Genomic DNA, 144179 nt, shown 5'->3' with positions numbered 1-144179 from the left:
AATATAGACTGAGAGGTAGATGATAGGAAGGAATTAGCAATTTTATTGGGTGCGAGAATGGCATTGCAGCTGTGTTAAAAAAAAGGGGGGTATTCGGGAATAAATTGACATAATGTCTGGAATTTGCTTTAAAATGTTTCCCTCCCGGTATGTGCTATGGTGAGTGCTGTGAAGTGTGTAAACCTGGCAATTCACAGACCTGTACCCCTGGGGATAAAAATACATTATATGTTTATAAGAAAATAAGAAATAAATAAAAAATTTTTAAAAAATGGTTCCCTCCCGTCCCCGTCCCTACAAATATGGAGGGAGGATAGATGAAATAAAATATGGCGAAAACCGACGGGCTATAGAAGCTGGCAAATGGGTTCACAAGGGTTTTTTATGTAAGTTTGGAAATTTCCATGATAAAAGCTTTGGGGTTTTCTTGTTTGTTTTTTAAGGAGTGGTTCCCAGGAGGGTGCTCATGGTAAGGGCTAGAAGGGTGGGTGGAGGACATGGCGCTGAGGACTTCCCCCCATTTGCCTCCCTCCATCTCTCCCCTCCCATGAGTTAGCATCTGTCCCCCACCAAGCAGAGCTGGTGGGAGCAGTGGGTGTCTTTTGGGGAGTGGGGAGATTGTCTGGGGAAGTTGGCAACCGGACCGCAGAGGAATGTGGGGAATGCCAGGCTGGATGTGTGGCTGGACTTGGCACCATAGTCCATGAAGGGGCTTCCATGCAGCAGAGGGAGTGATGAAATCTGTGCTCTGGGCGAATTAATTTTGACATGCTGGGCAGCATGGAGTGAGCTGAGAAGCCCGGGAGGGGTTGTTATTGTGTCCAGGCATGAGGAAGTGTTAAAGGCTGCCACTGTATGGGGGTGACTGCGACGAGGGGCCCGTGGAGTGACATTTCAGACGAACCAAGAATCCGCCGACCCTGCCGGTTCCTACTTATGAAGCTGGTGTGGGTCAAAGCTTGAATGGCTGGGTGCATGGTGGTACCTTTTAAGAGAGAGGAGGAACCCAGGCTGATTTTGAAGATGAAGATGAAGGGGCACCTGGGCGGCTCAGTGGGTTAAGCCTCTGCCTTCAGCTTGGGTCATGATCTCAGGGTCCTGGGATCGAGCCCCGCATCGGGCTCTCTGCTCAGCAGGGAGCCTACTTCCTCCTGTCTCTCTACCTGCCTCTCTGCCTACTTGTGATCTCTCTCTCTGTGTCAAATAAATAAATAAAATCTTAAAAAAAAAAAAAGAAGATGAAGATGAAGGGTTGGTCTTGAATGTACAAAAGGTGAGGTGAGGACGAACCACTGAGCTCTGCTATTTCAAAGAATAAACTATTCCAAACAATGGGCCATTTCATGGGGGAAAGGAGGAGACTTAGAGACATATACATTGACTGGTGAAATCTTTTATTTCTCCTTCCCTCCTCCCCAAAATCAAACCCGATTCAAGTTTGGAAACTGAAGTCCAGTCCGAGAAAGATCTAGAACAGTGAGTCATTGAGCAGAGATAAGAGGTGAAACTGAGGGGAAGGTGGGCAGGCAAGTGGGTGTTTCCAAGGTGCTGAAGAAATCCTATACTTTTGAAATCCTGCTCTCCCGTGACTTTTGCTTCCTGTTATGATAGGAGAACCTTCTCAGGGTTCCTCGGGGCACAGCCCCGGTGGGTCATTCAGGCTGCACCAACCTGCATCTCGGTTGGTTAACGGAAGGCTGGGGAAGGGCATTAGACCAGGTGCTCCCTGAGGGTGGGGACCAGCTCTGTGACTCCAGCCCCAGCACCCGGACAAAGGACTTGTTCTGGAAACGTGTGGTAGCTGCTGATGACCGCCCAGGTCCGTGCCCCACGAAACTGGGGAACGGTTCTGCCATGATTATTTAATCACTGAGCTAACAAACAAGAAAAAAAAAGTCACTGAGGGCAGGATTTCAAGAGCAGAATTACTTCAGCTGCCTGTGGAAATAACACCGGGTTGTGCAACCAGAGCTTTTGGGCTAAAAAGGCACATAAGCTCTTGGTCTGTCAGTCTGACCACTTTTTAAAACACGGCCCATTTTTTCCTTCTTTGGAACTGGGGATAGGACATTAGTGAGACACCCCCTGTGTTTCCCCCCAGAAACGTCAGAGAGAAAGGCCTGATCTTTCGAGACACCCCAGAAGCCTTGTGTTGGTTTCTGTCTGATTCTTCATTTCCAGAAAACGATAACGAGGGGCCAATAAGACACAAGGTAGACTATTTTTTTCTCAACTGCCTTCCTTCCTGCTGAACCTTCTCAAACTCTGCCCTTCCCCTCTCCCTTTCCCCGCCCTCTCCCCACCGCAAACCCACTTCCTTGCCAGAGTCCTAGCCAGCCTACTGATTCCCCGCTTCTCCCCTGCCCCTTGTGCTCCTCCTCCCGAAGCTGCAGCTCCAGGGTCAGGCTCAGGCAGCCTGATCCTGGCCGAAATTCTTACCTCGCTCAGCAGCCCTGAGCAGAGCCGGCTGTGCCAAGCTGGGTCACCTTGGAAGAAGGCAGGCAGGAGCCACCAGGGCGGGACGAGGGGTGGGGTGGGTGGTTGACCTGAGGGTACAGCTGACCTGGGCCCTGCCTCACCTTCGTCATTTTAAATATGACTTCCTATCATTACTGTTCTTAATGTCACTACTCTAGGAAGAAGAGCTGCCATTGAGGGAGTACCAACCATACGCCCAGCACAGAGCTCAGCGCCCACATGCCATTGCTCGTTTAATCCCCCGGCGCACACATGAAGTAGCCGTCACCATCCCCTTTGTAAACATGAGCGAATAAGGCTGAGAGACGCTAAGCTACCTGCCCGAGACCAGATAGCAACCAGGTGGCTGTACTGGGAGGCTGGCTAGATACGTCTCATTCTCTGTCCCCTGCTCTTAACCATCATGACACACTGCTTGAAAGGCATTTAGCTTGATTTATTCCCACCTGCCGAAGTGGGAAAGACCATTTCAACTAGGGAACTACTTTTGGGAGGAAGCCGGTGACCAGGGATCTGGGGTCAGACTGCCCCAGAAGCCACAGGGACTGGTAACCATCCTTCACAGGGTAGTCCGTTCTTTCACAAGTTTGTGGTCATCAGGCTCCAACTTGGCCAGGCCAAGCTCCTCTGGACCCGTTTCCTACTTGGGTGGGTGGTAATAGGGCCAAGGTCACATTTCTGATTCCTTCGTGGACCAGTTCACTCCCATTCCATCCTGTGGTCACAGACGGTAGTCCTAACTTTGGTCAGCATTTCTCAAGTGCAGACCACTGTACGAGAACAAAAGTGGTTTAACATAGTCTTCTCTCTCTTTTTTTTTTTTTTTAAAGATTTTATTTATGTATTTGACAGAGAGAGGGAGACCACAAGTAGGCAGAGAGGCAGGCAGAGAGAGAGAGGAGGAAGCAGGCTCCCTGATGAGCAGAGAGCCCGATGTGGGCTCGATCCCAGGACCCTGAGATCATGACCTGAGCCGAAGGCAGAGGCTTTAACCCACTGAGCCACCCAGGCGCCCCCTAACATAGTCTTCTCTTTTAAGAAAGAACATTAAGAAGTAAGCCATAAAAGCATATACCCTACAGATGGATGGTCAAGAGTTACCACCTTATAGAAAGATAGTTTTCTAGTTGTAGTAGAGACCTGGCATTTTGGTGAATCCCGATCCCTAAAAGGTCAAACTTCAATATTTACTCCTTCTCCCCCAAAAGGTATATTGAGTCATGGTTAGAGGTGTTTCACTCCAGTTGAAATATCATGTTTTGTGTCATTGTTCTAAGCTTGTTGAAGTCATGACAGAACACCTCACCCAAACATCCCTGAGACAGAAGTGAAATCTCAGTGTTCAGCAGCTCGGTGTAGATCTAGTACAGAGATCAGTATACGCTGGAAATGAAGAACTAGAGGGAAAAGCTGTACAAATTGGCCTCTTGCAGTGATGGTGACAGACCGCAGGGTTTGTGAATTGTCCCAAGCAGGCGTTGGACCAGTGAAGGAGGCAACTTGCACTCTGCACGCAGCGTTGCAGAGGGTTTGGTGGAGAGCCATGGTCGTCTGTCAAACTTTGACCTGAGTGGATGAGGCAGGGAACATACGTATGCAAGCAGAAGTAGACTCAGAAACATGCACCCAAAATACAGCACACGTAACGATGAGGGGGGGCAAAGAGATGAGGGGAAAGAACCAAGTGGGTTTAAGCAGGAAACAGACTTCCAAAAGAGGGAGAGCATGGCCCTCAGAGTTGATGAGTCCAAGTCTAGATGGAGGAAAGAGTGTGAGTCTGTGTGGACACAGGGCCCAGGTCAGAGAGTGCCCGAGGAGTTTAAGGTTGTGCCAAGGAGAGAACTGGAGACAAAACCAACTGAGTTCTATGGCACCATGCTCGCGCTGGTTGGTTGGGATAGTTCTATCCCCAGTTGATACCTAATCAACTAGTTGAACACTTACTGATCTTCTGTAAATGAATGGAATTGGGCAAGACACCAGAAATACAATGATCGTTCATACATAGTCTTCCCTTCAAAGAGCTTATGGTCCAATCTAGTCAGGGACATGGTACAGTGAAGAAGTAATTACAGAACCCTGTAATGAAGACCATGATGGAGATTTCCCTGGGTGCTCAGAGCTAACAGACGAGGAAGACTAAGCTCAAGGGGGTATCCAGAATGGTGACGCCTGACTTCTCTTTAAGAACAAACATTAGATGGAAGGTGAAGAAGGTGGGAAAGAGCATCCTGAGAGGGAATTCAGCATGACAGGAGCATGGAAAGGAGAGAACACACAAGGTGGGGCAGGGAGTGTTGAGAAATGAGTTTAAAGACGCAGACAGGAAGGACTTTGAACTGGCAAGTCAAGGATACAGCGGTGAACGACCTGGGGATGAAAGATTTTAAGTAGGGAAGTAATAGTGTTAGAGTTTAATCCTTCAGGGGTTGGTGGTCATGGATCTAGGGTGAGAAAACAGAAGAGCTTATGGAGAACAACAACACCCCCGCAAATGTCCACCATTTTTCCCAACACCCTTACTCTTACAACCTTTCTCTCTCTTTTCCTTTTGTACTATTCGGTGTTGCACACCGAGAAGATGGGGAAGGGCAGCCTGATTCTACTTCCACCAAGGAACATGAGTTGGCCTGGTGTAGAGCTTGAAGGCCTCTACATGAATTTCTAGAATTCATCCCAAGGTGGTCTCCAAAGGTACTCAGGAGACTGAGAAGTGATTTGTTGGGAAGTTGCCTTCAAAGGTCTTACAGTTACCTCTTATGTGCCACTCCAAAATCCCATGAAAAAAGTGGGCTCTAAGAGTCACCATATCCATGATCTTTTTGGTATTAACCTAGAACAATCTAAGAATAGGAAGGATAGACTAGAGAGTGAGAGAGACAGACAGACCAGTACTAGTTGTTTTTTTTTTTTCCATCACAATCATATCCTGCTACCAGCTTTTCTGTTTTTAACAGCTACCGTCTCTTTTGTGAGAACTTTAACCTATTTACATATGATTATTTCTCTTCTAAACCAATGGTTAAAATGCCTATTTGGTTTCTAAGAAGCAGTGGGTATTGGGGGCACAGACTAGATTTTTAAATGGGCTTGTGTCTTTCAAAACAGGAAGCAGAATTGGCCAACTTCATTAAAAATCAGCATTGGAGAACACTTACTGAGTGCTTAATTACGTAATCAGATTTCAGCTTGGGGGCTGGGAATAGTTAGAAAGAAAGAGAGGGAAAGAGACTGGTTGTACCTGGGTGGATGGAGAGAACATGAAGAAGTGATGAAGACAGTTTGGTGCTGTCCCCTGTGAGCTGGCCTCTGGTAGTCACAGGTCCCTGAGCCTGGGACTTGATAGCCAAGATAACCAGGTCTGAGATGTTCTGCTTCCCCAAGTCCAGTGACTACTGGCCCTTTTCCCCAGGAAGGGTCCATCCCCTTCTAGGTATGATTGTCATTAATGCATCATACCTAATGACAACAGTATAACCCTAGAATAACAGAACTTTGATATGGGACAGCACCTCTGTATTTTGCAAACCCAAATGAGTTGGTATCCAAAATAACACTGAAGTGAGTGTTAAGGCCTGAATCATACCTTTCCTGACTCCCACCATGCTGCCCCCCTTTCTCCTTGCCAGTTCACCCTCACCTTAGAGCAACAAAAATGCAAAATAAACTTGAACCTTGTGTTGAGAGTTAAATCCATGCGTCATGGTTGAACAACAGCTTTTTTTCTCTCCACATTAATGGTGTTTTTCCTCCACAGTGGCCCAAATAGGAATCAGTCATGTGACATTAGTTCATCCTGTGGTTCTGGGCCACCTGCTAACAGACACTGTGTTTGGACTCCACAATGACCCAGGCAGAAGGGTGTCTTCTCCTGATAGAGTGCCCCAGGGAAATTGTGAGTGCGGAGGATAGGAGAGCACCGCACGTGAACTCATTCACTTTCAGGTGGTCAGCAAAACTCATGCAGAGGGAAGGATTTCCAAACATCTTGAATACCCGGCTGTGGGGAACACTCCTAGGGCAAGAGGAAGGAAGCTCTGGGAATAAACCTTCTGAATCGGCAAGAGAACTGATTGGGATGAGACCTTGTATCACTTTCTAAATTTGGATGTGGTTAGAAATAGCTTTCCGAGGAACTGTGGGAAGAATGAGCTGTGTCCTGAGTTCTAGGACGGTCCTTCAGGGTGGAGGTCCACTTTGCTCCCTGACCTTTGCTGTGTCCTACCCCCTCTACCCTTCTCACTTCCCATATCAGCTCTGTCTGGCTCTTTCATGCTTATCTCAAAGTTTTGCTTTAAACTTCCTCTCTTCATTGTACTCTTCATACAGGATACTGGGATCTCTCTCCCGTCAGAACTCTTTATTCCCCATAATTTTTCCAATAGTTCCCACTCATTGACCAAATGTGCTATTGGGGGAATCCACAAATTATAAAACGTACACTCTAACCTGATCAGGGAGACATACCCATGATTACTTTAAACAACTATACAAGGTAGGATATGATTAATGCCAAATGTACACAATGGGTGGGAAATATTTCAGGAATTTAGAGGAGAGAGAGATCATAATGGGACTGGAGTCCACATTAAGGGCCTCATGGAGGAACAGGCCTTCAGTATAGATGATAAAAGGTAGAATTAAGGAGGCCCCAAGAAAGGCTAGTTTAGGGAACAAATACTCACAAAAGGAGTTTCATGGTAAAGAATAGTAAAAATAATGTTTTATTTTTTTAAAAAGATTTAATTTATTTATTTGCTAGAGATCACAAGCAGGGGGAGCGGGAGAAGCAGGCTTCCCACTGAGCAGAGAGCCCAACGTGGGGTTTGATCCTAGGACTCTGGGATCATGACCTGAGCTGAAGGCAGAGGTTTAACCGACTAAGCCACCCAGACGCCCCAATAAAAATAATGTTTAACAACTCAAGGGCACCTGATAGTTTGCACCTGCTTTCACACCCACTATTGAATTTAAGAATGGTGAGCTGAGCCAGATTACAGAGCCTTCTGAATGCCAGCTAAGATCTAGAAGATTCCAGCAAGCACTCAGTGGTCACCTACCTCCTGTCAAGCAATTTTGCATATGTTATCTCATTAGTTCAAGAAGATATGTTGTGATGCAGATCCTGTGGTCACTATTTTAGATATTAGTAAGTTGTGGCTAAGGAACTTTCAAGGTCACAGAGTTCATAGATAATTATAACGACAACAGCGGCTGCTATTGCGCATGGACCAGACACAGTTTAAGTATTCTTGTAACCACCCCATGAGGTAAGAACCATTATTATCCTCATTTTTGGTAAGATTTTATTTATTTGTTTGAGAGAGAGTACTCAAGCGCACAAGTGGAGGGAACAGCAGAAACAGAAGGAGAAGCAGACCCCCCCCCACACACACACCGCTGCTGAGCAGGGAGCCTGATGCGGGACTTGGTCCCAGGACCCTGGGATCATGACCTGAGCCAAAGACAGAGGCTTAACTGACTGAGCTACCCAGGCAGCCCATTATCCTCATTTTAGTTGGAAAAACCGAAGCATGGAGCTGTTAGACAACTTGCCCAAGGTACACAAGCAGAATTGCCAGCGACTAGACTGAAATTCAGGCTGCCTGGTTTCAGAGCACAGGTTGTGAAGCCTCTACTCTAATGCAGAGATGCCCATAAAAATATAATGATCTAGGGCGACTGGGTGGCTCAGTGGGTTAAGCCGCTGCCTTCGGCTCAGGTCATGATCTCAGGGTCCTGGGATCGAGCCCCGCATCGGGCTCTCTGCTCAGCAGGAAGCCTGCTTCCTCCTCTCTCTCTGCCTGCCTCTCTGCCTAATTGTGATTTCTCTCTGTCAAATAAATAAATAAAATCTTTAAAAAAAAAAAAGAAATGTTTGATCTGTATTTGTATTTCACATAACTTAGAGCTGAAAAAGTAGACTGACATCACCAAGTTTTTCCAAACAGACTTAAAAGTTTTCTGATAACTGAGTCAAGTTCCAAAAATCATTTTTTTAATATTTGCATTCATATTGTCAAAACTGGTTCCTGTATTTTAGAAGAAATGATCTGGCTTTGAAACAAATTCTGTGTTTCAGAATTGTCCAAGTTAAATAATTAACTAACTCTGTGTCAACTCAGTTGTATTAACACTGAAATCAAAGGAGTAGGGCATAAATTAAGAGTAACTATAAATTCATCAATATCAGTGAAAGGTTCACAATATTTTAGTTTTTACAACTAATTTACATAATCCTCTTGCTTACAATGAAAACCTGTATATTCATTCATGTTAGAAAAATGGGTTAAATTGTTATTATTATTATGAAAAATTTCTATTTCATCATAAATTCTTGTACATTCTAGCAAATACATTTTCCTTCCTTGGAACTTCAAATTTAGCTTATTCAAATGCAACGTGATATTCAGAAATGAAATATAAGTCACACTACTATCTTTTTGTCTTTGACTATTGAATTTTTAGCAGGTATTCCTTTCATTTCAAGAAAATCTTCAATTTGAGTCAAAAGTATGATAAGTCTTTGTAAAAGTCCTCCTCAACTCAACCAATGGGCTTTGGAAAAGAACAAGATCATTGCATTCATTTTCTATTTCTACAACTCCCAAGCTGATAATTCATAGCATTTGTACGTCTATAAGAATAATTTTAACTGCTATATCCATTACACTGTCCAGAAAACTGGACACGAATGTCTCCAATATGTATCAGATAAAAAGAATGAAGCAATAGAAGAAAGATCATTACAATAAATCCAGACTTTTGACTTAACATAGAGGACCCTTTACTGAGATAGAAAATATGTTTTCATATCTAGATGAGGTTTTTCTTTGACAGATGTTAGTAACTCAACCACATCTACACCAACATGTTCAGTTTTTAAGATGTGAAATAAAAGACTTTTTTCCCAAATAAACTGGAAAGCCTTTTAAGATGAAACACATCCCAAGTATTAAGTGGACAGGATCTCTTGTATTGCATGATTTTTCCAACACCGAAGAGAGCTCTTGCCATGCTTCACACTTTGAATCAATTAGAGTTTGATATAGTTAGAAAGATTTTGTATCCAATGGGCAGTGGTTTATAGGATTAATTGATGAGCTTTTGTTTTTTGTAAAATGTCTTTTTATTTTTTTCTCATACTTTTCTAACAAAATTTTCATAACTGAAATAACAATTTCTTTTATTATCCCCTCATGTAAAAAGGATTTTCTTTTGTGTGCAAGAATCTAAGTCACCTTATAGCTACCAAAGTTAGAAGTTCTAACTAACTAAAAGTAGTTTTTAAAATATCTGTTGGACATTGAATTCTAATTTCAGGCAACTAATATTGATTCTCTTTTGACTATTAAAAGGAAACTTCTTAGCAAATTCACTATGTGTTGGCTGAAACTATCTCCTAATATTGTCCATTATATTACCTTTACAAACAAACAGCTTTTTCATTTTGCTTTGCTGCAGCAAATTGCAATTGCTGTTAATCTTGGAAATTTACAACATGCCTTCTTCCGGTTTCTTTTGTCTTTACTGATTTAGAGTACCTACTAACTCTTGCGTCTCTATTCAATTCTGCATCAGTAGTATGCCTGTGCTTTAAGTACTAAAATTTTTCCATACTTATTTGTTTAAACTAGAAACATAATTTATTATAATTAAAATTAAGTATTTCAATTTTATTACCAATTATGATTTATACAGGGGTCACCATAACTTGCATTGTCTGCATAAAATATTCAAAAAAACATATTATAATAGTACACTGGTGTGCAAAAAAATCATTCAGACCATTCATTCCACTGACATCAGTTAGATCAGAGGTGTGTTTATATGTATGCATGCACCTGACACATACACAACAATATAACAATATTTTCCACAATGTGTTTAATGGCAAAATGATTTGGAGTGCTTCAGGTTTTGTATTAAAATTAAATTAAATTAAATTAAATTAAAATTAAATAAAAATTCAAATTCAGTTCCTCAGTCACACTAAGTTCAAGAGCCACATGTGGCTAGTGGCGACCATATTGGACAACATAGTCTTGACTCTCTCTTAGCAGAATCGGAGCTATAATTCAAACCCTGATTCTAAGTCCAATATGCCTTTTTCAACCCCTCTTTGCCAGGAGCTCTGGCTCCAGAGAGATGCCCTGGTGTCCTCCCAGTGTCAAGGCCTACAAACTGGGATTAAGAGTGTCAACATACATCTTGAAAAACTCCAGGAATGGAAGAGGCTAAAAGGACAGGTATGGGTCCACTTAGAAGTAAAAGGAGAGAAATGAAGCATAAAGCACTTCTAATAGTTATAGTCTATAAACTCACAGAGACTTTGGCTCAATAAAACCAAGACAAAGTAGAGAACAAAGTGAAGCCCTAAAGACAGGAACTTTGGAAAACTGAGGGCCAAATCATATCTGTTTAATTGAAGGGGGACAATGACCCATCCCTGTGGCAGTCTTAGACAAGAACTACTGAAGGTACCACTTTCTCTAAAGATGTCTGGAAGAGGAATGATGTAATTCCTTAGGTTAAGAAGGCCACCCTGCAGTGAACTGCAGGATAGACTGGATAGGGAAAAGAATGGAGCTTCAAATCTAGCTCTAAGATAACTATGCTCCAGAAATAAAATATAGTGACAAGGAGACCAAAAGAAAGACAGGAAGGATGGATGGAAGGAAGGAAGGAAGGAAAGAAGGAAGAAAGGGAAAGAAAGAAAAAAGAAAAAAAAGAAAAGAAAAAGGGAGGAAACCTAGAGATCCCATTCCACCCTCCTTTGTTCTCATGAGTTTTTCTGCTGGCTCTGCAATGTGTTGGCGCCGCCCATAGTTGGTTTCTCCAGATCGCCCACTTCTTCTTCTTTATTATCCTTCTGTGTTTGTATCTTCTAGTCTGGTTTCTACTTTCCCACATCATAAGTTGTACAGTTACCTCCAGTTTACAGATCTTTCCCTCATCTCCCTGAACCAGAACCTTTAATTTGGTCCATTCAGAAAATCTCTCCATTGTTGAAAAATTCAGAGTAAAATTTCTACCTATATTGATTTTTATCCTAGTTGGGATTTGTTGGAGTTCTTAAATTGATGGGTTTATGGGTTTTACCAAATTTGGAAAATGTTCTGCTGCTATTTCTTCAAATATTACTTCTTGCTCTCCCCACCCTTCTTTGGGATTTCAATTACACTATTTTTGATGATTTTCTAATATTTCATCAAGGGTCTATTCCTTTTTCCTCCCCGGCCCTCTTCTTTTCTGTAGTGTGAATAGTTTCTGTTGCTATATTTTCAAGTCCAGTGATACTTTCTTTGGCATGATTTAAGCTGCTGTTAAGCCCATTTAATGGATTTTTCATTTCAGATACTGTACTTTTCAACTCTAGAAGTTCCACTAGATTCCTTTTTATAGTTTCCATTTCACTCATTATTTTCATGTTTTTTAAAATTCCTGAGCATATTTATAATAACTCTTTTACAGTTCTTGCCACCTAATTGCACAATCTCTGTCACTTCTGGATCTCTTTCTATGGATTTTTTTTCTTGTTTATGAACCACAGTCTCCTGCTTATTTGCGTGTCTAGTAATTTTTTATTGGATATTGGACATTGTATTGCTACAAGATTGAGTGTCTGGACAATTAAGTTACCTGCAGATAACCTGCATCTTTTTGAGGATTTTTTTAAGCATTGTTAGGGAAAGTCTACTTCCTTTCTCCCCAGGGATATAAAGAATTGCATTTCCTTTTTCTTTTCTTTCTTAAGGGTTGGCAGTTTATTTGCTGGCTGGTTCAAATGCAAGTTGCAAAGGATTACCTCCTTATCTAGGTTTCTCCTTTTGTAAGTGTCCACGTATCAGCTCAATCTCACCATTTCTAGCATAGAGAGACCCTACTTCTTCACTCCAAAATTTTTAAAAAGTCCAGTTTTCATGTATATATATTATTTATACACAAACTGTGTAGAGAATAATATAATAAACATCCAATCCAATATCTAGTGTATATGTGTATGTCTGTGTGTATAGATATATATATTACAGATATAGTTAAAGTCCTCAGTGTACTGCTCCCAATTGTATTCCTCTTCCTACCCTCCTCCTAGGAAGTAACAAGATCTCTGAATTTGGTGTTTTTAATTCCTACGAATTTTTCATAAATAAAATGTTACTTATTGTTTAGGAATATATATAATATATAAAGTTTTGGGTGCATGTGCGTGTACATATATAACTTTATATAAATATACTCTCAATTAAAAGCCTCCAGGACAAACAAAAACTAGAAGAATTTGCAAACACTAAACCAGCCCTTCAGGAAATATTTCTCTTTCTATTTTCAATGACAGCCTAGCTGGATATAGTATTCTTGGCTGCAAATATACTCTCTAGATATCCTTAAATAATAAATACTGTTTTCCATGTTTTTAAGCTTCATTCATTCATTCATTCATCCATCCAGAATTATAGTTTTTTCTGAGCTTATCTCTCTGGATACAGCAGACAAAACAAAGAGACCCTCAATAGAACACTATTTACCAGGGGCTGAGAGGTCTCCTAGAATTACCTTAAGGGACCAAGGAGACAATACAACTGCTTGACCCAATATACAGCCTTGGTCATCTTGGAAAAGGAGTAATTCTGGCAGAAGCAAGGGTTTGCTCTTTGGTTCTATTTCCTGAACACATGGCAGAATTTGGGGGAAAAAAGAAGCTTCAAAGGAAGAACTAACTGTACAACAACTACTGATGTGACTTCCACCACAACTGCCATCATCAGATCTGCCCCACATGCCATTATCAGCACTGTGGTGTTTTTCACTGCATTCTTTCTCAAAGTAAACATACTTGTTCCTGATTTTTAGATGAAGAAACTAAGGCTACAAAGACCTTAAGTCTTTAAGCATTGTTAGGGAAAGTTAGGGAATGCCTTTCTCCTGAACACTGACCAATATTCCAAGTGTTAATGAGCATCTTCACTTGGAGAGTCCATAGTCATGTTAAATCCAACGAGTCTGATATTTCTCTTTGCTTACAGCCTCTCCTCCCTTCATTTCTCTGAGTTGACAACTGGGGGTTAAACATATTATATCCAGGTCTGTCCAGTCACTCCCCTACTCCAAAATCTTTCAACAGCTTCTCACTACCTAAAGAATTAAATACAACTCCTTACCCTGGCAGTCAAAGTCTCCTATAATGGGATCCCAAACTGTGTTCCACTTTATCTCCTGTTACTTTATTATACCCCAGCCAAATTAATCTGTTTTCTGTTCTTCAAATATGCCACACATATTCCCATCTTAGCAGCCTTGTTCATGCTGACTCCCACTGGAATGATTCCCACTTTTTCTCTACATATCTACCCATTGAAATTCTATGCATTCTTCAAGGTTAATTTTAAATGGTGTGTTTCTCCTTCTTACCTGTTCTTCGTTCCCTATCAGAATATTATCTTTCCTCCTTTAGTTCTTTTTTTTTTAAGATTTATTTATTTATTTTAGAAAGAGTTTGATAGCCAGTGTGGGGGGCAATGGGAAAGAATCATCTTCTTGTAGACTCCTCACTGAGTGTGGAGTCCTATGTGGGGCTCAATCCCTTGTCCATGAGATCATGACTTGAGCCAAAACCAAGAGTTGGACACTTAACCGACTGTGCCACCCATGCTTCCTTCCCTCTTTTAGTTCTAATTGAATTTTGTTGTACATTTCTTATCTTAACTTATACTGTGACTCTCTGTGTGTTTAACTTTTCTTCTTCCTGAAACTGTAAATCCCAAGAGAACAAAAACTTTGCCCTCCTCACCTTAATTTTTCTATCACATGGCATATACTTCTTAACATCTAGAAGGAAATAGTACTAATAATTGAATTGATGTAGTACTTTCTCTCTTTTGAAGATTAATACTCAAATAATTCATGTTGAAATATGGAGTCCAACATGGGCAAGGACTAGAATTGTATCTTACACAGGTTATGGTTATTCTCCAATCTTATTCCATATCCTTGATCCAAAGTAAGCTGGAAATACAATCAGTATAATTCAGTGAGAGGGAGTTAGTCTTAGCTATGGAGGGCAAGAAAAGGTCTTAGCCAGTCAGGAAGTGGGGAAAGCTGGAAATCTTACATAGGCCTTGCTTGAAACTGGGAAGAAATCTTTAGTCAGTTGATAGATTTTTGCTTCCTCTGTAAAGGCACTGTGAAGAGATTATGTCACAGTTTCTGTGAAAGATGTTTAGGATTAAGGACACAGGTGAGCAGGTGAGTGTGTGTAGGGGAGGGCATGTGTGTGTACACATGGTATGTTCAGAGGGGGTCATTGAGCCCAATTTGTGAATAGTGAGAGATGCCTTGTTCCTGATCTTTGGCCCACTGTCACAGCAGTTACAAGGGGCTGCACTGGGCCCTTGTTCTCTCCTGTTCAGTCCTACTGACCATTTGGCACTGGAATCTAGAGACCATTGCTGGCAATACATCTTTTACCCATTTGTTTCTGTCATTACATTTTTTTCTTACAGAGGAAAAAGAAGATCATGTTGTTTGTGTAATTTCTTTCTTTGCTCTGGCCTACTCCAGGATGTCAGCCCAGGCTAATCTTCATCTTTTCCTAAATTAATATACAACATGTCATCACCTCTTTTTAAAAATAAAGATCCAGCTCTCTAGCCTCGATGACATGAAAAAACTCCATTAATTCAACATACGTAGCTGCAGATTCATCTCCGTTTCCCCTTTCCCAACTTCCCCTGACACTCTTTTCCACCCCCTCCCACAAAAGAAAATTGGCTCAGCCTTTGGACTTTTTGTTTAAGGTCCCCAGTTCCTCTGGCGACCCAATTCAAAACTTTGCCATGGTTCGTAATTCTTCCCTTCGACTTGTCAACTCCCTTTAATCAACTCTTTCTAGTGTTTCTTTTGTAATGTCTCTCACATCTATTCCCAAGGCCATTGTTAGTCTAAGCCAGTGATCATCAGGGAATGGAAGATAGGTAAGAACAGGATTGGGGGAGGGTTGTATTGGGAATTTTGAGGGAATTTTTTTCAAAATTCAGTATAGTTTGAGTAAGTTTCCCAGGTGATGTTGACAGATTACTTATTACCAACCAGGCAAGTCTTTATCACCTGGACACCTGTTCTTACCTCCAACCAATCTCTTTGGCTTCCACTTCCCCTACCCAGTGTTCTGGGTGAAAGCACTCTTTTCAACATGACATCTATTCTTCAACCATTCTTCATTTTCCCCACTGACCTCAGGATCAAGTCCAGACTTATTGATATGCCATCATCAGAGGCCACCTTCTTTCTCTGCAGCTTTCTCAAATATTGGCACCTTGGGGTGTTTTTCTTTTCTTTCCTTCTCATTCTACACACTCTGCCCAGAACAAGATTATTACTGATGACTCAGATCTCTATGTTCAGCTAGATCTCTTTCCTTCCAGACTGCGCTATCTAACTGCTCACTATATGTCTCTCAAGATCAAAGTCCAACTTATCATGTCCATTATAGTCCTCCCCTCTTTGTCTCACTAAATGGCATTAGTGTCCGTGAGTCACTCAATCTGGATACCCACGAGGCATTCTTTTCTCCTCTCTGTCCCTTACCTCCCCACCCCCCCAAATAAATCACCATGTCCTTTTCTTTATTTACAATATCTCCCGAGTCTGAGCTTTCCATTCTATCTCAGAAGCCTTCTTCAGGTTCTCATTATTCCTCTTCTGGCCCACTGGTCTACCTATCTCTGCCTTGCCTTCTGTAAGCTCATCTTACACGGTCAAAAATGTAATTTTACTAGAATGCAAATGTAATCATGCCACTCACCTTTTAAATGCCCTTCAATGTATCCCTACTGACTTGAGAACAGAGCCCAATGACTGCATACAAAGCCCTTCATAACCTACCCTGCCCTCATCTTCTGCCTACTGTATAAGGCTCATACCAAATTCTCTTCAGCTTCCTGATGCATCCCCTTCTCTCAGGGCTTTGCACTTTACATATTCTATTTCCATTTTTTGTAATGGGTTCCCCTTTGTTTCTTTTCCTAACTAACTCCTTATAGTTCTTCAGTTCTCAAACCTAGAGCTTCATACTCTTCACACTTCTTACTCCCAATTCCATCTATTCCGTACTTCTTTATGCTTACTTCTGTTACAATATTTATTATATTATCTATGCTAATTTGTGTTTTATTTTTGTTTGTTTTTGTTTTTGGTTCTGGTTCTCTTTCCAGAATCTCTGGAGAAAAAAAAGCTTATATTGTGGTTTTTTTCCCTTTCTATTCCCATAACCTAGACCAGAAAATAGTCCAAAATAAGTGCTGAGCGTGTCAAGTGTGCAAATGAATGTAGCTTTTCCAGCATTCTCTCCCTCCACACCTCCAGAAATCACCTTCTCCAGACAACACATCTAACCTCCCGTGTACTGCCTGTGCTCCTCCCTGCATGCCTTCATACCATTCCTCCCCTGAGAACTGGTGGACGGTGATACCAAGTAGTGACAGAGAGGGGAGGCAAGCTGGGAAATGTCCAACAGAGGTTGGAAATTTTGAGTTGAGACACACGCAGTAAGCGTTTGAATAGTGCTCTACTTTACTACTTCCCTGTTTATTTATGTAATTATGCCCAATCTTCCAGGTCCAGCTTAAATCCCAACTCCTCAACCTCAACACAAATACCACCTAGGAGCTCCTTAGAGTTTATTCTCAGCTTTCATCAAATATTGTCCTCAATGAGAAGTCACTTTTCCTGGACAGATGCCTCATCTTTTCCCCCAAGAGCTCATGCTGTCTTAGGGTTGAGAGCACAATATTTAGCTGTGGGTATTGTTCATAATAGGCCTGGTAAATAGATGTCATTTCTTGTTTGGTTTATAGGGTGACCAACTGTCCTGGTTTACCCAGAACCTAGGGGGCTCCTGGGACAAGGGATTTTCAGCTCTAGAACTTGGAAAGTTAGTAAATCAGGACCAGTTGGTCACCCTGTTCGTTAGCTAAACATCTGTGTACTTCTGTGTGTGCAATTACATGGTGTTTCTTCCACTGCATATTCCCTGCTTTGTTTTCATCATTGAACATTAATTAGTATGAGTTTTCCCCACTGACAGTGAGCTTCATGCAGGCAGACCTCGTCTCATTCACGGCTATTCTCTAAGCACCTGGAACAGACACACATTATAGGAAGTTAATGGGTATTGTTTGAATGAATGAATAGGAAATATTGAGCGCCATTATATCTCTTAATAATCCCATTTTCATTCTTGGTAATGGGATTTTGTAGTTCCATAGATACTAAATTGTTACAGTGCTTGGCAATCTTACGGTAGTGACAGTCCAATCCATTTGGTATAATTTTTGTGTGTGTGTGAATGGCTTTGTATAGAGTAAATAAAAAGAGCTTGAATTTCCAGTGATTTTTACAAAAGAATAGAGTCCCCCAGAGATGGTAGAATACACAAAGTTGTTCCTGAACATGACAAGAGCCACTGGGACACTGGGGATCAGAGAGGAGTGTCACACAGATAAGAGAGACTTTAAGAGAGGATCTTGTTTGATCTCTTTCTGCGGAGTTCTTCAAATGAATAGTGCCTACTACATAGTAGGTGTTAAATTTATGGTGGTGATTACATTAATACACAGCTACAGACATTCATATTTTTTTAAAGCTATATCCTTTGGTGTAGAACTCAAAGCTTAGGATCTGAAAACACTGAAGCATTTTCAGTTCGATAGTAACTGAAAATCCCATACTATTCATACTGCTTCTTCAAATTATAGACACTACCTGATGTTGAAGAAATAAGATCAATTTACTGGATTTTTCAAATTGGTTGTTTTTGCAAGTGGGAGGCCAAACAGCAAGCCAATAAGAGAAAACACATTGATGACATGTAGCAGCTAGATAAGGACTTTTATTTTAAGATAGGGACTGCCTCAACACCTTGATGCTTCTTTCAGGTGGATAGAAAGGGAAGACTACTTATAGATTTATATAAAATCCACATATGAGTGGAACATTAAGAAAACATACGGTATTTTTATAAGCACTGTTTTGTGAAATATATCCAGAGGAAAATCATATATTGAATTTAATCTCTGCTTTTTCTTTAACTATCCACCTGCAGGTCAAATTCTGACACAAGGTGTGAGATAGTTCATTCTGTTGCAATGGAATGTTTTCTTGGTAACATATTGTTTGAAATAAGTAAATTCATTAACTGAGATATGAAAAACTTCTTAGTGATAAATGCAGGAAAACTAATTTCTTGAATGGCAAGTATTCTTTTTTGTTTTTGGTCTTATCCATGAAAACTGTTTTGTTTCAAGACTCACTTTAAGCATAACTTTTTCTGTTAAATTTTCTCTGGTTTCCCCTCCCAAACCAAACTCTGATCTTCATTCCACTGTTTTCACACAAAACCATGAAGAACATATATGATGTAGTCTTTGATCGTTTGTTTACGTTGCCCCTCCTCACTAAATCGTAAGGTCCATGCTTTATTTATCTTTCCATTCCTAGTGTCTGGCGTATTGCCTGGCACCTAGCAAGCCCTTGAAAAATGAATTCAGGGTTGAAATAAAGTGTGGAGAGCTTGCCAATGTCAGGCTTTCTAATCCCACTCTGCAAGGACAAGAGGATATGGCATGAGCTGAGCCACTTGAAATTATATCCTGGTTCCTTATACAGGTAAAGGATTGGGTACACAGGGGGATTTCAGACATTTATAATTATACCCTGCTTAAATAAAGTAAAAGACCTTGCAGCTATGGAAGAGAGAGTCCCTGGTAATCATAACATGTAAGTATACCAGCAGGTTTTGTGGGATTAATAATACCTTCTGCAAATCCTATATACTCCTCTAAGATAAATCCCCAATCTAACCCATCTCTACTGACACTGACCTTGTCGAAGCTCTCGGTTGACCAACACAGTAGCCGGTACAATAGACTACAGTGAGCTGATTTAAAAATAAGCTCAACCAGAAACAATTTATAATTAAAAAGCAAAAGTGGTAGTGATTGAAAACCACAACAACTGATCTTGCCTGTGAACAAAGACCCTTCCTGAAAATGGCAAGAATTCCAGTCATCTCAATGAGCACTCGTGCCCGCACAAGGGCCACAAAGAGAACACAGAGTTATTAGAGTCCTTGAAAACATCTAGGAAAGTGCTAAGTTTAGTTTATGAAAACCAAATTTCAATAAACTTTGACAACTTGCATAGTAAGTTAGTAGTCAGAGGACCTCATTGTACATCTCCTGTAAGATGTATTTTAAAAAGGACCTTCCAGTTTGAACCAGTTTGAGGCACATGAGAAGGTCCTTCTCGGTCTACCTTAGAGTCAGGTACCAACTTGACCAAACCTGTACTGGTCAGCTGTTGAGATTCCTTCAACTTTCTAGTTCTGTTGATGCAGAGTATGCAAATATAAATATGTCACGTGAGTGAATTAATGAATAAAATAATGAATGAATGAATGGATATGCACAAAGCTCTAAGAACTCTAGAAGGTTCATTTAAGTCTGGAGCAATGTGAAATACCTAAAAATCATGAGCATCTGGTGGAGCTTCTTAAAATGTGAATTTATGAAATCTTAAGGAAGTAAACATATTATCTCTCTGGAAGAAGCACATGTAAGAATCTGGTAGCATTGGTTGCCTCTGAGGAGGGGAACTGGGTATTGGGAGACAGGGATGGGAGCGAGACTTTTTCCTGACCCTTTTACTCCTTTTAAACTTTAAATAATGAGTGCATTTTTATAAAAAGGGGTGAGGTCTTAAAATTAAATATTTTATGACAAATCAGGTACTATCTTGATTTAGGCTCTAATAAAGAGGTAGTGAGAGTCAAATTTTAAAGAAAAATATATAGGACAAATTTTACTTTTGCATATTTGGGAATATACCACCACTATTTGATTCTGCAGATAAAGCGCATTTGTCTGGTGCTCTGTTAGATCACAGTCTGGGAATCATGGCTCCTAAGGAAAGAGAATGTTGACAGCCAAAACCTTGCTTGGATATGTTCTAGAGAATTTCACAGTGATTTGGAAAGAACACTCTTTTTGATGCACTCTTTAAAACTATTAAAGTACCATGATTTTGCTATTGTGGATGTTGTTGTTTCATGAATTGCTCATTTTCCTCAGCAAGCTAGGCAGTATGAATAAAAGAATGAGATCAGTAAGTGTACTTCTGTTTATGAACTAAGGAAATCAAGTCATGTGAGGACAAACCAATCCAAAGAATTTGCCAGTGATGAAGGCTTGGCCTCTGAGTCACTGTACAGCAAGGGTCTGCAGAGATGGGAAGAGGCAGGAGATCTATGACATGGAATCATCAACAGTCTTCCTGCATCATAGGCACAGACAGATTCGTACTGCAACGTCAGTCTCCTGATAGATGATTCTTAGTGACCAAGTCTGTTTAGGACACAGATACCTTATTTACTTAAGACAGTGCATAAAAAATCGTATGTGTATAAAATTATCACGTGTATAGCTTCCACTTTCCCAAGCTTTTTCTTTTGTCACATTTAAAACTCACGCTAACCCCATAAGGAAGGATGTTCACTTTTTTCCTGATGCACACATGTAGAAACCAAGGCTCTTGAGAGAGTGAGTGACTTGGCAGGATCACACTGCGTGAGTAATAAAGTCAGGCCTTTTATTCTTGGGCTATTGTTCTGCCCACCTCCCCCAAGATGTTCGGAGACTTGAATCTGGAATGTCATCCTTTTCTCTTTTCATCTCTTTTCTCTTTTCAGGTTTTGACTTACTCTTTCTTTAAAATTATGCTCAAAATTCTTCCCCAAGGGGCCATTTCAGAAAGCCTAAGTAGCTTTCCTCTTCCACGTCTCTCAACAACTTGCTTCTGGTATCTATTTTCTAGTATCCATTATCATATTCTAATATGAATTTTAGCTTTATTCCATTGGTTTGTTTTCTATTTATTTCCCCCTTTCTTAGCCCATTAAATACTCTTTATTATTAATTATAGTACCTCTGACTTCAAGTTATTTACAATCTTTTAAAGTAATATCCAGGGAATAGTAGTTTCAAACATTTGTGTGCATAAGAATGATCTGGGGAGCTTATTAAAGATGGATTTCTCGTTGCTTTTCCCATTCATTCTGTATGTCTGGGATCAGGTCCAGGAATCTATATGTTATTTTATAAGATTTTATTTGTGAGAGTGGGAGTGCACACATGTGCAGGGGGAGGGATATAGATAATCACAGAGAGGGAAAGGGGGAGAAGAGAAGCAGACTCCCTGCTGAGTGAGGAGCCCAACAAGGAGCCTGAGATCATGACCTGAGCCAAAAGCAAGAGTTGGTTGGGATGCTTGACAAACTGAGCCACCCAGGCACCCCAGAATCTGCATTTTCAATAAGCACCTCGGAGGATTCTGATGCAGGTGACCACAGTTTGAGACACCTTGCTCTAGAGAACTAAAAACTAGGTTATATACTATATGTCTATCCTGTGCTCTGCAGGGGATATGGAGGTATAGAAAGACTAACTTCTTGATTTCTTGGTGTTTATAAACTTTCAGGGGGAGGGGAAGAGCGTCGTGTCATCTCCAGTGGTGTGTGATGGCAGGCCATGTGGATGATGTAGACAATAAATGCTTTGGCAACGTAAAGAAGGGAAATACCACTTCTAGCCAGATTATCATAAATGGCTTCATAAAAGATAGGGATTGAGTTGGGGCTTGAAGAAAAGATAGGTTTCAACTGGATGGAGAAAAAGAATCATTTCAAGATGTTGAAAGAGTAAAGACAGAGGGTTAACCGAGTACAAGTACTTCTAGGGGATCAGTATGTGGAATGATGTGTCGGACCTGAAAAAAGTTTACTTAGGGACATGATGAGATTTATGCCTTGAAAGGTAGGTGGGAGTTAGCTTGAGGAACAGTCTTGAATTTGGTCTCTATTTGCAGGTACTGGGTAGTTCTTCAAACATGTGAATAATATGCAAATGGAGTTTTTAAAAGATTAATCTGGTAGTGAAGTTCAAAGCCCTTAAGTATGTTTGGGGTCAATTGTGCAAATTGTGAGAGAGCCTGGTCTGAACGTTTTCAAAAGTGGATTCAATATGGTCTGGAGCTTGACTGGATTGTCAAAGCAGCTGTTGAGATTGAACCTTCCTGAGTGGGAGAACTGTATACAGCTTCACCACTTTTGAATTTGAGGAAGGAGATGTTTTGAGGTAATTGGTTTGGTTCTGGATCTAGAATCAAACTTCCTACCCAGAGTTGGAATCTTCTGTACATATGCGCAGGTATTTTGCTTAAACATATGGCACCTATTTTTATCAAGTGGAAGGGAAAATGTCTGGAGCTCCTGGGAGAAGGAATGGAGATTTGGGCCCACCCACGCAAAACCCACTAAGCCAAAGGGAGACGCCGTTGTGCTTAGTTATTCAATTTTTTAAATTTTCTAGGTTTAAATTTAGGCTTAAAATATTTTTATACTGCTACTCTGGAAAGGTTTATCAATTTTTATGAAAATGACAAATCAATTTATGAATTTCGCTTAGCACTAATACTCTGGGTAGTGAGAGTCTTATAATAGTTTGGATAGAGAACATTTGGTTCCTTTTGCGCACTCCTCATACAACTCACTTATTTTTATTAAACATGATACGCAAAGCCTGCGCGCGCGCACCCACACCCACACGATAACCAGTCCTTGTCCTTCCGAAGCTTGTAATCTCCGAGGAAGAGATCACAATGAGAGTAAACGGCAACCCCCGAACCCACAAGCCACTGATCAGCGAATCTGTACTCGTTCTGCTGGAGAAGCGAAGGGCTCCGGCTGAAAAAAGGGTGAAAATTAGTGGGATGCTCACTTGGGCACGAGAAACCTCTTCCAGCATGGTGTGGCTACGGAGAACTCTTTGAAGCAGTAGGTGCTCGACTGCCCACACGAGGCGCGAGAAGTTCTCGGAACCACGGTGCCTGAACCTCTCAAGAACTACAAACTCATTCCGCAACTACTAATTACGCGGTTTAGTACCAGTGGAGGTGCCAAGGCCCGCCCAGGAATCCAGCGCCCAACTCCAAACCAACGGACTCCCTTCTTCGCCTTCCCCAGGGTCCCTTCGCCCGTCAATCCAACCGCTCTTCTCCCAACCCCGACTCCTGCTCCACCCATTTTAGTGATGTAACACCTGGCGCTCTTTCCCGCCCCAGACCTTCAGCCCCATCAGTCGCTGCAGTTCCTCATTGGCCAGGAGAGGGGACAAGAACGGGAAAGGGCCCTCGCTTTGCTCTCTAACTGCCCCCTCTAGTCTTTAGGTCTTCTCACACACGGTCAGGAGAGCAAACACACCCCGCACCGTCGCGCAGGCGTGCAAGTGCGATTCCTGGAGGCGGGGCATTTCCCTTCTCTACCAGAAGAATTCATCGCGCTGTTGTGACGTAGTGGCGCACCGCTCGCCGTCCTCACTCACGATTGGTTGTGGCAGAAGTCCGTCACACAACCTCGCCCCATTTCTCAGCCTAACCTCTCCCCTTAGCAGACCCTGAAGGTGGCCACGCCTCACCCCGTTCCTGCCGCTTAGCCCTGCGATTGGCTGAGAGTATAGGCATGTTTTCCCACCTCTTACTCCCTCCCGAACGTCCGAGAGGCTGGCGGGACCCTGCGGAAGTTGTCAGTCAATCTCTTCTTTCCCCACCCCTCGCGCGGCCCCTCCCCCGGGCCGCGCGCCCTAGCGCGCGCGCACACGCGCACACACACACTATCCCCCCTCCTTGCGTGCACCCTCCACCTTCTCAAGTTGTAGCGGTCGCCCGCTGGGGGTTCTCCGTGGGCGGCGGAAGGGCGCGCGGGGGAGGGGGCTCGGACCGCTCGGCGGTGTGAGGAGCGAGGGTGTGAGCGCCCAGAGCCGGGGCGGTGGGTTACCGCCCCGGGATATGAGGGTCCGGCGCTGACAGGGAAGAGCGGGCACCGCGGCGGCGGCTCGGAAGGGACCCGCGATGGCAGCGCCTCGGGAGGAGGCTCCAAGCAGGGCGGGTTGTGCTGGCAGCGGACAGTGAGGGGCCGGCCGGCCGGCTGGCGAACTGGGCTGAAGAGAAGAGAGGCGCGCTCGGCGTCCGCACCCCCGCGCCCCCGCCTCAGTTGTCCAAACTTCAGGCTCTCTTCCACCCGCCCTCCGCGCCCGAAGTCAACAACTTCTTCACCCCCCTCCGCCCCCGCCCTTGCCTCCGTCAGCCCCGGGAGGTGGCCGCGCGGCGGGGACCCGGAACCCCCCGGCACTGAGATGTGGCCGTGAGGCGGCGACGGGCGGCGAGGAGAAGCTGGGCGGCGAGGAGAAGCTCGGCGGCGCCCAGGAGCCGGAGGGCGGCGCGGCCGGGGGGACGGGGCGAAGGGGCGCGAGCTCTCCGCGCCTCTCCCCCCACCTCCTCCTCCTGCGGCTGCCCGTTCCGTGCACGCAGCAGCCGGAGCTGCCAAGCGCCAGGGCCGCGGCGATGTCGTCGTCGTCGCCGCCGGTGGGGGCTGCCAGCGCCGCCATCTCGGCCTCGGAGAAAGTGGACGGCTTCACCCGGAAATCGGTGCGCAAGGCGCAGAGGCAGAAGCGCTCCCAGGGCTCGTCGCAGTTCCGCAGCCAGGGCAGCCAGGCGGAGCTGCACCCCTTGCCCCAGCTCAAAGGTAACCTCCGAGGGTGCGGCCCCGGGAGGGAGCGCAGGGGCTTGCCCCCGCGCCTCCAGAGCCATTTCCTCCAGGGGTTTCCTTCTGCCGCGCTGGGGCTTGCCGTGTGAGTCGTGTTTCCCACGTTGCTTCCCCCCCGCCCCCGCCCGAATCAAACAGGTTTGCTCTTCAGAGTTTCGCTGCTTTTCTTTTCCCCGATTCACCTGAACTCTTCCCATCCTAGAAGATGCCAGCACTCCTCCCCACCTGCGCGCTCGCTCACCTGCCCTTGGCGACGGCAGCTCTCCTCCTGCTCCCCGCCAGGTAGTTCTTCCCTCCTGCTCTGGGCTGGTCTTTCCCGGTTTGGCTTGAACAACCTGCCCTGCCTTCCGACCTGTACTTGCCCGCGACCCTCTTCCACTTGACACACACTTGGAACTCTTCCTTGACTTTCCCAGTTATCCAGCGTCTGCTCTCACCCTCTCCTCACCTCCCCTTCCCACGGATTGTTCCCAGGTGTCGCACAGACCGGGATCTCTTTGCAAGCCTCACGCAAACGGTGCTTAGGAGTTAGCTTGTCTTCAGATTTATTTATAAAGGAACAAGCGTAGCTTACTTACTGGGTCGTTAGGCTTAAATGGTATAGTTAACTTAAAGAATGGGAAGACTTAAAATACTTTATTGCCTGAGAAAATACACATGGTAAATTTGGAGGCGTGTAAGAGAGTTAGTAGTGTTGCTTTGCAGTGGCCTGGGAACTTAGTTCGCGAAGCAGGGCTTCCAGGGGCTGTGTAGGTTGTTCAGTAATTCAGATTCGTCTCCGTGTCTAATGCTGTACAGGAGAACTTGGCACGTCTTTTGGCTCGCTTACTTTTCCCACAAGGTTTCGAGGATTTTTAATAAAATGTTTCCTGGTGGTCTAGTTTATTCTTTGTGCGTTACTCTTTTAATTTTACAATTTTCATGTCTTCGCTTTTGATGAGATAGAAATCGTCTTAGAGCAAGGTGATAATGCTTCTAGACATTTAAAACGATTTTTACACCAAAGAAACCTGATGGAAATCAGATCATCTGTTTTACAAGGCATGGAAATTAAAGATCCCATACTAAAATAGATAAATGTTGAGATTTTTTCAATCCATTTTATCGCCCTCAAGGATGATCTAGTTCCAGTTTGTCTTTGGACCTATGAATCCAGCCTTAGGTTGGCTAGGAGTCTAAAGAAAACCCCAGATCAAATCACAGTTGACCTCCAATAGATCTGGAACCCCATTCAGACCCTATACTGACCTGCCTCTTGGGGTGCTCTATATTTAAGGACATCCCACAGACGGAATCCAGCTCTCTTTGAAAGGGTTTAAGATACGCGTAGCTTGTGTTGCTGCATTTATCATTTGTTGTTCAGCATGCAAAAATGGTTAAAATTTACATATCAGGGTCAATGGTAAACCACAGTGGTAGGCATTGCCAAGATTTGAATTCTTGAGTGATGTCATAGCTATAAAACAGTATCATCTTACCTATTAGGAGTTGGATTGCTATTCATGGATTTCAAAGTGTAAATTTAATTAAAAATGTTTTTATGTCATTGATTTTTTTCCCATTAAATTGTGAAATTGTTTATAATTGAAGTTTGCTGTTAGCATATTTCATATTAAATTTGCTTTTTAAGTAAGGTATCGTGGATCCTTAGTAGTGTTTTCCTCATTAATATATTTACTTTTATTTAATAAAAATAATTGCGTATTAAACATGGTTAGTAGATCAAGCTAGGAGATGCAGCTTTAATACAGTTTTTAAAAGCTTGACAAAAATATGCCAAGTCAGTAATCCTCTAAATTATATGGTGCATCGTTCAACAAGTTGAAGGTGCCATTGAATGTTTTATTTGTAATATTTGGTCACTAGTACAGAAAAAATAAAACTGGAACTTTAGATTCATTCTGTATATTTAACATTAAAATACAGTATTCTTTAAAAGGAAGATTAGGTATTCAAGATAATTTATGCAAATTGGTAAGACCCTTACTTGGATTGCCCACTAATAAGAGCTACTTTTACTGCAAATGCCAAAGTGCTTGAAAAGTGCTTTTTTAAAAAATTCAGTTGCTTCACATGGCACTTTGGCGGTGTACTTGATACCACAGAGCTGTGTGCTTCTTCTGTCTGTAGTAGTTTTTTCCATTTGTGGTCTTAACAAAAACCAGTGGAAAGCCCTTTAGTATGTGTATGAAAGAGAATTTTTCTTCCTGCTCTGAAATACAATCCTCCTGTGGAGAGATTCAGATATTTGTGGGTAACCAAGATCTTTCAAGTGTTTATACTAACCTGCTTATGTTACACTTTGTCCACATGGATCTAAACTGGAAAGGTGCCAGCTATTTTCCTCAAAGCATACTATGGGTAGGGATTAACAAAATAATCCAACTTTTTCATCTGTAAGAAGTTTATTTGTGCAAAATCATTTAGTAAGTAGGTTGCAGGATTTTAATAGGGAAAATGTTCAGAGAGAACTATTTTGTTATAGAAAGTATTTAATAAAAAAGACTTGTTAAAAGAATTTTTTAAAAACAAACATATCATGTGGGTCCTGAAAATTAAATTGCCTCATTGTATAGCTTACACATTTTTTTCAAAGCACTTTTAAATTTTGTTATGTTAATTTTATAAGCTCCCCCTGAGAGTGAGGTACTAGAAAATAAAAGTAGAAGCATTTGATCAACCATTTTTTTCTGTTTTTAAATTTGAGTTAGTATAGGACTTAATTTTTCTACCTTAAATTTTTCCTCTGGTATCCAGCAGTTAGGAAATGTCCAACATTTAAAAAAATCTGTTATTCACAGTAGAATTTTTCAGCCTGTTTTAACCTCTTTTGTTTAAGTCTCTGAAAGGATTTATTTGGTAAAGTAGTAGATGCCTTACATTTATATAATTCTTAGCATTTACAAATTGGTTCATACTTTCTTTAATTATAAAACAGTATTGTGTATAATAAGTGAAATAGTCCAAAGAGGTGTAACTCCTAATCTCCAGTATCCCTTGCTTTTTCACACCTACTAAAGTAATGCTGTTGCATGACATGCCATAGCTTGGTGTGTTTTTACAAACATTATATTTCATTGGGACATCCCAGCAACTTTGCAAAACCAATATCATTCATATTTTATTGATGGGAAAGTTGAGGCTTAAACAATTTAGTTTCAGGCCTATGGTTATTTATCTGGTGTTGCAACTGTTACGGATACTCAGGTCAACTGATTTCAGTATTTTTGCTGTTAACCTATTTTATAAAAATTTGAATCAATATGATAGAGTTGGGTCATTGGGGTCAGTCCTGGGTCAAAGGTAAATTTTTACTCTTTTCTGGCTTCTCCTTACCTGTAAAATGGGGATAATACCTTCTATTTCCCTAGGATTGTGGGGATTAAGTGAAATAATGTAATTAAAGTATCTAAAAATAGGCAAAGAATGTTAGCTTCCATTCTCTTTGATATTTGAGAGTCTGGATTAAAAATATTTTTTTAATGAAGGATTCACATAAATGGCAAACTTTCCTAGTGTACTTAAAGATTTTATTTATAACCAGTTTTAAGATTTGATTTATGTGAAATAAGGTGAAGCTGTATCATTTTTCAGCATAACTATGGAAGTGGAAATAGGGTAGAGTTAAGAATGTTTAAAATATTAAAAGCTGTAGTTAGATGATTTTTACCAAGCAAAGTAATTGAGTTAACCAGTAGAAATGTATAGTTGTGCATTTTTCCTGAGAAACAGCCGGTAAATAGCAAAAAACAGAATGAAAAACGCTTTGAGATGAAGTGAAGAACCTCCTACTAAGTATCACTCAGATTCTTTGTTGGTATATTCTTAGAAACTGGGTCCCACTGGAGGAATCCAGGCCAGTAACAGAGATGCTGATTTGAAGTGCCTTGCTTACCTTTAGGAAAAAAATGTTTTTCCCTTGAGATACGTGGTCTTTTAGGGTAACTGGAACAGGAACACTGACATGATCTGAAGTTTCTTAACTATCTTAACTTTCTTGTGGTGGGGGAAACACTGACTCAACTTTTAAGGTTTATAGGTCTTCTCAAAGTTAATATCATTTTCTCTAAATCCCAGATCCCTATTTGTAGTTGGTTTGGCACTAAAGGAGAGTTGAAATTCCTCTGAATATATCAAGAAAAATATTCGCAAAGGGATATAACACATTTTTGTCATTTTAGGACTACTTTCTGAAAGTAATGCCAAATTTCTTCTGGAAGATTATTTTTTAATAGAAAAATTTTTAAGGATATACTTTCTAGAGAAATTGATAACATAATATCCATTGCTGGCCTCTACATGAAGGAAAAATTTTCTAATTAAGTTTAACATCTTCAGAATTCCTATTTAGGGTCAGATTTCTTTTCCCCCCAATTTTATTACCTCCTCTGATCCTTAATTGAATTTTGGATTATTTTTTGAAGTGTCTAGTTGAATAAAGTGATATTGCAGTAAAATATATTTAATTAAAAAGTGTGATCATTGGAGTAGAGTGCTATCCTGTAAGTAGTAAACTTGAATTGTTTTTCCACATCAGCTTAATCATTTTTATTTGTAAGAGTCACATTTTTTCTTGATAAAATCACGGAGATGAATTAGTTCTTAATGAGTTTTTGTCCCTCTTTGGATGACAAAGGCAAGTTTATCAACAAAAATAATATATTTGGGAAATAGATTTTTGTGCTTTATTTTTGAACTTTTTAAATTGTAAGGAGCTGGTATGGAGACTAGCTTATTTTTATTTTTGTGTTTAGCACTCAGTTTCTCAGTTGTGGCTGTACACTTGGAGAGCTTTAAAAAATATCAGTGCCAAGGCCCACCCTCAAGAGAGTCTAAATTAATTGGCCTAAGATAGGATACAGGCATTTGTATTTTCAAAAGCTCCCAGGGTGATTCTAACGTGCAGCCAGGGTTGAGAATCACTAATTTAGCATTATCTGTCTATTGATTTAATTCATTAATTGAGACTTTGTCCTTTTCTCTCTGATACTCATGGCTCATTACCCAGCCTATTAACATTTCCTGCCCTCACTTCACCTCCTGCTATTTACTTTTCACTCTCTTAACTTTGCTGCCCCCTATGGCTAATCAGATGCTTTCCTGAAGGGATGTTAGTTACATTCTGGAGTTTTAGGTCTGATGAGATGATGATTCTATAGGATTTTTCTGTAGTTATCATAATTAAAACTCAACTGTTAATCATTTTATACTAGGTCTATTTTTCTTTTCTCTGATTTTAGAGCTGGGGCTGAGTAAAATGAAAGTGAGAACATATCATAGAGGGTTTTTAATTCCATCATTCAGGGTAACATGATTCCAGCCATTTTGGAGTACAGAACTTGTATTTGCTATACACTAAAGGCATTGTTTATGCTTCATTAAGATTTAGAACGAAACTAGTGTATACGTTGAATATTAGGTATTAAATGAACTATTCTTGAATTTAACTGTCTTTTTGGTCGTGCCTTGTCTTTGTTTGGCAACAAGAAATTTTTTTGCACATTATTTTTACTTCTATCATCTTAATCTTGATTACAGCTTTTTGTTGAAGGTAAAGCATCAAGCACCTGGTACCACTTATATTTCATGTTCCTATTTTGTTTTTGGTCTTTCTGCTATCCAATTTGAATAAGACTGGTATTTATTGATTTATTGTTTTGAGTCTGTGTTCAGTTGCTTTGGAGTAATGTTCTCTGTCCAGAATGAAAGACTTTGAAAGCAGCAGTCATCTGTGTTTTCATATCCCGTTGTGGTACCAGGTACAGTATTTTGTGCATAGTAAATGTAGTTATGTAGTTAGAATAACTGTTTTGTCAGAGAGAGATTACCTGTTAGCTGTCTTTTGACTGTCTTCCCTTAACACCCCTTCCCCCACCCAGTTATTGATGGTGCTTCTTTCAGCAACGTTTGTTCAGTGATGTTTGATGCTATCTATCAGCAGATTGGTTCTCTTCTATTTTGTTTTTTATTTTAATGTATTTGTGCCTAAGTCTAGTTCAGGTTTTTAAGTAAATAAATTCTGGGCTTTTGATACCATGACGTAAATAGTAAATGTAGGATTAAAATGAAGGATTGTTTGCTCTTGTATTTTACAGTTTGCAAATGACTGGTTTAAGTGACAGGTAATGTTATTGATAGGTTTTTGCTAGGAAACGTATTGTGTAAGGCTTGTGTGGAAAAGCAGTGCTGGGTTGACTCACAACCTGGACATGTGTATACAAACATTAAATGAACTCAAATAATTAGTTTGCAGTAATTTCTAAAATTGAGTTGCAGTCTTTATAAGGATGTCCTTGAAGGAGATGAAAGGAACAGATTTTAAATATGTAATTACTTTTAATGCATTATTGTGTAACAAGGAACCTAAATGCTTTGCTGAAAGACTTTTACATGACAGAGTAGGTTTATGCAAAATAAACTCTACTTGTCTGAGCAGGATATTGACTAGTAAGCAGTTTCAGACTTACTTTTTAATGTGTATGTTTGAAGTCTTCCCTGCAGGAATTTGTTATCTGGCCTTTTTGAATGAGTATTGGTGAATTTTAGAAATCCTGCAATTTTGATCAGAAATTCTGAAGAAACTGTTATGATTTTTGGAGGAGTAATTTGCTGAATAAGATAGGCTCACATGATAAAATTCAGAGAACCTGTTTCTAACTTGGACACTGAAGGCAAGGGATTTCTTGGGAACACACTCCTCCTACTGGAATGGTGATGCTAATTGCAGCTACTATAACCTTACCATGATGTTATATCTAGTTGAGCCTTCTAGTGGTGAATGGGACCACAGAAGTTATTGTAGTTTAGCCTCCACTGGGAATCAGTTTCACTCTTGTTCAAAATAAATAGCTTGTCATTTCATCAGAGAAACTTTCTTTAATGTAGGGAGAAAATATAGGGTTTTTAAGCTCCTAGATGTTTTCTCAGGTTTTGCTTTGTTCATGAATAAATTGTATGGACAGTACCTAAAAAGTTAAATGTCTGAAACAGGAATTTTTTTAATGATGACTTAAAACTTACAGTTCAGAAGTGTCAAGTTTTAAATATGGCTTCAAAAATTATACGTTTTCTCTCTTTTTTTTAACTTTTTGAAAATTTTTATTTAAAAAAAAACACAAAAACAGACTTCTTTCACTTCAGTATGTGGTATGTTGCAATTTCCAGTTTGTTCAATACGTTTTCTCTTTTAAGTGGTTTTGCCTTTGTTTCACACTCACTGGTAAAAGTTAATCTAGAATAACAGCTGTTATCACAAGTTAGTGATTATTTGAACACATTGTTAATCCTATGCCTTTAAATTAATAAAGTGAAAAAGATGAGACAGTTTTTATTGTAAACTCTGAATTTTGATTTGGCAAAACAGAGTGCTTCAGACAGACTTTTCTAATGATAAACATCTGTTGGAGCCATAAGTAATATATAATTTCTGTAGGAATATGTATCTGCCTTTTTAAAAAATATTATTTATTTGAGAGAGAGAGAGTAGAGGGAGAGGCAGAGGGAGAGAGAATTCCGAGCAGACTCTCTGCTGAGTGGGGAGCCTGACGCAGGGCTTGATCCCACACCCAAGACCATGACCTGAGCCAAAACCAGGAGTCAATGTTTAACCAACTGAGCCATCCAGGCACCCATGTATCTGCTTTAAAAACAACAACAACAAAAAAAACAAAAACAAAGTTACACATTCATTCTTTTAATTGGCCAGAGGAAAAATTTTGTTTGCCTGCCCCGTTAAAACTAGATACATACTTTGCTTTCAAAATCTGGTGCAGAAATATTTTCCTCTCTTTGGTGTTCATAGTGCTTAAAATTTAGAGATTAAAGCTTTACTTAATATAGTGAAGAAAATGATTTTTTGAAATTAAAATGTCTCTAGGAACTTATAGTTTGGTGGGGAATATAGACATGTAAGGCAGTTTTAATTACTGCCCTGTTTTGTGATAAGAGTAAGCAGTAGGCGCTAGGGTAGTATATGGGGGACCCAATCCGGTTTTGGTATGTAAGGAGAGAGATCAGGGTAAGTTTCCTGGAGAAAGCAACAGGTACACTGGGACCTAAACAAGATGTTCAGCTAAGACAGTTGGGGTCTGAGAGGTCCACCTAATGGGCAATATGAGTGTAGTATGTTTGGGGAAGTGCCAACAGTCTTTGTGGCTGTAATAAAGGATACCGTAATAGAGAACTGATGAGAGAAGAAACTGAAGCAACAATTAGGGTCTATATCATAGTCTTGATACCATGTGCTGTGTTTACTCCTGGTGGTAGCATGAAGAGTGTACTGGGAGATGCAAGTAAGGAACACTAGTTAGGATGCTGGCACAGTAATTCAGACAAGAGATGAAGGTGGCCTTCTCTAAGGCAGGCTTGGTGAGAGGAAGAAACCAATGATGGTACATTTCTAACTAGGGCAACTAGAGGCATGATAGCAATTTACTGAAAGGGAAAAAGGAAAATCAGATTTGGGGGAAAATGGTTTTTTGTTGGACAGGTCGAAGTGCCTGTGGGATATCAAAGTGCAGCTGTCTAGTAGGAAGTTGGATATTTGGGTCTGGAACTACATAGACCTATGCTGAGAGAACAATTTAGGAGTCTTTAGATTAAAGAGGGCATTTGAAATGATTCCAGTAGAAGCAACCACTGAAAATATGTGCAAAGGGAAGAGGCCAAGGAATACCATCATTTAGATGATGATCAAAGGAAAGAGGGTAATCTCAAGGCAAGAGAGAGAGCTTGAGTGGAAGCCGAAGGAAGACAGGTAAGAGGAGAGACAAGACAGTCATGGGAAGAGCACCTTTAAAAATGGGGGAGGGGCACTTGAGAGGCTCAGTTGATTAAGTGTCTGCCTTCAGCTTAGGTCATGATCCCAGGGTCCTTGGTTCAAGTACCTCATCAGGCTCCCTGTTCAGCAGGGAATCTGCTTCTCTCTCTGCCCCTCCTCCCCACTCCTGCCTGTGTATGCACACGCACATTCTTTCTCTCTCACAAAAACATATAAATAAAATGTTTTTAAAAATGGGGGAGGGGGACTAGTAACATTGAAAAGAGTTGTTGACAGTCATACAAGAGCTTAAAAGTTCCATGGGCTTGGTAGTCTAAGTAACATTGGTGACTTAAGAGGCATTTCAGAGGATTGAGAGACCTGAAATTTTTGTAAAGTAAGGAATGAATGGAAATGTTAAAAAGTCAAGTCAGTAAGTATGGACATCTCTTTCAGGAAGCTTGACAATTAGAAAAAAAATTCATCATTAGCTGTGAGGTGCAGAATGGATTGTATTTGGGATATATCTTAGATTGGACTTGTTAATTATTTGAGGGGAGTAGGAGAAGGAAAGGTAGGAATCAAGGGTGACTTCCAAGTGTTCTAGCTTGGACCACTGAGTGAGTAGGTCTGCCACCATTGAGAAGGAATACATTAGAGAAGCAACCAGGTATAGAGGGAAAATCCAGAATTGAATTTGGGAAATTTGAAGTTTGAGATATCTTTTGGAGATCCAAGTAAGAATATCAAATAGATTTTTGGAAGCATGAATCATGGAGTGTCCATTTGGTAATTTCTGTTACTTCTAAAAATTAATTAGAAGATTTTCAAGTTGACTGTTAGAAAATGATCATAGTTTGTGACATTGGCTACTTGGTCTTCTGGGCAGGTTGGCATTATCTGTTCACTATTCAGTGGAATGTTTGTGTACACCACATGGTGTATGTGTGAGGGAGATCACAAAATATGTTGGGACAAGTGCATGAGTAAGGTTAGAGTTACTTATTTCCTGTTTTCTGCCTTTAGAGTGTAGGTTAAGTGCTCCAAGACCTGAGATCTATATCTTCTTCCTCAGCATTTAGGTAGTCAGTTCTTGGTCTTACTATTTATTGGATGAAATAATGAAGCAAAACCTATTAAATTGACTTAAAGAAAAACACCATTTTGTGTCATGCAGTGATTCATGGTTTTATACTGACTTATAACTGAGTCCCATAATGTTTGCATACAACCCTAAATTTAGCATTTTGTTGATAAAGAAACCAAAAGAGGTAGGTTATATGTGTGTGCAAATTATATATAGCTCAGTATCTTTTCAGTTGGTTTTTGATTCTTCCTCTATAATATCAAACTGAAGATGTGTATTGCCTGCACTAAAGCAATAATAATATCGAATTTATAACAGTATAAAGGAGAAATAATAGTAATTGAACCTTGTCAAGATACGGATTTCTTTTAGGTCCTGGGCAAGTAGACCATTATTGAACATTTTTCTAAGAATCTTCAGTGCAGAAGATTTTTATTTCTTAAATTGTGCTGATATAAAAATACTTCATTGATCTTCTTTGGTGTCTGCCTTTTAGCACAGTTCCTCCCTTTTTTAAGTAATATAAAATTTTCATTGGAGAACATTTAACATTTGTTTTATGAATGAGTACTGAGACAGAAGATGAAGTGAACTTTTCATCACTCAGCACTTTTGTCAGAGCTAGATTTATATTTTGGAGTTAAAGTTATAATCTATAATTAGCAGTTTTAATGAGTTATGGAATATCAAGAACTGATCAGACTGTCTACTTATTTCTGCCTCACTTTTGGAAATGCTGTGTATATTTCAGTCTCTCTTTACATAAGCTCTGTACACACAGTTTCTGAAAACTTGTATATGTGGCCACATTAGCGTAGTCTTTGTGATCATTATTTCTCAGTTTGAGGGAGGAAATAAATTGAGGCAAAATAACTGAGACTTGGATATAAAAGTCAGTTGGACTGATTCATATATCACTTTACTGATTTTTATTCTGCTGTAAAATCTCCAGAAAAACAAATTGGACGATGTCATCTCCTTAAGTAGTTTTCCACATACATTTGTCCTTCCAGTGAATGAACCAGCCTAAATTTGAATCCAAAATGGAAACAAAGTAGTAAATATAACAGTGCACCTTTTAAGGGGCATTTAGTTTTAATAGTCATATCTCCTTCATAGGAAATTCCTACCATACACTTGGGAAACTTAAAAATAACCCAGCTTTTACCTAGCTACTACCAAATACCCAGGCACTGATTTTGGTATTTCATGTATTTTGATACCCTGTTTTTAATTTGGACCAACATGGATGACCTTACACATAACATATTTTGATATTTTGAGAATTGCTTTTTTTATTTTTATTTTAAAGATCTAGAAAAGTTAGCTTCTCCTGTGGAATAGGAATGACTATTTTAGGATACAATACTTGCTGTGAGTCATGAGTGAGTTTCAGTTTTCATGGTTTTCTAAAATAAACTCACTTAAAGACTATGTCATAAGAAATGTCATATTCTTAACTACCCTATTTCCTTTATAATGGCTTTATTATTTTATAAAAACTTACAGACTTCACTGTTAAAATCAAGTCAAAAAAGAATCATACAAGGATAGAAAATAAAAACTCAGAGGAAATGTTTATTAAATTTTGAGAATCTTTCTATATTTTCCCATTAAGTGGGATCATATAATGTATGCCATCCTGCATGTAACCCATTACTTACTTTAACTGAATTATTATAAATAGCATACTTCTGAGAGGAAAAAATTAAAATTGATTTAGATTTGTTTCTGAGTGAAGTTTTTATTTCTGGAAGTACTAAATCGAATTACTTTAAACCTTGATTAGAAAAATTCCTTATACATCGGGCTCTCTGCTCCGCAGGGAGCCTGCTTCCTCCTCTCTCTCTGCCTGCTTCTCTGCCTACTTGTGATCTCTGCCTGTCAAATAAATAAATAAAATCTTTAAAAAAAAAAAAAAGAAAAATTCCTTATATTAGGAGGGGGGTAGGGAAAGGGTGGTTGGGTTATGGACATTGGGGAAGGTATGTGCTATGGTGAGTGCTGTGAAGTGTGTACCCCTGTACACACACAGACCTGTACCCCTGGGGCTAATAATACATTATATGTTAATAAAAAATAAAAATTTTTTTAAAAATTCCTTATATTAAAAGGAGAGGAAATAATTTCTAAGAACACTGCTGTTTGATTTCAGGGAGGTTATACATGGGTCTTTTAGAAAACCTGATTAAAGAAATGCATCATCATCTCAGAAAATATTGTATACAATATTGTGTATATAATTTTAGGCTTCTTGGATTCACCACCACCACCACCACCACCCTGAAGCCCATCTGTGGTCTGATGGTGGAAGGAAGTTGGAGTGTGTGTAGACCTTGGGGCCTGTTCTAGAGACTTTTGAACAACGTTGTTAAGTTGTTAATCCCTTCCCTTAACACGGTAGCAGGTGTTTCTACAGGGAAGAGTAGTTGCCAGATGGATCCTCATCACAGTCATCAAAACTGAAAATAGCTATAGAGGCATTGATCTGTAAAGATTTGCTTAATACTTCTTGTTCCCCAAAAATTCCAAATGAGAAACAAAATGCTTCTGAAAGCCTGTTTAATTTCATGAATAACAGGCTTTATATTCAAATTGAAGTAAGCAAAAAACAAAAAAGCAAAAAAACAATGTTTCATAATTTATCACATAGGAAAAAAAACAAAAACCAAAAAACAAATTGAATTAAGCAGATGACACAGATATTCCTTTTATAGGCATATCTGAAAGATATTGCCTGCTTGGTTCCAGACCACCACCACAATCAAGCAAATATCACAATAAAGTGAGTCAAATGAATTTTTTTATTTCCCAGTGCATAAAAATTTATATTAATGCTGTACTGTAGTCTTTAAAGTGTGCAGTAGCATTATGTCAAAAAAAAAGTACTTACCTTAATTTAAAAATACTTATTGCTTGAAAATGCTAGTCATCAGCCTTCAGAAAGTCGTAGTCACTCATTGTAGGTCACCATAACAAATAAAATAATGAAAGAGTTTGAAATATTCCAAGAATTACCGAAATATAACATAGAGACACGAAGTGAGCAAATGCTGTCAGAAAAATGGTGCCGGTAGACTTATTCAGTGCAGTGTTGCCACAAAGCTTCAATTTGTTAAAAAAAAAAAAAAAAAAAAAAAAAATTCAGTATCTGCGAAGTGCAGTGAAATGAGTTAATATGCCTGTACACTCTCAAGAGCCTGTTTTTCTGTATTCTCCTTCCAAAAGTCCAAGTTTCTACATTCCAAGGAATTCAGATAATAAGCTCCATTAGTTCATCTTCATTTCTTGTTCTTTTCTACTTTACCAGAAGTTGTTTTCAAAGACAAAAGATAACAAAGTTAATTTTTTTGAGGTTAAAAAACAGTGCCTTATCCTTCTAAAGTATAATAGTTGTGGATGTATTCACATTTGAATAGTGATGGGGTAAAGCATAGAAATATTCTTTAAAGTTTGGATAGTATTTTAGCAGTTTTCTTAAAACAATATTTGTATATTAGGATTCATTATCAAATTGGTAGGGTGTATGTATTCAAATTACCTAAAAGGTTATCCCTCCAGTTTTTTTCCAACCATTTTTCAATTTTAATGAAATCATAAATCCTTAACAAAGTTCTGTTTGCATTGCTGTGCATCATTTGTTAATAAATGTTTCTATTGTTCCTTTATAATAGTTTGATCCTCTAAAGTTTCAAATAAAAGCTGATTTTAGAGTCTTAGTTATTAATGTTCTAGGAGTGTTGCCAAAAAAAGCTACATGTCCTATATTCTGTGCCAGTTTCTTAAATTAGAATCTTGGATTGCATCCTCAGCGTGTCACTGTAGTGGTATTGCTGGGTTGCTATGATACAGTGCTTGTTCTATAATTTGTAGCATGAATCCTATATGAGATCCTACTTTAGATTTCAAAAATGTGAGTACCAGTAATTGGAAATATGACACGTTTTTCCTTTAAGGAAAATTATACCTATAAAATTTATTTCTGTTACAAATTATACTTGATACTTTATTTATTCTTAGATCTAAAATAGAGGTTTAACAATGAACATTTTGAAATAATTTGGTTATCCTTAAGTTTAGTTTATCACATTGACTTATGAAAATGGGCAAGAAAAGAAAGGTTTTATGATAATGAATGTATTAAAATTTCATTCTTTTTCTATATGGTATTTGAGGTCTTAAGAGAAATGAATAGATTTTCTGGTACCATGAATTTGAGAGTATACCAGCAAAACTACATTACAAGGGAAAACTTCAAATTGTCTTACTTCATGGAATTTATTCTTTTTTATTCAGTGAACTGTTCTTAAAACCAACCCTATGTAGCCCTATCGATAAAATATTCTTTCTCCTTTTATGTGGTGGTTTTTGTGTTTTCATTTATATGTTCCATAGGAATTAGTATAGATGGCATAAAGACAAAACGGGTATCTAGGCATGTGTTGTGTATACATTTGTGGTAGAATGAAGTTTTTATAATTATTGGTTAGTGGCATTTGACCTTTAAATCACAACTGATCTTTAAACTTTTACTTGCTTTTAATGCTTTAAACTTTTAATGTTTTGCATATTTGATATGAAAGTGTTTTAGAGACCAGGACTGAACTAAAATTTGTTAAAAGCTTTATTGAGATATAATTTATATACCATATGATTCACCCATTTAAAGTGTACAATTCAGTGGCTTTTAGTATATGTACAGATATGTACAACCATCACTATAGTCAATTTTAGAACATTTTCATAATCACAAAAAAATACCATACCATTTAAGTATTACTCCTCATCTCATCCATCCCCTTCCCTAAGCAATCATTAATCTACTTTGTGTCTCTATAGAGTTCCCTGTTCTGGACATTTTATATGAATGGAATCATATATAGTCTTTTATAAGTCTTTTATACCACTGGCTTATTTTCACCTAGCATAATATTTTCAGGGTTTGTTCATGTGGTAGATGTTTTAGTACTTCATTCTCTTTATGACTAAGTGATCCATTGTATGGCTTTAGCACCACATTTTATTTGTTCATTCATCAGTTGATGGACATTTGAGTTTCCACCTTTTGGTTATTATGAATAATGTTACTATAAACATTTGTGTACAAGTTTTTATGTGAGCATATATTTTAATTTCTCTTGAGTACATACCTAGGAGTAGAATTGCTGGGTCATATGTAATTCTTTGTTTGTTCGTTTGTTTGTTTGTTTGTTTAAGATTTTATTTATTTGAGAGAGAGAGAATGCCATGCCATGAGCAAGGGGGAGCGATAGAGGAGAGGGAGAAGCAGAGTCCCCACTGAGCAAGGATGCAGGACTTGTTGCCAGAACCCTAGGCTCATGACCTGAGCTGAAGGCAGATACTTAACCAACTGAGCCACCCTGTAATTCTGTGTTTTATTGCTTGAGAACTGCCACACTGTTTTCCACCATAGCCACAGCATTTACATTTCTAACACCAGTTTATGATCTCTGCATACCCCCACAACACTTGTTATTCTGACTTTTTTATTACAGTTGAATATGAATATATTAATGAATATGAAGTATGATCTGTGGTTATGATTTGCATTTCTCTAATGACTAATGATGTCAAGCATCTTTTAATGTGCTTTTTGGTCTTTGGTGTATCTTCCTTGTAGAAATGGAACTTCAGATCCTTTGCCCATTTTAAATCGAATTGTCTTTTTTCAAGTTGTAATAATTTTTAATATATTTTAATACAAGTCCCTTTGTCTTTTCATTTTCTTAATGGTATTCTTTGAAGTACATGTTTTTATTTGTTTTTTTTTTCCTCATGTGAACGTTTTTAGTTTTGATAAAAAGTCCAAATTGTCTTTTTTTTCTTGTTCCTCATGCTTTTGTTTTCATATCTAAGAATCTTTTCCAAATCTGAGATCATTAAGGTTTACTTTTATGTTTTCTTCTAAGAATTACATAGGTTAGCCCTTGCGTTTTTAGTTCATTTTGAGTTCATTTTTGTATGGGATATGATGTAAGAGTTCAATCATATTCTTTTGCACGTAGCTATTCAGATGTCCTAGCACATTTGTTAAAAAGCCTGTGCTTTCTCCATTAAATGGTCTTGATGCCCTTGTTGAAATCACTTGGCACATGGTTTTATTTCTGGGCTCCCAATTCTATCCCACTGATCTATATTCTCTTGTTTCATCAGTACCACACTGTTTTGATTACTGTTGCTTTGTAGTACATTTTGAAATGGAGAAGTATGAGTCTTCTTACTTTGTTCTTCTTTTTCAAGATTGTTTTGGCTATTCTGGATCACTTGAAAATGCAAAAGTTGGGTTATTTATTTGACGTCTTTATTTGTTCTTCTGTAGGTATTTACAGCTACAAATTCCCTTCTAATCTGCTTTAGCTACATCCCATTTGTTTTAGTATGTTGTGTCTTCATTTTCATTTGTCCCAAAGTATTTCCTGATTTTCCTTTGATACCTTCTTTGATACATTATTTAGGAGTGTCTGTGGTTTAATTTCTACATATTTGTGAGTTTCCCAGTTTGTTTTCTGTTACTTATTTATAATTTCATTCTACCACGGTCAGAGGACATACTTTGTAGTATTTGTATTTTTAAATTTTTTGAGGTTGATTTTATGACCTGGCATATGGTCTGTCCTGGAGACTTCCATGTGCATGTGAGAATATATATTCTGCTGATGTTGGGTGGAGTATTCTATAGTAAATATAAATTCTATGGTGTTCTATAGAATTGTGTTAGGTCTAGTTGATTTATAGTGTTAAATCTTATTCTCTTGATCTTCTGTCTAGTTGTTCTATCCATTATTAAAAATGAGATATTGAAGTCTCCAACTGTTATTGTTGAAGTATCCATTTCTTTCTTCACTTTTGTTTTTGCTTCATATATTTTGGAACTCTTAGTTGGTGCACAGATTTTTTTAATTGTCACATCTTATTCATGAATTAACCCTTTTATCATAAAATGTTTATCTCTAATAAATTTTTTGTTGTTTTAAAATCTGTTTATCTGATAGAGGTATACCACTCTAGACTTGTGTTTGTTTGCATGATATATCACTTCCCATCATTTTACTTTCAGTCTATTTGTGTCTTTGAATCTATGGCTTATATTTTGGAGACAGCATGTAGTTAGGTCTCTGTAAATTCAGTCTGAAATATCTGTCTTCTGATTGGATTGTTTAACCCATTTATATTTAATGTTATTTGTTGATATAGTGGGATTTATGCCTGCCATTTACTTTCTTTTTTCTATGTCTCATGTGTTTGGGCTATATTTTTCCTTTTCTGCTTTCTTTAGTATTAGGTGAATATTTTTCAAAGCAGCATTTAAATTTAATGATTTTTTTTAATTACATCTTTTTGAGTTTATTTTTAGTGGTTGTTTTTGGGCTTCTCATATACATATTAATAGAATCGACTTCAGATTTATATTAGCTTAGTGCCGGTGAGATACAGAAACATTGCTTTTATATTCCTTTATTTCCTTTTCCCCCTTTTTAAGGCATTATTGTTATTTAGTTATATTTATTAATGTTCTAGACCCAGTAGTACATTGTTGTAGTTATTACTTTGCCATCAGTAGTTATTTCTTTAACCCAGTACAGGTTTGCTCCCACCTGCCTCCTTTGTGCTGTTATTGGCAAATGTATTACATTTCTATATGGTAATGACCTAACATCATTTTATATTTATAATTATGCATACATATAATGTGTATATATATATATAAATCTGTGTATATATATATATCTGTAAGTATATGTATAATATATACATATCAATATCTATCTGTAAATATATATAAATATATCTGTATATATATGTGTATCTATACATGTATGTATGTATTACTTTATGTAGTGGGTTTTTTTAAATCCCTTAAGAGAAAAAAGAAAATATATGCATTAATACTGCCTTTTATAATTACATAATTAACTTTAGTGGAGCTGTTTATTGTGTATGGATTTGAATTACTTTCAGTGGTCACTTGCTTTCAGCCTGATGGAATTCTTTTAGTGTTTCTTGTAAGGCAGACTGTGTAGCCTCTCAGTTTTTGTTTATTTGGGAATGTCTTTATTTCACCTGAATTTTTGAACAATAGCTTTGATGGATATAGGATTTTTGGTAACAAGTTTTTTTTCTTTTATTTTGGGTTTTTTGTTTTTTTTTTTTTTTTTTTGGTTTGTTTTGAGCAGTTTGAGTATGTTAGTTTGTTTTCAAGCTTCTGCTATTTCTGCTGAGAAGTCAGCTGTTAATCTTAGCTCTTGTAAGTAACTAGTTGTTTTTCTTTTCCTGCTTTCAAGATTTGCTCCTTGTCTTTTGACTTTCAGCACTTTTATTATGGTGTAGCTGGGAATCTCCTTGAATTTTTCTTTGTTAGAGTTTGTTGAGCTTTCTGGGTATGTAGATTAGTGTTACTCAGTAAATTGGGGAAGTTTTCAGTCATTATTTCTTCTCTTTTTTTTCTCCTTGTCCTTTGGTACTCCTCTTACGTGCATGTGGTATGCTATATGGTGTTGCACAAATCTCTGAAGTTCTGTTCATTTTTATTTACCTTTTTTACTCTAATCAGATTTCATAATCTCTTTTAGTTTATCTTCAAACTTCCCTAATTTTTTCTTCTGACATTTCACATCTACTGTTGAGTCCTAGAGAGTTTCTCATTTTGTTATTGTACTTTTTAATGCAGAATTTTCATGTTTCTCTCTGGTTTGTTGTTGTTGTTAATTCAGTCTCTTTATCTATATCCTCTATTTGATGTGACATTACCACATCTTCTTTACTTCATTAGTTATGGTTACCTTTAGTTCTTTAAATATATATAATGGCCACTTTGAAGTCATTTGCTATTAGTTGCTCTCACAGGCAGTTTCTGTTGCCTCCTTTTTTTTTTCCTTTGTATATGGGACATAGTTTCCTGTTTCTTTGTGTATCTTAAAATCTTTTTTGTTGTAAACTGAACATTTTAGATAATGTATTTTATTTTATTTTTTTAAATATTTTATTTATTTATTTGACAGAGATCACAAGTAGGCAGAGAGAGAGAAGGAAGCAGGCTCCCTGCTGAGCAGAGCCTGATGCGGGACTCAATCCCAGGACCTGAGATCATGACCTGAGCTGAAGGCAGAGGCTTAACCCACTGAGCCACCCAGGCGCCCTTAGATAATGTATTTTAATGTATTATAGCAACACAGTATTGGGTACTGGTCCTACGCCTCAGAGGTGGTGTTATTTGTTTAGTAACTGGTTTAATGTTGTTCTTCAGAGAGGTGCAGCTTTAGGCATGCCAGTAGGCACTCTGAAATGACAGAGGCTTTGGACAGGACTCTCTTTATGTTTTCCTAACTACACCCCAACTTTAAATTCCAGTGACTTCCACCTTGTTTAATTGTTTTCAACAGTGTTCTGGGGCATAAATTGTTCTTCTGATTTTTTCTGACTAATCCAGTCAAATTCAGGTTCCTTTGAAGGAATAGTTCCTGAGGTCAGTGTCTGATAATTTGTTCTGACACCAGGAGGGCTTCTCCAAGCTGTTTCTTTCCCTGGTAGTCTCCTGCAAACTAGCTGGCTAAAACCTGTTTCCTCATTGAATCTACACATTTTCCGATTGCCTTTCACCACAACTCCCACTTTTTTTTGAGAGCACCCTTAGCTTTGAACTTCTCTATGCTCAGTTAAAAAAAAAAAAAAAGTTCCTTTGGGAAGAGACTTAATAGCTGTTTTATGGCTTGCTTCTCCCCCCAGGCAAAATTTCTGAGTTAGGGCTCCAGAGTTGGGTGATGACAGGGATAATGGCATGTTTCTCCCTGGGTGACACCCTGCTTCAGGAGCTGAGCAGGAGATGGAAAGGCAGCGATAGCTTGAGATCTTTTTGGATCTTTTGGCTTACCTTTTCCATCATGGAACCACCACTTTTATAGATCAGGACTAAGGTAATGGCAGCCCCAGTATTCTCAGTGGTGCTGTACCAATTAGAGCCTCTGTCTCATGAGTTGGGCAAAAGAAGGAAATCCCTCTTAACTCCACTGACCCAGAACTTAGTCTCAGTAATAGATAGCTGTGGGCAGGGTGAGAAATGCCAAAATCATGTTTCTTACTTGAAGAAAGCTATCTGACAGGGAGCAGGTGGTAGAGGGATCCTTGTGTTCTTGGCTAGTGGAGTGGAGTTTCTGCTTAGCTAAGCTGGGAGGAGAGAGGCAGGTAGCTTTGTTCAAAAACACACATTCTTATTGTTCTTAACAAATTTTCATAAGTATTCTTAGATGTTTCCTCATTTGCTGTTTGTCTTAGGACCATTTCCAGAGGCTTTCAAAGTTTGTGTTAAAAATAATTTTCATCTGTTTCCCTGGGCAGCAGTTCTGGTGGAGCTTTTTAACTTGTCTTGCTAGAAGTTGTACTTCCTGTGGTTAAAATTTTAGCTTGTTTTGTAGTAATAATTAGTACCTTACTCTTACCTAGGAATTTATAGCTTTCAAATATTTAATCATGCCAATAAATTGGAAAAAGGAATTAGGAAAATCCCTTGAAATAAATAGCTTTCTGAAACTGACACAAAAAGAAACAAAAATCTGGGCAAGTCCTATACCTATTTAATTGAGTCCTTATTAAAAACCCTGGTAAGGACATTTTAAGAAAATGAAGTTAAAGACCAATATCCCTTATAAACTTAGGTATAAAAATGTTATACAGAATACTAATAAATTGAATTTAGCCACATATAAATAGGATAATACATCATGATTACAAAGGATTCATGCCAGAATCCAAGGTTGGTTTTATGTTAAAAAATGACTTTCTGGGTGCTGGGTGGCTCAGTCAATTAAGCTTCTGACTCTTTGTTTTGGTTCAGGTCATGATCTTGGGGTTCTGAGATCGAGCCCCAAATCAGACTCCACAGACAACATGAAGTCTACTTGGGATTTTTCTGTCTCTGTCCCTCCCCCCACCAATGCATGTGCGTGTGTGCTCACTCACTCTCACTCACTCTTAAAAAAATTTTTTTAAAAAGACTTGCTGTATAAGCAGTTTTATCATCACTTAACTTAAATAGAAAAATAGAAATTCCTTCTCTATTAATTCCTTTCTCTCTAGTACTTTAATGTTTAAATTCCAGCCACCTCATTAACCCTGATCTCCACTTCTGGCTCAGTAAGGCTGCTTGCTATTATGAGGCTTCTCCTTATGGTACAGTCTAGAAAGTGCTAACAGAGAGCTGATATGATTGCAGGCTGTCTCTGTTTTCCTTCTCTCAGGGATCACAGTCCCATATTGCCCGTTTTCAAGCATCTGAGAGCAGTTATTTCACATATTTTGTCCAGTTTTTAATAGTTTACAGGGGGAATACTTGTCTGGTGGAAGCATAAATGTTGCCCACACTTTCTGTCATTCTTCCGCAATAGGTATGATGTGATAGTATGGTATTTCATACATAAATTTGTATATATGGTTTTTACATACTTATATTTTTCTGCTTTCCAGTGTGGTTTAATGTATTTTCATATTTAATGGTCGTTTATGTTTCATGTCTCCTTTTCTATAGATTTGTCTTTTTCTTATTGATTTATAGATGTTCTTTTGTGCATTCTGGATGCCAGTCCAGAGTTGATTATAAAATGAAATATTTTATAGTTTTCCTATTCACATTTGGTCTTTTAGTTCTCTGGTTGGAATTAATTTTTATAAATGGTGTGAGGGAGGGATCTAATTTTTTTTCCCCTATGAATTATCAGTGGTCCTAGCATAATTCTTTGAATGAAAATTCACTACTGACATTTTTAAAAACCCAACTGTATTATGTATTAACCTTCTGTATATGCACACTAGGATGTCACAAGTTACCTTATTTTTTCTTTTCCAATGGTCTTTTTGTCTATTCCTGCCCCAAATCACGTAGTTTTAATTAGTATATATAGTAAGATTAGTCTTCTCTTCTTCATCTTAAAAATCATCTTGGCTTTTCATCTTTCCTGAGGAATTTTAAGAGCAACTCTTCAAGTTCCAACAAAATACCCTCTTGATTAATTGCATCATGTTGCAATCCAAATTTCATTCCCTGTATATTCATTGGAGAAGACACGGAGTCTTCTCTTTCATGAATAATGGTATATCTCTGTTATTTATATCTTTTATATATTTCATAAAAGCTTTGTAACTTTTTTCATAAAAGTCTTTCTTGTCTTTTGTTAGACCTCTCAAATTACTTACCCTGGAACTCAGTCACCATATTTGAGAAAGCTCAGGGCACATGGAGAGGCCACATGTGGGGGTTCTGGCACTAGCCCAGTTAGACTTTCAGTCAAAAGCCTGAATTAACTATCAGACATGAGTGATTTAGCCTTCACAGGATTCCACCTCTTAGCTTTCTAGTTTTCTAGCTGAGGCTTCAAGACATCAGGGAGCAGAGATAAGTTGTTCTTTCTGTGTGTTCTCTGAATTTCCTACCCAAAGAAACTGTGATAATAACTATTGTTTTAAGCCACTAAATTTGGGATAATGTGTTATGAGTATTAGAAAATTAAAACACCAAACATCATTCTGATTATGATTTGGCTGCTTCTTTAGGCCTGCCTAAGGAATACATAACTGGAATATTCTAGTATAGTACACTGAGGAATGATTTTTCATCCTAAATTAATAACGTGGCATTTATGACTATGTCATAGACTTGGTTAATTTATACTTGTACTGTGTATGATAAAAAGAAACCATGTATTAGAGCATATAAGACAGAGGAATAGACTCAGACATTATTCAGTGGTACAGTCTTCCTAAATAAAGTTTTATCTTTATTTAGTGGTACAGTCTTCCTAAATAAGTTTCATAAACTGACACCAAAGAGTATAGTGTAAAACTTCCTTACCACATTTTCATAAAGATTCTAAATCTTCAAAAAATTTTTCACAAAATTTGCTAATATCAGATGAATTAGTATAATCAACCAGACTATATACTCAACTACATAAGTATTATTTTTCTGAAACAGTTTATCCTATGAACCTTAAGGCCTCATGTGAGCCTGGTTCTTTTGAGGAAGAACCAGTCTGGAAAGTCACATAGCCTCACTTTTATGACCTAGAGTTGAAAGTTGGATAGCTTCACTAATGCAGTACTGAGTTTGTTTCCTAGAGGCAAGTCACCAAGTCAAGCCCACATTCATAAAAGATTAAATTAAATGTTTTGAAGGGAAGAGTGTCAGATAATTGTGGACAAAATTTAAAACTAGTACACTTGCTAAGTATGAAATTAGAACCAAGGAAGTTTTACAAATAATGGTATTAGGCTAAAATATCCTAGTTCTCTCATAGCAGGGGATATAATCATGTTTAAAGACCATCCATGATTCTGGTAGACTTGAAATCTCTTGGCTAAAGTTTTTTTCTCATTGGTTAGTGTTTAGGTGGGTGCTGTCTTGTGTTTGCTTCTGAAGAGGTTAAAAAACAATGAGAGAGTGCATTCCAACCTGTGCATATAAAACAGGAAACTTCCAAATGTTAGCATAAATGGAACATGGGATATAAAAGGGGGAGTAATGGGAAATGAACTTGGAAGGGTGGTGCCTCTCAGTTTCTCCTCCTCTCTTTTCACCTTCAGCTTTCGTTATCTTTACATTTTTAAAGTTGATAGCATTTTCTACACCACAATTAAGTTTTCTCTAAATTGTGATTATAAAAGTCAGAAGTCAGTGAGCATGGCTTATGTTGTGTGTATAGGCTTCAGAACCACATAATGTATTTACATTTCCTTATATAGTCTTTTTAGTATTTTCTGGAGTTTCTAATTGTGTTTCTTTTTCTTGTGCTTTTGACGTACTCTCAAGTTTTCCTTCCATATAATAAGATATGCTATTGATTGGTCCTCCTGTTGGCATCAAGAAGCCATGGAGCTTCTTTCCTCCTGTTCTAAATAGCTCAGTTGCTCTGTAGGACTTCACTGCTTTTGGATAGATTTCCCTATTTCTGGATTCTGTTGCTTTTTTCTTTTTCCTTTATTGCTGCATCATGTCCTCAGGTAATTTCTGAAGAAAGGTGGTGAGGGTGCTGAATTTTCCAAGTATTTGCATGTCTGAAAATGCCTTTATTGAATCATTACATTTTATTGATAGTTGGCTAGTTACAAAATTCTATACTGGCATTCAAATTCAAATGTATAGCCCCATTATCTTCTGGCATCACTCTTGCTGATAAGAAATCTAATGGATATCTGCCTCTGGTTCTTTCTTAAGTTTTGTTGTTGTTTTTTTTTTTAATCTGAAAGCTTTTAGTCTTTATTCCCCGGCATCTGAAATTTCAAAGTGATATGCTAAATTAACCCTTTTGGGTCTTTTTTTTTTCCTGTTTATTTAGCTTTCTTTCATGTTTCAAGTTCTTCCTTTAATGCCTGTGATCCTTTACTTTCTATTAATATTAGTGAACATTCCCTTTGTTATTTTAGTGTTACACACACACACACACACACACCTATATTCTTTCTGTTTAGTATTATTTAGAGTGAAGGGGAAGAAATAAATTTGTCATTTCTAATATGCATTGTGAATCTCTAAGTGGGTAAGGATTTAGAATACAGCTATTAGAGGAACAGTTGATATTTCAAAGACTATAGTCTTATACTTGTTCTTGCATTCTAAGTGATTTGAATCCCATTTTCGTTACAGATTTGTATTGTGATATTGGACATACATCGTGTGGGCTCTAATAGTACTTATTGTAAAGCAGTGGCTGTCAGACTTTTTGACTGCAAGCTATAATAAATGCATTTCATAAACACATTGTACTCATATAAATGCAACACATTAATTTTGTTAAAGATTTATTTGAGAAGGAGAGAGAAGAGTACACATGTGGGAGTGGAGGAGGGGCAGTGAGAGAGAATCTTCAAGCACATTCCCCCTGCACAGGAGCCTGGGGGTGGGGGTGGGGTGCTTGATCTCAGGGACCCATGAGATCCTGATCTGAGCGGAAACCAAGAGTCAGATATTTAACCAACTGAGCCACCCAGGAGCCCTGCAACATGTTGATATTTTATATATATTTCAAAATTCTGGTCATGACCCACTAAAATGACTTACTACCCACCAGTGGGTTGCAATTCACACCTTGAGAAACAGTTCTATAGAGCAGTTCCTTAAAATGTGAGCCAGATACATATTCACACTGCGTAATGAAAAAAAAATTAGAGATAAGTAGGGAAACCTAACAGGAATTTTGTGAGGTTTCTCTGGGGTTTTGTTTGTTTGTTTTAAGATTTGTTTGTTTTAGAGAGAGCAAGTGTGAGGGAGCATGTACAGGCTGGAGGGGCAGAGGGAGGGAAAGCATCTCAAGTAAACTCCCCACACTCTGAGGATCTAACTGAGGGTCTAACAACTCTGAGATCATGACCTGAGCCGAAACCAAGAGATGAAACCAAGAGTTGAGTGCTCAACCAACTCCACCACCCAGGCTTTTGTGAGTTTAAAAGGTTGTGTTAATCTTCAAAGATGAAATGTCTCACTTTCCTAGCATTGTCTTGATTCTCCTTCTGCCTAAGACAATGCAGGGATTTCTATAGTAGTGAGAATTTTTTAGTGGTATCGAATTTTAGTCTTGAAAAAATAGAGGACAGTTAAGATACATTTGAAAAACTCATCTTCAAGTTTAAACCAATTATGTATTTTGCAAAGCACAGCTGCACATCTGTTTTTTAGATAATTCTTTGTGCAGTTTTTCTTGTATTTTCCATTGTTCCCATGTTGGGGATTTAGTAATGTTTTCTAGAAAAGCACTTTAATAAATTCTTAGCTCTGATGTTGTTGAAGAGATAATGTAAATTGGTATTTCAGATCATAATATTTTTAAGTTGTAATCAAATTTCCTTGAGGAATTTTAAAGACTTAAGGCGTTTAAAATTGTTGAATATGATACACTGTGATAAGAATTGCTGATAAAAATTGCTGGTCTAAATTGCTCTCAAGTAAATACTTAGGGAGGTCAAAATATACTTGTAGGTTTATAACAGGACTGGGTTTTTCTCTTCATTTAAATGGCAGTCACTAGGATTTTAAATACTCATCCTTTATTTGTTCCTAGTTTATTTATACATTTTAGAAGAAATTAACAATCCATTTGATTTAGATACACGTCATCATTTCAAGAAGACCTGATTTAAACTGCTCCAGCAAAAATGTGGGTTCTCTTCTGGTAATTAATTTTAAGGTGACTAAGCAAATACCGTGTTGTACTCAGGGGTGATGCAAAACAATTACACTGTGTGTATCCACCATTCCACTTGCTGTATGATGAGGTACTATAAGGTGTTCTTATTTTTTCTTGTGAACTTATATGTTTCCACGGGTGATTTTATTTTTAAGCCACTAAGTGAACTTCTGGTAGAAAACACCAGTGGATATTTCAGATAGAGAATCCCTGGCAAAGAAGCTATCACCATAGGAACTGGAACGGACAGTATCCACATTGAAAATGGCATATGGGGGGCACCTGGGTGGCTCAGTGGGTTAAGCCTCTGCCTTTGGCTCCAAGTCATGATCTGAGAGTCCTGGGATCAAGCCCCGCATCAGGCTCTCTGCCTGCCTCTCTGCCTGCTTGTGATCTCTCTCTCTGTCAAATAAATAAAATCTTAAAAAAAAAAAGAAAAAAGAAAATGGCAAACGGATAATTAACATTAGCTCACTAAAAAGGACTAAGAACAATATGTGACATTACTGCCTAAAGATTAGACATTGCCAAACTGAAATATCATTGAGAATAACAGACTTCATTTGCGAGTATTCTTATAATGGTGAAGTATGAAGTGGCCAATGTAGATTTTGTCAGTCCTTTTTGTATTTAACAATGAAAATTATTATGCCTTCTGTTTCTCACAAGTTGTTATTCATATTTATGAAATATAGCCAGAATATTGTCTGATCTTTTATCAAACTATTGAAATGTATTTTTTGCTTTTCTTTTTTTTTCTTATGAGAAAATTTAGAATAAATTGTGTTTCAGAAAGGTACCTACGAGTTGGGACATATAAACCTCTACAAGTGCCAAATATTTCATAACTTCTTGATGAAAACCATAATTGTCTTTTGTTCCTAGGATAACCATTATAAAAATGTGTTTGACTTATATAAAAATGTTGGATGTCATGAACCTAGTAGTTTCTAACAGGAAATTATCTCTAGCTTTCAGAACTAAGGATTGTTTTGAAAGTTAAATTAGCACATACGAAATACTTAATATTGTGTTTGGCATGAAGGACACACTAATGTTAGCAGTGGTTTTATATTTTATTATGTAGCACAACAAACTGCTTAGTAAGAACGTGTACTTATAGGAAGGGTTAGGTGGAAAAAGATTTTTCTATTCTTTAATACCTAAAAATAATTGAGGATTGGAAATGTCTATTTTAGGGGCACCTGGGTGCCTCAGTTGGTTAAGTGTCTGCCTTCAGCTCAGATCCTGGTCCCAGGATCCTGGGATTGAGTCCAGAGTCAGTCTCCCTACTGAGCCGGGAGCCTGCTTCTCCCTCTCCTCCCCGCTTTTGCTACCTCTGGTTCTCTCTCAAATAAATAAAATTTAAAAAAAGAAAAGAAAGGTCTGTTTTCACTCGGAGACAAAGGAGTTGAAATGTTAACAGATTTCTAAATATTTTTAATGTTTGGGAAGACAGGTGTGTCCTGTCCCATCTGAGCATTAGGTAATGCTAAAATAAAGTTCTGGAGGAGAAAAAATAAATTAAATCTTTAGGTTCAGAAATGAATTACTTAATAGAGAAGCTATGAAAAAAATTAATTTCTTTCTGGAGAAGACTCTCAGAGTTAGGTGCCCAGAAAATGAAACTTTTTTTTCTTTGTATGGAACATATTCCTGAATCTTCTATTTACCAATCCTAGAAATCATTTTATGTCTTCTGACATATTAGAGGCTTCTGGCCTGTGCTGTAAAAGAAGAATGCCTTCCATTTGTATTCTGTTTTGAATTATATGCACTCAGCTTCGTGATCATTATCTCATTAACCCATTTAAATCTACCATCTATAAAAATGGTTTTAAAAATGGTCACTGATAAAAATGGTCATTGTTATGCATTCTAAAGCATGGATATGATGTAATAATTTACTATCCCTTCCACTTTCGATATCCAGCACAAATTTGAATTTATTCTATAGCCTGTTTTTTAGTGTATAATCTTTATTCCTCAAATTTAAGAGTTTTTTTCAAACATCAAATGTGTATTTGTTGACTCTTTATATACCCTACACTAGATGTAAAAGAAATAAAAAGGAACCTTGTTCAGTGAATGATCCTTGCCTTTGAGGAACCTGAAATCTTTTGGTGTGTAAAAAAAGTAATATTTGTTAAATACAAGCTTGAAGATAATGCATACTCAGCAGTATGTTTGGGACTGTGAGTACTGTCTGTAGATGTTCAGAGAAGGGAGGGATCACTGTATCCTGACTTACTACCTAGGGGAAATTTTGTGGAGAATGTGAGATTTTTTATTCTGAGAGCGTGAGTAGGATTTGGAAACATAGGGGAGGAAATCTGGTAAGGTATTTCAGGTAGGGAAAGGAGTTTGAGCAAACGCATGGCCTTTGGAGAACAAGAAAAGCAGTGATTTCATGTTGAGTGGGTAGCAGGAAGAAGAGAATTAGGTCTAAAATGTACTCTTGTATGAGTTTGTATTGCTTTTAGCATAAGGAAAAAATAGCTTAACAATATTTTAAAACTGTTAGAAGTGAGTTAGCTTATAAAGGTATGGCACTTATTTCCCCTATATGCTCCATCACTATAATGGAATTTAATTATGTGTGAAAATCTAATATATGTTATAATAAAGATACAAGGTTATATAATGAGGATATAGATATCTTTATAAACAGAAAAAGGTATTACTAACTGAGAAAACTTGTGGGGATTTTCTGTACAGTGTGAGTTGAGAAGGATTCTTACAGCTCAAATAATCATCCCTTCTCTAGTTATAACATGTACCCAATCTAATAAGTTTAGCATAATAGGGAAGCTTACAAAAAGCAGAGGTATTCCTCTTATGCTTTTTCAAACTAAGTATCAGTGTAGTAGACATCTACATGACTTTTTAAAATTTAATTTCGATTGTCAAGAAATTTAAATAATTGAGCTAATTGAAGGTCCTTGTTTACAGACGTGAAAGTTCAGAATTGAAGTTGTTATTTTTCAGATGTTGGAAACAAAAGGATTTAATACATTTGTTAGAATCAAATCAATATAGTGTGCCCATATTTTTGTAATAAGAGGGTGAAACAATAAACATTTACTGAATGTCTGTTATGTGCCAGGCACTGTGCTAGATGTGAGGTGGTGGGGAGGGAGAGAGAGACCCAGAGATAGATATAAAGATCACACTTGTTTCTTGTCTGTAGAGACCTCATAGTTTAGGAGTGTTGTACTTGTAAAACAATAATTGCCATATAATGTAGCACAATAAATGTTATAGTAGAGATACACACCTAAGATACACTTGGGTAAAAGTGGATTAACCATTTAGCCTTAGTGTCTTAGAGTTTCTTCGGGGAATATGTTTCTGCTGAAATGTAATGAATGGGTAGAGCTCCCAGGAATGTGGGGGGAAAGGGCATTCCAGGCAGAAAAAACTGTAAAATATTCACAAGTTGCAGGGAATATGGTTTAACCAAAGTGAGGGTACATGCTGGAAAGTGTTAAGAGATGATTGTTGACAGTAGACAGCTGAATTTTGTATACAATCCTGAGGAGTTTGAGCTTCAATTTGTAATTTTTGGAGGATCATTATTGAGTGTGACCAGATTGATTTCTCCTTCTAGCAAGATTTTAGCTTTTAAGATTGTTTAGAAGATAAATCAGGAGTTGTAGTAGTTATGGAAACAGGCAAGAGGAGCAGTTAGGGTTTCACTTTTGTATTCTAGATGATGATGAAGGGCATTAAAATGGCAGTGGGAATGACAAGAAAAGGATAGAGTCCAGATATGTTAAACAGAATCAGTAACATTTAATTGTTGATTATGGGTAGTGAGAAAGGAGTAAAAGTCCATTATGTTTTCTGGTTTCTGGCATGAATGATGAGATTAGATGGATGAATTTTTCAGTAGATTTTTATTTTCCCCACTAGATTTTTGAGAGAAGCTTTATGTGTATGAACAGCTTCTAATAAATTAATAAGCATATTAAAGGTAGTTTCTGAGTAGGTTATTTCTAAGTTTTTCTTTATTTTTATTTATAGATGCTACTTCCAATGAACAACAAGAGCTTTTCTGTCAGAAGTTGCAGCAGTGTTGTATACTGTTTGATTTCATGGACTCTGTTTCAGACTTGAAGAGCAAAGAAATTAAAAGAGCAACACTGAATGAGCTGGTTGAGTATGTTTCAACTAATCGTGGTGTAATTGTTGAATCAGCATATTCTGATATAGTAAAAATGGTAAGATTTATATAAATTCAAGTAAGATCTAAGGTGTAATTATGAATTACTGAGACTGATTTTTAATAAATGTGCAATAATCAGTATGTTCAAAATGTTTTTAAAATAGTCCATTTGAAAGATTATCCATTCATTCCAAAGATGCTGTCATTGCTTATAATAGTTTGAAAATTCAGTAGCCACAGTGGCTGGTGGCTGCCATATTGTATAGTGCACATCCAGGACTTAGAAGAAAGATGTAGGCTTAAGATTATACAGACTGATAGATAATTAATATCATAGGGCTGAATTGTCACTAAGGGAGAATGTCTAAAGTGGAAAGAGAAGGTCAATAAAAAACTATGGAATTCTCTACATTCCAGCTGTTGGGTAAAGGAGTCAGATCTAAAAAATTATATTTAGAATATTTTAATGTACTTATAATGTCTGTAACACTTGAATTTCAATAAAAACTCAGGACCTTTAAAAAGTTAAATAACATAAATAAGTGTATGAAATCTCTGAAAAATAAATTACTGCTAACTTTATTAAAGTAAGGTTGTTTAGGATATTAATGTTTATTAATAATTCAACCTTATTCTCCATCAGATGGTAGAAGTTTGTTTAGGATGTGATGTTTGTATTTTGGTGCATAGTAACAAAATACAAAAAAATTTAGTTGGAGTAATTAGAGAGTCACTGAGTACATAATTGAAGCTTAAATGTTACCCGAGTATAGAAAGTTATAGCAAGTATAATTTGTACTTGTCTTCATTTCCTTCCCCTTGACTAATATATGTTCTGGGGGAAGAACAAAATGTAGTTAAATTTGGCCCTATTATACTAGTTGAGTTTTCTTTCATCTTCCTGAAGTAGAATATATTGGGATTTTTTTTGAAAATTGAAAATAAAAGCCTTAAAGAATTTTTAAAAGATCAGCTGTACAGAGAACATTGATCAAAATAAAATTGGCTTCTAAAACTCTCACAGCAAAAAGTGACAGTTTGAAAATGGAAATATTGAATACTGATAAACTTGGGTTTTTGTTTTGTGTTTATCATTAAAATACGTTCAGGGAAAAACAGTATTTCCATTTTACTGATTTCAAATGGTTTATGTTCATGAATTTTGAAAATACAGGAAAAAGGTACTTTTACTTTTATCTCTGTAAAAGTACTGACTTGAGGGGGCGCCTGACTGGCTCAGTTGGTAGTGCATGCAACTCTTGATTCTGGAGTTGTGAGTTCAAGCCCCATGTTTGGTGTAGAGATTACTTCAAAGTTATTGACTTGGATATTAAAATGACTTAAATATTTGCATATTGAAAATGCTCAAATATTTGACTCAAATTATTCTGTAATTTGCTATGTAATAATAAATTTTGGGATATAATTTCTGTCCTCAAGAAAAAAGATGTGTATGTTTTGTCTTTTTTTTTAAACTTCTGGGTACTTAATTTCTAGATAAGTGTGAAGTCAGCTCACCTGTTGGCTCTGTAAAGCTCTTAGGTATATTTGTTACATATAGTTACTTTTGTTGGCGGCTACAAGGTTATTTCTTTTTTCTTTTACTACCAATAAGTATGCTCTCAAAGGCAAATTATGCCCTCTTATGGGATATATCTCCTTTTCAAGTTTTATCTATGACTTTCTGCCATTCTTTGTGAAATTCCTATCCATCAAACTCTTGGTTCTGCCTTCATGTTGAGTTCTAGGAGATCAAATTCTAGGTTATTACTTTCTAAGTCTTATGGTTGTACTAATTGGCTGTTAGCAGTTCTTTGGCTGACCATAGATGCCACTTCATAAGAATAGCTGGAAATTTGCTTGCACCACCAAACAGCTCTTATTGCATCCTTTATTCCCTAAATCGTTTATTTCTGGTGACCAACTCCTTAATAGTATGGCCTTAAATGTTTACTAAACCAAGTGGTCTCTCAGTCTGTTCATCATTCTTCAAAGAATTTTGAGTTGGCACCACAGTATAACCTTTGCTGGTGAAAAAAGATGTGAAATTTATGTTGGTGCTGAGACAGTGTGAATGATGAAAATGTAAATATTGTATTTCATTGAATCTGAAATGAAGAATCTCACATCCTGACTTCAGAAAGATAAGCCTTAAAAAAAAAAAAGAGTAGACGAACTGTGTTAAATTAAATCCCAGGTGGGGTATTATAAACTATGTCTGTAATAGCAGTGAAAGTATTCTGCCCTCCCATCCCTCCCTGTGCTGCGTATGTATAGGAATAGAGATCTTTTATCAAACTTTGAGATTATAACCTAAGTAAATGGCTGGATTAGAATATGGAGGGAATTGCAGAATGATGAAAAGGATCAAGTTAGAGAAAGGTAGAGTTAGGAATTTTATGCTTTTTCCTCCATAATCCCCTCCCCTCCTTTTTTTTTTTTTTTTTTTTTTTCTGGTAAGCAAAACTTGGAAAGATCAACTTGTAATTTAAGGAAGGAGGAATCCAGAGGAAATCTTTAAATTTTTAGTAGGTTGACATCTGAAGAAGTCCTAGTTATGAGATAGAGAAAAAAGAAATGCCTACCTTCTTCATGTCTTGATGAGGTTTCTAGGTTTTGAACTAGGCTTACAGTCACAACTCTTAAAGTTATCTTTAAAATATTTCATTTACATTGTTTAATTATACAATGAAGAATATAAATCTGAATTTCTTTTTCTTCACAGATCAGTGCTAACATCTTTCGTACTCTTCCTCCAAGTGATAATCCAGATTTTGATCCAGAAGAGGATGAACCCACACTTGAGGCCTCTTGGCCTCACATACAAGTATGAAACATATTATATATTGACAATTTTTGCATTTATGATATTCTGCTGAAATAATGGTGGTTCTCTTTTAGATCTATTTAAAATATTTGACTTTTAGTATGTGTTCTTACCATTTTTCCCCAAAATGTTTTTATTTCTTTTATTGTGATAAAGTACACTTTTATCATTTAAACCATTTTAAAGTGTACTATTCAGTGGCATTAAGTACATTCACAATGCTGTGCAACCATCACCACTTCTAGTTCTAGAATTTTTTCATCATCCCAAGTGGAAATTAGCAGTCACTTTCCATTCCCCTAACCCCATAGTCCTTGACAACTACTAATCTACTTTCTTTCCGTGGATTTGCCTGTTATGAATATTTAATGTAAGTAAAATCATATAGTATGTGGCCTTTTGTGTCTGGGTTCTTTTATTTAACATAATATTTTCAAGGTTCAACAATGTTGTTGCATGTGTCCATACCTCATTGCTTTTAATGGATGAATTATATTTCTGAATATACCACATTTGTTTATTCATTAATCATTTGATGGATGTTTTGGGTTATTGTAACAAGAGCTATTATAACATTCACATACCAGTAATGTACCAATTTTTGTTTTAACGTGTTCCCCATAAATTTTGATATGTTGTTTTTGTTTTCATTCACCTGAAATACTTTCTAATTTTCCCGTTATTTCTTCTTTATTTTTTAGGAATATGTTTAATTTCTACATATTTGTGAATACCACATTCTTTCTGTTACTGATTTCTAATTATTTCAGTGTAGTTGGAGAATATACTTTGAAAGTTTTCAATCCTTTAAGTTCATTGAGGATTGTATTAGGGCCTCACAGACAGTATATTCTGGAGAATGTTTCATGTGTGCGTGAGAAGAATGCATGTTCTGTGGTTGTTTGGTGGAATGTTCTATAGAAAACTGTCAAGTCTAATTGGTTCATAACTTTGTTCAAGTCTTCCACTTTCTTGTTGATCTATTATTGAAAGAGAGATATTGAAGTTTCCAGCTATTGTTGTTGAATTATATATTTCTTTCCAATTCTGTCAGGTTTTTCTTCATGTATTTTGGGACCCTGTTGTTAGCTGCTTATGTTTATAATTGTTATATCATCTATCTGGATGGTCCTTATCATTGTAACTCCCGAAAGTTTCTCAAGTTTATTTGTCCGATATTAGTATAGGTACTTCACCTCTCTTTTGGTTACTGTTTGAATAATATATATTTTTCATCTTTTTACTTTTAATCTGTTTCTTTGAATCTAAATTGTGTCTCGTAAAAGTTGGATCATGTTTTGTTTTGTTTTGTTTTTAAGATTTTATTTGACAGACAGAGATCACAAGTGGGCAGAGGGGGGGGGGAAGCAGGCTCCCTGCTGAGCAGAGAGCCTGATGTGGGGCTTGATCCCAGGACCCTGGGATCATGACCAGAGCTGAAGGCTGGGGCTTTAACCCACTGAGCCACCCAGGTGCCCCTGGATCATGTTTTTTTAATCAATTTCAACAATCTCTGCCTTTTGATTGGAGTGTTTAATCCATTTACATTTAATGTAATTACAGATAAGGTAAGATTTACATCTGCCATTTTGTTATTTTCTGTATGTTTTATGCCTTTTTATTTCTCTATTCTCCATTACTGCTTTTTGTATTAAACAGGTATTTTCTAAGGTACCATTTTAACCATTTTAATTTTTATTTATTTAATTAATTTATTTTTTAAAGATCCCAGGATCCTGGGATCATGACCTGAGCAAAAGGCAGATGCTTAACCAACTGAGCCACCCAGGCATCCCTACCTTTGGTTTTTTTTTAACTTTATTTTTTTATTTTTTTAGTAGTTAACCCAGGGATTACAGTTAGCATCTTAAAACAATCTAGTTTGGTTAATACTAACTTAATTTCAATAATATACAAAATTTTGATCCTATATACCTCCATTGCCTCCCCCACTTCCTTTGTAGTATTATCTGTGGTTTTATTGTCATACAAATTCGATCTTTTTTTAAGATTTATTTATTTGAGAGAGAGAGAGAGAGAGAGAGACAGAGCGGAAGGTGGGGGGCAGATGGAAGGGGGAAGCAGACTCCACACTGAGTAGGGATCCAGATACAGGGCTTAGTTTCACAGCTCCAAGATCATGACGTGAGCTGAAACCAAGAGTCAGATGCTGACTCTGACAAGAGTCAGAGTCTGACTAAGCCATACAGGTGCCCCACAAAGTAGATCTTTATACGTGCCCACCATGTACCATTTTGTAATTATTGCTTTATGTGGCTGTCTTGTAGAGCAGTAGAATAAATGAGTTATAAATAAAATACATTTATAGTGTCTTTTTATTTATGTATAGTTGACCCTTGCACAACACATAACACCAGCTTAAACTGTATGGGACTACTTAAATGTAGATTTTATTTGATAAATGTAGTACAGTACTATAAGTGTATTATCTCTTCTTTATGGTTTTTTAAAAATTTTAATTCCAGTTTAGTTAATATACAGTGTTATATTAGTTTCAGGTATATAGTATAGTGATTCAACAATTCTGTACATTCCTCAGTGATCACTGTGATAAGTATATTCTTAGTCCCCTTCATCTGTTTTCACCCATTCCACCCACCCACCTGCCCTGTGGTAACTGTGGGTTTGTTCTCTATAATTTAAAGAGTCTGTTTTTTGGTTTGTCTCGTTTCTGCTTTCTTCTATTTTCTTTTTTAGATTCTACATATGAGTGAAGTTATATGGTATTTGTCTTCCTCTGACTTATTTCACTTAGTACTGTACTCTCTAGATCCATTCATATTGTTGCAAATGGCAAGATTTCATTCTTCCTTATGGCTGAGTAATATTCCATTTTGTATGTGGGGGGTGGATATATAATACTCCATTGTGTGTATATATATATGCACACACCACATCTCTTTTATCCATATTTATTTATCAGTGGACACTTGGGCTGCTTCCATAATTTGGATGTTGTAAATTATGCTGCGGTAAACATAGGGGTGCATATATCTTTTTGAATTAGTGTTTTTGTAGTCTTTGGGTAAATACCCAGTAGTGTAATTACTGGATTGTAGAGTAGTTCTGTTTTTAATTTTTCGAGGAACTGCCATACTGCGTTCCACAGTTCCTGCACTAGTTTGCATTCCCCCTTATGATGTATTTTTTTTGAGATTTTATTTATTTATTTCACAGACAGATCACAAGTAGGCATAGAGGCAGGCAGAGAGAGAGGAGAAAGCAGGTTCCCTGCTGAGCAGAGAATCCGATGTGGGGCTCCATCCCATGATATTTTTTTTTAATGAATTTTTTTCAGATTTTTATTTATTTGAAAAAGAGTGCACAAGCGGGGGCGGGGCAGAGGGAGAGGGAGAAGCAGGGACACCTCCCCCACCCCCCACACGGGGCTCAATCCCAGGGTCCTGGGATCATGACCTGAGCCGAAAGCAGACTCTTGAGCAACTGAGTCCCCCACCCCCAGGCGCTCCTGGATAATCTCTATTGATCTACCTTTACATTCATTTATTCTTTCTTATGCCAGCTTACATTGTTTTGGGTTGTTTTTGTGGGTCTGCAAGTTCACTGAAGTCCTCACTGTGCCATTCATTAGTGTCTATCTGGAGCACTTCTATTTAGTTGAGACTGAGGGAGGGATACTCTTTCTGACTTAATGCCATTGTGTGACAGGTCACACCTCAGATGTAATTGGAAAATCGGTAATAAAAACTTATTACATGGGCACCTGGGTGGCTCAGTGGGTTAAAGCCTCTGCCTTTGGCTGGGGTCATGATCCCAGGGTCCTGGGATCAAGCCCTTCGTCAGGCTCTCTGCTCGGCGGGGAGCCTGTTTCCCTTCCTCTCTCTCTGCCTGCCTCTCTGCTTACTTGTGATCTCTGTCAAATAAATAAACAAAACCTTTAAAAAAAAAAAAACTTATTACATAGGTAGGACCAGTTCTTCCATTAAGCCTCCCCTATTTCTGTCTAGCTCTAATTGAGTCATTCAAACTTACCCTCAAATATGTGGCTTTAATATAATGTCATTTAGGGTTCACGGTAGAATCACACTGGCACTACTTTAGTTCATGCTTTAGTAACTAGAACTCTTTAGGTAGAGTTCAGGGTAGATCATCTTATACTACTTAGAAACTGTTACAGAGATTCCATTATAGCCATAAAAGATTATATTCACATGTGTAGAGTGTTTCTTTCGGACATGTTTTTATAAGTCTTGTCTTTATGATCATTGATTTTTGTTCTCCAGTTGTCTAGTTAAAGTATACTCTGAGAATATTCAAATAACAGTTATTTTTAAGCAAGGCTCTGAGGGAGAAAGTAAAAGTTCACAGGACTCTTGCCTTTAATGCTTCAGATAAATTTTATATTTTAAAAATAATGTTAATGACCTGAAATCTGCAGGCAAGCACAGTATGTTTTTCTAGAGAATTTAATGAAGGTTACACATAACCAATGGTACTCATTTATAAGACTGTTAATCATGATTAGCTAATTATATTATAGCAATACCAATAAGTATTGAGCACTTACATGTTTCAGAGATAGTGACAACTGCTTTATATATATTATCTCATTTAATCCTTTTGGTGATACCATAATACATTTTAGGGTAGGGGTGGTTGGTGAAGGGCAGTAAGGAAGGCACTTGATGTAATGAGCACTGGGTGTTGTATGCAGATGATGAATCCTAAATTCTACCCCCGAAACTAATAAGACACTGTATGTTAACTAAATTGAATTTAAATAAAAATTTTTAAAAATATTTTTCATATTTTATAGAAAAGCTTATATGAAGCTAAAAGAGATTAAGAATCCTGCCCAAGATTATGTGAGTAATAAACAGCCAAGTTAGGTTTACAACTCAAGTATTACTCCAGAGTACTTGCTCTTGATTTTTAAAAGCTTTAGTGCCTCTGTTACAGTCTGTGGCCCTAAAGTAAATACACATTTACTTTAGTAAATACACATCTCAGTAAATAATGAGGCTTAGTTCATACCTTTTTAGCTGCATTGTAACACCAGTAAATTAGATCTTCCAAATAATTCAGCTAGCCATACTTTTTCTTTTTTAGCCCTCATAAGTGAGTTTTTAATGGTATGCCTTAGTTAAGTCTAACAAAAATTTATATATACAAATTCTAACAAGTAGGAGAATTATTACAAAGCATGGTAAAATAGAAATTATTCTGGTGACAGACCTCTACTTAAATCCCAGTTTTTATACTTTTCTATCTGTGTGACCTGCTTAACTTCTCTGCATCTTCCTTTATAAAACTGGAATAAAACAGGATTATATAAGGATTGAATGGGATAATGTATGCATAGAAACTAGCACAGTTTTTTAAATTATACTGTTTGTTTTCTGTTCTGTTTTCTTAAAAGAAAAGTACTTTTGGTGTGTGGGAAGAAGTGTATTTTTGTTTTTATTGTTACCTTTATGCTGATACCTTTATTTGATATATGATACCCTTGTTCTTTCTCTTATTGTTAATTTATTGGTTCCCTAGCATGGACAATACTGAAATTATCAAGTAGCCTCTTCTTCCACTTCCTACTTACCTAATCTCTAATGTAAAGTAATAATCCATTTACTCTCACAGTAAATACCTATATAGCAATTCAAAGCTTCTACTTTCCATACACTCTTCTTCATCCCCTTCCTCAACTTTATATTCATATTATTGTATAATGCTTAACATGGTTAGAACATGTATACTTGTATACTACTATTCTGTTACCTTTATGCCCATTGCTTTTTATTAGTTCTAGAGTAATATATTTCATTTTACCATCAGTCCTTATGTCAGAATTCCTCTAATCATTTTTTGGTAATTTGGAGTTCATTTTTTTTTTTTTAAGTTTTTATTTATTTAAGTAATCTCTACACCCAGTGTGGGGGTCAAACTCACAAACCCTGAGAGCAAGAGTAACATGCTCTTCCAGCTTAGCCATCCAGGCACCCCTGGAGCACATTCTTTAGTAGAGGAACTCATGAAAATATTATTCCCTGAGTTTTTGCATGTACAACAGCAGTTTGTGTGTAGCTTTAATTTTTAAAGATCAACCTGATTTGATATAAAATTGTTGATTCATCTTTCCTTAGGTACCTTAAATATGTTATTCCATTGTCTACTGATTTCAGTCTGATTTTCTGTCCCTTATAAAAGACGGGTTTTTTTTTTTTTTTTTTGCTTAGATGCCTAAAGAATATTTTTCCTTTAATGGCCAAGTGCTTTACTGGCCATACATAGGTGTTGATTTTTCTAGATAAATTTTCTCAGTTGAATAGTACTCTTTTACTATAAAAACCCACTTTAAAAAAAATTTTTTTTTAAGATTTTATTTATTTATTTGATAGGCAGAGAGCACGATGTGAGGCTCGATCCCAGAACCCTGGGATCATGACCTGAGCTGAAGGCAGAGGCTTTAACCCAATGAACCACCCAGCTGTCCCTAAAAACCCATTTTTTTAAAATCTATTTATTTCTTTATTTTTAAAAAGATTTATTTATTTATTTGACAGAGAGAGAGAGCGATCACAAGTAGGCAGAGAGGCAGGCGGAGATAGAGAGGAGGAAGCAGGCTCTCTGCCGAGCAGAGAGCCCAATGTGGGGCTCAATCCCAGGACCCTGGGATCATGACCTGAGCCGAAGGCAGAGGCTTTAACCCACTGAGCCACCCAGGCGCCCCAAAACCCATTTTTATTTTTATTTCTGAAAAGTTTTCTTCAGTAATAGTTTTTAATATTTCTTTTGTTGCACTGCTTTGTTTTTCTTCTTTGGGGGTGGCAGCTACTCATGTGTTGGCTCTTCTGTGGCTCTCTGTGTCTTTTACTTTCTCTTAAAGTCTTATTTCTTTTTTAATCTTTTTTTTTTTTCCGTGTTGGACTGTTGTTCATCTCATTTCCATTCCCTTTTTCCTTTTTCAGTTAATCTAGTGTAAAGCACACTGACAGTGAGTATTAGAGACAGGTGAGAGGAAGGGAATGGGTATTATATTAGTCAACGAACAATACCTGCCACAGGCTAGAATCATTGGAGGGAAGAGTCTTTCTTGAGTAAAATGAGAAAATGATGTGTTTTTATGTTTTTAATGACAATAGGATGGATAAGACCAACATCAGCTCTTTTCTATATAGTTCCTGGGAGGTAGAGAGAAACCCTGCTTTATACCTGGGTGCTAGCTGTTGCTTCCAGTTACATTGTTGATTTTTATTTTGCCAGGACTTGTATTTTTAGTGGTCATTGCATTTTATTGATTTATTTTTTAAAGATTTTATTTATTTACTTGACAGAGATCACAAGTAGGCAGAGAAGCAGGCTCCCTGCTGAGCAGAGAGCCCAGTGTGGGGCTCGATCTTAGGACCCCAAGATCATGACCTGAGCTGAAGTCAGAGGCTTTAACCCACTGAGCCATCCAGGCGCCCCTCCATTTTATTTTAAAAGACAAAGAAAGAAATTTATATTCTACACTCTTTGGGACACTTTAAGCAATAGTCTACCTCTTTTGTTTATTTATTCTGTCTAGCATATATATGTCTAAATAAAGTGAAAGTGTAATCCTGGGATTAGCAAAAGCTGATAAAATTTTTAAGATTTATCAGCACATTAGAGCTTATAGAACTAGAAAATCTGAATTGGAAAACTTTTTTAGTAGCATCATACACCAGTTCATGTAAAATTTGAGACCATAGTTGATATAAAATTAATGATACTATATTTAATAATGCAAAGGTTTTAAAAACATGAAATTCTCATGAACTGATTATATCTTTTTTAATCACATGTAATTGGATAATCTGAAAAAGTTTCCTCAGTCTTTGAATTTGTAAAAATAGTATCTCCATTAAGATATTTTTATACGCTCATGGAAATTAACAGTGAAAATTTAGCCAAACAAACAATATGCTTTCTGTTTTTCACTGGTATGATTTGAACTTTCATTTGAATTCCCTGAAACTAGCAGTTTAACATTTTAGGAGGTAGGTGGTGAGTCGCTTTCAAAATATGATTTTTAAAAAACGGTTTTCTCCCAAGACAGAATACACAGAGACACACAAATTTTCATACATCCATGACCCCAATGAAAAGACTCTACCCTAGATATATATGTTTATAGTTAATCTTTCTCATAACTAAAATTTGGTGTACAGTTTTAAAATTTGGCAATTAAATGGTCTAGGAGCATCAGAAACTATTGAATCCTGAGTGAGCTGATTTATAGGATCTGTCAGAATATAGTTGCTACATCATTATTTAATCATCTTTTTTTAGGGTGGAATATTTTTTTAAAAAGATTTTATTTATTTATTTAACAGACAGAGATCACAAGGAGGCAGAGAGAAAGGAGGGGAAGCAGGCTCCCTGCTGAGCAGAGATCCCGATTCGGGGCTCGATCCCAGGACCCTGAGCCGAAAGCAGAGGCTTTAACCCACTGAGCCACCCAGGCGCCCTTTAGGGTGGAATATTAAAGCTGCTCTGATAAATGAGATTATAGACAGTTGTAGCACTGAGGAAATTTGCTCAATGAAAGTTTTTCTTTTGTTAATGTACTTTAAATCAGTTTACCCAGAATTTTTTGTTCTATATTAAAAGTTTACATTTTACATTTAGCTTGTCAGATACTTGATTTTAGTACATTTAGCTTGTCAGATACTTGATTTTTAGAAATTGATTTGATGGGATGAAAAACAGACATTAAATTAATGAGGGGAATAATAAGCAATTTCAAAACCTTTCAAAATTTTGTTTTCCCTACCCTGTTCATGAATTTCCTAAAAATGTGCTAATTTATAGTTTTTCTTTTTACTTTTTTTCCACTCTGTAATGGAAATACTAATGAGCAATGGAAAAATGAAATAAAGGAAATAAAGAAACAAAGAAAAAAGGAACAAAAGAAAAACTGTTCTAGTAGTAGGTGACTGGTCATCTTTTAATTTACAAGATGTATTAATACATGGTAATTACTAAGAGTTATAAATTATTTTTATTTCTTTCCTAAGCATTATTGCTTTTATTGAGGACAAACAAGATTGTAATTCTCTATATACTGACTTTTAGATAATTAGGGAGGCTTGGCTGCTGTATTAGTCTGGAATACAGGCAGATTATGTAGTATTTTAATTTTCTTTTTTAGTTATTTAGTGGCACAGATACTTAAGATGTAATTATTTTATGTAGGGTACTGACTAAAACATAGACCTTTCTTTTTTTAGGAATAACCTGTATTTGAGGGACTAGAAACTTCTTTGTGACCTCTACAGTTAGAAATTTAAACTGGGGGGGCGCCTGGGTGGCTCAGTGGGTTAAAGCCTCTGCCTTCAGCTCAGGTCATGATCCCAGGGTCCTGGGATCGAGCCCCGCATTGGGCTCTCTGCTCAGCGGGGAGCCTGCTTCCTCCTCTCTCTCTCTGCCTGCCTCTCTGCCTACTTGTAATTTCTGTCTGTCAAATAAATAAATAAAATCTAAAAAAAAAAAAAAAAAAAAAAAAAAAAAAAAAAAAAAAAAAAAAAAAAAAGAAATTTAAACTGGGAACATAAACATTTTACAGTGTACACCTCTTCACATTCAGATAGCCCTTAGATTCAGTGTTCAGGCACTTAATATGAAATATCTCATTTAGTTCAGTGTATGTTAAGTCTTACATGAATTCTTTCATATATTAAATCAATTTTAAAGCCCATTTAAATTGGGACACATGGGTGGCTCAGTGGATTAAGCCTCTGCTTTAGGCTCAGGTCATGCATGATCCAGAGTCCTGGGATTGCGCCTGCATCAGGCTCCTTGCTCAGCAGGGAGTCTGCTTCTCCCGGCTTGTGCTCTTTCTCATTCACTCTGACAAATAAATAAAATCTTAAAAAAATTTTTTTTAATTAGTTTTCTCTTAATAGAGTTTGGAAAACATTGGGCCACCATATTCCTTGAAGAGAGAGCCTTTTGTTTATATACAGTTTATTAAAGTTTCTTCTTAGAAAACTTTTTGCCTCTCTGGGCCAAACATTTCCAGTTCCTTTAGCTTTTTTGTATAAATCTTATTTTCAGATACTTAAATCATCTATGTTGTTTTTGCTGTACCTTCTTCTAAAATCTTTTATTGGTGAAGATTAGAATTTTTTGTATTCTAATTACCTAGGAAAGACGTAGTCATTATGGAGTAGAATGGTAAGATTACCCATCTTTAGTTATCTTTTTACATTTTGTACTTACCTTTTATCTTTTAGGGTATTTTTTTGGTTCACAGAAGTAGGAGGACCAGCCGTACATTGAACATATGTGAAATTTGCCAGTTTACTAAAGAAATGAATCCGTTGCTGAAAGTATCTATTGTTCTGTGAAGCACTGTTTCTTAGATTCTTAGAGCAAAGTATTTCTTCATATAGAAGAATGTAGAGAAACTTTAGTAATTACACAGAAGCAGTCCTCCACAACTGATTTTTATTCATTCAGTAAATATTGTGTTCAAGGCATTGTTCTAAATGTTGGGGGTAAACTACTAAGCAAAATCTTTTATATCCTAGTGGAAAAGAATAAATAATAATACTATGTCAGGGTATGATAAATACAAGGAAAAAGTAATGCAGGATAGAGTATAGAGAGAGTGACAGTGGGGACACAGGGTGCCATTTTATAGAAGCATAGTCTTTTTTTTTTTTTTAAGGTTTTATTTATTTATTTGACAGAAAGAGAGATCACAAGTACGCAGAGAGGCAGGCAGAGAGAGAGGGGGATGCAGGCTCCCTGCTGAGCAGAGAGCCTGTTGCGGGGCTCGATCCAAGGACCCTGAGATCATGACTTGGGCCAAAGGCAGAGGCTTAACCCACTGAGCCACCCAGGTGCCCCTAGAGCATAGTCTTAATTGTGCCGTCTTGAAGATTTTCAGCTCTGTAGATCACTAGTGTTTACTTCTGCTTGATATTACTCAGCATGTGTTTATTAGATAACCTTTTGTTATCTCTTCAGTGGTGCTAAGTTGGCTGCATAAAAGCAATTTGCTGCTAAGCTTGACTGGTCACTTAATGTTCACTGTGTTAGGTAAATGATGGAGATAAGAACTATGTAGGAGGGGCGCCTGGGTGGCTCAGTGGGTTAGGCCGCTGCCTTCGGCTCAGGTCATGATCTCGGGGTCCTGGGATCGAGTCCCGCATCGGGCTCTCTGCTCAGCGGAGAGCCTGCTTCCCTTCCTCTCTCTCTGCCTGTCTCTCTTGTGATTTCTCTCTGTCGAATGAATAAAATCTTTAAAACAAAACAAAACAAAACAAAACAAAAAAAAAACTTGCTTTAAGAACTATGTAGGAAATAATGTGGTATCTGTGATGGGCATATGTTTCAACTGAGTATGTGATTTAGAGGATTCAGCTTGATGATGTGCAAGTCTCCCAAAAGATGTGATTGCTCTTAATAGTATTAAGCTTAAGCTGTATATATCTGATGTAGATCTTCAGAGGTGGAATATATAGGCTAATGCATGCCATACTTGACTCATGTTTAACCTGGTCCCACCTTACCACAAATCTTAACTTCCACTCAACTAGGCATCTGCATGAAGATTCTGAGCCTCTGATTCCATACCCACCAACCCATACCCTACACCATCTCCTTCTCAAGACATGTCCTACCTCTCTTTAATAAGCCCTTTTTCTTCTTGGCTTATCCACAATCAAATGAAATATAGGGCTCAAGTTGCGTGTCCTCCTTAAAACTATTCTGACTTTATTCCACAATGATAAAACCTTTTTCTAAAGGTTTCCTCCACTCAGTCTGTACCATACATTTTTTAAGAATTAATTAATTAACACAAGCTGTGCAGAGGGACAGAAGGGGAGAGAATCTTAAGCAGACTCCCTGTTGAGTGCAGAGCCCAACACGGGAATTGATCTCATGATCCTGAGATCATGACCTGAGCTGATACCAAGAGTGAGATGTCCAACTGCCTGAGCCACCCAGGCACCCTGTGCCATAGAATTTTTGTGTATATACCATTTTATATATTTCTAGTTTTGTCTTTTTTCCCTAACAAGTGAATGAGCTTTTTCAGAGCTGTATAGTGTCCAGTATCTCTTCACACTATGTAGCTACAGGGAAAACTTCCGACACCAAATGTGTCGATTTCCCACACCAAGAAATTCATCACTTCTCTGAACACCAACTGGGTGTCTTATCGTTTATTCATGTATGACACTAATGACCCAGAGTTACCACAGAGGCACAAGTTAAGGGCTCAGTCCCATGAGACCACGCTCTACTTCACATGGTAGTCACGAGTCTTGGTCTCTTGTACTTCTGCCGAGCTGGCTGTAAGTCAGGTTCCCACAGCCCACTGCTCCGGTTTTATAATTTGCCATAGCCCACAGAACACAGGGAAACACTTCACTTATTGTTACTTGTGAGTTTATTGTAAAGGGTACAACTCAGGAACAGCCAAATGAAAGAGATGCATAGATTAAGGTATGAAAAGGGGGCTCCGTGTACCACCCTCCCATCACCTTGGTGTGTTCCCCAACCCAGGAGTTCTCCAAAACCCCTTTGTTGAGGATTTTGATGGTGGTTCCATTACGTGAACATGATTCATTAAGTAACTGGCCAGTGGTGATTGAACTCAATTTCCAGCCTCTCTCCCCTCCCTGGAGGATGGGGAGTTGGGGTTGAAAGTTTCAACCCTCACATCATCACATTGTTTCCTGTGATAACCAGACTTTCAACCTCCTGGAGTTATCACATTAACCTAAACTCCAGCATGTTTGAGAGGGGCTTCTTATAAACAACAAAAAAAATGTATCTGTTACTCCTACTCAGGAAATTTCAAGGTTTCAGGAGCTCTGTGGCAATAACCAGAGATGAAGACCAAGTATATATTTTCTCATATCACAATATCACAGTAGGCCAGGATTGGACATGAAATATAGGCCCTGAGTGGGTTGTGCCAGTGAAACTGCAGCAGCCTGTGGGACTGTACTGACTCTTCAGAGGACTCTGATCATTTTCTGTATCTTTTTGCGTGTGTGCAACCCAAAGCAAAATTATTCGTGTAGTTGGTTGATTAAAATATTATTTATAAATAAAAACTGGTATCAATTTCTGTTTTCATATTACAGTATCATACTAAACAGCTAAAAGATAATAATTAGACCAGATAAGCATCACTCCTTTGGATAGTTGGTCAAAGATGCACTGGACAAAAACAACATTTATTCAATTCCCAAAACTGTTGTTAGGCTTAGAATATTATTGAATTCAATAGTAAAAATTTGTTATTCTATGGTGAATGATAAGGCCCCAATCTGGTAGTGCTTTTTTTGTCTGTTGTAATGTCTGTAAATTTATTTCTCCCTTCTGTATGTGGCCTGATGTTTATCATTTTGTGATCAAAATGTTTATTGAATGTTTCTACTTTGGGATGTAGTCTTCCTTTTTTATTTCTAGGGCACTAGATTAATGTGTTGCTTGATAGCTAATAAATTAAGGTACATTCGGGGGCTATACTCCTACATTTTATAGCTGTTAGGTTACAATAAAAGAAAAACTTTAGTGTGTTTTTCTTTCTTCTTAAAAGACAGATGCAGCTGTGATGGAGGCAAGTTGAACTAAACCTTACTTTTTGTGGTTTTTAAGATTTTATTTATTTGAGAGAAGAGAGAGAGACATCACTAGAGGGCGGGGTCAGGAGGAGGGACAGAGGGAGAGGGAGATGCAGGTTCCCTGTTGAGCAGGGAGCGCGATGCAGGACTCAGTTCCAGGACCCAGAGATCATGACCTGAGCCAAAGGTAGATACTTAACCAACTCAGCCACCCATGTGCCCTAAATTTTACTTTTAATTCTTACTTGTGACCACAAATGAACATTTCCTATTACTTTTAAGATGCCTGACACTCATATATAGATAGATAGATATAGGTATTAATGTATATATGTTTACATATATTTAAATGTGTGTGTGTGTGTGTGTGTGTGTGTGTGTGTGTGTATATATATATATATATATATATTTTTTTTTTTTTTTTTTTTTTTTTTTAAAGAGAAGGGAGGTGTGGGGAGGTTAACAGGCTCCACACACCCAGCATAGAGCTCAGTGAGGGGCTCAGTCTCACGACCCTGTGCTCATAACCTGAGCTGAAACTAAGAGTCGGATGCTTAACTTTAGCCACCCTGGTACCCCAAGATGCTGGTGCTTAAGTAGACATCCTCCTGTGACTTCTAGTGTATTCACTGTGATAAACAAACATTCCTTCCTGAACCCTGAACTTAAATAATTTAGTTCATTACTTCCTAAATGTAAATAAGGTGTGCTGGTTTTGATTTAATTTTTTCCTACTATAGTTTTATAGAAAGATGTGAAGTTTTTTGCTTTTTATTTTTATTGATACACTTCCCCTTATAATTCAGTTTATTCTTATCTGGAGGTCTCTGATCCTGTATTTAAAGAACTCTGGATATTAAATTGAGGTGGGTTGGGAGTCCAGTGGAGAAAGAACACATTCCCAGTGAGTATGGACTGCAAAATAGTCTTTCCTAGGTCACAAATATTTTATAGGTGTCATTTTTATTTTCTAGCTCCTGTAATTTCAGTTTCAACAAGTGATATAAAGCAGTAAATCCCCAAATGTACTAGCTTAGGAGGCCAAATTGTGAATATATATCTAGTTTTTAAAAATCTTACCAACTCATCACATTTTCCAATGAAGTTGAAAATCTCCCTCCTAGGGTGGTAGGGGAGGTATGTTTGGTATGAAAGGATAAATTAGGGTAAATTTTTATAGTTATCATCTTAGCTTGTATTTGACTTTCTTTCATAGTTGGTGTATGAATTCTTCTTAAGATTTTTGGAGAGCCCTGATTTCCAGCCTAGCATTGCAAAGCGATACATTGATCAGAAATTTGTCCAACAGGTAAGGAATTCTTAATGTCTTAAATTTTCTTATGTTCATCATAGCAATGATTTATTAATTTGTGATTAAAATAGTCTTTCAGAACTTAAATGGTTTATTTCACTTTAACAGCATTTAATACTCTTGCCAGACAGTTAGGGTAAAGGTGAAGTAGCTTTGACAATATCAGAGTATTTTAATCAAGAGCGAGCTTCTAATGAAGTCAGTTGAATTATCTTATCCAATACTGAATTCTCATAGTTACTTTCAAAGACCAGAAAGCGAGCCTTTCTGCACAATCTGAAAAAATTCGGTACAACCATTCAATCTAAAGGCAAGAAGCCTTCTTTTAAATTTTTAAGTCTTTGAACTTGAACTTTGACATATGTTTTAAGCATTGTGACTTTGAAATGACAGAGGAAAAGTGGAAATGGAATCATTGTTGGGAGTTTGGGATTAGGCTCCTCTCCTGTTATTAATTACCAGTGACCTTTCCTTTTTCCTTTCCCCTTCCCACCTTAGGCATTCTAGCCACCCAGTTCCTAAGCCACAGATAAATGGGGTCTTCAAGAAGAAAAGGAGATAGTGAAACATAGCGTGATACCTTCTTTTATTTATTTTTTTTAAGATTTATTTGAGAGAGAGAGCACGCACACACAAGTGGGGGGAGGAGCAGGAGAGGGAGGCTCAGACAGACTTCCTGATGACCACTGAGCCTGACCCAAGGGCTCTGTCCCCTGAGATCATGGATCAGGACCTGAGCTGAAGTCAAGAATCAGCTGCTCAAATGACCAAACCACCCAGGCTTCCCCTTCTTTTATTTTATAAATTGGTTACTAGCAATTATTTTTTGGAACCTACATACTGAAAATTAATTTCTCAGAATGTGTTCATTTTTATTTTCAAAAATCTTTTCAACAATGTAAAAGCCTCTTTTTAATTATGGGGAATTGGCTGAACCTAGACAAGATTGTGGAGACCAGATCTTTCTAGGTTCATTTTTTTCCTCTGGAAATTTATCTCAGTATGTAAGGTCTCATTAGGAATTTGATACTCTCTTCTTCGAGAGTTACTTGCATTTTCAAGAAAGAGAAGATGAGTGAGAAGGTGGTGATGAACCCAGTGCTAAGGCTGGGATTAAAATCGCTAGGACCTTTCCTACCCTCTTAACCACCAGTGTATGATACAAAGATTCTACAGATATGAGTCCCACATATTTGGAATTCATTTTACATCATTTATAACTACCTCGGACCTTACATAAAGTATTCTTACTAGTTGCTGTGAGTGTACTGATTAATGGATAATATTGTCAAGATATGTCCACCCATTCAAGCAGCTCCTCATAAATTACGAAGAAATATTAGGTGTGTGCTAACAGTAAAATTTACCTTCCAATCACAGGTAAAAGTAAGATTAGATGGAGTTTTGTTATTTTGGTAATTGCAAATGAATATGTATTTATTTTCTTTTGTAGCTCTTGTGTGCTACAGAAGGAATATAGTATATTGAGGAACTCTATGATATATTAAATTGTGTTTAAGATAGAAGGTTGAGAGGAACAGTTGCCTTAGTGCTTCTTCAGTCTGGAGCTTGAGGTGTTTCTGCTGCTGGATTATTCCACGGGTTTGAGGGGGAACAGGAAGAAAACTGGTAGAGTGGGACCCATTTTTACCTTCTCTAAATATCTGAATTACCTGAGAAGCTAAAGCCCAGTAATTTGTTCTTAGCAGTTTAGATGACTGTGCTTTCATACATCACTTCTCTTAGTTATTCTTATTATGTTACTTTTGTATATATCTCAGGTTTTATATTTTGAAATTATTTGATTACATGGTAATTTTAAGACTTAGAAGTACAGGGCAAAAAACCTTAAGTATAAATGTGGATACTCATCGTTTCAAGAGAAAAAACACTGTGTAATGCCAAGTTATATTCAAGTCACAGGATTTCAGAAGAAAAAAGGAAGCTAAGAATTATTGAGGGCATATTTTATGTGCCAGGCACTGTCCTTATATCCTTTTATATAAAGAACTAGACCATGTCTAATTCCACACAGCTAGTAGCTGGGAGAATTAGGATTAGAACTAGACTATGATATTACCTTCATTTAAATAAAAACAAGACTAGTTTTTTTTTTAGATTTATTGATTTATTTATTTGATAGAGAGCACAAGTAGGCAGAGAGGCAGGCAGCGAGAGAGAGGGGGAAGCAGACTCCCTGCTGAGCTGAGAGCCCAATGCGGGGCTCAATCACAGGATCCTGAGACCCTGACCCAAGCTGAAGACAGAGGCTTAACCCACTGAGCCACCCAGGCGCCCCAACAAGATTAGCTTTAACCTTCCTCATTTTATCAATGATGAAAAAGCTCAGAGGTTATTAATTACCCTTAAAAACAGATATAACAGCCAGAATGAGAAACAGTTTACTGAGGACTAGGTTTGTGTGTGTTTTATTACATGAATTTATATTTATATCTATTTATATTTCTAAATAGATTATTTTATTTAAATTAATACTTCAGAATAGGTTTCTTTAAATAGATTTGAAACTCAGCTATCAGCTATTCTTTAGTTTTTTTCCCTGAGGATCAACTTATACTAGATTATATTTGGTCTTGAATTAAACATGTCAGCCTTAACAATGAAGGGCCCCTTTTATTAATTTGAAAGCTTATCTTCTAAGTAAGCCCACTATCAGAAACTTGGATCTGAGTGTCTCAAGTGAGTAGGTTAGCCATTTTTAATTAGAATAATTTGAACTGAAATTATTAGGTATATAAACATAAATTCTTACACTCTGGATATTTTTGGCTGGAGCCTCATTCAGGATTTTAATAACCTAGTGAACAAAGAATACAAACTATAAACCAGACATTTTTAGGGGTATATAAATATGACTAAAGTCATCACCACCCTCAAAAAATACTCTAGTAGAAGAGATGCATATGTAAACAATTACATATAATTCAAGACAGAATGGGAAAAGAACTTTGATGAGGTTCAGAGCTTGCCATCTTGACTATAATTATCAATATCAAAGTACAGAACATAGAATTTCTTGATGACTTCATATACGAAATTACATTCTATAGATAGGGAGTATTTTAAAATTTTTCCTAAGAAAATCCAGTGTTTTATTTAAAATATAGTAATACCACTTTTTGCAGGCTTGATTTTTAGTGTAAAAGCTTTGGTTTGTTCAAAAAGAGCTTCGGTTTGTTCTTTCTAGTAAACCGTAAATACTCATTTGCACATATGTATTTTTAAAATTTCATTTATTTATAATGACTTACAGTTTGCAAGCATAAGATCTTCTTATGTACTTTTAAATTATTAGCATGAAAAATCTCAAATTTCAACACTCTAAAATTATGAGCCTTGGTTAGTCATCGAGAATAGGATAGAATTTTAAGATGAGTGGCAAGGCAAAAAAAAAATCCCACTTTTTTGAAGAGTTTATGTTGTTTTTTGAAATGAAGTGAAAAGAAATACTCCTTAGATTTCTTTAGCCTCAACATTTATCAAGAATAAAATCAACCTAAGGCAGAATCTTTAAGAATCTTTAAAAAATTTTTTTAGATTTCATGGGTTATCTCTAAATCAAATTAGAATAAAGTGAAGTTTTAGCTCAATTATTTTTAAAAAGTAATTTCTCAGATTTTTTTTAAAAGCTCCTGGAGCTTTTTGATAGTGAAGATCCCAGAGAACGTGACTTCCTGAAGACTGTTCTGCACCGAATTTATGGGAAATTTCTTGGATTAAGAGCATTCATCAGAAAACAAATTAACAACATTTTCCTCAGGTAAACTGGTCCTATATTCATATATAGCACTTTTTTCCCCTCCGTGTGTTTTTATTCCAGTTCCTTTAGATTAACTTTTAGTATCTGGAACTCTCTTAACCTTATTAGTATTTGAGTCATTTTGTGGGTGTCATTTGATTGCATGTAACTTTTTAGAAACTTGCAACCTACTGCTCATGTAATGAAGACTTTTTAAATAGCTAATACCAATGTTCATATTTAAATTTTATTGAATTTGTCTAGTTACCTATTTGAGCTTTTTGTTTAAAAAATATGTATAAATACTGTTAAAATCATTTGATCTCGAAAGTACTTTCATTTGTTTTTCTGACAAAGCTAAATTTATATGGAGCCTGTATTTTGACTCCTTTATAAATGATACTGTGTTAAGTAGTTGCTTCTGATGAGATTTAGCTTTAATATATCCACATTTCAGGTTTGGTTTGTTTGTGTTCATTGGAAATCTGGCAGAATTAGGCTGGCATTCCCGTGTTGTAACAATTAGAAACCAGTAACAGATGTCTCCTCTGGAGAGAGCATCTTTCTACAGGTCTCCGTCCTCCTCTCCTAGTCTACTTTACTCATTTAACACCTCCCCTGTCCTGTAGTCATTTGAGTTTTTGACTTCCTGCTTTAACAGCAAGCCTAATCTTGGAAAGCTAGGCAGCCTGTATAGTTTAGGTTTTTGCAAAGCTCTGAATAAAAATGTTCTTATGATATATGGATCCTTTTCTCTTGGATTTTCCTATGGGTGGAAGTTTCCTATTTTGAAAAGTATTTCCTTGAGAAAACCCGTCTTTCTTTTAAATTTTTAAGCAAAATAAAATATTCCAGATGAACTAATATTCCATTATCATTATGGCTAGTTTTAGCAAAAGAAGTCACTAATTTGGGACAAAAGAGTTTTACAAAGAATTCCTGAAGCATGCTTGTAAGTTTCTTATAGTTGCCTTTAGGACTGATTTCTTGACCTTCCTGCCTCTTCTCAATTTAGTTTACTAATGTTTGGGTTTTTATTATATCTATCTTTATTTTAAATTCAGGTTTATATATGAAACAGAACATTTCAATGGTGTTGCTGAACTCCTTGAAATATTAGGAAGGTAAGTCAGTTTTTTTGTTTTTAAAGAGATAACTTTGAATGTTTTATGTATTAGAATCCTAGCTGGGGTTGGAGAAATTATTTCGTATTTTAGAGTTTAAATATAGAGCACAAGACATAGTTTCTCAACTGAATTCTTTTTATAGCTTTTAAGCGGTCAGCATATTAAAGTACTTGCCATGCAAGACATCTGTTTTAGAATAGGCTGCCTGCTTTTGGAGCTGTGGCATGTTTTATGCCTGATCTTACCAGACTGCCTCAGAAATTTATAGGATCTGATTGGGAAGAAATGAAGTAAACTATAATCTTTGATAAACTTATAAGAATTCTTGTTGAGACATTGATAGGCCATTCCTAATCTATCTGTTCTTTTCAGAGCCTTTTAGTTTACGTGAACATTTTGCCTTCCTTATTCATCACACAGCAGTATTAACTTGAGAAGATGAGGCCCTCTCTATTTATAGTTAGAGAATGATTATGGAGAAAATACTTAATTTCAGATTTTTCAGCAAAGTACGGAAACTTCAGAGTTCAGAAAATATTTTTTGCTTCAGAAAATATTGGAAGTTTTAACAGCATTGTGATACTGATTTCCCTGTGGCTTTATGTAGGAGAATAAAAGCAATAACGTATGAAGTGATAGGCTTTATAGAAAATAAAGACAGAAATTATTTAGTGGGACTTTAATTGGCAGTCCCAGTTCTCTTTTGGGATCATTGAATGACTTAGAGGAACCAGACTAGTTTGAAGATGGGTAAGTCATTCAATACCAGATTGAAGCAGAACACTGTTCCTTATATACTCATGGATATAATTTTTGGAAATAAAGTAGTAACTACTTAACCCTTCCCCCTGCCTTTTTTTCCCTCCAGTATTATCAATGGCTTTGCATTGCCACTGAAAGCAGAACATAAACAATTTCTAATGAAGGTTCTTATTCCTATGCATACTGCAAAAGGATTAGCTTTGTTTCATGCTCAGGTAAGTTTCAGACATTTCAAATCAAATGAATATTGTTTTAGACGCTGATATAAAGGCAGAGAAATGGAGAAATATTGAGGAAGGAATTGTAGGTATAATTAAGCAATTTGCTTTTATAAATCGCTCAGGGGAAATTTTCATTATAACTTAAAAGTATTATGATATTTAGCTTTATTAAATAAGCTCAGTACACTTTCAGTATAAACATAGGAGAGATAATACCAAGTTTTCCTCTTTTCTGGTCTGGGCCCTGACTTTGAAACTAAAATGTTAGCTTTAGTCCTATGTTTCACTTAACTTTACATTCAGAAGGTAACTACTGAAAAAAGAACATCTTTTTTTATTACCTAAAAGTTTCTTTCAAGGTTAAACATCACACAGTTGTGAGTATATACATGTTTATGTATTGAGATACAGAGTAAACTTTATTAAAATGAGGTAGTCATTTTTGTTTACTAAATATAAAAATCCTGTATCACTGTCGTTTCATTCAGTAGTATTAATTAACTGTCCCTTACATTTTAGCTGGCCTACTGTGTTGTACAGTTCCTGGAGAAGGATACTACACTAACAGAACCAGTAAGTGGGCTATTTCTTTTTATATCTCTAATCCACACTGTAGTATTTTCTTACAGCTTTCTTTATGCCCTTGTAAAGTTGTCAAACAGTAGTAGTACTAACTTTAGAGTCATTTAGAAGGAATGTTAAGTTAATATGCATTCAAAGAACAGTGTTGGGAGGGGGAATTCTCACAAGTTAGAAGTTGTGTCTTGAATAACTTAAATATAGATTAATATTAAAATGTCACAGTTGAAATGTGTGATGACAGGATCCAATGACTACAGTGAAATTTTATATGCATATCATCTTCACTGATAATTTTTTTATTCTTCATTCACTTTTTTAGAAGGTTTATTTGTAGAGAGAGAGTGCACATATGAGCTGGGGAGGGGCAGAGCGAGAGGGCGAGAATCCCAAGCAGACTCCCCACTGCCACAGAGCCCTAAGTGGGGCTCAGTCCCGTGCAAGAGTTGGATACCCAACCATCGGAGCCACCCAGGCACCCCTTCATTCATCTTTTAAAATTAAAACATACTGTGAGGGTCCTTGGAGTTTTGTTTTGTTTTTAGAAATCGGATTTTCCCTCTTAACAATGATAAACCATATGATAGGGGTTGAAAACATTTCCTTGCCTTTGGCGATCAAGATGTAATCTTGGGATAAAGGTTGTTTATGAATCAACATAGCAATTCAGTCTTTGAATTCTGCTATTTGCCTGCAATGAGAAGATTCAGGAGAGAATAAAAAATGTTGTTATGAACACTGAAGATCCAAGAAAAAAAAGGTAGGGAGAAAATAGAAAAGTATGAAGCAGACAAAACAATCTTTTAATATTGATGAAGTATTTTGAGTGAATGTTTTCAAGGCATCCTAAATCTAAATATTTAAACTAAGAGTTCTTGAAGAATAGCAAAGGATTTGAAGGATTTAAATAAGGTTTTCTTTATTATAAAGTTACTTGGGCTATCCCTAGGCATGCTTGAAAAGATTATGAACTTAGTATTCTTCCTCTGACTTGAACTTCCTGTAAAGGAACATATTTCTTCACTCCCTACTACTTAGAGTTTTTGAACTTTTAGACTTGCAGATCTTTCTGGAAACAGCTAAAAAACCAGTTTCCAAAGACAAATCAGGAGAATTAGAAGCCTAGTACTTACATGAAACCACATAAACCTCTAAAGTGAATTAAAACTTTAATTCACTAAATTAATTCAACTGAATTAAAACTTGAATTCACAAAAGTGAATTAAATCCATGGTGCCTCTCCTCAGAATTAAGACAAAACCCATAACATAATAAGTCATGGTTCTTAACTGAATTGTAGATAGATGTAATTTAAATATAAATTAATATGGGGTGGATGGGGAGAAGATAGGTGATTTCTATCTTAGATATTTCTAAGATGGGGGAGAGGGATAATGGCTAGATAATGGTCTCTCTTAGGTGAGCTGTGTTAACGGAAATAGAAACAGGATGAGAAGGTAGGAAGGTAAATGTCCAAGTTGGCAAAGGAAAAGTTTTCAATTCATAAAACCTGTAGATATACAGATCTCTGCTGTTTCTACCATAGACCATTCAGCATCCAAATTATGGCCATGATACTTGTTTCAGCCTTCATACTAATTCTCTAGAAATCTGGTATTTGTATCAAAGCTTCTTACAAATTATATATAAGATATAGGTACCTATATCTTGTGTACCTATATCTTCAATTGAAATTATTTTATTTTCTAAAATGGAAAAAGACTACTATTACTTCTGTTTATGAACATAATTTGTATTAATTTGGTTCACACAATATAAAATCAAAGTGCAAGTTGGAGGAAATTCCTTAAAATCTTGTCCCCTAAAAGATAACCATCTTTGGTGAATATATTCCTAGAAATTTTTTGTTTGCATATGTATGTGTGTGTGGGTTAAACAGTGGGACAGTGCTAATGAGGTTTTTCCACAATGGGGCTACCTTTCCATATTAATCTGTTTCATTGTTTTCACTGGTAACATCAAATTCCATTATATGGATTACCATAACACACTGAATCTTTACTAATGGACACATGAGTAGTTAAATTGCTGGGTGAGGGGATGTTTAGGATGTTGGAATTTTTCTGTGTCCTATCTGTGGTGCTGGTAACGAAAGAAAAATAAAATCTATGTGTGTATAAAAGCCCCCAGGATAGCACACCAAAAAAAAATTACTGTATATGGATCTTTTTTAAAAGATTTTATTTATTTGACAGAGAGAGATCACAAGTAGGCAGAGAGGCAGGCGGAGCGAGAGAGAGAGGAGGAAGCAGGCTCCCTGCAGAGCAGAGAGCCCAATGCGAGACTCAATCCCAGGACCCTGAGATCATGACCTGAGCTGAAGGCAGAGGCTTAATCCGTGAGCCACTCTGGCACCCCTGGATTTTTTTAAGTATTTAATTTTTAAAAATTTTAGGTGATCTGGAACTCATGACCCCAAGGTTAAGAGTTGCACGCTGTACCGACTGAGCCAGCCAGGTGTCCCATGTATATAAATGTTTAAAAATCATTAAAATTAAAACCATGTTGCTGGGTCAAAAGTACATTGAAATTTTTAAATATTCCAAGCTGCCTTCCAAAAAGTTTGAACAATCTAATATCCCAGTCCAGAGTCTGAAGATACCTTTTCCCTCACCCAGGCCAATGCTCAATATTAAGCTTTAACATTTTTGCTAGTCAAGTAGGTGTGAAATATTCTTTAAAGATTATAAAATTTTTCCTTTTAACTTAAACCTGTAATGAGTTGAACTGGAATTTCTGGAATAAGGTATAAGGGGACAAGTAGTGTTCTGTTAATAGTTAACATTTGGTTTAATATAAACTTTTGCAACTGTGTTCACTTAAATTTATGATCCCTTTGTATTTTGGTTATCAAGATGGTGCTAGCTATGAAATAAATTGGGGAGCTCTCTGATACTTCAGATGGTTTTAAGTAACAGGAATTCTTTGTTCCTTAGTTTCTCCCTAAAATAACTTATCTCCCTCACTCATTATCATATTTTTATTTTCTTACTAATATAAGTAGCACTTACTATTAAAATTACTTCTATGTTTAATGGATAATCTGAGTTAAATGGAAAATCAGGGATCTCATCTGTCTTGTTCATCACTGTATTTCTAGCATCTAGAACAGTATCTGGTACAAAGGTACTCAATAAATATTTGTTGGTTTATTAAAAAGTATAAAGCTGAGCAGGAATTCTGGGGATACACTTAGATATTAAATAATATTGATCTACTTCAGACTGAATATTGATATAATCACAATTACTAAAAATTCCCTGGGGTTAACCAACTTCATTGCTTAATTTGTGCTGAACTTTTCCCTTTTTGCAGGTGATCAGAGGGTTGCTGAAATTTTGGCCAAAAACATGCAGTCAGAAAGAGGTAGGTGTTCAACCAAAAACACAATTTTATTAAAATTTTTAATCTTAGGGCTAAATTATAAATCATGCTTCTTGGGGTGCCTGGGTGGCTCAGTCCATTAAGCATCTGCCTTGGGTTCATGATCCCAGGTTCTGGGATTGAGCCTACATCAGGCTCCCTGTTCAGCGGGGAGCCTGCTTCTCTCTCACTCTGCTGCTCCCCCTTCTCCCCCCTCCCCCCACTGGCTTCTGTCGGTCAAATACATAAAACCCTTAAAACAAAACAAAAAACATGCTTCTTTGGCCTGGCTATATTGTCACTTCCATCAAGCAAGAGGTGGTAGTCTTTTGGGAATTAGACTTGGTGGGAAAGCTGAACAATACAGTAAATTATACATATAATCAAAGACCTTAATTTTGTCCACTGTGTAATTTGTAGGTTAACCTTCTCATTTCTAGTTTTCTATGTTAACATCATGTAATTTATGTTTCTTAAAAGAAAAATTTTTTTAACCTAGGTGATGTTTTTAGGAGAAATTGAAGAAATCTTAGATGTCATTGAACCCACACAGTTCAAAAAAATTGAAGAACCCCTTTTTAAGCAGATATCCAAGTGTGTATCCAGTTCTCATTTTCAGGTATGATATTTTCAGTGAAGCCATTTTTATACTATTATTTCTTTTTTCTCTGAGTTTTGACATTTCTAAATGTCTTCTTAGGTTGCAGAAAGGGCATTGTACTTCTGGAATAATGAATATATTCTTAGTTTGATTGAGGAGAACATTGATAAAATTCTGCCAATTATGTTTGGCAGTTTGTACAAAATCTCCAAAGAACACTGGAATCCGTAAGTGTCTTTTGTGTTGATGGTGTTATTCTTCTTGTTTGTGCTTTTTTTTTTTCTTTCGATCTAACTCATACATGAAACCTATACAGATTTGGAACTTACTTCAAGGTTAACATCACAGTGCTGTTCTGTTGTGTACTTGATATACATACAGTTAATTATTAAGTTCTTGGTTTCAATTTAATCTTGCACTACTGTGTGGTCAACCCAGGTGGGGAGACCAAGCCAGCTTCTGCAGAGGCGGCACAAACCTCGCGGGTTAGCACTCTCCCAGGAGAGGCTGGAGCGCTTAAGGTCACATCAGCAATGTTCAGATTGTGCATATATTCTAACCTCTGTAAAACCCTTATCCTACTTTCTATTTTTCTTACAAATTAGTCTTTTTTTCTTACAAGTTATATTCTCATCTTTTAATACTGTTAGCTTGAGACAGGAGACCATAGAGCAGACATGAAAGTGACATTTTAAGAGTTTGAGCGTAATATATGATAAAGCAGACATGAATTTTGAAATCAGACCATCTGTCACCACTGGCTGTGTGACCTTGAGCAAATTATTAAACCTCTTGCACTTTAGTTTATCGTCTCTAAAATGGATTAAGTGAATCAGCCACCATTTAGGGATGATAATGTTACATTTCCTGTGACCCAACACTGCTGATTTTCATTTTAGGACCATTGTAGCACTGGTATACAACGTGCTGAAAACCCTAATGGAAATGAATGGGAAGCTTTTCGATGACCTTACTAGTTCATACAAAGCTGAAAGACAAAGGTATTTGGTAATCTATACATTTTAGATTAGTTGAATGTGATTCAATCCAATCAGGTATCTTGCCCAAGTTAAAATTACAGTGTTTAAGTCAGTTATATCTAGACTTTCAAATTGTAATGCTCAAACTTTTAAGTCCTTTCCAAATAAAGAAGTTTCCCTGCTGACTGGATTACAGTTTTAATGTGGATTATAAATCCTATTTCTCATTCCAAGCTTTAGAGTTCATCGGTCTGGTAGCACCTGCATCATGAAATACAATTCATGCCAAATTTAAACAATTTGGCCTATGTTTTTACGAAAATCGTTTCTCCAGATGGGCTTCTGCAGCGAGCTTTACTCTTCAGAGGCTCTTTGCACAATGTTTGTTAGCGCTAAGTTGCCCATCTTAACAAAGTGGTATCTTAAAAGTTCAGCATAGTTCTTTTTTGGTCGGAGGGAGCTCACGTAGTAGCCTGCTTCTGGCTCACTATGACTGTTTTGTTCCTTGCAACAGTCAATATTGTAGAGCACATAGCAGCATTGACAGACCTGCCTACGTGATCACCTCTTTTGGAGAACTCCATGTATGAAATAAATGAGAAGAAAGTGATTGTTTCAAACATCAGGCAGGCAGTAACCACTCTGCCTCCACCCACCCATCATTGGAGGATAATAGCTACCATTTACTTCTAAGAAGTTTATTACCTATTGTTTGGAAAAGCTGATCTCTTTTGACGATAAATTCCTCATCAGGGTTTTCCTGTAGCAGGTAGAACAAGGCTAGCTCTTGTCAGGGCCATCCTAATGTCCCTCAGTAACTCTTTAAACAAACAAACAAAAACACCTTTCAGGCAGGAAAAGAAATTAGGTATATAGTTTCAACTTCAGGAAGCAATGGGGAAAAAGATGATTAGAATCACATGAAACTTGTATATTTCACATAACTAAGAATCATCATCATAGGTACAAAACCATCTTTAGGATGTTCATATAGTCCTTCAGAATAATTTGGTCCAAGTTATTCAGCAGTGTTGCTTAGATTTGAAATTAAACAGTTGAAACAAAAAAGTACTTTGAATTTGGTTTTCTTGACTGGTTAGTGGCTAGAGCGATGATTCCACCCAGAAATGGCTGCAGCCTGACCTCACAGCCCAGTGGTTCTAAGAGGGTCAGGTGAGAAGGTGGATGTAATAAAGCACAAATGACAGTAGCAGTCGTGGGTGTGAGAACAGGAGGGAAGCAAGGAGCAACTCTGAGCTGGTACAGGAGGTATATAAAGGTGTTAGTCACTCAGGATCGTGACAGAATAATTAGGTGCTCCAGGTAATTGGCCTCAAATGCTTCAGTAAAGGGATTTAAGTGAAATGTGGGTGAACAATGTGTACCCCAGCGAACTGCCAAACAGCAAGTTCCTTAAAGGTTTCTGACTCCAAAAATGTTGGTTTATCTACAGAGAGAAAAAGAAGGAATTGGAACGTGAAGAATTATGGAAAAAATTAGAGGAGCTAAAGCTCAAGAAAGCTCTGGAAAAGCAGAACAGTGCTTACAACATGCACAGTATTCTCAGCAATACAAGTGATGAATAAAAAAAGCCCACCACCTCTGTTGGATAGGCAGTTTTGTACACTTTTTTGAAATATGTAAAAATTATGAAACCTCTCAGTATAATATAATTGAAAGGCCAACTTTTTTTCCTGGCAACTGTAAATGAAAAATATGGACTAAACATAGCCCTGTGCTGTATCATGGCCACAGTATACTGTAACCTCTGTCTAATCATGGACTTATTGTGTCACTTCTCAAGTTTCACAGAAATGAATGAACTTTATCATCTATGATATGAGTGAGGTAATTATGGGAGTGGTAAGAATTATGACTTGAATTCTTTTTTTGATTGTGTTGCACATAGAGATAGTAGTCTGCTCTGTATATTTTTCCCTTTTATAATGTGCTTTTCACATTGCTGCAGACCTTAGTTACATCCTGGAAAAGACTATTTCCTAAAACAAAACTAAGGTGTAATCCTTACCCTTCCCTTTGTTGCTCCCAGAAATATGATGGGGGGAGTTACCTGCCCTAAGCCTTCCTTCATTAGAGATATTACTGCACTCTGGAATTTGAGCAGAAACTTAAACCTCCAGACTTTTTAAAGCACAAAATAGAAATAAAAGCTGGGAAAGTAAACCAAATTCTTCAGGTTGTTCCTCATGAATATCCCCCTTCATCTGCAACTCCCCAGAGTGATGAGCCCAGATTCATGGAGGCACCGCAGGTGAGCACCGAGCCTGCCTCTCAGTTCATTCCTCCTCTTCCTCCCAAAGGCTGAAGGCAGGACCTTTCCAGTCCTCACACCCTGCCCTTCCTCCAGTCCCTCCTGCCCCAGGGAAGCAGGCTTTGAGTCCCACAATGTGGTGACGCAGAGCGCTCACTGTCACTGCCCGGCTTTATTTAAAGGAAACGCAGTAGGCTTCCCCTGTAGAGTTCTTGACTATAGAACGGTCTTGTATGTTTTCACTTGGTCAAGTATTTCTCACACTTTTGTTATGAGTACCATTCCAATCTCTACTTGCAGTTGTGTGGAGAACTGTTTTGTAATGAAAGATCTTCACTGGGGGATTGAGCAGCATTTAATAAAGTCTATGTTTGTATTTTGCCTGTGTTGTCTTTGCTTTTTCCAGCTCCGAGCTGAGGCTCCAGAGGCAGCCTGCTGCCCTTACGTGCACACGACACACACGAGCGCTGCAGCAACCCACCGAACGACATCGGTTTTACAGAATACCTGCATAAAATCCCAAGTTTTAGGACATCCTTTCATTTTTCATGTCTGTGTTCAGAGAACAGGTTCAAATTACCTTAAGTGTCATTTCAATTAAAACAAGACCACAAGGATAAATCTCGGAATTTATAATGGACACTTCCCTGGGTGAGGTTCAGAGAAATTGTGGCCAGAGTCGGAAATGAGACATTTTTGTAAACTTTCCACTCTTTTGCATTCATGAAAACTTCTGGCCTGGTCCTGCACACAATTCCAAGGTCACTGTAAAAGCAACTCCTTTCACTCGCTGAGGCGCCCAGAGAAACCCTTCCTTTCCTACGTGGCTCTGTGCGAGTGTCTCAAGTGGCCGCCTTCTCCCGGCTGCCCCGAGCAACGTGCTCGCCCGAGCCAGCCGGTGCCGCTGCCTGCCGGGGGCAGCCCGGGAAGGCAGGGGTGAGCCTACCTCTACAGGACACAGACAGAAAGCCTCGCCCCTGCCTCTCCAGAAAGTGAAGGTTAGGTCTAAACGCTAGTGGCAGGTTTCTGTATTTCTTTCACTGGAGAGCAGCCACAGTGCGTTCGGGCAGGCTGGTTTTCTCCTAAGCTAAAAATGCTCACTTCCTAACTATGTGCTTATTCTAAAGCACATGTAAGCAGTCTCTCAACTTCCTACAAGACAGGAAATGCAGTTTTAAGTTCTAGTATGTTCCTTTGAGCAAATTTTATTAGTTAAGTACTAAAGCGGTGTGTCATCTTTAGAGCTACTGCAACACACACACGTTTTCCATTATTGCTGAGGTAAGCTACGCCTGCCTCTGCCCTTGCCTTACAAGAAAGACTTTACAGAGAGACAAGATCTAGGCTCACGTGTGAATGTGCACGCTTCTGTGGCAGAAGGTACTAGGGAATATTTCTTGCACAAGTTTATCTTTAATAATTCAATCAAATAACAGTGTCTTGGGGCGCCTGGGTGGCTCAGTGGGTTAAAGCCTCTGCCTTTCGCTCAGGTCATGATCCCAGGGTCCTGGGATCGAGCCCCGCATCGGGCTCTCTGCTTGGCAGGGACCCTGCTTCCTCCTCTCTCTCTCTCTGCCTGCCTCTCTCCCTACTTGTGATCTCTATCTGTCAAATAAATAAAATAAAATCTTTAAAAAAAAAAAAATAACTGTCTTCCTGAGTGAGACATGAGAGAAGAACGCCCCACTTCTACATTTGAGTTTTCCCTCTTCAAATTACTTAAAGCCGGGTTGTGACACGCAGGAAGTGTTACCAAGTCCTCTTTAGAAGCAAAGGGCATGTAAATAATTTGCAACTCGGGAGGCAATTTCCATCACCTTAAATCACCCATGGCTACCGTGTGAAAACTAACAGAGTACTCACCTCTGTCAAAAGCTAGGCTGAAGGCTTTGAAGGTCACGCTGAGCGCCCTTTCTCCGCTGGGTGCTTTGGTAGGACGGAAACAGAGCACAGCTTATTCACGGGAGTCCATCTGTCGCTCTTCCCCACTGGGCCACCTGCCTTTCCTTGGACACGGTCATGACGTACCTTGGGAGTAGATCCATCCATCTGGGGAGTCCAAGCTCACGCGGCCACTCCCTTGGAGGTCACAGAATGGAAGCGTACTGGTGCCTACCGATCGAGCAGACTCATACTGGCACACGGACTCCTTTTGCATTAACCTAACTTTTATTTACCTGTTAATAAAATCATCAAAATACACTGAGTAGGCACCTCCTCTGTACACGTCCCAGGGCTTCCGCATGTTAGTCACCGCGTGCTCATACCTGCATCAACAGATAGCCGAGCCCGACGCGTAAGCGGCTAGTCAATCCACAAGATATCTTAGCACTGCTTTCTGGAAGCTTTACAAAAGTCCCATTTGAAATGTAACAAATGAGAGAGCGTGTCAGAGGCTGGATGATGGAACTGGCAGGCGACGCGGGAGACAACAGATTCTGCCCTCGGGTATGGGGTGCGGAGGGCTCAACGCGGAACCTGCACATCTACAGCCTCGCGAGTGGGGGAAAATCACACTCTTCTGTCCACTTCGTAAAAACCTCGGCGGGGAGGGGGGCACTAAGGTGAAATGTAGAGCCTGGATTATCCCGTTAGAGCTTAACTATACACGAAACCAAGTAAGAAAGGCAGCTCACAAACCTTCAGAAAACCTGAGACATATCTAATTCCATCTTCCACAATCCCTATTCATATGTCCAAAACTGTTCATTAATAATTTAAATACTTAAATAGGTTGTAGGTTATCCACCGGATCTGTTCCATTAGGCTCTAAACATCCTCTTTCGGGGCCAGGTTAGAAGCTGCAGTCTGGCAGGCTGGTCCTCCCAGCGAGGCCGTGGCACGGGTGAGCAACGGGGGCCGCTGGCCGCTCCGTTTACCGAAACAGAAATGACGAGAACTTCCATCGCGGGGGGGCAGTTCTACGAACACCACGAGGCCACCTCAGCTTATGTGGTTTGCTGCCTGCCCTCTTTTTTTAAGGTATCTCTTCCTAATTTTGATCATCCATTTCACACTCAGTTTGGCAAACTCTGCTGCTTTAAACAACGCCAGGAAGGCCCCACAGAGAAGGGCGATTGTGTTCCAAGGATTGGCGGTGATTATCTGGAAAAGAGCAACACACACAAGCTTACCGGCGAGCTTCCCCTCTGCTTCCGGGGTCACACCAGCGTCATCTCAGAGCCTCCCGCCCCACGCCCCACGCTGCGGGAGGGGCAGAAAAACGCCTGCGTCCTAAAGCTGCCGTGGCTGTACTTCCTTCTGACGAGACCGTGCAGAGCTCAAGTTTGAGAAGAAAAACACTAATCCCTTCCTCCCCTAAATGGATCCTGGGGGAAAAAAAGAGTTTCTTAAAAAAGCTCTGCACAAATTAGATACTCGGTACTGAGGTTTAAATTTCTGGCCTCATCACAGTAGGTGAACTTGCTCTGAGACCCGTTCCCCCCAGAACTGCACCCTCTCCCGTCAGGTCAGTTCCTCTTGTTTTCTTCCCATCTCAGTTACGCCAACTTGCCCGCCGTCTGGTCCAGGGACAGTCCCCCATCCCGGACTCCCGCTTCCAGGCTGTGCCCTCGGACGCCCCCGGCCTGTGATGCTTTCCTGCTCCCCAGCTGTGCGGACGGCCCCCAGCTCCCTGGAGCTCCGAGACCTTCATCCCACAAAAACCCCGGTGGCCACTTCCTGTCTGCGACGAGCCCCTCCACTGCGGCCAGCCCCGCTCTGCCTCAATGCCGAAACCCTTCCAGGCTCACGTCTCCTCTTGCATTTCTGAGTCCCCAGCATGGGAACCACAGCACCTCCAGGTCAGCGGAGCAGGGTGACCTCGGACAAGGGGAGCCTCAGGGCTCCCGGGTACAAAACGGTTCCCCCAGCGCCACTGCTCAGGGCTGGCCCCTCTCAGGTGTGGCCTTTCCTCCACCGATGGGCGCCTCCGACTGAGTAACAGCCGGAGTGGAAAACGGCTCACCATGCAACTGACGCGCAGAGCTGAAGGCGTTCGCTCCTCCACCCCGAACCCGCACTCTCTGAGCCGCACGCGCCCCTGCGCACGTGGCTCTGGCAGCCCACGATGCCCGGCGGGGTGGGAGACTAGGAGCAGCTACGGTCACAGAGACCCTCCACGCTCGGGTCTCAGCCACAGAAGGCACTTCCCCAAAGCCACAACATCAGGACGTTTGGGGAATTATCTAAATGCTAATGAGCGCTAGACGGGGACTGGCTCTGGTGATGGTGTCTCCCTGGACTGTTCCTTTAGCGAAGCTGTCCCATCATTCCTCCCCTCCCAAGTCGGAGTCTGAGAATCTGGCATTAATTGACACACTGTTCATTTTTCCTTGTACCTTTCTGCCCTGACAACAACAAATAGTAAGGATCATTATCCAACAGAGACCGGTTTAAAAAAACAAAACGAAACAGAAGGGATTCCAAGAGCTGTAATCTGGACATTAGCTTAATGCAATCCATGCTTTCTACTCGGTTCACTCACTTAACATCACTCCCAAGCAAGGACTCTGCACTAAGCACCCCGCTGGATGGTAACAGCAACCATGAACGAAAGATGAAGCCCTGCCCTCACAGGGCCAACTGGCTAGTGATGGCCACTGAAATACAACACAGAACACGAATGTCATAAATGACAAACAAATTTGTGCCGCGAAAAGGAGACGAGGACAGCCTGCAAGGAGGAGTCAGAGTACCCCAGCGCGGGGAACACGCTCTTGCGACCCGAAGTAATACTCACGTCTTGGACTTTCTGGATGAAAGGATCTTTCCATTCAAAGACCACAAAAAACAACTGAGCGCTCCTTTCAGCGGCTGGCCTCTGGTCAATGTAGTTGACCACGCTGGTCTGGGCACGGAGGAGAGAAAGCAGGTTACCTCCTCTGCGCCCCTCCCTAGCCCGCATCGCAGGAAAGGAGAGGACGGTGAGGGGACAGGGGACCGGGGCTCTCTTCACACCGCCTTCTGGACGGACAAAGCCAGAAGTCTCATAAACAACATCCCGAGACTGGTACCAGAGCCGAGACCACTCTGGCTTCCAGAAGGCCCCTGGGGAAACGAACAGGATCTGGGACGCACAGTGGGTATTCTGGGTCATCACCAAACGGTCACTGGGCATCGGACTCAGAGCTAAACCATACTCGAAGGACCACGTTAGGCATAATTAGAAGCCACAGAGCCTCAAATTTCAAAACGCTTGATCTTTAAAGCAGAGTATTTCAACCCTTCGGGTCTCTAGGGACAAAGGGCAACGTCCCAGACCTATGCGGCTGTGCTTAGAGGGCGTGCTTGCTAAGGTCTGGTGCTCGATCACTAAACACTCCGCCTGCTGTCACGGGGAGCAAACAGGTCCTGGGGAAGCCACCAGGTCCAGCCGTACGGCTGTGTCCACCCTGATCTCACCCCTCGCCCCACTGTGGGCAAAGTGGCGACGTCACCGAGGTGTGGGAGGGACCAAAGGAGATGATACATATGTTAAGTATTTTAAACTTTAAAACGCTTCATAAAAAAAACTTTCTCTTGTTCAACAGAATTCAGGCCACCCACCAAAAGACTTCCAGTTTAGATAATAACCAAGAGCACAGACATTCTGAGATGTACAGGTTCGCTGGGACTTTGGTCCCCTTGGGCTCCTCCTCCTGCGGGGGAGCTGGGCAGACAGGCGGCACCAAACTGCAAGGGGAGGTACCGGGTACCCTTTTCTCAGCCGTTGTGGGGCCAGATGAGGAAGGTCCTAGGGGCTCTTGGAGAAAAGTATGCACTAAAAATCTAGAATGTGACGGTTAGCTGAAAACTAACTGCCAGGGGAGTTGCCACATCCTGGGACAGGAAAAAAGCCTGTCCTTTTTTTTTTTTTTTAAAGATTTTATTTATTTGACAGACAGAGATCACAAGCAGGCAGAGAGGCAGGCTGGGGTGGGGGGCGTGGGAGGGAAGCAGGCTCCCTGCTGAGCAGAGACCCTATTGCAGGGCTCGAACCCAGGACCCTGAGATCATGACCTGAGCCAAAGACAGAGGCTTAACCCACTGAGCCACCCAGGCGCCCCAAAAAGCCTGTCCTCTGGAAGAAAACCGGCTTTAAGCCCTTCCCAAAGGTCTCATCTGGAGCAGCCTGAGGTCCCAGGGACAGGGAAGGGGCGTTGGCTTCTGACAGCCGCCTCAGTGGAGTCACTCCTTCTAGTTCAACCCCCACCCAGTGCTGCCCCACAGAGTCCAACCCAGTGGAACATCTCCAAGGAGGAACAGAGTTTTCTAGAACAGACCCATCTCCTCGCTGCCTCTGCAAGCCCCCAGCCTCTGATCCACAGGATGGCGGCGTCTGGGTGTGGGTGTGGGTGTGGGCAGGAGGCAGACAGGGCCAAGGTGGAGGTCCCAAAGGTAGGGGTGACAAACAGCCCTGCTGTGGCAACCAAAGTGCTCTCTCCCGCCATCCCCACGGCCAGGCCTCTTCCCCACGTCCTCTCCCATCTACCGCCGGGACCGTGGCCGGAAACTCCGGGGGCACCTCCGGGCTCCAGGCCAGCGGGCGGAAAGCTCTCAGTCACAGTTCCCATTAGGATCACGTTTTGAGCAAATACCCTCCGTATATATGATTTTTTAAATTGATGTAACATAGCTATTACTGTTCTAACGTGACACGCCTTTCAAAATATTCAGAAATAGCAAAAAGGATGATAAATTAATACAAGGAGAAAGCTAGGACTTCTCCCCATGCATCCCGACGGATCGTCCCATGCACAACCTTCAGAGGCCTCCGCATCTCGTCTCCTCCCTGCAAGTCGCCCACCTTCCACGCGGCCAGCAGCCTCCGAGGGCCGAGAACCCAGGCTGCGTGGGCCGAGTCACCGGCTCTGCGAAACACAGGCGTCTGTGCTTGGCCCGCGTGTTTGGTGGGGACCGAAGGTGGCCCAGGGAAGGGCCTGGGGAACACGTCTCCTCCCCGGCACGGGGTCCCTTCTACTCTGAGGCCGTCTCTTCTGCAAAGCTCCTCTGCACCCCCGAATCGAGGGAGGCGGCGGCCCGCAGGGGACAGCAAAGCCACGGCCACCTACCTCCTGCCGGAACTCCACCGCCTCCCGCCCGTCCTCTTCCTTCGTCTTCACCAGGGACATCTTGACCCACGTGCGGAAGCCCCCGGAAAACTTCCAGCTGGAATAGGCGCTCTTGCAGGCCTGCATGAAGCCCACCCTGTCTGGGCTGGGAAGACACAGAAGAAGGGTCCGGTTAGGCCCGACAGCCGGACTCGAACTCCAGCCCCTGCTTCCAGCGGGCTCCTTGGCTGGCACCACCGGGGGGCTGCCCACTTCCTGCTTCCTTTCCAAGCTCCGTGTCTGCGTTTGCACACGCAGGGAGAGCTGTCACCCGGCTCGAGGTGGCCCCTCATGGGGGAGTCCCTCCTCCTTCCCACCTGCTCCCAGAGCACCGGCCCCAAGTCCACAGCGGCACCCGCTGGCCTCCCCTCCCCAGATGGGCCCCCATGGCATCTGCCCGGCCAGCAGCTCCAGCAGGGAGGCCCGAGGGAACGGCGGCAGCAGACGGGCTGAAGACGCCACAGCAGAGGCTCCAGGCTCCAGAAGGACGGAGCAGGGGTGTGTGAGCAGGGAAGATGGCCCGCAGCCTCAGCCAGGGGAGCGGCCTCTCCTCGGCGGTGACCGCCACCCCACTTCCCTTCAGGGGCGCCCTGGGCTCTGCGGGGCCTGGAGGCCGGAGTCAGGCACGTGAAGAAAACACTCGCAATCCCAGTGCCCACTCCGGGCCCCAGAGAGGGCACAGCCAGGTGCCCCCAGCAGACAGGAACTTTCATGCCCATATTAACCACACACCGAGGGCTAGACATGCTGCCCTGACAGCGCAGGGGACACGTGGCCCGGCGCCAGGGACTCGGGGGCGCACAAGGTCCCAGCAGTGACACGACCTCGCTCTCGGCCCGCGGGTGTGAACACGCGCCACACCAGACCTGCTGCACTTTGCAGGAACAGGTGTCCCGGGCCACGGGCTCCAGGTCAGGCCCCTGGGCCGCCGGGTCATCGCCGCCCTGCGTGCCCGCCCCCGCCCCGGGATGGGCCAGCCCGCTGCGGACTGGAAAGGCCACCTGCGCAGGAACTCCTGGAAGGACGAGAAGAGGAGGTAATCGATGGCGCTGAAGTCCTCGCTGCTCTCGTTCAGGCGGAACTGGAGGAAGACCAGCTCGCGCTTCTTCACCTCGCGGGGCCCCTGCACAATCAGGGCAGATTTCTGCAGAGACACAAAGGCCAGAATGAGCCCTGGGGGAGCCGCGGCTGCTCTGCTCTGGACACTGTGTGACCGGAAAGCTCCTCGCCCGGCGGACCCCGGCGGACCCCGGAGGACCCCAGGCCACCCGGACCGCTGTCCGTGCTCACTCCCCTTCAGCCCTGCGGGGCGGCTCTCTGGGCACGGCCGGACCAGAGCTGAGAGCAACTGTCCTCTGTCCACTTTTCTCAGCGGCTGCCTGAGCTAGGGGAGCCCTTCACTTAGGAAGGATGCTCGTGGGGCGCCTGGGTGGTTCCGTCCGCTGAGCGTCTGACTCTTGACGTCGGCTCCGGTCATGGTCTCGGGTTGTGAGATGGAGCCCGAGTCAGTCTCCCTGCTGGGCGGGGAGTCTGCTGGAGAGTCTCTCTCTCTGCCCCTCCCCCGGCTGATGCGGGCTCTAATTAATTAATTAATTAAAAGGATGCTAGCTTACATCCACTTCATGTACAACTGTTTTCTTCCAGTCTGTCACTTTTCCATCAAACTTTTTTTCTTTTTTTTTTTTAAAGATTTTATTTATTTGACAGACAGAGATCACAAGTAGGCAGAGAGGCAGGCAGAGAGAGAGGAGGAAGCAGGCTCCCCGCGGAGCAGAGAGCCCGATGCGGGGCTCGATCCCAGGACCCTGAGATCATGACCTGAGCCGAAGGCAGCGGCTTAATCCACTGAGCCACCCAGGCACCCCTCAAACTTTGTTTCTAATGTCATTTTTTACATTAAGCTTTAAATCTGATGCAGTGATATCTGTAAATCTTTTTCTTTATGGCTTCTGGGTTTTGCTGGTCAAGGAAAACCAAAATTACATCAATGGTCTATATTTTTCTTACTCTCTTAAAAAAAAGAAAGAAAGAAAAGAAAAGAAGTGTGTGAGAGAGACAGCATGGTACAGAGGGGTGGGGGGGAGTAGGGCGAGGAGGGGCAGAGTGGGAGAATCCCAGGATGACCCCCACTGAGCACAGAACCTGACGTGGGCTCGAGCTCGTGACCCTGAGATCCTGACCTGAGCCGAAATCAAGAGTCAGATGCTTAACCGACTGAGCCACCCAAGCACCCTCTCCTGTATTTCTTTAGAACACTTTTTAAACGTTTTACATTCAGACGCTTCATGTGCGCAGCTTTCGGTTTTGCATCTGGTATGAAACGGGGACCTGCGTCCCGTTCCCCAGACAACGGGCAGATGCGGGCTTGATCCCCGGGTTTACACGGTTCTGTCATGTGACCGGGCAGGTCCCCTCCGCAGCGCTGCTCTCTGTCCCCAAGCCCAGCGGGACGACTGCTGCACACGTGCTCTTCTAAGAGGACATTTAAAAACTAGATCGCTGAACTCCATGGAAACATCAACTGGGACTTTTAGCCGACGACCTGGAGTCGCAGGCTAACTTGGGGAAAACCGTCTTAACGCCAGTCACGGTCATCAGCGCTCTACAGACACCCGGAGAGTGAGCGCCGTCAGGCACAAAGTGTCACACACACTCCCTCGAAACTAATGAACTGTGCTGTTCGGTTCTTATCCTCACTCCTTTTGTCTATTTGATCCGTGAAGTCACCCTTTAAGGCGACGGCTATTTCTTATTTCTAACAGGTTTTTTTTTTTTTTTTAAAGATTTTATTTATTTATTCGACAGAGAGAGATCACAAGTAGGCAGAGAGGCAGGCAGAGAGAGTGAGAGGGAAGCAGGCTCCCTGCCGAGCAGAGAGCCCGATGCGGGACTCGATCCCAGGACCCCGAGATCATGACCTGAGCCGAAGGCAGCGGCTTAACCCACTGAGCCACCCAGGCGCCCCTCTAACAGGTTTTGCCTAAAATGCACAAACGGGATGCTGTCCGGCACATACAGATTCCTGACTGTTGCATCCTGGCGGACAGTCCTCTATTTGTTCACCCGAATTAAACACCCTTCCTGGAGCCCTTTGCTCCTGGCGTTCCAGGTCGACCGACAGGAACGCTGCCCTCACTCTGCCTGCCTCTTGCTGCATCTTCCCGAGAGATTTTGGTCCTTTCCATTCCCAGCCCTTCCGCGACAGGTCAGTGGCAGCAAAGAACACAAACTGTTCCATTACCCCCTTCCCCAGTGCCCGGTCTCAGCGGCCTGGCCACGGCCGCGTGATCAAGTTCCTGGAATGCACAGAAGGGACTCATGCACAGAAGGGACTCAGGGGACGCCGCACGTGCTGGTCACTGTGAGCCAGGGCTGCCCGTGAGGCCCGAGAGCCTGTCCTGCGGATGGCAGGGTGGCGGACAGAGGCCATCGCTGGCCGCCCCCGGCGCCCCCCCACCTGCACGCCCAACGGATTCCCAAGAAGCAGACTCCTCTCTGGCCACAGCCACGACGTCCATTAGGGGTGCGTGGTTTTGCCCAGCAGCTCGGCCTAGTGTCGGCCCAACACACAGGGAATGCTCTGGGAGCCAAGCCAAGGAGGCAAGGGCTTGCCCTCTGGACCCAGGGACATGGCAGGTGGTGAGGAGAGGAACGGGTCCTACAGGCTGGAGCCCGGCGGCCCTAACTGCGGTAAACGTCACTGAACGGAAGGCATGAGGGAGACTAGGAAACACGGGGATCGGGAGCCTGACAAAGCGGGTCAGGGGAGGCCCCCAGTGAGCCACATGCACAGACTGGCCAGGACACAAATGGCCTGAAGCTGACCCATTTCCCAGACGTTGTGCTGCAAACAAAGGGGGTGGTGGGGGCAGGATGCGAGCCAACCTCCAAGGCCCCACCGTGGGGATGGGGGGAGGCGGGGGCACACTTTCTGATGTCTACGCCAGGCACAGCCACCGGGGACCTCCACCAAGGCCCAATCTGCCGGGAGGCCACGGCCAGGGGCTACGGTGGGGCACAGACGCTTCCAACCACGGAGCTCCCTGGAGGCCTGCAGAGACACTACAGGCCACCCCCAGCGGGCGCCACCGGCACCCCCCGCCCCAAGCTGCCCCGCACTCACCAGGGCCCCTTCCCCACGGGTGCTCTCCTGTGCCCTCCTGGCCCTCCTCCCTGCCTCACTGCCCAGAAGCCCTCCCGGCTCTCGGCTGCGGACAGCAAAGGAACCATCACTGGGAGCCAGACGCATGCACGGCCTTTAGTGCCGTCTCTGTGCCAACGACTCTCCTTGGGTGCCCTCACTTCATGGGTGCTCACAGCGGGTCATTAAATTGCGTAACGAGTGCGGTAGGTGCCACCGGCGCCGCCAGGTCTGGGGACGAGTGCGAAGGGCTCCTCGGCGGCGCTGCTCAGCCGGGGGATGGCCACTCCGGGGGACGGCCACCCCGAGACCCCCGCGGAGCCCGGCTGTCCAGCGGGGTTTCCCAGAGTGGGGAGCGGGGGTCTGCACAGCGTTCCTGGGGTATATCCTGGTCCTCTTAACGTTCCTAAAAACGTTTCCCTTCATCTAAATTAGCATCCATTCCCCTATCCTACGGAGTCCATTCTCTCGGTCCCTCCTGGTCCTCTTCCATGCCACTGGTTTCCCGAAAACGTCTAACGAGCCGAACCTCTCCACTCCCACCTGAAGGACGGACCAGGGCGACGAGCACAGGTCGTCGGGTGCCCCGGGTGCCCCCGGGGTTCGCTCATGCCCGTGCTCGCCTGCGGCTGGCCCTGGAGGCCCGTCTCGAGTTCTGCTCCAGTGCTCTCGGCTGCCCCCGCGCCCAGCAGGGAAGCTCCCCTGGGCCTCCACAGAGAATGTTCTTACCCAGAAGCAAAAGCCACGCCCGGCAGCTCCCCGTGCCCCGGGAGGGCAGGAGGCCCAGGGGGCCCCACCAATGGGCAGTACCATGATGACTGTCCCGCCCCCTGCCCCGACCGCTGCCCTGCCCTAGGAGCGGCCGGCGCGGAGCTGGGAGCCGCAGGGAAGGCTTTTCCCTCGCCTGCTTCAGGGTGGGGGCAGTTTGCTGGGTCCAGAGACCCGATCCGTAGTTCACACCAGACCAAAATGTCTTGTCCACTGGTGATAACCTGCTCTGGGTTTGTGGGACTGTCATGGAAACGTTATTTTACTCTAGTTTCTGCCGGAGAGGGAATCATTTCAGCCGGATCCTAAGAGGAAGTCCAGAATGAACGTGAACAGAACCGTCCCGGCCAGACTCTCCACCTCAGACCACCCCAGGAGCCACAGGCGAGTCCTTGTCAGCCGGCCTTTCCTCAGCTCGGCCTCCCGCCCTTCCAAACACCCACAGCTGCTGCTCCACCTTGAAGCCCCTTTCCTTCCTTTGATCTGGAAAACCTTTACTCAGCCCCGTTCAGTCCTCTCTGAAACAGGGACATGGGATGCAAAAGAGAAGATTTACATAAACACAAAATTCCTTCCCTGCCTTCCAAACCCTGTGCAGATGCCACCGGAGCCGGGGGTCCTCGTTCCCAGACCGGCTTCTTCACGCTGGCCTATTTACTTCAAAATACGGCTTCCCAGGCCCCGTCCCCAGGAATGAATGATTCCGTTGGTCCCACATGGCCAATGTGTTGGGCACTCAGGTACAGGACTCACTCACTCCACGACACCACACTGGCCTCACCCCGCAGCCCTACATCCTCCCGCCAAGGACAGGCTCTTATCACGCTGTCGGGAGCCCCCGAGGAGCACCCGGAGAACGCCGAAGCCCCCACAGCCCTTGCAGACTCAGGCCAGCCAGGCATGGCCATGACTCCACCTGGGACAGCCTCATGGTCTCCAGGGGCCAAAGGCCTGCACAAAGGGAGTGGGAGTGGCCTCGTGGCAGACAGAAGACAGGGGGCGCGGGGTGCTGGGCTGACCGAGCGGCCTGCCCAGGCCTGGCGCGGGGGGCACAGGCGTTACCAGGGTCTGGTTGGAGAAAGGGTCCGTGTAGTTGATCCTCTGGGTGGTGCAGTCCATGTCACCCGGCTGGCCGGGGCTCCTCAGAGGCGGAATGACCTCGTAATAGTGCTTGCAGCTGAGCAGCTGGGCCTGACCCGGGTACAGAGCAATCCCTAGAGGGCACGGACAGGAAAAGGGACTGTTAGAAGTCACGGTCCCTGGCCACAACCCTAAAGCCAAGTCACACACATTTTTTCACTCCCGCCAACAACCCCAGTTCAAGACTCCCCAGGTGACAGCAGCGTAGGGAGAAGAGGGTTTTGGAGGGTGGGAGCCACCTCTGCTGCCCTCAGAAAGCCCTACTCTAAGGGAAGACACAATCCCCTTCCCAGAAAGCCCCTCTCCTGGCCTGGGGTGCGGGCTTCCTGGCGCCTGCACCAAAACCCACCCTATTTCACAGCCCCGTTCAGCGCACCCCGAGGGGGCCTCCATGCCAGACCCTGGCCATGCCAGCCCCCCGCACCACCAGCCACCCGCACATTGCCTGGGAGGCTCCCCGCTGTGGGACTCCCCACGGCTCAATTTGCCTCTCACCTCCTGCTCTGATGGGGGGGGGGGGGGGGCTCCAGGTGAGATTCACACCTCAACGGTCCCTCCCTCCCCGCAGCCAGAGCACCTCATTCCAGGCTTTCCTGACGGCAGCCATCCGCCCTCGGTGGCAGAACACCCGAGAGCGGTGTGCGGCACCAGACACAGGCCGAGCTCAGAAAGAAACACCCGCAGACCAAGGGACCAAGGCAGACCCACAGAGAAGAGGCACAAACACAAGGCAGGCAAAGATGGGCGAAGACGTGAACCGCACGCTTTCCAGAAGCCCAGGCAAAGGCCCCTGAGACTCTGGCTTTGCCCTGCAGCCAGGCCATCCAGAGGGTGAGTCGGGCATCCTGTGGGCAGAGCAGGTACACACGGCCGGTGCTCACAGCCAGAGCCCTCTGAGCTCCTGCCTCCCGGTTCCTGCCCACACTTCCAGAGCCCAGGGCCAGCCTCTCGGCCCTGAGGCAGACACTACCCTCTACGACAGAGATGACTGCCCCCCACTGGGACAGGAAAGGCAGGGAGCCCCCTCCCCAGGCAGGGCCCCAGCCACGTCTGGGTGGCTTTACCTCCCCTGCCACCCCTCACCCCCATTGCCCTTCATCACGAGCCTCGAGCTGGAGGCTAGACACATCCTCTCCAGGGAAGCCCTCTGCCTCCCTATACTCACCCCTGCTCCTGCTCATCCCCCTCCCAGAAAAACTCTCTTCTCATCTGTCAAGGCCGGACTCAAATCCGGCTCCGTGCAAAGCCTTCCCTGCCCACCCCAGTGACGCAGTGACCGCCCCCGGCCCCATCCACCCCTCCGCTCCGCACAGGACACGCTCTGCTGTGTACTGACAGCAGCTCCCTGGGCGTGTCCTCTACACCCAGACCGTGCCCGGGCTCCTCCGGCTGCCGCTGTCCAGCACGGTGGGGGAGGGCAAGGGGGGCTCCTCTGTAAGCCGGCGCCCCAGACCGGGGCCCCGGGGCCCCGCTGCCCGGCCGGGCCAGGCTCTCTACCTGGGGCGTCATAGCGATCCACCTCCTTGTAAGACACGGACATGACGGGGTGCTTGAGCTTCTCTCGGAAGTCTGTGATGGTCTGGTAGACCAGGAAGACGGCCACGGCCATGAGCAGCAGGTAGATGAGGATGAGCAGGACCGAGAAGACGTTCTTCAGGCAGGCCTTGCTGAAGCGGATGCTGCTGGAGGCGGACTCGCTGTCCAGGGCTGAACAGCAACACCACACGCGTGACCCGGAGCCCAGCGGCAGGTGCAGCCGGAGGCGGTCGGCGACCTCCCCGCCCTTCCCCTGCTTTACCCAGGAGGCGAGGTCATCCGCACCCTCAACCCTCCCAACCACCTCAGCCCCCTCCCCCAAACCGTAACCCGTGGCACATGTCGACATTCACTGGGCACTTTGGGCCAGAAAGGGGCCCCGAGCAGGAGACTGTTACTCTCTTTAACGTTTCTTTCCCGTCTGGAGGACAGAGTCACAACCCAACAGGGAAGCCGGCCCCAGCCGATCTTTCTGGCCTTCTCCCTCACTGCTCCGCTCCTCCAGCGCCTCCGGCTCCCGCCGGGCTAAATGACTTTCTGTTCCTCCGGGGTGCAGAGCCCCCCCTCGCCCCCCCCCATCTGCCCATCCCCGTGCTTGGCCTGAAGCCCTTTTCCTCCATGACTGACTCCTAACTCACACTTCAGGTTCTGGTTTAGAAACGCATCTCCTGGGCGCCTGGGTGGCTCAGTCGGTTAAGCGGCTGCCTTCAGCTCAGGTCATGATCCCAGCGTCCTGGGATCAAGTCCCACATCGGGCTCCTTGCTCCGCAGGGAGCCTGCTTCTCCCTCTGCCTCTGCCTGCCACTCTGCCTGCCTGTACTCTCTCTATCTCTCTGACAAATAAATAAGTAAAATCTTAAAAAAAAAAAAAAAGAAACGCATCTCCTCGAGGAAGCCTTCCCCCACCCATACACTGGATGGAGGGCCCCTTTGCCAGTGCTCCCAGGGCACAGCAGGTGTCTTCTCTCATCACTCTGCGACCTCACTGTCCGTCTGCACGTCCTCCCACCTTCCTCGTCTGAGAACTCCAAGGGGGCAGAGCCAGTCCTGCCCACGCTGAACCACAAGCCCCTCCCAGCGTGCCTGGCAGAGAGCAGCAGCAGGCGTGGCTATGGTAAGTGACTCAGCGGCTGAGGAGAGGCGTCCCCACGCCATCCCCACAGCACGGCTCAGCCGCTCCTGCCTGCTCCCAGGCCGTCCCCAGCCTTGATCCTGCTCTGCTACGGACTAAATTATGCGTCCGCCCAACAACCTGATACACCGAACCCTAATCCTCAGTGTGACTGCCCTTGGAAATAGGGCCTTTAAGGAGATCATGAAGGTTAAATGAGGGCATCATGGTGGGGCCTGGATCCAACAGGACTAGTGTCCTCATGAGAAAGACGAAGGGACACCAGGGACATATATACACAGAGAAAAAGCCCCATGAGGACACAGGGAGATGGCCATGTGTGAGCCAAGGAGAGGGGCCTCATGAGAAACCAAAACTTGGCCAGCATCTTGATCTTTGATTTCCAATCTCTAGAACTGAGAAAAAAAAAATGTTGTGTAAGCCGCCCAGCCTGGGGTTCTCTGGCACAGTACCCCCAAGCCGACTGAGACATTCCCGTGGTGTTCTCTCTGCATCATCTCTCCTCGTCCGTTGAAAACGGAGCTCCCAGGGGAAAAAGCCCGAGTCCCCGTAGTGGCTGAGCCCAAGGCCGAGGAGAAGTGTGAACATAAGTCCAAAAAGGTATGTGCTTGGCTTCTGGCTTCCACCAATGACGGAGCAGCTTGGTCACACCTCTCCTACAGACAGCAGCTACAAAATTTGGACAAAATACTTAAAAATTATGGGAGGGCACTGGAGAATGGTCAAAAGCAGACAGAAGTGAGAAAAGTCGACCCTGGAAGGAAAGAAAATGAACCTGACCACATTTATAAATTCGCATGTTCTGCCGAGTGGCAGTGGGCAGAGTTCAGGGCTGGCAGAGCAGTCGGAAAGTTAAGGGGAACTCTGAAAGGGATGGGGAGGGTGAACCCCCAATTCTGCAATAAAATATGTTCAAATTCTTGGCTGGACACCCCAAGGGGCCCAAGAGGAAAAGCAGCAGGTGGAAACATAAAAAAGTGAGTGGAGATTTCAGTGGCTGCTAGTAGAGGGAAGCCAGGAGTCTGGAACTTGAGTCTCATGACATTAACTGCCTGCTAAGAACAAAAGTCCCTCAGAGGGTTGTAACAGAATCCAGAACCTCCATAATGTACCATTATCATGTTTTCTGTTGAATCAGAAATCAATAGACATGCAAAGAAACAAGAAAACATGACCCAAACTCAATGGAAAAAGTAGTCTATAGAAATCAAAGCCAACTTGGTGAGGGTTGCTGGAGGGGAGGGGAGGTGGGAGGGATGGGGTGGCTGGGGGATGGGCACTGGGGAGGGTCTGTGCTATGGTGAGTGCTGTGAATGGTGTAAGACTGATGACTCACAGACCTGTACCCCTGAAACAAATAATACATTATATGTTAATTAAAAAAAAAAGAAAAAAATCATGTAAAAAAAAAAAAGGAAAAAGAAAAAGAAATCAAGGCCAAGATGACCCAGATGTCGCCATCAGCAGACAGGCACTTCAAGACTTAAAGGAAAATATATAGATAAGGAATGGACAAAGGGGAAATAGAGAAACAGAAACTGTAAAAAAGAACCAGGGGCACCTGTGTGGCTCAGTCACTTAAGCCTCTGCCTTCAGCTCAGGTCATGATCTCAGCGTCCTCAGATCAAGACCCACATGGACTTCCTGCCCAACGGGGAGCCTGTTTCTCTCTCTCCCTCTGCCCCTGCCCCCGCCTCATGTTCTCTCGCTCTGTCTCTCTCTCTCTCTCAAATAAATATTTTTTTAAACAAAGAACAAAATAGAAATTCTAAAGCTAGAAAATAATAAAATGAAATGAAAAATTCCCTGCACTGTCTTAATAGCAAAGGCAGAAAAAAAGTGCAGTTGAAGTTAAATGAACAAAAGTTAACCAATTAAAAAAAAAAAAGACTGAAGGAAATACTGAACAGAGCCTATCTAGATGACTGTGGGACAATATTCCGCAGTCTAACAACATCTACTGAAGAGAGAAAATGGGTTACAAAGAGTATTTGAAAAAATAATGGCCCAAACTTCCCAAAACTGGAGGAAAAAAACATCAATTTGCAGATCCTAGAAGCTCTGTGTATGTCAAGCAGAATAAATAAGAAACCGCTCCTAGGCAAGTCATAGTCAAACTACAAATGCAAAGAGAAAAAAAATCTTGAAAGCAGCTAGGAAAAAAAAAAGACAAATTACATACAGGATATCTAACGACAGATAACTTTTGATCACAAATAATGGAGGCCAAAGACAACGGAACATCTTTAAAGGGCTGGAAGAAAAAAAATTCTGTCAACCCTGAATTAAATTCCGGCAAAACTAACTTTCAAAAAATGAAAGTAAAATAAAGATATTTTCAAACATAAAAGCTGAGAGAATTCGCCAACAGATCTGCACCACGATGCACGTTAAAGAAATTCTGAGAGCCAAAGGGAACTAACACTAGATAAATTTCAAACATACAGGAAGGAATAAAGGTCACTGAAATGCTAAACACGTGGGTAAATATAAAAAGCTGCTTATGTATTTTTAAAACATAAGACTATCTAGAGCAAAAGTTATACAATATCATAAGGTTTATAAGTTGCGCGAGGGCAACCCCTTCAGGTCCCCTCCCTCCTTGGGAGCTCTGTACTACCGCTTTTGCAATCGCTCAAGAAATAACTCAATAAACTTTGCTTCGCTGCCCCCCCCCCAAAAAAAGGCTGCATGAAAGAAATATGGAGAAACAAAAAAATACACGAGACAAACAGAAAACAGTAAACTGGCGGAACCAAATCAAACCATATGAAAAGTTACATTAAATGTAAACAGCCTAGGGGAGGATCCGAGATGGCAACATAGGAAGACCTTGAACTCCGGTCCTCCCACGGTCACGTCAATTCTACCACCAGGTCTAGAACAATTCCTCCTGAAGAACTGACGGCTGATTGAGCAGCTTCTGTACAACAAAAGACAGAGTCGCTGGCACCCCTCCCTGACACAGCAGACTGGAGTACAGGGGGATAGCACTGAAGGACCCTCAAGCAGGTTCACCTATCCTGGGGCACAGAAATAAAAGCTGTGGTTTAGGGGCGCCTGGGTGGCTCAGTGGGTTAAAGCCTCTGCCTTCGGCTCAGGTCATGATCCCAGGGTCCTGGGATAGAGCCCCGCATCAGGTTCTCTGCTCAGCGGGGAGCCTGCTTCCTCCTCTCTCTGCCTGCCTCTCTGCTTACATGTGATCTCTGTCAAATAAATAAAAATAAAATCCTTAAAAAAAAAAATAGATGGTTTAAAAAAGCTGTGGTTTAAAAGGCTTAAATGACTAAAAGTGAAGGAAACCCATTCACTAACCCTCGAGCCTCTGACAAACTGGGACGGGGGCCGGGGGGATTCCAAGGATTTTCTCTGGGGTCAGAGGTGTGGGGGAGCACCGCCGCTTATGTTGCCCCTCCACTTTGGTAGCACAGATGGGAGCAGAGGCTAGACGCTGGAGCCCACCTACCGCCTCAGTGAGCTTCAGGCCCCCAGCCCAAACCAGCTCTAGCCATATTCCCAAGGTGCCCCCCAACCCACGCCTGCTCAAGCACCATGTGGCCCCAGCATGGCACACCCCAGTCCTCCATCCCATCCTCACTGCCAACTTCAGTGTTCCCTGCCGGGATGCTTCCTGCAGAGAACACCCAAGGACCCCAAGCTGGCACCCAGTACAGCTCTGGTCAGCCAGCCAAAGCTACACACGGGCAGGCACACACAGTCTGCGCAGGTAAGTTCCTACATGACGGCTACTCTTTCAAAACAGGGAGAGGTAGCTGTTTCACCCAATTCATGAAAACACAGAAGATCAAGAAAAATGAGGAGACATATAAACATGCTCCAAACAAAAGTACAAGATGAATCTTCAGAAAAAGAACTAAACAAAACAGAGATAAGCAAACTGCCTAGTAACAGTCATAAAGACGCTCACAGGACATAGAGAGGAGCAAAGAAGCTGAGTGAGAAAGTCAACAGAGATAGGAAATGTAAAAAAGAACCAACCAGAGTTGAAGAATACAATAACTGAGATGAAAAATACAGGAGAGGATATCAACAGCACTTTAGCAGATTCAGAAGGGATCAGCAATCCAGAAGAAAAGATAATGGAAAGTACCCACTGAACAGCAAAAAGAAAAAAAGAATTTTAAAATTTTAAAAATTGAGGATGGGTTATCCACAGATGAATGGACAAAGAAGATGTGGTGTACACACACACACACACACACACACGCACACGGGAATACTACTCAGCCATCAAAAAATGAAATCTTGACACTTGGAATGACATGGATGGAACTAGAGGGTATTATGCTAAAAGAAATAAGTCAATCAGAGAAAGGCAATTATCACATGACCTCACTCTTATGTGGAATTTAAGAAACATAACAAGATCACCGGGGAAGGGAAGGAAAAATAAAAAAAAGACAAAATCAGAAAGGGAGACAAACTATGGGACTCAATCATAGGAAAGAAACTGAAGGTTGCTGGAGGGGAAGGGAGTGAGAAGATGGGGTAACGGGGTGATGGACATCAAGGACGGCATGTGATGTAATGAGCACTAGATATTATGTAAAACTGATGAATCACTAACCTCTACCTCTGAAACTAATAATATGCTATATATTAGTCAATAGATTTAAATTTAAAAACTGGGATATAGCTGTCGTAATATTAAAAATCTTAATTTTGAAAATATTAAAAATCTTAAGTGAAAAAAAAATTGAGGCTGGGTTACATGACCTCTGAGAAAACTTCAAGTGTACTAACATTTGCATTATGGAGGTCCCAGAAGAAGACAGAGAAAAGGGGCAGAAAACTTATTTGAAGAAATAATAGCTGAAAAGTTCTCTAACCTGGATAAAGAAAGAGATATCCAGAGAGTCCTAAATAAGATGAATTCAATGAAGTCCACAAAAGACATAGTAATTAAAATGTCAAGGATTAAAGATAAAGAGAGGGGCACCTGGGTGGCCCAGTGGGTTAAGCCTCTGCCTTCAACTCAGGTCATGATCTCAGGGTCCTGGGATCGAGTGACATCGGGCTCTCTGCTAAACTGGGAACCTGTTTCCCCACCCCACCCCCACTTGCCTCTCTGCCCACTTGTGATCTCTGTCAAATAAATAAATAAATAAAATCTTTAAAAAGAAAAGATCAAGAGAGAATCTTACTTTTTATTTTATTTACTTATTTGATAGAGACAGAGAGAGCACAAGCAGGAAGGTGGGGGAGAGGGAGAAGCAAGACTCAATCCCAGGACCCCAGGATCATGACCCGAGCCGATGGCAAACACATAACCAGCTGAGCCACTCAGGTGCCCCAAAGAGAGAATCTTAAAAGCAGCAAGTTAAAAAAGCAAAAAAATTACTAACAAGGGAAATCCCATTTGGCTACCAGCTGATTTTTCAGCAGAAACATTGCAGTGCCATGATATATTCAAAGTGTTGAAAGAAAAAACCTGCTACCAAGAAAACTCTACGTAGCAAGGTTATTATTCAGAATTGCAGGAGAGAGAGTTTCCCAGACAAACAAAATTTAAAGTTTGTCACCACTAACCTGGCCATTAAAAGGACTTCTTTAAGCAGAGCAGAACATAATCAGAAGATTATGAAAGGAAAAAATGTCGTGGGTGAAATTAAATATATATATATTTATATATATAAATAAATATATAGTAAAGATAGTAGACCAATCACCTAGAAAGCTAGTATAAAGGTTAAAAGACAAAAGTAGTAAAATCAATTGTATCTAAAACATTAGTGAAGAAAGCCACAAAATAGAAAGATGTAAATTATGATATCATATACATAAAAACAGGGGGAGTAAAAACTTAGTGCTTTTAGAATGTGTTCGAACTTAAACCATCATCAACTTAATATAGGTTGCTATATACTTAAGATATTATATATGAACCTCATGGTTACCACAAACGAAAAAATCTGAAATAAAAACACAAAAAATAGAGAGAAAGGAATGCAAACATAACACCAGAGAAAGTCATCAATCACAAGAGAAGAGAGCAAGAGAAGAAGGAACAGAAAAGAACTAAAACAACAACCAGAACACAATAAATAAGATGGCAATAAGTACATGGCTATCAAAACTTTAAATGTAAGCAGTCTAAATTCTCCAATCAAAAGACTGAATGGATAAAGAAACAAGACCCATCTAAATGCTGCCTACAATAGACTCATCTGAGACCTAAAAACACATAGACTGAAAGTGAATGGATGGTAAAAACATTTACTGTGCAAATGAAAGAAGAAAAACAAACAAACAAAAACAAAAATCAAAAAAGCCCCCAAAACTGGAGTACCAATACTTATATCAGACAAAAATCAGAACTTTAAAACAGAGACTGTGGCAAGAGACAAAGAAGGGCATTACATAATGATAAAGTAATCCAACAAAAAGATATAATAATTGTAAATATCTATGCCCAACACTGGAGTATCTAAATGCATGAAGCAAATATTAACAAACAAAAAGAGAGAAATTGATGGTAATATAGTGATAGTAGGGCATCTTAACACCCCACTTACACCAATGGATAGATCGTCTAGGCAGAAAATCAAAATCAATAAGGAAACAGTGTCTTCAAACAACATATTAGACCAGATAGACTTAACATATATATATAAAACATTCCATCTGAAATCAACAGAATACACATTCTTTTCAAGCACACACAGAGCATTATCCAGAAAGGATCATCTTCAGTCACAAAATAAGTCTCAATAAATTTAAGAAGACTGGAATCAAATCAAATATCTTTTCTGACCACAAACTGTATGAAACTAGAGATCGATTACAAGGAAAAAAAAAACTAGAAAAAAGCAGAAACACATGTAGGCTAAACAACATGCTACTAAACAACAAATCAGTGAATGAAGAAATCAAAGGAATATTAAAAAAAAAAACCTGGAAACAAATGAAAATGGAAATACAATAGTTCAAAAATCTTTGGGATGCAGCAAAGGCAGTTTTAAGAGAGAAATTTATAGCAATACAGGTCTACCTCAAGACACAAGAAAAATCTCAATCTAACCTTACACCTAAAGAAACTAGAAAAGGAGGAACAAACAAAGCCCAAAGTTAGTAAAAGGAAGGAAATAATAAAGATCAGAGCAGATATAAATAAAATAGAAACTAAAAAATAAAAATAGAAAAGAATCATGAAACCAAGAGCTGGTTCTTTAAAGGATAAACAAAGTTGACAAAACTTGAGCCAGACTCATCAAGAAAAAAAGAGTGAGAACTCAAAGAATAAAATCAGAAATGAAAGAGAAATTAAAACTAATACAGAAATAAAAAGGATTATAAAAGACTACTACAAAAAATTATACACCAACAAATTGGACAATATAGAAGAAATAAATTCCGAGAAATATATAATCTTCTAAGACTGAATTAGGAAGAAATCAAAAATCTGAAGAGATTTCTGTTCAGAATACCCTGACACAAAAACAAAAGACACTACCAAAAAAAGAAAATGACAGGCCAATATTCTTGACGAACATAGATACAAAAATACTCAACAAAATATTAGCAAATCAAATTCAACAATACATTAAAAAGTTCACTGACCAAGATCAAGTGGAATTTTTTCTAGAGGGATTTATGCACGGATGGGTCAATATCTGCAAAGAAATCAATGGGATACACCACATTAACAAAATGAAAGCTAAAAACCATATGATCATCCCAGTAGACACAGCAAAAGCATCTGACAAAATTCAACATCCATTCATGATTAAAAAAAAAAGTCTCAACAAAGGGTCAGAGGGAATATACCTCAACATAATAAAGACTATATATGACAAACCCACAACTAACATCATACTCAAGAATGAAAAACTAAAAGCTCTTCCTCTAAGATCAGAAACAACACAAGATGACCATTCTTGCCATTTTTATTCAACACAGAAATAGAAGTCCTAGCCGCAGCAATCAGACAAGAACTAAAAACCATACAAATTAGAAAGGAAGAAGTGAAACTGTCACTTTTCGCAGATAACATGATACTATATATGCAAACCCTAAAGACACCACTAAAAACCATTAGAACTAATAAATGAATTCAGTAAATTTGTACGATACAAAGTTAACATACAGAAACCTGTTGCATTTCTATATACTATACACAAAGTAACAGAAAGTGAAATTAAGAAAGCAATCCCATTTATGATTGCATCAAAAAGAATAAAATACCCAGAATAAATTTAACCATTGAAGTGAAAGATAAGAAAGTGAAAGACCAGAAAACTATAAGACACTGTTGAAAGAAATTGAAGGTAACACCAAAAAATGAAAAGATACTACACTCATGGATTGGAAGAATGAATATTGTTAAAATGTCCATATTACCCAAAGCAATCTACAGATCCAATGAATCCCTCTTAAAATGCCAATAGTATTTTTCATAGAGCTGGAACAAATAATACTAAAATCTGTATGGAACCAAGAAAGACTGCAAATAGCCAAAGCAATCTTGGAGAAAGAACAAAATTAGAAGTATCAAAATCCCAGATTCCAAGCTATACTATAAAACTATAGTAATCAAAACTGTAAGGCACTGGCACAAAACAGACAACAGGTCAACAGAACAGAGTAGGTAGCCCAGAAATGAACCCATGTTTACATATGGTCAATTAGTCTACAACAAACGAGGGAAGAATATATAATGGGGAAAGACAGTCTCTTCAATAAATGGTGTTGAGAAAACTGGACATCTACGTGCAAAAAATAAAACTGGACCACTTTCTTATACCATACAACTTACATTGTACACAAAAGTACACTCGAAATAAAGACCTAAATGTAAGACCGGAAACTATAAAACTCCTAAAGGAAAACACTGTCAGTAATCTCTTGGACACTGGCCTTAGCAAACATTTTTCTGGACCAGTCTCCTTATGCAAGGGAAACAAAAGCAAAAGCAAACTATTGGGACTACATCAAACTAAAAACATTCACATAGCAAAGGAAACCATCAACAAAATGAAAAGGCAACCTACTAAATGATATATCATTTGCAAATGATATATCCAACAAAGGATTAATATCCAAAATATATAAAGAATGCATTCGACTCATGTATCATCCCCCAAAAATCAGATTTAAAAAATGGCAGAAGATCTGAAAAACAATTTTCCAAAGAAGACACCCAGATGGCCAACAGACACATGAAAAGATGCTCAACATCACTAATCATCAGGGAAATGCAAATCAAAACCACAATAAGATGGCTACTACCAACGAGACAAGAAATAAGTGTTGGCAAGGATGTGGAGAAAAAGGAACCCTCATGTACTGTTGGTGGGAAAGTAAGCTGATGCAGCCACTATGGAAAACGGTATGGCGGGTCCTTAAAAACTGAAAAATGTAACTACCATTCCACTATTGGGTATTTACACAAAGAAAACAAAAACACTAATTCAGAGAGATATGTGCACGCCAATGTCTACTGCAGCACTATTTACAATAGTCAAGATACAAAAACAACCCAAGTATCCAGCAACAGAGGAATGGATAAAGAAGATATGGACTACTACTCAGTCATAAAAAAAAGAATGAAATCTTGCCATTCACAACAACATGGATGGACCCTATTATGCTAAGTGAAATTAAGTCAGACAGAAAAAGACAAATACTAGATGATTTCACTTATATGCAGAATCTAAAAAACAAAACAAACAGAAACAGACTCATAAATACAGAGAACAAGGTGGAGGTTGTCAGAGGAGAGAATGGTGAAGAGTGATAGGTAAAAGAGAACTAAAAAGACAAAACAGAACAAAAAAGGAACTAAGAGATTCAAAATTCAAGCCTTCCTGGCAGCAAGCTTCCCACAAGAACATGTCCCTTGCAGAGGACCTCCTCTATGCCTCCCTGGAGGGAGAGAAAAGGAAGCATAAGCAGCAGTGCCTGGTGCAGAGCTCTAATTCCTATTTCATGGATGGGAAATGCTCAGGATCCCATAAAACCACTGCCATCTGTAACCATGCACAAGCACAGCAGTTTCGTGTGCTGGCTGTCCTGTGCGAACCTATAAGGAAGAAAAGCAAAGCTTCCAGGAGGATGCTCCTTCAGACAGAAGCTTACTAAAAGCAACCTAAATCAAAGTGAGTGGAAAACCATACACATATTTTAAATAAAAATAAAAAAAGATACAAACTTCCAGTTTTTTTTTAAATGTTCACATTTTTTGCAATTACGTGTCATTTTTTTATTTTTAAAAGATTTTATTTTATTTATTTGACAGAGAGAAATCACAAGAGAGGCAGGCAGAGAGAGAGGGAGAAGCAGGCTCCCCGCTGAGCAGAGAGCCCAATGTGGGACTCGATCCCAGGACCCTGAGATCATGACCTGAGCTGAAGGCAGCGGCTTAACCCACTGAGCCACCCAGGCACCCCCAAACTTCCAGTTTTAAAGTAAGTTCTGGGGATGAAAAGTACAGAGTAGAGAATATAGTCAATAATTTTGTGCTGATTTTATGTGGTGACGAATGGAAATTTATTGTGGTGAGTACTGTGTACTACACACAATTCTTGAATCACCATTTTGAAATCTGGAACTAATGTACTGGTCTATAAGTAAATTATACTTCAACTTAAAACACGTAAATGGATTAAACATTCCAATTAGAAGGCAGGGACTGTCAGCCTAGATTAAAACAGGACCTAACAATATGCTCCCTATAAAAAATGGACTTTAAACCCAAAGATATAAGAGTATTTTTGCTTATAATTATTTCATTTTCTTTTATTTAAAAGCACAAAAGCACAGGGGCACCTGGGTGGCTCAGTCAGTTAAGTGTCTGCCTTTGGCTCAGGTCATGATCGCAGGGTCCTGAAATCAAGCCCCAAGGTGGGATCCCTGATCAGTGGGGAGCCTGCTTCTCCCTCTGCCGCCACTCCCCCTACTTGTGCTCTCTGACAAAGAAATGAAATCTAAAAACAACAACAACAACAAAAACCACCACCATCAGCACAGAACTATCAAAGGGTCTTAGGTTAGAGAAAAGTCCTTCATTCTATTCTTCTATGAACTTGAATCAAACACCAAATCTATGTGCAAGACTCTGTACTAGGGGCTTCAAGGAGATGCCAAGAGAGGATGACTGACAATCTGTGCTAAAAGTGCCACAGAACTCAGAAGGACAAGAGGATATAAACTGCGAGATTTCCTTTGCTTAATGTGAAGTACCGGTGTGGGGAGAAGGGCAGAGATCAGCAAAGGCTCTGCAGAGGTCACACAGCCCTGTGCCCAAAGTACTAGAAGGACCCTGATGAAGAAATAAGTTGGTATTCATTATTCATTTATTTTCTAAACTGCAAGTCCAGATATCCAGCCAAGGGGTCAAAAGCACGAGCTTTAGTGTCAGAGATTTGGGCTCCAGTTCTGCTCCTGACAACCCCAAGACCCAGGACAACTTACTAAGGTCTCCTATGCCTCACCTTCTTCACGTGAAAAGGAAATAATCATTTCAGTTTTATAGGATGTCTAAAAGGAATGAGAACGTTGCAAAATGCATTACACAGAGTGCCTGCTTAATGCATTCATGTTACTAGAGAAATGGAATGTGCCCTCTACTCCTTAAAAAACAAAGCCTTCACTGATAAAAATAGCAAAAACGAAGACCACAGCACTACCATTTCTTAATAATGATAAATTAAGGGGGGAAAAATGCCAAAATAAAATGGAAAGGCAGAATACAGTATCTTTCATGTAGCAGGCAGGTAATGTCTCCATGCCTGTTAGATGGGTGAATGACCCGAATGACAGAGGAACAAAGTCTTGCAGGGCTAGCTAGCTACCTTCCACCTGCAGGAGAAGAGCCGTGCATCCCAGGCTCGTGAAACTATAAAGCAACTGGAGTCCCTTGCTATTCGTGGCCAAATATTTCAGAAAGTTTCTACATTACATGGAAGTCTAACTCCATGAAATGTAAGTTCCCAGAAGTGTCTACGAGGTTCCTTCAGGCAGTAAAGAACAGGGTAGGGGAGGCAATGGATGTTGACAGCCACAAAGAGAAGTGAGGAACCAGGAAGCCCGAAGGAAGCCCCTGGGGCGCTGAGCGGGAGCCACCATGGAAGGTGGCAGCTCTCGTTCTCCAACAGGATTTAAAGCAAGACTCTTTCGATCTGTGTCTCTGATTTGACCTTTACTGCTTATTATTAGGGACGTGTCAACGTCTGCTTCCTGGTGGCTCTGCCAGCTGCTCGCTCTCCGTGCTTCTCTAGGACTGCGCTCCACTGTACCAGCAAAGTCCCCCCTCCCAGAGAGTATCCGGGATAAGGGAAATTGTCACACACATCACGGGACCCTGTTGTCCTTCATTCCCTGCCTAGAGGTGGCTTCCCTTAGCTCAGGTGCTGATTCCTGATCAGCCCCACATAGCTGGGCTGCAGAGTCGCAAGGCCCAAAGTGTAGTGGTCTGTGTACACACGGACCTACCCCAGCTCTTCTGCCTGGAAAGCACTCCCACCTCTTGCGGCCCATGTGGGACCACAGATTTTTTTTTTTTAAGTAACCGCGACACCTGACACAGCACTTGAACTCATGACCCTGGGGGTCAGGAGTTGCATGCTCTACTGACAGAGCCAGCCAGGTGCCTCTCGCAGGTTCACTTCAAAACATTATAAAGAGGGGCACCTGGGTGGCTCAGCGGGTTAAAGCCTCTGCCTTTGGCTCAGGTCATGATCTCAGGGTCCTGGGATCGAGTCCCACATCCGGCTCTCTGCTCATCAGGGAGCCTGCTTCCTCCTCTCTCTCTGCCTTCCTCTCTGCCTACTTGTGATATCTGTCAAATAAATAAATAAAATCTTAAAAAAAAAAAAAAAAGAAATTATAAAGAACATTTTCTCGCACCAGGGCCTCTGAATTGCAGTAGCAACAGGGACCAGCTTTCGACATTCAAACGAGGTTTGAAAAAAATCCCAAGACAAAACTGAAGGAACTCTAAGTATAACATCTGAATAGAATTTTTAAGAGTTGGCAGGGACCTAAAGGGCCACGTGGTCCAAACCCACCCTCTGTGCAGTGATCCAGGTCCCAGCGTCTATAACGGGCAAAGAATGAGAGCCCCGAGGTCCCGACTCCTAGCACAGCAACGAACATGAGATCTGATTGAAAGAATATAACTTCTTGACAAGTAGAAGCTCAGGACTTTTTCAGGTCCACTGTCTATTTCCTCTTGGCTAAGCCACAAATCAAGAGGAATAGAAACAGGCAACTGTGGGCAGCTACTCACTCTATGAGAAGCCACATAAACATGATTTTAAATGTTGCACTTTCATGATGCCTTTGGTTAGGGAAAGAGGTGAATCCCCCTCTACAACTTCTTGAAAATTCTTTAAAAAACGAACTTAAGACAGAAAAAGATCACATGACAATTCGCATCACTTGGATTTCTTTGGTAGAGCTAGTTGGACAGATTACTCTCGTGGGAACACTGTCCAAGAGGCTCCTCTGTTTCAAAGAAGCCAAGGGGAGCCCCTCTCCTGGCCTTTTCTTGATCCACAAATCGACATGAAGGGAAATAAAAACTGTGAAACTACGTTTCATCCACACACGCCGCACTCCAATTCTGCAATAAGACACCATTCCATCTTACCAGTTTAAAAAAAAAAAAAAAGGTGCTGGGCATTTGTCAAAATGTCCTGTGCACTCTGCAGTTGGAAAAACCAAACATTGGCTTTTCTAGGGCAAGCTGGATGAAGGTGTTTTAAAAGTATACATTTTTTTTTTTTTTAAGATTTTATTTGACCGAGAGAGAGAGGGATCACAAGTAGGCAGAGAAGCAGGTGGCAGGGAGGGTGCGGGTGGGAAGCAGGCTCCCCACCAAGCAGAGAGTCTGATGTGGGGCTCCATCCCAGGACCCTGAGATCATGACCTGGGCCGAAGGCAGAGGCTTGACCCACTGAGCCACCCAGGCGCCCCAAAAGTATACATCTTTTATATGAACGCAAACTCATGACAGTAGACAGTCAAAAATAATGCACAAGACTTTCTTGGGAAAGGTAATCCAGGAGTTTTACAAAACCCGTGACAGCACTGCTTCCAAAACCGAGACTTGCCCCAGAATGTAAGGGGAGATATGTGGTGAGTAATTCAACTTCTGAAAACACAGTGGGATCTTTATTCCCAGGAAGAGGGAACTGGTTGTCCACTGTAATCCTGCAAAACTCTACCTTGCAAACAGCACGGGGCCAAGATGCATTCCGAATGCAAAGAAGGAATGAGTGGTCTCCTTTTTTTTTTCCTTTTTAGTGATGTGGTAGGTTTGCTGTTTTGGTGGGGTTTCTGAGATATGATTTACACGCCATAAAATTTACCCCTTTGAAGTGAATATATTTCGTGTTTAGTATACTCACAAGCTGTGCAGCCATCACCACTGGGTAATTAGCAGAATGTTTTCATTCCCCGGACAGAAACTCCATACCGCTCCTCCACTCCTCCTTGTCCCTGGTGACCAACAACCTGGTTCCTGTCTCTATGGACTTGCCTATTCTGGATAGTTCGATGGAATCACTCACTCGACATGTGACCTTTTGTGTCTGACTTCTCTCACCTAACGTCGATCTTCAAAATTTACCCATGACATAGCACATATTGGTTCTTCATTCCTTTTTATTGCCAAATAATATTCCATTGTGTGAATATACCATTTTATTTAACCATTCATCACTTGAAGGACCTTTGGGTTGCTTCCATTTTTTGGCTCTTGTGAGTACTGTTGCTCTGAGCATTCATGTGCGAGTTTTTGTGTGGACATGAGTTTTCACTTCCCCCGGATATATACCTAGAAGTGGAATTGCAGGGTCAGATGGTAACTCTGTATTTCAGCTTTCAGGAACTGCCAGACTGTTTTCCCCATAGCACACGCCGTGGCACTCCAATGCTCAAACACCAATACATCTTACCATTAAAAAAATCTTCACCATTTTACATTTCCACCAACAATCTATGGGGGTCCTATTTTCTCTACTTCTCCACCAAAACTTGTCCATCTGATTGACCGTAGCCATCCTCACAGGCGTAAAGATTATACAACCAAACACAACTCCCTGTGGTGTAGATCTGCATTTCCCTGACGACAGTGGACACTGAGTGTCTTTTCATGTGCTTATCAGTCTCTGTGTTGGAGAAATATTATTCAGATTCTCTGCCCATTTTTTTTTTTTGTTTGGGCTGTCCTTTTATTATTGGATCATAAATTTCTTTCTATAGTCTAAATACAGGTCCCTTATCAGACATGTGATTTGAAAAGTTCTCTCATCCTGCGGGCTGTCTTTTCACTTTCTTGGTAGTGTCTTTTAACACATTTAAGTTTTTCATTTTGAGGAGATCCAATATATTTTTTCCTTCGGTTGCTGATCTTTGTCAATGCTATTAATATACAGTTGTTTCCATGGAGAACTGACTGTAATGACTAACAAGCCAAGTGTCTTCCTCAATCTTATTTCAACTGTGATATAATAAACTGCTTATTCAGTTAACATGTCTGCTCTCATTTCTCCCTTTGGAGAGAGTAAGTGGTTGGGATTCCCCTGATGGAGAGGAAACGGATTGAGGCTCTCAGATGACGGACCCGAGTTACTTACGTCGGAGAGTAAAACGGGGAATGTAATCCGGAACGCTTGGTGCTTCGCCTGCGCCTGCGCCGCCCAGTGCCGGCAGGCTCCGCGTCCCAGGACTGGCCTGCTGTCCTGGGGCTCCCCCCTCGAGGCCCTCCATCAGGCTCCAGCTCCCCCCACTCTCCTGATCCCCAAACGTGGCCATTCCTCGAGGCTCAGTCTCCACAGCTCCCTCTGCACATGGCCCCAGGCTTCCTTCAAGGCTCCCACTTAATGTGCCAGTGCTCAGCTGTGCCTCGGGGCCCCGTCAGCCCAGACACACCGCGCCTGCCGGGGCTTCATGTGTCTGCGGCACAAGAGCGCCTTCTCTTGGGGCGCCTGGGTGGCTCAGTGGATTAAGCCGCTGCCTTCGGCTCGGGTCATGATCTCAGGGTCCTGGGATCGAGCCCCGCATCGGGCTCTCTGCTCTGCAGGGAGCCTGCTTCCCTCTCTCTCTCTGCCTGCTTCTCTGCCTACTTGTGATCTCTCTCTCTGTCAAATAAATAAATAAAATCTTTAAAAAAAAAAAAAAAAAAAAGAGCGCCTTCTCTTCGAGTTACTCACCCCTCCGGACTGAAATAGGTCTACGTTCGCCCACTCGCAGGCCGCAGAGCGGCCTCAGACCTCAGAGTCTTCTTTGAGTCTCCCTTTTCCCGCTCCTCGAGGCAGCCCGCCACGCCAGCCGCTGAGCCAGCCCAGTGGCACCGCTTACCCCGCTTACCGGTCTGCTCCGATCCCATTAACTACGCCCCCTCCGTAAAGGCTAAACCCTGCCACACAAAGCCCTCCCTAATGGACTCAATCTGTCCTTCCGCCTCATCTGCTTCTAGTTCTCTCGCCAACCCACCCCTGCAACCACACCCCGCTACCCAGTTTCCAACGCGCCCTGTTTTTACCCCGAGCTCTCCATGGTTGCCGGTGCCATCCCTCCTCCTCCCTGGCCAGCCCCTTCTTTTCCGCCTAAGGAGGACAGAAGCCACCAGCCGTTGGGTGCTTTTGTGTGCCCGGACTGTGCAGGGCAATCGCCCTTCCTCCGGGTAATCCCACTTCCTTCACTAAGGAAGCCCCCTTCTGTTCACTTCTGAAGCCCCATTTCTGTTCCTACCATTTCCTTGACCCTCAATCATTCATCCCAATTGCTCAGATGACATACATTCCTGTTCCAAACCCCCGCGTCCCCCTCCTGAGGTACAAATACAAATACTGAGCACCCACAATGGACCAGGCGCTCTGCGAAGTAAGCGTCAGAGTTACAATGAAATGGGGAAGACGGCGTTCTGGGAGCGCCTCACAGAAGCACTCCCAGGGGCAGGTCCAAAGGGTTGATAACAACTCATTAGAGAATTATATTCAAGGAGTGCCTGGGTGACTTAGTTAAGAGTCTGACTCTTGATTTTGGCTCAGGTCATGGTCTCAGGGTCGTGAGATCGGCATCTGGCTCTGCGCTTCGCAAGGAGTCTGCTTGAGGGTTCTCGCTCTCCCTCTCCCTCTGCCCTGCCCCTGGCTTGTGCTCACTCACTCTCTCTAAAATAAATAAATAAATCTTAAAAAGAAAAAATATATATACACTCAATAAGTATGCCTTTCCACTGTGCTAAATTTAAATTCTACAAAGGAAAAGTACCAAGTGCCAGGAAAGCACCCAACGGGGAGAAAAGGCCCTCATTAGGTTGTTCAGGACAGGCTCTATACAAGGACAGATAAGTTCCTCTGCGGGGAACCTGCCTTCTCTCTCTAGATGTCCTGAGTTCCTGAAAGTGGACCCTGCCTCATTTGCCCTCTTTGTAGTTTTAGCACACGGAGTAACAGGTGAAGGAATCCAGGAGTGACTCTGGTGGAGGAAGGGGAGAATCTGGGAGCAGAAAAGCATCTCATCTAGAAACTGAGCCAGAGTCAGGACACCCCGGCAGGCAGCCCTGGGTTCAAATCCTAGCCCTGCCACTCAGAAACTCTGAGAATATTACTTAACCTCTCCCTGCCTCCAGACTAACCAGCTTCCCCGCAGAGTGGCCGTGATGGTTCTGTGTAAGCACAAACACAAAGCCCTGTGCAGGCCCAGTACGTGAAGGCACCCAGGAAATAAATGGTAGCTACTGTCCTCAGTACCATTGGTTGAACTATTGTTCAAGGCTCAAAGACTGGAAACGAGCTCCGAGAATTGGCTCTCAGGTCATCAAGTTCATCAAGCTCAGGCCGACTCACTACTGAGACTTCTGAGTCTGGATCTTCTACGGTCTACGAAGGAGATGCACCCAGAAGGGTCCGCCAAAAGTACAGGAGGCTCTTGCCAGGCCCTGGAACTACCCCAGATTTACTCTGCTTGAGGTCCACCTTCCTGCTCACACTGACTTCAGGATTTAAGGCCCCGGGAATCGGAGGCAAAAGAGAAGCCAAGGCCAAAGGTCATCACGAACACTTCCCAGTCTGCAGGGCACTTATCTCTAAGAGGAAACACAAAAGAACTCTTCATCTTTCCAAGTCTGGCCTGTCTCCTCTTTGTCTGGCCATCTCCATCCATCCTCTTCCGACCGGGGGCCAGAGGGCAGAGAGCAGGGTGTGCAGCAGGCAGAATGAGTCCAAAGCCTCATTCTTGGCACTATCAACAGCTCAATTGACATGGCCAAGAGAAACTGAGGCAGCAGGTGGGTTGAGAGCTGCTACTCACCTGACTTTAAGACAAGGAGATTTTCCTCGGTTCTCTGGGTGAGCCCAACACCACCACAGGGCTCTTAAACACGGAGGCGGTGGCAGACGATAAGATATGAGAAAGACTCAACTGGCCACGGGAGGCTTTGAAGATGGAAAAAGGGCCATGAGCCAAGAAATGTGAGCAGCCCCTAGAAGCTCAAAAAGGCACCGAAATGGATTTTCCCTTAGAGCTTCCAGAAAAGAACGCAGTCCTGCTGAAACCTTAATTTTAGCCCAGTGAGACCCATTTTGGACTTCTCCCCTCCAGAGTTGTAAGATAATACATCTGTGTTGCTTTCAGCCACTAACTTTGTGGTAACTCGTTATAGAGACAACAGAAACTAATATACAGAGCTAACGCAGATAAATATGGATGTGCCGTTCTCTCCCTGGGGCTTGAGGGCTTCAGAGGCAGTGCCGAGAGCCAGAGTCGGGGCAGACATGCTACTACCTTTTACGCAAGAGGCTTTAATAAAAGGAGGCTTAAAATACTTCTTAAAAGGCACTGGTGTGGTAGAAAGAGTCTGAAGTCAGACAGAGCTTGATCCAGTCTGTTTATCAGCCCAGGGATCTTTCCATACTTTCCTTAACTCCCCTGGGCCTCGGGTCCTCATCCATGAAAATCAGGATGACCACCTCCCTGGGGGTGAAAGCTATGAGAATTCAATGGGGCAACGGGGAGGACAGAGCTTGGCTCCGAGAAAGCAGTCAGGAAAGAGCTCCTCCTCCGGTCTCCTCCCTTCTACAGTCTTGTGAGGATGAAGCACGACCACAGAAGATCCCATCTCAATCCTCTCCCCCATAAATGCAAGCATCACGAGGAGCAGAAGTCCACCTCCTTCAATCCACCCGAGAAGCTGGGAGTTCGGCTGAGGCTCCATTCACTCATTCATTTATTCAACAAACGTTTCTTGCATGGCCAGGGCCAAAGTGGTGAGGGAAACGGACCGGTGTCTACCTTCACGGAGCTTACGCGCTGGCAGCAGCGACGGTCACCAAGTGCCCGGCAAACAAATCCCCCGTCCCATTAGGGACGGCTCCAACGGAGAGGTGTGCAGGCCGCAAGGGACAGGGTTGGAGGGTGGAAGTGATTCAGCCAGGAGGTCAGAAAGCCTTGTAGAGAACAGTGGATGCGCTGAGAGCTGAAGAACGATTAGCATTAACTAGACGACAGACCGAAGACCCTTCCAGGCAGAGGACTAAAACGATGAAAACACCAGAGGGTGGAAGGGAGCGAGGCCTAAGTAAAAGAAGGCCAGCGTGGCTGACGGCAGAGGAAAAGGGGAAGAAGGGAAGGAAGGGGAAGAAAATGACTCTGATTCAGCTGGATGGGTGGCGGGTTCCATTCCCCGAAACAGGAAATACCGGAAGAGGGCCACGCTGGGAGCGGGGAGATCATGAGGTCAGTTTGGGGTTTAGGGTATCTTTGGGACAATCAAGCAGAGCTACCGGGGGGCATGTGGATATATTGGAGAAGTAAGTCTGGAGCGGCTAGTACGCTCTGGGCTAAGAGTATGAACGTGGCCCCGTGTGCGAGCAAAGCAGGGATGGAAGCAGGGAGGCTGGCCTGGGTGAGCCTGCCCTCCACAGCGACATGGGGGCCTCTGACCAACACTTTACACCCAAGAGCTGGAAGGAGACTGCGAAGGCGGCTGGAGGGAGCGAGCGGTCTGGGAAGTCAAGTGTTACACAGGTCGTCACATAAGGGAGCAGAACGTATCCAGGAGGGAGTCCGTAAGACTCCCTAGGACGCGGCCTGACAAATGGGACCCTGCTTGCCCAGCTGGGTGACAATCGTGGGGAGACCTGATGTTCAGGAGGTGAGGCCTATATTCTCGTAAAGGGCCCTAGGACGTGACTCCGATACTAAGAGGCTCCACTAACTGTCTCCTAGGGAAAAACAAACAGAAGAGCAGAGATCACTGTTTCCAACGGCCTGGCCTCAGGAAGTGGCTCGCAACAGAGCACAGAAAAGAGCAGACACTGGCCCGGATACATCCTCCGTCCCCAGGCTGGTTAAATATGGATAGCTCTCGAACCGGGGCAATACTGGAGACCTGACACCGGGCCGCGCGGCAGCAGGGCTCCTCCTCTTCCGCAGGTACCCAGCTGGCAAGGTGCCAGGGCTGGGGCCTCTGGCTGCGGCAACGGCAGAGCACCCCTTGCCAGCCCTTCCGCCCCAGCGCTCAGCCCACTTACCTGGTAAGACTCCTGGACCTTGGACTCCGTCTGTCTCCTTTTCCTGCTCGTCCGTCCGCTCTGAGTTCTCAACCACCTGATCCAACTCCTCACTCAGCTGGAGGGGGAACAAAGAGGGCAAATCGGTCAGCTGCATCAGCCCTGCTAGGGAGGACTAGAATGAGAAAGCAGAAAGTGCCTCTCGATGGTCACACACACACACACACACACAATCACATGTTGCAGGGTGTGCTATACCAGTTCTACAGATGAGGACACCGAGGCCCGGGAAAGTCACGTAACTTCCTGTGTATCGGTTTCCCGGGGCTGCTCTAACAAAGCACCAAAGACTGTATGGCTCAAAAGAACAGAAGGTGAGTCCCTCAGAGTCCCAGAAACCAAAAATCTGAAGGTGTTGGCAGGGCTGATTCCTTCTGAGGGCTATGAGGAAGAATCTTTTCCATGGTGCTCTCCTAGCTTCTGGTAGTGGTGGGCAAGCCTCGGTGTTCTTGGCCTGTAAGGCATCTCATCTCCAATCTCCACCTTCATCTTCACAAGGAGTCTCTGGGTGTCTCTGTGTCTCCACATGGTCATCTTCTTATAAGGACGCCATATTGGATCAGGGCCCACCCTACTCCAGGATGACCTCTTCGTAACTAATTACATCTGCAATGACCCTATTTCCAAATAAGGTCAGTTTCTGAGGTACTAGGGGTTCACACTCTCCACACATCTTTTTGAAGGAGACTTTTTTTTTTTTAAGATTTTATTTATTTGACAGACAGAGGTCACAAGTAGGCAGAGAGGCAGGCAGAGAGAGAGGAAGGGAAGCAGGCTCCCTGCTGAGCAGAAAGCCTGATGTGGAACTCGATCCCAGGACCCTGAGATCATGACCTGAGCCGAAGGCAGAGGCTTTAACCCACTGAGCCACCCAGGCACCCCTCCACACATCTTTTTGGAGGGGCATAATTCAACCACAACACTTTCCATGGCCACAGAGCCAAAAGTCAAATCCAAGTTGGTCTAGTTCCAAAGCCTATAATCTTAACGGCTTCCCAGAGGAGGAGGAGGAGGAAACACAGCTAAGAGTCTGCTAAGAGACAGGAGGAAACAGTGAAGTTGGTGTCAGAGCTCTCCAGGACTCTGGCTCATGTCTACACACTCCGACTGCAAATGGCAGAACGAAATGGAGAGGGCAGTCCGTCCCAGAAACAGATGCTGATTAACAGCCTGGCAGCTGGTAACGTCAATCTCCCCTCACCGTGTTCTCACCTGGCAAATGGGGGAAGTGCCACTGAGAGTGGTAAGGGGCAAAAAGGACACAATGATAACACAATTCTGGAAGCAATGAGGAGGAAGAGGGCAAGAGAGATCAAGACCAGAACTTAGAGGGCTTATCACTGAATTAAGAGGGAGGGGAAGGGGATAGCTTTCCTAAGTATTTTCTTTGGTTCACAGTGTCAAGACTTAAGGTCTCAAAACATTTTCACTAAAAATTAATCTCCAGGAGACTTGGATTAAAAGAAAACTCTCATGTATCTACTGGTCTTCAATCTCTTTTTTTATTGTAGTTTTAAGTAGCCTCTACACCCAACATGCAGCTTGAACTTACAACCCCAGTATCAAGAGTCAAATGATCTACCCACTGAGCCAGCCAAGTGCCTCTATCGTCCTTTCTATGCCTCCACTCCTGCCCCTTAGAACCAGATAAAACCTTCAGTTTGAAGACCTCTAAGGTCACAAGAAAACCAGCATGTGGGAGAGGACTAGGAGGCTGGAGAAGACGCCATGAGATACGGGTCGTGGGAGCACAGAGCAAGAGGTCCCAAGACTCCTGCTGGCCAAAGAGAAAGAAGGATGTTAGTTCTGAGAAGGCCCAGAGTTCTGTGTTCCAGGTCTTATCCAGGTTCAGCCTAACCCAGTTCCCTTCTTGACTACCTACAGCCCTAATGAGTCCACTCCTTGCCTGGCCCATCCCCAAAGCCAAAATCCCCCTTCAACAAAGCAGTTCAACTCAGAGCTAGGTCTGCTCTCAGAATGATCCAGGCAGGACTAGTGCAGGCCACTCTCTGGGAGGCCTCCTTCTGAACAAAGCAAGAGACAGGGACTTCAAAATGAGCCACTGAAGAAGGTAAGGGGAAGGGTCCTTTCGGTGTCTCCCACCTTGGGGTGCCCCCAAAAGGAAAGTGACTCTACCTTTGGTCTTGCCCCTAAAAGCAGGACAACTGCCTATATTTTAATAACCATTTTAGGAGCCCTGCTGGGAAAGGCGATACTGCAGGTTATGTACAGACAGTGAAGGACATGGTCCTACAAACCAGGATCCCAAAGCTCCCTCGAAGCAGGAGCTGCCCACGCTCTAGTGACAAGAGCCATCATTCACTGAGGGGTCTCTCCCTGCCAAGAGCTGAGCTAAGCACATTCCGTATACCAGCTCATTGGTAGAGGAGATAAAGCCTATCGCTACCCTCCTTTGCAAATGAAGAAACCCGAAGCTCAGAGAAGTTAAGTGACTTGACAAATGGCCAGAAGCAGGGCCAGGTTAGAAACACAGGCTTTCTGACTTGAAAGTAGTATTTATTCACTACGCTCTACTCCCTATAAACCTGAAAACTTTCAGAGGAAAGACACAACTCATTCCTGAGAATTCCCTCACTGTCTAGGGTATAGAATCTAGAGACCACAGAACCCACAGCACTGGGTTAAAATTCATCTGGCTCCTTTTGGATAAAGGAGATGGTAAGAGAAATATAGAAATTTGTCCCAAAGTCAGATTCCAGACCAGGTCCTATACTAAAAAATAGCAAGCCTTAGGCAAATCTCATCGACTTTCAACTCAGCTTCCCCTTGCACCATAGGGCTAAGCCATCTGCTTGATCCACACAGGATCATTTACAAAGCGAGGAATGCACACCAACAGTGGTCAGTATTGATCAAGACAACAGGAAGTACATAGGAGAAGGGCAGGCAGAATGCTAGACTGATCTGGGAAGTCAGTCTCCATGGAGCACTTAGGACTAAAGATCCCTCCTTGAATAATGGGGGGGATGGTGGAATTTCAACCAATGGAGTTTCAGAGACAGTTAAAGAAAAAGAAACTGTGTGAGAAAGCGGAAAAGGGACAGGAAAGCAGGTGCACCTTTGTAAAGAGTGAGTTTCCGGTGTGGTTAGAATATAGGTGGGGGAAATGATCATTGAAGATATGACTCTGAGCAGTGCTTTGAAAGCTGCTAAGAAGTCTGGACTTGGGTAGTTCAAGAGCAGCATCAGGTTGTTAGTAAAAAGGGATGTTGTGGGATCAAGGCAGGGCCTCAAAAGGAACCTGCACAGCATGGGAGACACCAAAGGGAGAGCTGGTAACACAGCATCTCACGCAGTTGGCCAGAGGAGACACAGGGACACAAACTTGAGGACTGAAGATGTGGAACTGACTGAACTCGCAAGTGAGGGGACCACCGTGCCGGGCACGGGAGAGGATGATCCCCAGAGATGACCAGGATATAGGACCTAAGAGGAGGAGAAGAGCAGTTCACTAGCTCCGGGGAGTCGCGAGGTGTGAGGGAAAGCTGGAATCGCAGCTCAGGACAAACAAGAAAGAGACAAAGAGCTGGAAAGTGATAGTTAAAGTAGTGGGAGGAGATGAGACAGTTAAGAAAAACCGAGCTCGGCGAGAAGCACCTTTGCAAAGTTAGGCGGGCCTCCAAACAAGGCATAATTATCCCTGTCATTTACACCTGCAAGGGGCCACGAGGCCTTGGGCTTGCAGAGGGGCTAATGCCTCCCGCACATCCGTTCTAGCTGGGAGGAGGGCGCCTGTGCCGCCACTTGTTGCAGAGATCAGCCGAGGTCAAGGCCCGCCCGCGCGCAGCTGCCTGGGTCCGACTCCGCTTTAATCATTCACCTGCCGGCTACCCGTCGCGGCTCCTCTGGGGCCCCGGCTCCATCCCGCGCCGACGGCAACCGGAGGAGCCTCGGCGTCCCGCTTCCTTCCTGCCCCGCCGCTCCTCCGCACGCGGGGACCCCCTCCCCCGCCGCACTCCTCGAAAAGCGCACTCGAGCCACCGGGACGCACCCCGCACCCCACCCGCCCGGACGCGGGGACCCCGCTCGGATGCCCCACGGGAAACTTTGCTTCCGCCCCCGCCCCCAGCTGCCATGTACCTCCTGGTAGGATGTGGAAAGCTCCTGCCGGATCATGGCACTGACCCGAGCTGAGGGACACCTGAGACCGCTACCGCTCGGGAGCAGCGGCGGCCGAGGACTGCAGCCGCCGCACTTCAAGCTGCCGGCTCCGCGGGGCGAAACCGGTTCGGAGGTGCGGCCCCGAGACCAGGCGGGGCGGCACTGGGCGCATGCGCCTCGCTCCCGCTGGTGCCGCGGAAGGGTCACTGGGAAATGTAGTTCTGGGCAGAGGCATCTCTCAGCAACTCTGGAACAGGCAAAACCTGCGCGCTACTCAAAGCCACGTTTAAGCCAGGCGTTAGACTCACGTGCTCTTTTCATCTCCCATTTCCTCTGTATGTTGGAAGAGGAGGGACGGAGAAAATGAGTGGAAAGTGGAATAAAGAGGTCAGGTCAGATGAATGGGAGAGCCTAATCTATAAGTGCAAGAGGCAGTCTGGTGGTTTCTAACCATTAATAAATGTCTGCCAAACACTGTATATTACAAAGCACTTTCATTCATATTGTGCCCTGGATCCTTTTTTTTTTTTTTAAAGATTTATTTTTTTGACAGATAGAGATCACAAGTAGGCAGAGAGGCAGGCAGAGAGAGAGAGAGAGGAGGAAGCAGGCTCCCAGCCAAGCAGAGAGCCCGATGCGGGGCTCGATCCCAGAACCCTGGGATCATGACCTGAGCCGAATGCAGAGGCTTTAACCCACTGAGCCACCCAGGCGCCCCTGTGCCCTGGATCCTGCAAGGAACCCTGTGAGCTGGACATTTTGCTCCCTGTTTTACAAGGAAATTGAGGTACCTTGTTTCGGAAAGGATTTGGGCAAGGCAGTCATAAAGGGTTTTTTGTTTTGTTTCGTTTTGTTTTGTTTTTTAAGATTTTATTTATTTATTTGACAGAGAGAGATCACAAGTAGATAGAGAGGCAGGCAGAGAGAGAGAGGGAAGCAGGCTCCCTGCTGAGCAGAGAGCCCGATGCAGGACTCGATCCCAGGACCCTGAGATCATGACCTGAGCCGAAGGCAGCGGCTTAAACCACTGAGCCACCCAGGCGCCCTTGTTTTGTTTTGTTTTGAAATGAATATTATTTAATCCAGGAACAGACTACAGAATCCAAACACTTTCCATTATTCCTAGGGCAGACAGTTGGAGTCAGGATGTCTAGGTTTTTGTCCTGGCTCCCACAGGTTTTTGTTTGTTTTGGTTTTGTTTTTAAGATTTTATTTATTTGAGAGAGAGAGCAGAAGCAGGGCGGATGGGCAGAGGGAGAAGCAGGCTCCTCTCAGGCAGGAAGCCCAAAGCAGGGCTCGATCCTAAAGCCCCAGGATCAGGACTTGAGCTGAAGGCAGGTGCTTGACCAGCTGAGCCCTGACGTGCACCTCCCGAAGATCTGGTTAATACCCTGGGCCCTCCTATCTATGCCTAAACCCTGCCCTGCTCACAGGGCCTTACTGAGAGCCTACAGATCATGCAGCAAAAAACAAAAGTGCTGTTCCCCCGCAGCAAAAGCCTCTCCCGTCCTGGATGTGGTAGAGAATACGGTGTCTGGCTTGTAGCAGGGTGGATCTGTGGACTGAATCTTCCCCTCCTCCCACTGCCTGAACTGCCATTCTCTGTGGCCACCCCGGGCTGATCAGTGGTGAGGCAAATAGAGGTCACTTATGCTTTGGTGAATGCCGCTCTGTGTCCTGGGCAGCTGCAGCTCTGCGAGGCCCTGCACGCAGGCCACTCAGGGCCTCTTCTGTCTTCAGTAGTAACCACAGTAGCACCAACCACATCAAAGCCCCCTGGACCTCCAGAGTATTAGTGGAGGGAGGCCTCCCTCACCTCTTCTGACCATCCTCCCCCACCCTGGGTTCCCTGGTCTTGCATCTTTAATGGGACCATATACATAGCACATATACCATATATATTGTCGGTACTCAACAATGTTCAGTTTATGAATGGAACACTTATTTCAGTCATTTAACAGTTGCTTGCAAATTCAAAGGACGACAAACAACACTTTAGATTCCTAGCTGTGTTAATGCGAGGCTGGTGGACAGAACAGGTCACACAATCATAGAATTTTAGAGCTTGAAAGACCAGAAAAGTCTAGTCCAGCCCTATCGATCCTCTCTACTCTTTGTTGCTCGGACCAAACTGAAAAATTACAGAGTCCCGCATCTGAAGGAGATGCTAGTATATATTTAACATGGTATTAACACATACAGCACTGGGCCCTGGGACACAGAAACAAATGGGATACTCCCAGGTCCTTGCCCTTCTGGCTTTTCCATGCTAGAGCAGAGAAGCCATGAACACATAAATAGAATTTTCTGTACTAGCTGTTCCCAAGTCCTCTCCTCCCATTCTCTCATGAGCACACACGAATCAGGCTTTCATCCTCTCCGCTCCACCGAAATTCGGTTGTCAAGGTCACAAATGACCTCAGAGTTGTCAAATCAGATGTCCATTTCCCCATCCTCCTCTTTTTTTCATGAGTTGGCTTTTTTTTTTTTTTGGTATAGTTGTAACACAAGGTTACATTATTTTTAGCTGCACAACATAGTGATTCAACGAGTTTATAGGTTATGCTGTGCTTACAAGTGTAGTTGCCATCTGTCACCATTCAGTGCGATTACGAGATCATTGATTATATTCTCTCTCCCGTGCCTTTTATTCTGGTGGCTCATTCGTTCCATAACTGCCTCTCCCACTCCTCTTCCCCCATTTTGTCCATCCTCTCTGGCAACTATCATTTCGTTCTCTGTGCTTATAGGTATGATTCTGTTTTTTGTTTATTCATTTGTTTTGCTTTTTATCCCCTTTCTTGATCTGTCAGCTGCCTTGGCCTCAGCTGATCCTCTCCTCACTGTCTACTTTCCTCCTCTGGCCTCCAGGACCCCACATGCCTCCCCTTTGGCTCTCGTCTCACTCAAAGCTCTTTCTCAGCCTCCTTTGCTGGATTCTCCTCATCCCCTCAATTCTCCAAGATGGCATTCCCAAGCTAGGGCTCTGATCTCCCTTCAACTCCCTCCCTAGGGGCTAGGGAAATGGGCTCCTCTTTAGTTTCACAGTTTGAATTACCATCTAGATTCCAAAAGATCCTTGTTTTGGGTTGAATTGTGTCCTTCAAAAAGGTATGTTGAAGTCCTAACTTGGTACCTCAGAATGGGACCGCATTTGGAAATCGACGGCTGCAGAGGTGTTAGATAAAATGAGGTCATACTAAGTAAGGTGACCCCTTCACCTATTATGACTCAGGTCCTTACAACAGATGCAAGACGACGTGAAGAGAGACACACAGGGAGAGTGCCCTGTTATGGCAGCAAGAGAGATCCCAATGATGCCGCTGCCAACCAAGGTGACTTTAATCATTGCACCTGCTGCTTACAGGTGAAAGAAAAAACAAAAACTTTTCACATAGGGCCGACAGGCCTGTAGCTGGGTTTCCACTGAATTTAGTCAAGAGGAAGCACTGCTGGGAGATTAGAGGGGGTCAGGGCAGGGGAGAAGCCAAGGTTCTTCTTTTCTTTGCTCCCTGTTCCTGGCAGCATCCCTTCGATGGCTCCAGCCCCTGACGCAAAGGCTTTTTGTGGTTCTAGCTTCAGCTAAGGGACCCAGGCCCCCAGACTTTGAATACCACCTCCTCCTCCCTACTAAGGCTAGGATGTTGTTACTCTCCTGCTGTTTCTAATCTTCTCATTACCTCCGGGATTCTTCTCAGCCTCCTTCATCCCCCATGCAACCAATTATCTTATTAAAAGTTATTCTGTTTCTCTTTGAATAATTTCTATTCTCCTTGCAGGTGATTGATTCATTGGGGAAAATGAATCTGGGTTCAAGTAGGGAAGGGCAATCAGAGGAATGCCTAGAAAAATTCAAGGGCATGTGAGCATGATTCATACTCGGTGTCTCCGGGAGAGGAAGGGAGATCTGGTGAGTAGAAATTGTAGGGAGTGTCTTTGGGCTCAAAGAAGTTACTAACACATGGAACTGTAGAGAGAGAAAGGGCTCAGAGAAGCAGCACACTATAGGTCAGGGATGTTATTAAAGAACGTGCTGCATCATGACGGGGATGATACTCTATTCGAGGGCTTAGAAGGACCTCTCCTAACCTGGAGATCCTGCGACCCACGGGACACAGATTCTGCACGGAACAGCTTACACAGACTCTCACATCCGTGATCATTTTTGGTTTCGGCACAATTCCATCATGGAGGCAGCCTGGTGTGTTACTAACATGAAAACTGAGATTCGGAGGGCTGGTGACAGATCCTGTTCGGGTTGCTCTGCATGAGAAGTTCATTCTGTTGCTTGGATGAAATGTATGAGCATTTGATATGGTCACTGATGGAAGGTGTAGCCTGAGGGCTAAGGGGAGATGCTGGGAGGGGACCTGGGCTTCAATCTTGGCTCTACCACCCCCCTGTGACCTTGAGCAAGGTATTTAAGGTCTCTGCACTTCAGTTTCATTATCTGTAAAAACGGGCAGTGACACTGTTTCTTCATAGAGTGAGAGCAAGGACCAAATGAGTTAATACGCGTGAAAGTGCTGAGTCGGGCTTGTACATGGTTTGGTTTCTTTTGCCAGTACTCGCAGCCACAAAATGTTTGCAGGACCCAAGCACTCAGTCCTTGGTCCCTCCACCTTCCTATCCACGTGCATGACCCTGATGAGCTCAACTATTTTGTGGCTTTATTATTTTTTTTTAAGTTTTTTCTTTTTTTAAAAGATTTTACTCATTTCAGGGGCGCCTGGGTGGCTCAGTGGGTTAAAGCCTCTGCCTTCCGCTCAGGTCATGATCTCAGGGTCCTGGGATCGAGTCCGTCATCGGGCTCTCTGCTCAGTGGGGAGCCTGCTTCCTCCTCTCTCTCTTCTCTGCCTGCCTCTCTGTGTCTGCTTGTGATCTCTGTCTGTCAAATAAATAAATAAAATCTTAAAAAAAAAAGATTTTACTTATTTCGGAGAGAGAGCAGAGTGAGGGAGAGAAAGAGCACATGAACAGGGGTGGAGGGCCAGAGGACAGAGAAGCAGACTCCCTGAGGAGCAGGGAGACTGATGCTGGGCCCAATGTGGGGCTCGATCCTAGCACCCTGGGATTATGACCTGAGCCGAAGGCAGATGCTTAAACGACGGAGCCATCCATGTGCCCCCATTCTGTGGCTTTAAATACAACCTACATGCCAAAGATTCCATGATTTACATCTCTCGCCTGGAACTCTTCCTTCAAATCCAGACTCCTATAGCCAACTGTCAATCTGATACCACTTTGATATCTATGTGTTCTCGAACCCACCAAGCCTGGTCTTGAGCCTCTCCCCCCAGACCTGCTCTTATCACCATCTCTCCTTATCTTAGCAAGTGGCAAATCCATCCTTATGGTTACCAAAGCCAAAATCCTCTGGGTCATCCTGGACTCTGTTCTGTCTCCCTGACCACACGTCTCCTCTCAGTGGTCAGCAAATCCTGCCAGCCACACCTTCGAAACACATCTGAGACCCCCTACTCTATTCATCACCTGCATGGCTAGCACTCCGGCACAAGCCACCATCACCTCTCGCCTGGATAACTGGATTACTGCAGGGGCTCCCTGTTTTAGTCTGTCCTCAACACCACAGAGTCATTCCACTAACATTTTAACTTGTTCCTCTCCTCTATTCAGTAAGTGTAAAAGGCAAAATCCTTTAAAAGTGAGCTGTGAGGCCCCAAGAGACCTGCCCCTCACCCCACCTCCATTCCCTTTACCCCCTGACCTCCCAGACCTCATCTCCCTCACCTCTTCCTTCCCACTGTTTCTCCAGTAAGCGGAACACTGCCTTTCCTCCACATGTATGCACCTGTCTTCCCCTTTGCAAAGAACGTCCTCCCCCTCGGCTACCTCCCTTACCCCCTTTATACAAATACCTTCTCAGTGGGACCTTCCCTGGTCACCCTGTTTGTTTCTTTGTTTTGTAAGATTTATCTATTTTTTCTAGGGAGAGAGAAAGAGAAAGCACAAGCAGGGGGAAGGACAGAGGGAGGGAGTCTCAAGCAGACTGCCTACCGAGACCCAACTGCGGCTCTTGGAGGACCCATGAGATCCCCACCCGAACTGGCTCTGAGTCCGACTCTCAAACCACGGAGCCAACCAGGAGCCGCTGGTCAGCCCATTTAAAACTGCAGCCCCCCTAATGCTCCCTGTCCTTCGCCCTGCTTTTTCTCCCAACAGCAACGTCTGTATCTCATTCTTGTCCATTTCATCCATACAAGCCCATGGGATGTAAACTCCATGTGGACGCTGATGCCTTGTTCAGCGATGTGTTCCCAGTAACCTGCTACGGGAGGTCCTCAAAAAGTATTTGTTTTATAAATTAATGAAGGAGTCGTCACACAAATGCTAGCCCTTATTATTTCAGTGCAGATCCGCGCCACGCCCTACCCTTTGCAAAAATCCCCTTGGGGACATAACTGGAAAGGAAGAGAAATCAGCCAGAAGTAAAAGGGAACTTTTAAAAAGATTTTTAAGTAACTCTCTACACCCCAATGCGGGGCTGGAACAAACTTACACTCCCCGCCTCAAGCCCCCATCAAGAGTGGCATGCTCCACGACTGAGCCAGCCCCACTGAATAAAGCTGGGGTCCTGGTGTGCAAATACATCCTCCTAGGTGCTGGAGTGTGGGGCTGTGTCACCCACGTACCTACTCAACAACTACTGTCACGTAGGTCGCTCTCCGCACAGCCTCCAGTCCCCGGCAGCGGAGTCGGGAGCTCCAGCTGCGCGGTCCCGAGGGCGCAGCGGCGGGGAGGGCGGCGCGCGCGGCGGGGGAGGGGGGGGGCGGGGTTCCGGGGATACGGGGCGGGAGCGCGCTCAGGCCACCTCGCCGCCCAGGCCGCCCAGGCCACCCGGCCCTGCTCGGCGCGCGCACCATGGCGGGCCACGCGTCCCGGCGGCGGTTGAGGCGGCTGGCTGCGCTGGCCCTGCTCCTGGCGCTGGCCCCGGGGCCCCCGGAAGCCTGGGCCGGGCAGGAGCCGCGCCCCGCCGAGCCTGGCCCCCCGGTGAGGCTCTTCACGGAGGAGGAGCTGGCCCGCTACGGCGGGGAGGAGGTGAGCGGACGGGAGGCCGCGGGGGAGGCGGGGGCTCCGAGCTGGACCCCCGGCCTGCGGGTTTCCTCCTTCCGGACGGAAGGCCGCGCAGGGACCCGGGGAGTCTGTCCGAGTCGGGGCTGCGCAGACTTAGCCCCGGCCCCGAGCCCGCACGCCCCGTGCCCGCGCTGCCCCCTGCCTGCTCTCCGGCGAGCTGCTCCCCTGAGATGCGTTTCGGCTGGTGATCGGCCCCAGGAACCTCGGAACTTTGGAGGGGATAATGTTAGCATCAGCTGGGGGCCGACCCTTCCGCCTCCTCTGTGCAGTGAGTGGCGGGGGAGGGAGGGGGAAGTAAAACCTGTGGGGCCGACCCAGGGATGATCCAGGCTTCCCTGCACTTCCTGCCCCGACCTCAAACCCACTTTTACTGCCTGTGCTCTCAGCTGAGCAGGAGCTGGGGAAAGAGCAGAGGGGGAGACCGGAGGTTAAAGACAAAGACACCCTCCCCCCCCCGACACACCCACATCGGTCAGTAATCTGGAGGCGTCTAGGAAACTCCTCACAGTCCCCCGTGCCTTTGGGCTGCTGGGGTCCAGTGTGATGCCTGCGAAGCCTGGGAAGATGCTGCACTCCCCGGTAGAAGGGCCATAGTGGGGCCAATCCGGGAAGAAAGGGGGGAACGTTTGATGGGGAGATCACCCAATCATAGCATGTCAGCGTTGATAGGAACCGACATCCTGCTTTTACACACGGGGAAACTGAGGCATGTGCCAGTTAGGGGCAGAACGAGGAAGGGACCAATGTCCTCTTGTTAAAAACTTCCAGCCTGGGATCCCTAACCTCAAGTTAGCTTGCCTTAAATAGACCAGGTTTGAAAGGGGGGACGGGGTAGGGTGGTCAGAAACTTGGCCCTTAGGCAGTAATGGCTAGTTTGAATATCTCTGTATAAAGACGTTGGTTAGAAGCCTGAGTGGAGGGAAGACAGGGAGGGAGGAGGGATGACAGGGAGGGAGACAGGGATGTGACTAGATGTTAAGGGAAGCAGGGAACCAGATGACGTACAGGATCCAGGAATCGTTGCAGGAAAGAGTTAACGTAACAGGCCTACTCTCCTTAGGAAGGCCACTGGCAAGAGTGGCTGTTGGCTGATGTCTGGAATTCCAGGGTGTTCCACACTTCCCTAACAGATGAGGATGTCTCACTCTGGGCTCTTTATACAGTGTATTTATGTTGAACATTGCTGGGCAGAGGGGGCCTACATGGCCAGCTGCGAGTAAAAACCTTGGGCTCTGAGTCTCTCATGGGTAGAGACTAATGTTTTGGGCAGAAACATCGTGCACGTGGTGCTGCATTGTGTTGCTGGTGGAAGAGCTCTGCATGTGACCCTTCACGGGAGAGACTGAGCATGGGGAAATCCACCCCTGGATTCCTCTAGACTCTGCCTGTGTCCTTTTCCCTTACGATCTCGTATCCTTCTGTACAGTTGTCATACATGAGCTCTGAGTACAACTGTATGCTGAGTTCTGTGAGTCCTCAAAGTCAATCTTGAAACATGGGGGTGAACTTGGAGACCCTCAGCACAGAACCCAAGAGAAGAGAGAGTTCAAGGTCGAGGGTACTTGTAGCCACAGCTCCAGGGGCTGCAGGATGAGGACAGAGAAGAGACCCTGGGTGGTTTGTTTTTGTTTTTGGTTTTTTTTTTTTTGTTTTGTTTTGTTTTTATGCTGACATTACTGATACTTAACTAAGGGAAGGAAAGAGGGAAGCTTGAGGTGGGAACAGGGTAAGGAGAGAAATGTTTTGGGCGTCAATAGGCAGAGAGAGGACGAAGGTCAGGTAGAAGAGGGGCCGTTGAATACAGCTGAGTAGAGCCGTGCTGTTCTTTGAGCCACCCTAGAAGGTTCTGGTTTGTGCCTGTTGTCTGGGAAGAATTACTAATAGCACCCCCTTCACTCTCAGGAGTGTCACTGTTGATGAGACATTCATTATACGGTACCCGAGTTAGTTACGGTACCTTTGGATCATGCCTGCCTACGACTCCCTGTTCTTCGGGCTGCGGAGTCTTTGCAGCTATAAGATGCTTTTATCAGTCAGGGGTCCACCTGAAACAGAAACAGTAGAAGATAACATATTTGGCTTATTGCAAGGAATTGGTTTTTGTGATCATGGGCACCGGTCAGGCAAGTCTGAAGTCCATAGAGCAGGCCAGAAACCCCTGGGCAGTTGCTGATGCCCCAGCCCACCCGAGGAATTTCTTCTTCTACAGGGAAACCTTAATTCTGTTCCCAAGGCCTTTCAACTGATGCAGCTAGGCCCACCCAGATTATTCAGGATCATCTCCTTTATATGGAGTCAGCTGATTATAGATGTTAATCACATCCACACAGTATCTTCATACCGACACCCAGATACTGTAATTGATCAAAGTTGGCACGTAAAATTGACCATGACAATGGCCAACACAAGAGTGCCTAATCTATGTAGGGATTGTGTGATGATTAAATGAGATGGTGGTACGCAAAGGAGGATAGGCCTGCAGTAATCTTAGTGTAGTAAGCCATTATAAATCTTAGCTGCTACTTTTGTTAGCTTATTACTGAAGTTATAAGCAAGAGGTAGTGTAACAGGTCCATAATCCTCTTACGCATTCAAAAATCAAGCTCTGAACCCAGAAGAGGTTTTTTTTTTTTTTTTTTAAGATTTTATTTTTAAGTAATCTCTGTGCCCAACGTGGGGTTTGAATTTGCAAACCCAAGATTAAGAGTTGCGTGCTCTACCCACAGAGCCAGCCAGGTGCCCCACGAGGTCTTTTTTTTTTTTTTTTTTTTTAAAGTAAGTCATTTAATAGCAAAACCCAACCTGCTCTGAACTCCTTTGGTGACAGAACCTTGCCAGCACCGACACGAGTCTGTTTATAATCTCCATGGGTTGTACTTAGTGTGAATACTCATGTTCATGCTTTCCTGTGGAAGTGTTCATAGAGTTGATTACGGGGTGCTGCCTCGGACCCCCATAGGGAAGACGAGGTGAAGTTGAAGATTCACCTTGGTTCAGAGCGGATGTCATCCTCCACCCTCCAAGTGCAACACGATTTTTGCCATCCTCAGAAAATGTGTTTTCTTTTTTTTTTTTTATTTTATTTATTTATTTGGCAGAGAGAGGTCACAAGTAGATAGAGAGGCAGGCAGAGAGAGAGAGAGGGAAGCAGGCTCCCTGCTGAGCAGAGAGCCCGATGCGGGACTCGATCCCAGTACCCCGAGATCATGACCAGAGCCAAAGGCAGCAGCTTAACCCACTGAGCCACCCAGGCGCCCCAGAAAATGTGTTTTCCACCTTCACTGCATGGGAGGATACCAAGGGCAGAGAAGGTCACCCTGCCTGCCCCCAGCCCCACCTGATTTCTGGGCCTGGGACCAGATGGCGCCAGCTCTGTCAGTCACTATCCTAACCACTTTATTTATGTATTATTTTTTAAAGATTTTGTTTATTTGACAGACAAGAGATCACAAGTAGGCAGAGAGGCAGGCAGAGGAAGGGGGTGGGGAAGCAGGCTCCCTGCTGAGCAGAGAGCCCGATGCCCAGGACCCTGAGATCATGACCCGAGCTGAAGACAGAGGCTTAACCCACTGAGCCACCCAGGCGCCCCGATCCTAACCACTTTAAAGCACCAGCTCATTTAATGACCACCACAGCCTCACGAGGGAGGGGCTGTTAACTCATTTGTCAGTGGAGGAAGGAGGCATGGCGAGGTTAAGTAACTTGCCCAAGGTTACACAGCGAGGAGTCATCGAGGTGAACCAGGCACTGCTCCCTCAGGCCTGAACAAGGAAAAGCAACTACCAAGAGCACCCCTCTCCGTCCTTGCACAGTCCTAGAACCGTGCCAGGCAGTGACCGGCCCCACGGGGGTACCGGTTCTAAGAAGATACCAGCGTGCAAGCATGCCAGGAAATGTGGTTTGGCTGTGGGAGTTTATTTGGCGTAACTCTGGACCCTGAGCTGGCCGAGGCCCCCTAGGCTTCACGGTCATTCTTCGTAGATGGAATTGGTCTGTGCTCAGCACCAGCTGTCCTCGGAAATCTATGCTAAGGTCGGGAGGTGACAGGGTGACATTTGTTTTCTGCTTTTCTAAAACTGAATGATAGTGAGGGGTAGGACTGTACTTTCTCCAGAAAGATCATTCTTTCTGGAGGCTGGAAAGTAAGGAGGGGAAACCGCCCTCTCTAACCGTGCGGTCGAGTGACGGCTTGTAGACGGCTGTCTGTGTCAGCGTGTACTTTCTGCACCGTCCCCTAGGACACACGCACACAGCAAAAGTTCTGTCAAACAGTGCTTCTTCTTAGGACGTGTGATGCACACCGGCATTTTCTATTTTCTGTTCTATTTTAAACTTTTCCTTTTCTACTTCATTAAAAAAATTGGTTAGTAAGTCACTAAGTGAATCCACAATCCACTAATAGGTTACCGATGCCACGGCGGTCAGAAAAGAGCCTGGCCTCGGATCCTCGAGGGGGCCCCGTTATTTCTGCAGAAGGAAACATCCGCAGCAGTTTTCCTCTTTACAAATGAGGACCTTTGGCTCTGTCCTTGGCCCCTGGTTCAAGGGCGAGGTTGAAGGCTCAGGGGCCCGCCTTCCTGCCTGTACCCAGGCTCCAGGCTTCTCCCTCCCTCTCTTCACCCTGCTGCCTCGTCTGCTCTTCCGTGGTTGTTCTCGGGGCCCTCTCCTGGCCCTGCTTGACAGCAGGCGGGGAGGAGGGCCAGATGGTGAGGCAAGCCCAGGCCCTGAGGAGAAAGGCGAGGTCTCATTCATGCAGGGGCTCCCCTGGTTCCTGTCCATCTGGGTGCCTCTGACCCACTCCGTGCCTCACTGGTGGTCCTGAGTCTTGTGGATGAATTGCCCAGGCTCTCCTCACCCTGACCTGGTCCCAGGCAAGTGCGCTGTCTTCGTGCTGTGAGGCCCCTGATGGGGCATGGCCAGGGAGTGGAATGAACTTAGGTTCTAAGGCTCCAGAGACTGCTCTAATTCCCAATGGGACTCGGGGCAAGTCTCCTAACTCCCAGGCCTGGAGAGCTGCATCTGGAAAAATGAAGGTGTTGGATAATCTTCAAGGCCCTTTCAGCTTTAACTTCAAATGCCTCTAGAATCCTTATCTGTCACTTGGAAAGTACATTTTTTTGTCTGTCAAAATCTAGATTAAGGATCTGGGTAACTAACAAACTGCGAAGTGCTTCCTGTCTCTTGCCTTGGTTAATCCTCACAACAGCCTGGTAAGTGGATACTCTTATTATCTTATTACAGAGGGGGAAACTGCGGCACAGAGAGGTTAAGTAATTTGCCCAAGGCAACACAGCTCATAAGCCGTGGCTCAAACCCAGGTCTGTTTGACTTGAGGTGACTCCTCCTGTGGGCTCTTGGAAAAAGGCAGACCTCCCGCTGTTACTGCAGACCTGCTGCGTGGATGAAAAAAATGAAGCATCCTTCCAGGCGGATGAGAGGGTGCGGAGCATGTGTGTCTTTATCTGTCTCCAGGGACATTTGTATTTCGGAGTCTGCATTTCTGCAAGACTCCACTCACCCTCTGTCTTCTCAGTTATCTGAGTTCCCCCCGGGGCCTGGAAACCGTGCCCACTGCTCTGCTGCCAGGGGACTCCCAGCTCCACAGGCCTGCAACGACCCCCCAGCCCCACTCCCAGTGCACTGGACAGTTCACCGATAAGGCCATTCCTCTCTCTGGAATGCCTGTAACAACATTCCTTTCTGCCCTTTTGCTGGGACATCTTCTTTGCCCCGACACCTTCAATGTATGATTTCATGAGGAGACAAATATTTAACTGTTGGACTTGAGGGTGTTAGTGAAAAGATGCCCGTGGTTCTAGTTTATGTACGTGAATGTCACGTTTCTATGCCTCTTTGCACACAAGGAAGGAGTAACATATTCAAGGAAAAGCATCAGGATGGAAAATATGACCAAATGCCATGGGTAAAATTATAACTGTTAAAATAGTGTTTAAATTGAAATAATATGTTACCCCACTTGATAAGCTATTGAAGTCAAGAAATACATAATCACAGTGAAAGAAAGGCCGTATAAAAAAAAAAAAAAGCAGGCTGCTGGCTGGTTAAGCCATGCTTTTTTAAAATGACCCATATTGGGGTGCCTGGCTGACTCAGTAGGTAGAGCGTGCAACTCTTGATCTTGGGGGTGAGTTCGAGCCCCACATGGGTGTAGAGATTATTTTTAAAAATCTTTAAAAAAAAATTTAAAATAGGGGCACCTGGGTGGCTCAGTTGATTAAGCCTCTGCCTTCAGCTCGGGTCATGATCCCAGGGTCTTGGGATTGAGCCCCGAGTAGGGTCTCTGCTCAGCGGGGAGTCTGCTTTTCCCTCCCTCTCTGCCTGCAGCTCCCCCTGCTTGTGCACGTGCTCTCTCTCTCCCACTCTCTCTCTCCCCCACTGTGTCAAATAAATAAAATTAAAATCAAATAACTCTTGGTTGAAGTGGAGCACATGCCCACCAAGTCAACAGAAGTTCTGGAGACTGTCTGTCCGGAGGTGACAGAGACTAATAACCAACCACTCACTGAGCTCCTGCGTGGGGCCTACTGTGTGCTCACCTCCGCTGTGTCCTTCAGCGTGCCTGCAAGGTCATTGGGTGTTATCCATACCTAACGGTCAGAGAAACTGAGGCCTGTGAAGTTATGTGATGGTGAGATCCACTTCCTCGGCCGAATTGCTTACCTTCCCTGAGCCCCAGCTCCTCTCTCTGTGAAATGTAGTCATGAAAACTTGACCTTAAGTCCCACAAGGGCAAGAAGCTTAAGGCCCATGCCTAGAGGAGACCAAGCAGTGTGCCCTCGGAAATCTAGAGATTTCTGTGTACCCGGCTGCAGCGGCCTCCTTCACCCCGGCCTAGGAGCCAATGGTTGGTGTCCCCATACCCTCAACGGGGCTGAGACAAAGGAGGCCCGGTCTTGTGTGTCCTGGAACGTGCCAGTTGCTGCAGCCCGAGTCCACCCTGATGGTAGTTAGGAAATTCTTGCCATCTGTTTTTGCATTGTTCTCTTTGGTGGTGGTGGTGGGAGGGGATAGGAATTTGAAGATAACATTTTATCCCTGTAAATATAGCAAAAAATATACGATGAGACTGTGAGCACTTTGGGGAGACAGCATTGCTTGCGTATTTCTAGCACTGTAAATGGTTTTTTGAAGAACAGACTGCTTACATTTTTAATAAGTGATGATGTTGTTCATGTACTTTGGTCCAGGAACATAACTCACCAAATTATAAAGTAGCTAATAGAAAGATACTCATAATCCTGCCATTGATGGTTTTAAAGAATTGGAAAGAGCCCAAATACCCAAAATAGAAGAAGAGCCAAACCAACAGGTACACAGTATCGCTAATATAAAATAGCGCTGTGTTAGTGACAACCAGTTTGGTTATTTCAATACGTGGGAATGTTTATATAAAGCAATATTACTTGTAAGAAGCAAAATATAAAATCGATCATTTATACTGATTGCATCCATGTAAGTACATTAACCAAGATGAAAGGAGATTTGGGCTGATTTTAAAAATTCACCATTTAACGTACTTTGAATTTTTATCTATGTAGATTTGCTTCGGTCCCTGGGATTTTCTTTCTTTCTTTCTTTCTTTTTTTCACAGAAAGGTATTGCCATGGGCTTGTCATGATACTTTGTCACTTTTCCTAAGTTTGTGAGTGGACGTGACATTGGGCAGGCAGGGGCAAGCTCCTGATGGGACGAGCTGGCTGAGGACTGGCTCAGGGATGGCCGCTTTGTACCTTCCGCCGCTGCTGTCTGCACAGCCTGTGGTAGGAAGGGATGCGGCCAGCTTGGGCAGGAGGAGCGGAGATCTTGGGCTTCCTTCAACAGCTTCTCTCCTGCTTTCTAGGAGGATCAGCCCATCTACATGGCAGTGAAAGGAGTGGTGTTTGATGTCACTTCTGGAAAGGGTAAGTGGCTCGGCTTTATGAATCCTTACTTCTGGGGAGCTCGGCAGCCAGAGCGGGCACTGGATGTGTGAACAAAGTGAGGGGACACTGGCCAGGTCCTTTTCCCTCGGACGGAGCTAACATTCTTCGTCCGTGCTGTACTTCCACAGTGGTTTTCTAATGCTGTCATGCTCCTGCTCAAAAGCCCTCCATGGCTCCCGGCTGCCTATGTCATCAAATTCCAACTTGATGTTTTTACCATGGCTGAAGCAGTGAGAGGAAAAGTGTTGCTTTGCAAGGTGTTGGGATGACAGAACATGACAGAACATTTTAATGTCACTTCATGGTTTCTCTAGTGGTAATTACCGATGATATCATGGCAGTTTTGTTATGGTTCATTGTTACCTGATACCAAACAAAAGATGCTGAACCGAATAGACTTGGCTGCCACCAACATTTAAGAAGACTGAACATTCTTCCTGTTTGCATTTTAAATATTTTTAAGAGATTGTTTTCATTCCGTATTTTTTAAAAATCACCTTTCGGTCCAGCATGTGTGACTTATTCCAAAGTCTGCATTAGTGGAACCCAGACTGATGGCAGGGGCTGGCTTATTGGGCTCCATGTCTTCTCTGCTTCCCCTCTCCTTGGGCCTGGAGGCTTCGGCAGCCCCGGACTGGGCTCAGAAGCCCCCTCCCCCGCCACAGACAGTCTCCTTGCTGCTTGGCGTGCACGTCCCCACTCACGTCCTCTCCCTTCTTCTCCACTGCAGAGTTTTATGGGCGAGGAGCCCCCTACAATGCCTTGACTGGGAAGGACTCCACCAGAGGGGTGGCCAAGATGTCTCTCGACCCCGCAGACCTCACCCATGACACTGTGAGCCAGATTATGAGCCTTTGTCACAATGTCCCACCTGCCTTGGCCATGGCCTTTTTCACCTGGGCAATAGCAAAGCTTCCTAATTAGCCTGTTGATCTTCCGTCCACTCAGTGCGGCCAACTGTTTTCTTGAAGTAGAGATCTTACTATGCCGCTCTACTCAGCAACCTCCCAGACTCCCCAGTACCTACAGAGTCACGTCCAAGCTCCCGTTGAACTCGGGACCTCCGCAGTTTGGCTCCAGCCTGCCTGGGCAGCCCATCCCCCTTGCAGTCCGCACCCGCCACCCCCAGGCTCGTAGGTTTGCTGTTGGTCTCGGACACCCATTCCCCAGGCCGCTGTGGGCAGGCACAGGGTTGAGAAGCAGAGTGCCCCGTGCTCGTGCTCCTGTGGATGAGCAAACAGCATTGACAGGAGCCAGTCGAGGGCCTCAGACATCCCAGCAGGGGGGCCGGCATTCACCCAGCTGTGCTCCGATGAGTCAGACTCACAAACCACAACATTACAGGAGCCAAGGAAGGGGGAGGGTGTATGACTCTGTCCTGGGAGAGGTCAGAGGGCCGGGAAAAGGAGGTGGGTGCAGACTGCGTAGAGCGTACCCCACCCGGCCTCCAGGCCCTGGAGTCTTGAATTCCCACATCAGTCAAACAGCAAGTGGCTCCCGCCCCACCATCCCCCGACACAGGGTTGGTTCTTGAAAAGTTGGTTGGTTAGTTGAGGTACGTTTTCGCCGGCATTAGGGGTGTGGGGGCAGGGGGGGGCGGGGTGGTGAGAGTCCAGGGCAAGGCGTGACTCACCCATCCCACCCCCCCCCCCCCCCCCCCCGTGTCGCTTGGGCTTTTCTCCCCAAGACGGGCCTCACGGCCGAGGAGCTAAAATCCCTAGACGACGTCTTCACCAAAGTGTACAAAGCCAAGTACCCCATCGTGGGCTACACGGCCCGGAGGATTCTCAACGAGGACGGCAGCCCCAACCTGGACTTCAAGCCCGAAGACCAGCCCCATTTTGACACAAAAGACGAGTTTTGATATTCCATCCTGGGAGCGTGTTCCTGAAGGGGGGCGGGGCAGGGAGACCATCAGCTGC

General features: G+C 42.4%; 3 protein-coding genes across 5 annotated transcripts in view; 2 read left to right on the top strand and 1 right to left on the bottom strand.

Annotated features, from left to right (window-relative positions):
- Positions 1-24929: 24929 nt before the first annotated feature.
- PPP2R5A (protein phosphatase 2 regulatory subunit B'alpha) lies at positions 24930-87130 on the top strand. 3 transcript variants are annotated; one of them, XM_045982101.1, is made up of 13 exons: positions 24930-25111; positions 55191-55387; positions 58058-58159; positions 72968-73060; positions 76714-76844; positions 77888-77947; positions 78819-78927; positions 79453-79506; positions 82849-82899; positions 83396-83515; positions 83597-83724; positions 84397-84498; positions 85931-87130. In XM_045982101.1, exons 1-13 carry the CDS (start codon positions 24931-24933, stop codon positions 86061-86063), a joined length of 1461 nt encoding a protein of 486 aa, XP_045838057.1. In that variant the 5' UTR covers position 24930; the 3' UTR covers positions 86064-87130. The 3 variants fall into 3 exon arrangements, with proteins under 3 accessions (XP_045838057.1, XP_045838058.1, XP_045838059.1); XM_045982102.1 differs by lacking the exon at positions 24930-25111 and adding an exon at positions 25140-25217; XM_045982103.1 differs by lacking the exon at positions 24930-25111 and adding an exon at positions 25267-25414.
- A 1769-nt stretch (positions 87131-88899) lies between these two features.
- PACC1 (proton activated chloride channel 1) lies at positions 88900-127359 on the bottom strand. The gene is made up of 8 exons (XM_045982104.1): positions 127199-127359; positions 123059-123155; positions 101387-101596; positions 99812-99963; positions 94842-94984; positions 93802-93946; positions 91491-91598; positions 88900-89854 (listed from the first exon to the last, which is right to left on the bottom strand). The coding sequence occupies exons 1-8, from the start codon at positions 127232-127234 to the stop codon at positions 89693-89695; spliced, it is 1053 nt and encodes a 350-aa protein (XP_045838060.1). The 5' UTR covers positions 127235-127359; the 3' UTR covers positions 88900-89692.
- Positions 127360-134024: 6665 nt separating this feature from the next.
- Positions 134025-144179, top strand: part of NENF (neudesin neurotrophic factor) — a 10425-nt gene continuing 270 nt past the window's right edge. The window contains exons 1-4 of the mRNA XM_045983294.1: positions 134025-134278; positions 142176-142236; positions 142988-143091; positions 143945-144179. The exon at positions 143945-144179 is cut by the window's right edge and continues 270 nt beyond it. Coding sequence (XP_045839250.1) covers positions 134102-134278; positions 142176-142236; positions 142988-143091; positions 143945-144121 — 519 coding nt within the window. The 5' untranslated portion in view covers positions 134025-134101 and the 3' untranslated portion in view covers positions 144122-144179. The remainder of the gene's footprint in view (positions 134279-142175; positions 142237-142987; positions 143092-143944) is intronic.

Source organism: Meles meles, chromosome 17 (assembly GCF_922984935.1).
Source record: "Meles meles chromosome 17, mMelMel3.1 paternal haplotype, whole genome shotgun sequence".
Taxonomy (NCBI): domain Eukaryota; kingdom Metazoa; phylum Chordata; class Mammalia; order Carnivora; family Mustelidae; genus Meles; species Meles meles.
Note: the sequence above shows the minus strand (reverse complement) of the source record. Positions and strands in the feature narration are given on the sequence as shown.

Coding starts and splice junctions, on each gene's coding strand:
- PPP2R5A (XM_045982101.1), top strand. CDS start 24,931: ATGTCGTCGTCGTCGCCGCCGGTGGGGGCTGCCAGCGCCGCCATCTCG. Junction 58,160..72,967: donor CCTCTTGGCCTCACATACAA/GTATGAAACATA, acceptor TTTCTTTCATAG/TTGGTGTATGAATTCTTCTT. Junction 83,516..83,596: donor TATCCAGTTCTCATTTTCAG/GTATGATATTTT, acceptor ATGTCTTCTTAG/GTTGCAGAAAGGGCATTGTA.
- PACC1 (XM_045982104.1), bottom strand. CDS start 127,234: ATGATCCGGCAGGAGCTTTCCACATCCTACCAGGAG. Junction 101,597..123,058: donor AGGTCCAGGAGTCTTACCAG/GTAAGTGGGCTG, acceptor GTTGCTGTTCAG/CCCTGGACAGCGAGTCCGCC. Junction 94,985..99,811: donor CTTTCTCCAACCAGACCCTG/GTAACGCCTGTG, acceptor GTGTCTCTGCAG/AAATCTGCCCTGATTGTGCA.